Raw genomic sequence first — 142,240 nt, 5'->3', positions numbered from 1 at the left:
TCGTCGCCACGTGGAGCATCATGGTTCGTGCAGCTACGTCACGTTCCAGGCGCCCGGAAGGGATCCAGGCGCACGGGACAGCATATAAAAGAAGCCCCAGGTAGGAGCTTCAAAGAGATCAAGTCTTCACTGAGAACTTACTGCTTGCTCTGCTGCTCTACGCTCCTGCGACGCCACGAGGCTATTCCGACAAAGCGCTTTCTTAAAGTCTAACTCTTCTTCTCTTGTCGGTATTTTATTTCTGTCAATTCTTGTACTTATTTGTAATCTTCATTCGAATTGATAGTGATTGCCCAACGAAAGTACTCACGGAGTACGGGCCTTCGAGTAGGAGTCGTCACAGGCTCCGAACGAAGTAAAAAACACCTGTGTCTATTTTAGTTTTCCGCTGCGTTTATACTCATCTTTATCGAATCGATATTCACCCCCCCTCTATCGAATCCAACGGTCTTACAAAAGTATGATGAGAGAAAAAGTGTAATGGGAAAGAATGAAAAGAGGATAAGTGTGATGAGAGAAAATGAGGAAAGAGAGTGTAATGGGAGAGAGTATGACGAGAGAAGATGAGAGAGAAAATATGATGGGATAGGTTGAAGAGATAGAAAGTGTAATGAGAAAAAATGAGAAAAGAGAGCGTGATGGGAAAGATTGAGGAGAGAGGAAGTATGATGAGAGAGAAAATATAATGAGAGAGAAAGTGTGATGTGAAAAAACGAGGAAGCAAGTGTGATGGGAGAGATTGATGAGAGAAAGTGTGTTAAGAAAAAAAGAGAGGGTGTGATAGGAGATTGAGGAGAGAGAAAGTGTGATGAGAGAGAAAGTGCGGTGAGAAAAAAAAAGAAAAAAGAATGTGATGGGAGAGATTGAGGGGGAGAAAAAGTATGATGAGAGAGAAAGTGTGATGAGAAAAAAAAAGGAAAGAGAGTGTGATAGAAGAGATTGATGAGAGAGAAAGTGTGTGATAAAATAAGGAGAGAGAAAATATGATGAGAGAGAATAAGGAGAGAGAAAGTGATATGAAAGAAAAATTAAATAAATATTGATCCTGTCCGAGTGCAAGTAGACAGACGCTAGGAAGATGGCGCTCACGTTGACTGGATGTCGACTGACACTAGGAAGATGGCGCTCACGTTGACTGGATGTCGACTGAAGACGATGCGGACCTCCGACGAGATAAACCTGCAACCACAGAGTCGTTAGTGCCGAGCCAGGGACAGTTTCCCCGGTGATGGCCCTCCGACGCTCAAGTCAGCCACCGGCAGGCGAACGAAGAATGAAGTAGAAAGGAGCAGCGTAACTGTAGCTACAGTAATCCCAAAAGCATACCTCCAACGAAGTCCGGGGGGCCTTATATAGGGCTCTTGAGAGGCGCGTGCACGCTTCCTAAGGTGTGCATGCTTCTCAAAGTATACCTGGAAAGGATGTGTCAGGAAAGCCTGTCTGACGTCATACCTTAACAACTCGGGCATATCTCTGACGTGACAGTGGAAGCTTCCATTGTACGATTCTCTGTCTACCCATGCCGCCGACCACGCCGCCTGTCAATGGCACTGATCCCCAAGAAGATATTACCAACTGCTCCCTTTGTTTGTTATTGGGTCGAGCGGGAGAGCCGCTCGGCCGGTCGGCCATCCAGACAATGCAACGGCCGGGCCGAACGTCCGCTCGGGCGATGAGCTACTGCCGGCTACACCCCGTCGGGCGAAGGAGTCCTACCTGTCAAGTCGAGGCTGCATCCACTGTTTGCCGAGCGGGATGACCGCTCGGCCTTTGTGTCTCCCTGGTTGAGCTTTATGAGCGTCGGAAGCTCAGTGTCTGACCGAGCTATCAAAGTGTTGGACCGACTACTCTATCTGTTGACCGGGAAGGTAGTTCGCCTGATCGGACGTCCGCCTAACGTTGACCACTTTGACCACCTGCCGGACGGGCCCTACCTTACCACCGGATCACGTGCCTCCCCTTTAAGTCTAGTCGAAGGAGGCTGCAAGTCCGACTGATTGGACAAGCAATCTGGTGACCAATTGGTTGATCAGCCAATGAGCCGGTTGGATCCCGATCAACCCGTGTAGGACTGGTCTTTCTCGGCCGATCGACGCTTTGAGCCTTTGCACTTGGATTTTTCCTCATTGCCCCTGGAGGGCCGCGAGCCGGTCGGTCAATGCTGACGCTGCCCAAATCTCCTCGGAATACGCGCAAATCACCTCCATTAAGGCCGAGCACGCACCCACGCCCATTAAATGTTGCCCTATGGGAGGGTGCCACGTGTTGCCGGTGCAAGCACCGCACGTCCGAGGTGACAGCTGCTGATGTGACGTTTGGCGGTTTAAATTCAACGGTTGGATGTGCGCTCCGATTCCCGTGCCCTAGATCGGACGGCTCCCGTTGGCCACGCCCATCTTTATAAAGCCTCAGCATCGCCCTTTCTTCCTCTGTGTTTTCTCCGTGTTCTCCGATAGTTCTGCTCCGACGATTATCCTGTGTCCAGTGCTCCGGCGGTTCTTCTGTGTTCAGTGCTCCGACAATCCTCTCCCTCTTGTAAGCTCTCCCTTTCCATCTACATTGTTGCTTTCCTGTTGCTCCTTTTCGGTCACCGTATTTTTCAGTTTTGTGTTTTCAGGCCATCGTCTTTCCTTTCGTATCTCCTGCTTTTTCATTCCCCGACCATGGCGAGCTCCTCGCAGCCGTTAGACCCCATTTTCGGTCTCTGATACGCCACCATGGAGACTCGGTTCGACGCGGCCGACATCACGCATCTGATAAATGCTTTTGACCTCCTGCCCGACCATGAAATAGTTTTAGCCTCCTCGTCCGACCGGCCAAACGACCCTCCAAACGACACGGTTTGCTTCTTCCGAGACCAATTCGTGGCCGGTCTTCAGTTTCCTATTCACCCCTTCATAACTGAGGTCTGTAACTACTTCCGCGTCCCACTCGCCCAGCTTGTCCCTAACTCTTTCCGCCTGCTGTGCGGTGTGGTAGTGTTGTTCAGAGTGCACAACATTCCACTGACCCCTCAAGTCTTCCACTATTTCTACTATCCCAAACAGTCTGAGCTGGGCACGTACCATTTTCAATCTCGGATCGGTCTAGTCTTCTTTGACAGAATGCCCACATCCAACAAGCACTGGAAGGAGTACTTCTTCTACTTGAGACTCCCCGAGCGGCCATGCTTCCGGACCAAGTGGCAAGTCGGGCTCCCTACTCAACCAAATTTGAAGAAGTACAAGACCCGGCCGGACTACCTCCATGCTGCTAATATGCTGGTCGGCCTGAAATTTGACATTCATAAGTTGCTGCCAGAGGGTGTGATGTACGCGTTCAGGCTAAGTCCGATCCGATCGAAGCTCCTGAGCAGCCTAGGTATGAAATTTCTCAACCTTCTTCCTTTGAGTCTAACTGATTCTGTTCTTTTTTTGCAGCTGATATCATGATGCGTGCCCGAGCAGCCGGGATAATGAAGGCCAAGCAGGCCGAGATTGAAACAGCCACGACCAAGGAGATGGAACGGCTCGACCTGGCCCCTGTCGGCTCACAGGAGGGCACGGCTGGGGAAACAACAACTGCGTGCAATGGGACCGCCGAGCGGACGCCCAGCGCAGAAGGTGCGGCCGACCCAGGATCGGTCCGAGAAACGCCACCCTTCATCCCTGCTGAGGGTTCGGGATCCTCGGGCGATGAAGTACCGCTCTCCCGCAAGAGACGCCGAACAGGCGCGCCTTCCCGTTCCGCCACCTCGGCCGTCCAAGCCTCTACAGGGGGGCACCCCGTCTCCAGCTGCTCTTGCAACAGTGGAGGCTACCTCTTCCGATCGGACTCCGTCTGTGGCTAAGTTACCAGAGCCTCTCACCGTGCAGCCGATCACTTCCTTGCCACCAGCTAGGCAGAAGATAACACGATCCGCTGTCCTTCCAGTCCCCCCTGCCCATACTTCAGGACCGAGCGCTTCTTCTCACTCGGTGCCGAGCGGGCGACGATCCATCACCGCCACTCTTCGACTGTCGATGGAGGACTTTCTTGCGCCAGGCGACCAGCCCAGCTCTCCCCAGCATCAAGTCTATTTTCGTGGTCGGCTCGCTCGCATCTGGGAGGAAGCGAGGGCACGAACGACCATGAAATCCCCGGGTGCGCTCGCTCGCATCTAGAGATGTCCACTGGAGTTAGTATTTTCAACAATCAATTCGTAAGTTACCTCCGCTCGACACTAATATTTGCTTGCAGTACTGGGTGGATAATATTGTCATGTGCTAGCGGTTGGCACAAGTGGAGGACGAGCTGAAGAAGCTCAAAATTTCTGGAGTAGCCTCCTCCTCCCAGGGGCCAACGACCGCTCGTCTGCAGGCCGACCTGAAGAAGGCCCAACAGCTCCTCGCGGAGGAGCAGCAGAAGTCGGCCGAACAAGCCAGTAGGATGGGCCAGATCGAGGCACAATTGAAGACCTACGATCATAAACTCGAGCTGGCTTCAAAAAGGAAACAACGAGTCATCACCGACCTGGAGCAGAAAACCAGGATGCTCGGCAGCTGGCCGAGAAGCTGAAGAACGCAGAGGGCCTGCTAACTGCCGAGCGAGAGAGCCGCTCGGCTAAAGAGGCTGACCTCAAAGACCAAGTGAAGCGCCTCGAGGATGAGCTGGCAGCCTCCCGTGCTGCTCTGACTACCTATTAGGAGGCCGAGCCGGGTCGCTTCACGGTCCTGAAGCAACAATACCTTTGCTCAAACCAATTTCTGGAGAAGGCGACCGATCGGATCGTCCGATCGTTTGAGCTGGTGATCGATGCAACGCTCGGCCAACTGAAGGTGAACGGTCATGTCTCTGAGGCCCTGTCTGATAAAGACGTGAACCACGCCTAGCTCCTTGAGTCCATTCCCGACGAGGCCTTCGAATATATCGAGTAAGCGATGGGTCGGTAGAGAATGTTTTGAATGTACTCCTGTCATTCGGCAGTGACCAATTATCAATGAAAATCCTTTTGGGCTCTTTCTTCATATGCCATCTGTTTGCTAAAGTATTTGGCTGTATGGTTCCGATCGACTATTATGACCGTACTTTCATTATTGAAATATTCGCTAGGCTTGTACCTCAGGGGTTTATAGTCGCCGCTCGACTCTGAGTTTTAACGTCTTCCCTCGACCGTCGATGGAGACCTAGGTTTAACGTCGCCGCTCAACGATTTGGTGAAGACCGGGGTTTAAGGTCGCCGCTCGACCATCGATGGAGACATGGGTTTAACGTCGCCGCTCGATGATTTGGTGAAGACCGGGGTTTAAGGTCGCCGCTCGACCGTCGATCGAGACATGGGTTTAACGTTGTCGCTCGATGATTTGGTGAAGACCAGGGTTTAAGGTCGTCGTTCGACCGTCGATGGAGACATGGGTTTAACGTCGCCGCTCGACGATTTGGTGAAGACCGGGGTTTAAGATCGCCGCTCGACCGTTGATGGAGACATGGGTTTAACGTCGCCGCTCGACGATTTGGTGAAGACCGGGGTTTAAGGTCGCCGCTCGACCGTCAATGGAGACATGAGTTTAACGTCGCCGCTCGACGAGTATTTGGGTAACCTTTCATTTTTCATTTCAATCCTACAATCAGAGGGCACAGGAAAAATGGAAGGTATACTTCAATTACATTGGTGCACCTTTTATCCAGCTCGGTACGGCTAGAGGTGGTTCGCGCTCCAAGGACGTTCTAGTTGCCTTCCGTCTACATCTTCTAGGTAGTAGGCGTCCGAGCGGAGCTTCTCCACGACTTTGAATGGTCCGGCCCACGGAGTTTCTAGTTTAGTGACATTGCTGACCAGCTTCACCTTCTTCCACATGAGGTCGCCGACCTGGAATGACCTCGGGACCACTCGTCGATTGTAGTTCTACCTCATCCTCTACCTATAAGCCATCAGCCGAATGGCTGCTTTGTCACGTGTCTCATCCACGAAGTCTAGCTCCAGAAGCCTCCGCTCGCCGTTGTCTTCACCATAGTGCTGTATTCGATGGGACTCGACTCCCACCTCGACCGGGACGACCGCCTCCCCGCCGTGTACGAGGTGGAACGGGGTTACACCCGTGCCTTCCTTAGGGGTCGTTCGGATTGCCCATAACACGCCAGGGAGCTCGTCCACCCAGCTCCCTCCGATGTGGTCGAGCCGAACTCGTAAAATTCGCAAGATCTCCCAATTGACAACTTCAGCTTGCCCATTGCTCTAAGGGTACGCTACGGAGGTAAAGGCTTGTTGGATGCCAAACTCCTCACACCACTCTCAGAGTTTCCGTTCGGCGAACTATCTACCATTGTCTGAGACGAGTCGACGTGGAATGCCTAATTGAAGGGGGGATTTTAGTTTTAAGTCAAGGGTATTTTTAGAATAAAAGAATATTTTAATTGTTGAAAATAAAGTAATGACTAATTGAAAGGGAGACATGAGAATGAGTCATTACTCAATTATAAAGATTCATTCCCTTATTTATATTTCCATTCATGTAATCCAAACATTAACAATGACAATCAATTATTGCTATTCTCATTCCTCATTTTTATTCCCCTAAACCAAACGCCCCTCAAATGTTTACGTTTGGACGACTGTTGGGGAGATTTGCGATTTTGCATTATTATTTATAAATATTATAAAAGAGTGACGCATCTCATTTCATTTCATTATTATTTAGATCCCTTAAATAAGTTCTAAAAATTATATAAACATATTCTAAAGCTTAAATAAGTTTTTAGCAATTGATTAAAACTTTAAAAAATATATACATATAATTTTAAAAATATATTAAAATGTAAAACATTAAAGCAATGAAATGACAACAAAATTACGCCGCAACAACTAAATTATGAGGACTTGCTTGGATAGTTAAAATGTCAGTGAAACAATGCAGTGGACTTCAGAAGGAAAATAATGCACTTAGTCAGGATCATTCTTAAACCAATGATCATAGGAAGATATTCTTCATTTTTTCCTTCTCTTACGACATTCTAATGCTAGGGGTGTCACGCAAGAGCAAGCAATCTTGATAAATAAACAAAAGTACAGTACAAGACACAATGACACAAGCAGGCGATAGATCATCTGAAGTCGGTTCCTAAGAACTCCCATGTCCTCATCAGCATCACTTCATTTTAGGCTTCATCTTCAGGCAAAGATTAGCTGCTCTCAAATCCAAAAATCCGAAAAATACCTGGAAGATCAAACATCACAATGAACTGGATGGAAACAAGCATGGGTTAATAACACCGTAAGGTAAAATTATCGCATGTGGATAAGATAAACCTTATTTGTTTGCACTGCTCCATTGGAAAAGGAAGATACACGTTATCACAAAATGGTATACCGAGTTCGGGGAAAACAGGTATAGAAGCTAGTTGTAGTAACATGAGTTGCAAGTAACAGAAAAAAAAAAAGTAGTGTGTATCTGACTCTTAGTTTAGTGCCAAAGAAGAGCTTTTTGTTTCCAAAAGGTGTTGTGGAGCAAGATAAAAGAGGAAAATAGAACTTGGATCTGCATTGACGAAGGCAAAAAACATTGCCATAATTTCTCTTAATTGGTGCATCAGATGAACAGAAATAATAACTAATGGGAAGCGAGCAGGGAAAGCATTGAAGAAGAATACCATCGTCAGTCTGATACTTGTTCTTATCATCTCCTGCATAAGCCAGGAGGTTGTATTTTGGGTTCCACTCCACGCTATTCATCGGTGCCTTGCAGGGAATTTGATGAACTGACCTCCCAGTTTGGACATTGGACTGAAGAATCCAGAAAGGAAACAATTACGTACGTGCATAACAAATTTCGAATATAATTGAAATTAATGTATAGTGTAGAAAGATGAGTCTCATGAGAACTACGTACGATATCAACAAACAGATCTTCACTTGCAGATGCAATGTATTCTCCTGTATAATTAAAGCTTATGGTTCTGACAGGCCATCTGAAGTGGAATAATAGTTTAAGTTTTTAAATAGTCAAAATTACAAAAGATAAATCAAGACTCACATTCTAGCATTTTTCATTCAGTCAGAGATAAATTAATTTACCAAAGATATTAAATGTTAGTTCTAATGCAGGTATTTCATAACCAGTGGCTTAACTTATGAAATGTTAAGAACACGAGGTTGATGATGCTTACTCCAGTTTGGTGAATGTTCGAATGCACAGAATATCTGAGACACCCCAGAGGCTGACAAGTGAATCTGCACTTCCTACAGCAAAGTATCTGCAATTCAGTAGAAGTTCATTGGCTTAGTTCTGCAGTGTAGTTTTAACGATCAGAATGGATTCTACAAAAGCAGGATCAAATTATTATATAGTTAAATTGAAACCATCTACATGTCAATATCTGACCGGAATATAGCAAACAATTAATTCTATTGGTAATTTGCTCATCAAGATAGAACCACAGGCTCAAATAATCCATGAGTTCGTTCTTGTCATTAGCTCATAAGGTCCTCAGAGTATAACAAATAAGAAGCCAGAACAGTGACAGTAGCATTAGTACAAACCCAAATAGGTGCAAATGCACTCTCTAGCTCAATTAGTAAATTCCTACATTTGACTCCAGAATGAGTATTTGATATGGGTATAACATCTCGTAAAAGTCACCCAATCCATCAGGCGTCAGTGTCTACTCAGGGTTGGTTAGAGCTAGTAACTGTCTCAAATTAGTTGAAATTTGGTCATCAGATGTCAGGTTCTATATTGGAAGCATATGAAGGTGTACGTAGAATCCTTAGGTAAGCAATGTCCTTATCTACACAACATGAACCTAATGAACTTACCAATAAATTTAAAATGAGAATTTATTCGAACAAGAATCAGCTAGATCACCTTCCAATTGGATCAATAGCAATACAATAGCATCCTGCAGTGTGAGCCATAAGGGTGTGAAGCACCTTAAGGGATGGGTATGATAGCACTTCAACAGTACCTACATAAACAAAAATGAACTCTCAACTCTTCAAGAACATCAAACATATTGTCTTCCCTTGGAAGATATCAAACATCATGTATTCGTCGAAGTAGTGAATCAGCATATTAGCACAAATAAAAGGAATATTTATATGATTCTAACCATTCCCAGTAGTGAGGAAAAACAGCTCTCCAGTTGTATTCCATGCTATCTCATTTACCTGATGTGCAGATCATATGGCATTAAAGCAAGCATATTATGACAAAAATAAAATAATTTTTTTTTTAAACTCAAAGAAATAGAAGTCGTTAAATTTACAAGCAAAGTTAACCAAATACAGTAAAAAAACTTCTTCATTTATGACTGCACATGAAAACTACAGCATAGATTTGAAGTACCTTTTAAAGCAAATAGACGTGTTTAGAGATGAAAGCACTACGAGCTTAAAACATTAATGAAACAGCTGCCAACTTAATATTAATTAGGCAAAAGCTATAAGATAGACAAACTCATGTTTAAAACTTCTGAAAAGCTAGATAATACTATGATGTAGAAAGCTAGAAATATATATGGAAAGCACACCTTAAAAGATCATATTTTTGAATTTATTTATCAATATGCCAACTCAATATTTGGTACATTAAGTACTTTCGTTGAAAAAAGAGCACAAATCTGGTGTGATACAAGTATGTAAATGTTCACTAAGAAACTTCAGGAAATCCTTCAAGAATTAGAAAATCTTCAGCATGTGACCTCATAGTTAAATTTGCGTCTATGTATTGGTTTATATTTCCGAACATCCAATATAGTCAATTCGTCCTCCTGCAATCAAAGAAAAAACTGAATCAATGATATGCACTTATGAATTTAACCAAATGGAAGCAAGGATAAAGAGCAAAATGCTGCTCTTGCTAAACATTCTCAAATGCAAATTACAGAAGCTATGTGAAGTTTTGAAAAAATGTCATAAACCAGCATAAATTTAAAAATGGAGTTCACAGAAAACTGATGTTCATGATAAGTGTCTGCCCCATGATGAAGCATTGACTGCATTAGAGTCAAGCAGGTAGAAATGAGCAGACTTGATGAGACAATGCTGACCATGCACAGTGCAATCCCAACAATTAGAATGTACTGTTTAATTATAGACAAGGTTATTTATCTATCACTCATTAAACATATGCATCATCATTCGCTGATTATAGCGATGCAACCACATCAATGATACCCACTCGAGTTGATGGCTTCCCTCCACATTAATAGCATCTATGAGCATATTTGATTGGAGACACAATTGTCCATCCTGTAAATGCGACTAACAACCTTGGTCCTTAAATTACTCTTGTTCCACTTGAACACTATTTTGCATGCAATCAATTTCCCAAGTCCTTTTGTTAGGCATCTGGATCCATTCCCAAGTTACTCATCCTTCTTCGCAGGTTGAGCACAAATAAGCTTCAAGTAACAGGACTCCTCCCCATCAGTTGCATAAGGAAAAGAAACAGACCCAATTAATTTAAAACAAATGACTTTCGCATTAGAGAAAAAACTGAAATAAGGAAATGCAGATGCCTTAAGAAAGACAAAATAATCAAAGAGGTAAAAGCAAGGGCTTAAATCCTGGTATGTAAACGCCATTGTTTGATTAAAACAACAAAATTTCAGTTTTGAAAGGAGCAAGTCACAACTCACAACATGACAAAAAAAAGGTAACAACCAATTTATCAAACACAAAACAACTATACTGCAATAATCTCTACTTAGGTTGAAGAGATAGGGATATGTGCAGCTTATGATTGTGACACTTTTCTAGCCAATGAGCAAAGAAGTGGAATAGAGAAAGGAGAAACATGATCTTAAAATCTAAACTCTTGTTCCTATTATTTCACTTATGTCCAATTTGGCAAACAAAGTTTCAAATATCAACCTACAGAAAAATGCAGAAATAAGCTGTTCTTTTGTACCTTATTTCCAACAGCTATGTGAGTCCCATCAGGTTTGTAAGTAATGTTGATGTTTTCTCCACTTAGCTCGACATTTTGAGTACACTTTCCACCTATAAAACACATTTAACACATTTAAAGATGTCAAAAGAATCTCCCAAGTTCCAACTAGGATAAAGCACAAAGTTTGTGTATCTATTTTGCAGAAATGAAATATTATTGAAAATAGCAACCTCCAAACTGGAAAATAATAGGGAACATTCCTCTTTACAAGAGAAAATGAGTTTCATGACAAAAAAACATATTAGATTGTAAATGATCTATCCTTTAAACAAAATTTGGCATTCCAGTACAATCAAATTGCTCATTTTCTCTGAAATAGCCAAGCTTTGTATTCACCAAACAAGAAACATAAGATTTCTACTCTATCAGCTAGTGCTCATTAATCATGCACATATACGTAGGTACACCTCAATGGCCAAAGCAAACCACATTAACCAAAAATTTATTATTGGTTATGACATCTAGATAGATCTACATTCACCTTGGAAAATAGACAACAATGCCAAAAATACAAATGAGAAGTCCGGAGATTACACTTCTATTTCTTTTTGTCCTGTTTTTTAACATTGTTATTAATAAATAATTTAAGAAAATGAAACCTATCAAAGAAAGAGTAATTTACTCCGAGCATCCCAAAAGCGAACAGACTTGTCCCCTGCTGCTGTTGCTACAACATCAGGATGCTTAGGGTCCCAGCATAGCTGATCTACACTGTCTGCATGACCTTTCAACTCAATGTCTTTGACTTTTCCCTGCACATGTAGTAATGGTATATGTAAATGACAAATCTGTATCCATAAATTTCTTTCTTAGATAAATAAGCATACTTGCATTACATGGCTTCACAAATTCAAACTAATCCCAATGAAAGTTCTGAAACAAGAAGGAAAAAAAACTATTCAAGTCTGATTGGCAATGCTTCTCCAGTCGGATTGACAATGTTTTAGATACCAGGGCACAAATCATTCCATTTCGTGTAATGGCTCATTTCCACTATCCAGAATTGACATGCAAAGATGAGAATACGACAGGTAAAACGGAAATGAGATTTATTAACATATTCCAACAGTTTATCTTCTCAATCGGTCAGTGCAAAGAATAACAAGCAGGAGGAGGCAGTATGATTACATGGCCATGAGCATCAATATTCCAAACACGAGCAGTATGATCAACAGACCCGGACGCAAGCTTCGTTCCCAGACAATTCCAGGCCACCGAATGAACCTGGCATCATAACCTCAGTCAGATTAGTCCTCGAACGCTAGAATGAAAATTTTTAGGGTTTGAGAGCATCCCGGACAAAGAGAACAAAAAAAAAGAAGCAAAATCTCCAATCCATGATCAGCAAAAACATGAAATGAAACTTCAGACAGCATCCTGGCAAGCGAAAATGAGAGAAGACGACTTTTTTTAGGTCTTTCATCCATCTTAAGCAATAAGTGGCAGAAAAATAGATAGGCAAAACCCTAGATGAAACTCTATAACGAACTGAGCAAAAGGAAAGAATAAAAAAAATAAAAAAGATTAATATAATCCCATTCAGTCACCTTCTTTTTGTGGCCTTGGTACTCCCTGGAGCTTAAATTTTTGAAATTGAAGGCTTTCTCCTCCATTGCCGGCTCCAACTGCCCTGGCGCGGTCACTGCAACTCGAGAACCAAGCGACCCAATAGAAACAAGGGCTTCTGGGACGGGGAGAAGAACATAAATAAATTTCACATTGGCCCTCTGAGTTTGTTTCACGTCTCAGATTACATTAGCTAATTATATTTTACCCCTTAACTGCTACGAAATCATACCATTTTTTCCATGAATGGGGGAAGGTATAATGTAATTTATTAAATTAAAGGAGTAAATTGAAAATATTAGCAAATTTGGATGAATAAAATGAAGTTCTCTTCTGTTATTTTTCTAGAGTTAAAATATGAGGATTAATATTTGTTTTGTTTTATGATTTTTTTCCGCGTGAATTTAAAAAATAATAATGTTTGTTGTAATTGAAATTCATGAAAAAATCTAATAAAAACAATATTAAACCCTAAACTCATGCACTCGATCCTTTATTATCGTTCATAAGGTTTCTTCACCTTTCATAAACCCTTGTGTGGTTGTTCACATACCACTTCATCATTACTCATAATTATTTAAAAAAAAAAACCTTCACTATTTACTCCCCCTCTCATACACACACATATCGATTGAGAGGTTTCAACCATTGTTTGTTATCAATCATGATTCCTACATTACCTTTCATCGTTATCCATGAGTTCTCCTTCATCTTTTGTCATTAATCGTAAAGTCCTATTGTCATTTGTCCTTGGATGCGAAGCCTCATTCGCCCTAAGTCATAATCAACGCGTCTACGATAGACTATGAGCTCCTCTTAGCCTCTATTATGGACCATAAAATTTTCTTCACCTTTCATTATCAATCGCAAGCCTTTCCTTAACTATGAGCCCTCCTCCTCCACCTCCAAACATCATTGAACTAAAATTTATAATACTAATAAGATAATTAAATCGAATCAAGTCTAAAATTAACAAAGTTGGGCTTGAACTTAAATGGAGTTAACTATTCAATTTGAATTTGTATAATTATTTAAAAATTTAAATGATCATATTCTAGACACTAATTATAAATATTATTCGTGAATAATTAATAATGTATCCTTTTCAGGATGGAAGTTCCCTTTATTTATTTATGCATCAAACACCAATAATATATTACAATAATTTATAATAAATAAACGTATTTTATTTGTTTTTAAATGGAAATATATATATATATATATATATATTTCTTCTAATTTATAATAAATAAACGTATCTTATTTGTTTTTAAATGGATATATATATATATATATTCTGTTTTTGTTTTCCTTATTTTCCTATTCTGTTTTTGTTTTCCTTATTTTCCCAGCCTTCCTCCAGTGGCATGCAGTGAATGGTGTTTTACTGTTTCCAGTTTAGTCCTCACCATAAATAAAACCCAACCCACCCTTTTGCTTCCTCTTCCTCTCCCATTCATCGCCGCCTCCTCTTGCCTTCTTCGTCCGCGCCGAGCCGTTGCGAAATCGAGGCCGCTCTGCTGTTGGGGATCGAGATCCTTCCACAATCCTCCGGCCGATCGTCGCGTCCTGCAGGAATCCGGAGCCGATCTCTCCGGAACGATGGATTCCGGCAGATACATGGCCTATTCGCCCTCTCCCTCCACCGCCCCTCACTCGCCCCACATCTCCGTCATGCGCACGGCTGGCGGCGCCCTCGGCGAGCAGGAGAAGTAAGATTTCGCTCTTCCCGATGCTTTCCATATCGTTGGAAAGCCAAAAATAAATAAACCTTTTTTTGCTGTTGTCTTTTTGGTCCTTCCTTTCTTTAGGTTGTTTTCATCTGTCTCTGTTGATTAATACAAGGACCATGCACTGGTGATTTTCTGGGTCTTCAAAACTCTGGTTGGCAATCGGTTTTCGAATTTGTTTTATTCAGGAATTGCGTGGTGGAGTCAGTAATTTTTAATATTATGTCTTCGTTTTTTTTTGCCGGATCTTTTGGACTTTATTTTAAGATCTAGATCTTGCTTCGATTGGTATGAACTGATTTTTATTTTGTCAGATTATTATGATTTTATTGATGATGTGCAATTTGTGCAAGCCTTCATTTTGGGAATCCATATTGTATTTTAGAGGTTAATCAATAGACGTTTCTAGAAAGAAGATGCTTACTAGCTTAGTTGATAAGGACCTTGGATGTTGGAAGTTGTAGTGAAGGGTTTGAGTTAGCAGTCTACCTTGCCAACTTGGGTGGGGGTTTATTTCTAAAACATGTCCTTTGGAAGATCTGTCACATCTGGATGCAAACATTTATCCCAGGGAACTTGTTTTCTGTATCTCGGGACAGTTTGGAATCTCTTCCTTTCAATTTCCTGAGGCATAAGGATGTTGCTTATTTGACAAATATTCTTGTGAAAGTTCTGAGACGTGCATTGTTTGCCAGGTATCTAGCGGAATTGTTTGCGGAGCAACAGAAGCTTAACCCATTTGTGCAAGTGCTACCTCACAGTTACCACTTGCTTAGCCAGGGTGAGTTCTCAAATCTTTTAAGGTCGCCAGATTTTTTGCTTGAGATTTGCTGTTGTCTACCTTGAAATTGGTAATGTATGTGAGATATGAGTAGTTAACTATAGGATTATTGATGTCTACTTGTCAGAAGCATGATTCTGAAATTTAAGATTTTTGTGCCCATTTATTCCATAATGATATTGCCAGGAATGAGAAATGCACTATTTTAAATTATTTGAATCGCTTTGCTAACCAAACTTGAATGTGATGCATATGATAATTGATTGCCAAACTATTGTCTGTATTGAGTGAATCACTTGATCTTCAATTAATTCAAACATGTCAAATTATGAATTCCTAGTGAGAAAAACAACTGTGCATGTACTCACAAAATGAGAAGTGTGAGCTTTCTTTTCAAATGCCAAATATGTGTTTTCAGTGCTATTAGTTTAATGAACATCAATCTTCTGAGCACAATGAAGCTCAGATCTGCTACTTTTTTAACCTGTTCAAAGGTAAGAGCTTAAAAGTTCTTATTTTGCCAAGCCGAGTACACCAAGTTAATGGTTTGCTAGAGGATGGTTATATTACTTTCCATCGGCTCTGTATTTTTGCAGACAATATTACTTTAATTGGTTACCTTGTAGGAGTAGAATAAGCTAATTCAGGTTTTCTTAATTTTTCTTGTCTGTTACCAGTTTATACAATTGGTCATGATTCTAATTATCCAATCATTAACCCATGACTGTCCATTTACTGCTAACTAATTCAATTAACAAAGCTAACTGGTAGTTCTTGTGCTTGAAATTGAATGTGGAGCAGAAATTTTGCGTGTAACCACACTGTTGGAGAATGCATCTCTTTTAGATCAATCTGGTTTTGAACATGGTAGCCCACTGATCACTGGAGGATTATTTCCAAATGGAGGCGTTGCTGACATGAATAGCTGGGCATCAGCATTTCAATCTGAAGTACGGATACTGACTATTAACATGACTTCCTTTTTATCTAGTATACTGCTCAGTAAATTTTATCCTGCATATTCTTTTACTAGGTGAAACTAACAAATTGATTTTCTGTTTAGCGCATTGCTTGTATAGGTTTACAATTGATGTAACACTAGATGTTGTGTCTACATCCTTGCAGCATGCTTGATTACTAACGTAATTGTGTAAATCCATTTTAGTTCTGACCTTGTCATCTGAATGGCTTCCAAGTTTCCACATACTGTGCTGCTTTAGAATTTCTGTGTCTTAGAAGGGGTAAAATTCACATTGTTTTCATGAGACACATGTGTCAGGTAAACTTCACATACTGAACAACTTAATGATCTGGAGAATGTCTGATTGAACGATTGTAATGTTTGGCTTAACTGCAATGACAAATCAGTTACTTAATCATGCTAGTCATAGATGGGGCAGTTGTTTAAGCATTTTTGCTTAAACATATAATATAAATAACCTTGGATGCAGGTGTTTGATTTTGTGTATTGTATGCAACAATATTTCTTTTAATTTTCTGTTTCTATGTATTGTGTAGAAAACTTACTGTTGTTCTTGTCTTAGAAAGAATTCTTTTCTGTCGATTTGCGTATTTACCTCTGCTTGGTTTTGATTGTCCTGCAGAGATTGGGAGCATTACAACCTTCAACTAGGAGTGGTTGGGTTGGGCAACAAGGCAGCTCTTCTGGCCTTATTGTAAAGAAAACAATTAGGGTGGATATTCCTGTGGATCAGTACCCCAATGTAAGCCGCACAATTTTGTTTTTCAATTTTTGTTTTTTGAAGGCATTTCTCTAATATGTTTCCCCCTGATTTTTTTTATAGTATAACTTTGTTGGCCGACTCCTTGGTCCTAGAGGAAACTCTCTTAAGAGGCTTGAGGCTCTCACTGCTTGTCGTGTTCTAATACGGGGGCGAGGCAGTATTAAAGATCCTGTTCGGGTACAAATTCCTTTCAACTATTACTCTTTCTTCTGAATCCCATGCATGGCACTGTAATTACAACTCTTAGAGAAAACCAATAGATGCAGATTATGAGACAATCCAAACAGTATATTTGCTTTGTTATGTAGGTTAATCAGTTGCATTACCTTTTACATGTAGGCAGATGTTAATGCCTAACATAAAAACTAATATTATTACCAACTAGTGTTCTCTGGTTGATAATAAAAAATTACAAAGTAAATAAACACACTTCAGATGTGCTTCTGTTGCATTCAATCTGTATCTTTCGATATCTGTATCTTTGAATAAACTATCTCTTTAATACACAATATATTAGTGTGACTTCTCTAGTGCTTCCTATACAACAGCTAGTTATGATTGTGTTGTTGCCTTCTCCTAAGGTAAATGCAGCTTTAACCTGCGTTTGAAGTGAATATGGTTTAACAATAAATCCCCTTTTGTCTGCATCAGGCTCACTGTTTGTTGGGTTGTAGCTTGTTTATCTTTGGTCGATTCTGTATTATACTGGTATTAGCATATTGATAAATAAGTGCAAAACTAGGAGAAAAGGTTTATGGTAATATCTAGACTCTAGAGGTGTGAATGTCAATTCACGAAATATCAAAATAATCTAATCGCATTTATCATCTTCTACCTGCAGTAGCACCCAGTGAGGGATGTCTACATACCTCTGTCTATTCCAAGGCCACATTAATATATATTCAAGTGAAAAATGTATTATTGATACAATATTTAATTTCTTTGCCCTATTCATGATACAATTCTTAGACCTCAAGTGACTTGAATGTATATTCGCGCGAACTTTGATACTTTGTTCTATTTCTTCCTGGCTCTCTACCATCTATTCTGTTTTGTATCATATTCGTGGTTCTCTGTACTTTATGAAAATCAAAATGCATATTTCTGTTTTCATAATAATAGCTGAAATTGGTTTTATTTGTAGGAGGAAATGATGCGAGGGAAACCAGGTTATGAACATCTCAATGAGCCTCTTCACATTCTCGTAGAAGCAGACTTGCCTGTCGAAATTGTTGATACCCGCCTAATGCAAACCCGTGAAGCCCTCGAGGAGATGCTGAAACCTGTGGTATACTTTCATCCAGCATCAAAACCAGCCACCATTCTCTTTACAGATTCAATTGCTAAAGCTTCCAGCATTCATTTTTGCAGGACGAATCAGTTGACTTCCTAAAGAAACAGCAGCTCCGAGAGCTAGCAATACTCAACGGTACCCTCCGCGATGAAGGCTCTCACACGTCGGGGTCGATCTCCCCCTTCCATGACAGCCTTGGCATGAAGAGAGCTAAGACAAGAGGTTGAACTTTGAGATGGAAATTAGCTCTTCCCGCTGCCAAGGATTGTCTTTGGTGGTCATTGCAGCCAAATTCTCCATGAAGAATCAAGTCAAAGTTGAAGTAATTAAGCATATGAGCTTGCTGTGGACTACTAAGGAATGCTGTGGCTCTAACTAGGGTTGTCTCAGAGTGTCGTAGTGCTGGAAAAGGGTGACGGTAAGGGTCTCTTTGTTTGGCTATGCCGCCTAGTCAAGTTTGTGTGTGCCCTATTTTAAGTGAAGTTTTGTGTGATTACAGTTTTGATAGCAATGTGGGGATGTGAGGTATGTGTAGGGAAATCAAAAGTGCCTTCTTAACATTACTCATTCGAGTTGGAAGGTTACTCTAGCACTATTCGTTGGACATAGATTTTATGGAGTCTCCCTCCGTAAGTGATCTTATGGAGGATATTTCATCAGTAAAATATGGATCTTGAAGTAGTGGATTGCATTGATCTTTAGCAGCGGGTGCCTCGTCTTGCTGTGGTTTGTATGCCTTTTGAATTAGAAAACACATAAATCATGGCCGTGAGCTTTGAAACATTGTGGTTTCGAAGATCGATCGTGGTATATATATACTACGATTGCGATTCTTTGGAACTTGTATACTTTGAACGCCTCAAGCTACTGGAGAAGGGTGCTGCTGCTGCTGGAGAACGATTTTGCTGTTCGGCAGGCCATAATGGGCTTTATTTAGAGGTCAAAATATTCCTAATTCGCCTTTAACAAAAGCCCATGTCTATCTATGCATGATTTTTTTTAAAATAAAATAAAAATAAAGTTGCTATTATTCATTTGTTCACATCATTACGTGATAAAACTATTTTTATTTAAATGGTGTTTGATTTTCTCCAAAAATATTTTTAAAAAATTATTGCAGAATGCAAAACAAAAAATTATATGGTACGAGAGTTGCTTTAATTTTTTTTTTATTTGGAGACAAAAAAAATGAATAATTATCTTCCTTTAAAAAAATTGAGTTAATCATGGAGAGGAAGTGCATTAAATAGAATAATTAGATGGTCGGCAATTTAAATATGTGGGCCCATTTAGTAGGAAAAATATTTCCTCCATTATGACTTGACGACAAATTCAGGTCTGTTTACTTCAACAGAAAATTGAAAAGATGAATTGACAGCGAGGAATAAATCAAATGATAAATAATCTTTTCTTTTCATGAATGAAGAGGAAAAGTGGAGATTTAATTATATTAATTTGGTAATTTAACTTGGAAGTTTGGTGTGATTAAGCCTGCTCGATCAAATTTTTTTTTATATAATCTAGATATACAAACTTTACTTAATCTTTGACGTCTTTTCCTTTTATGATCCATGGAGTAAATTCAAAATATAACTTGTAAGGCCCTCTTTAAAATAATTGTTTTTATTACATTTTAATTCGGGACCTCTTTTATATATATACAGTAGATGACTGTGCGACGCAGACATCAATCAATAGGTTTTTTTTTAATTTTTTAAATATTTTTAATTAAAAAAATTAACATTTCCTTATATAAATTTTTAATACATTAATATATTCCGTCAACATATTTCAATACTCAATAAATATTTAAATTAATTTTATTTTATTTTATTTTTTAAACCAAACACTATAACCTAATTGGAAAGCCTAAACCCTAGAGGTAAAATCTAAAAAAAAAATAACTTTGATACTATAACCCAAAGTTTGAACCCTAGAGGTAAAATTTTAAAAAAATAACTTTGATACTATAACCCAAAGCTTGAACCCTAAATAGCTTTGATACTATAACCCAAAGTCTAAACCTTAGAGGTAAAATCTAAAAAAAATAACTTTGATACTATAACTCAAAGCCTGAATCATAGAAATAAAATTTTTAAACAATATTTTAATTATTTTTTTAATTCAAAAATTAAAAAAAAAACAAAAAAAAAACTAAATTCAAGTGATATCCTGCGCGTCCGCACAGTGCGCGACTGTGCGGGCGCGCAGGATATCAACTTCGTGTGTATATATATATATATATATATATATATATATATATATATATATATGCACACGGTTCTTATAATATGACTAATTTTGAGATAAACGATGAAGTCCTATATTTTATCTATCAAGTAGAAATATGATAACTCTTGACGTGACGTTTCGACATCTACGATAAGAAAAAAGTCTAACAATAATAATTTTTCATGATATCATAACCCCTTTAGAACAGTTGTTAAAGGTCATGTTATTATGGGGTGCTCAAAGATAACGATTTAAAATCATTGTCTTTGAAGATAAAGAGAATAATTTTACAACCATGAAAAACTATTATCTTAATATAATATTTTATAGTATTATAAATCGTTAAAAATATAAAATTTTAAAAAATAATAATATAAAAGTTTCCAACATTTGAAAATAATATTTACAATATTCTAAAAAAAATTTATAACCAACCAACATAATAATAAATAACGATAATAATAAAACTAAGGTAGAGCAATACAATAATATGAGATTTTCTGCTTAGATGCTGATGAAGAGGTGGCATTGTAGCTCTCATTGCTCCTTAACCTACTAAGTCTCCATTTTTTTGACTTTCCGATATTTTTTTTGGTACTCTTGAGGACTACTGCTCAAATAAATATATATATTACAAATTAGAAATCATAATTGTATACCTAAGAGATTAATATAAAGTCTTATTGGTATAACCTCTTAAGTTTTTCCAAATTCATTTCAACCCTTCTTTGGTTTCAACACATGGTATGAAAAGTGTAAAACTATAAATAAGATTCTAAATCTAATAACTAGAAACATCAATGAAGGGCTACTAGTTTAGATAATCTAAATAACAACTACATAAAATTCCTCAATAAAAGAAACATAAACTTTAGAAGTAATTGAAAATGATGAAACATAAACTTCATAGAAAATGTATGTAGCAAAACTAGCTTAAAAAATGGACATAGGCACATCAAATGGGTTAAATGTGTTTATTTTTATAGAAAAGTAGAAAAATTAGAAAGCAAGAAACATATATTACCATGTTTTATTCTTTCCTTGCTAAGATTTCATTAATCCCTTGCATATATCTTATTTAAGTGTTTAAATTTGCAAATACAATCAATATATCTCTCAAATATTTCTAAATGTAAAATATACAAGGTAAATAAAAAAATATACATATAACAATCAATCACAACATCAAATTTGTATAATTATCCAACTTATTTCACTGCATAAAATATACATATAATAATCCTACAATTTCAATTTAATAGGATAGTCCGGTGGCAAAACATAGTACCTTCATGTTTAAGTTCCAGGACAAGCTCCTGGAAACCATCGCTACTTGATAAATCCTGGTGAATGAAAAGTGTTTCCTAAAGAAAAGAAACATGTAATTAGTGATAATGGACTTGCGGCATTGGCAAAAAAAATAAAGTAAACTTGAATTACCAATGCATTATAGGTAGTTAGATAATTCAGCTTTGCGTCCACTATGATGTGCCTCCCCATTTCCTATTAGACGTGTAATATTAGATGTTGCAAAATTTGCAACGTTAGGAAGTGAAATAGGTGATCTGTTCATCTCCCTCCATTTAATCTCAATGAAATGTCATTAAAGTATTGGTTACAAACTGATGTAAGCTTCCTATATATCTCTGTGTCCAAGAGCAATCAAAGAAAAGGCTAACAAAGTTGGAGGTGATTGAAGCAATCGGCAAAGGAGAACATCCATTGAGTGGGATTTGGTTTGCGGAAATAGGGGAAGGTTCTAACATGGTGATCTTTTTTGGGACAACAACTTCTTCTTCGCAGGACACAGCGGTGATATTTTTTGAGCACTATAAGTTTATTTCGTTTCATACAAAAATGTTTATTACAAGTAACAATGGTATCAGAGACAAGTGGTGCTCGGGAGAGGAGAAAATCCCTTTAGCGACCACAACCAAGGTTGCGTAGTCATGCCAAAAAAAAGGGCGGAAACTATTTCGCATCTTCTCTGTCACCGAGACTAACTTGAACACCGGCTGTTGGTGCAATTTGCACTAATAATCTAACTCATGTTTTGATGAATGGCAAGGGGTCTAAAGTTAGAGTATTTTATTGTCTAACCTTTCTACCAAGTGTGTAGAAGTTGACTAGTCTGAATGACCTGATACTAGGCTGAAATCCAACTAGGTCCGCGGAACCTGATAGCTGGTGGAAAATCCAGATAGATTCGCGGGGTCCAATATCTAATAGGAAGTCTAGTTGAGTCCATGGGACTTGACAACCAGCTAAAGTCTAGTTGGGGCTGCAGACCTGACAACTGGCGAGAAGATCTGGTGGGTCGCAGACAAGTTAAGCAACTACAAGTGGTAAGTGAAGGTAAGCGACTAGAGGAGAGATCCAGTGAGGACACGTTCCCCGTTGAGAGAATTGTAGGTGTTTATCCAACTTAGGTTCATTTGGAAAACCTAGGTTGAAATCTTGACTAGGTCCTGGTCTCGTGAAGACAGGATCTAATTAATACTCATATTTTATTATATTGTGCTAACTATGTTTTGTAAGGTAAAATATATTTTTTGATTGTCTAGACTAATCTTTTTTTGCAGAAGGAGAAGCTAAAGAAAAGGGGTATGAGTGCCCGGAGCTAGTATGGGCGCTCAAAGCTGGTCCGAGCCCCCAAAGCTGGTCCGGGCGCTCGAAGCTGGTCCAAGCGCCCGAAGCTGGTCCGGGCGCCCGAAGCTGTTCCGAGCGCCCGAAGTTGGTCCGGGCGCCCGAAGCTGGTCTGGGCACCCGGAGCTGGTCCGGGCGCCCAGACCAGGCTCACCCAGACGGGGCCACAGGCGTCCAAGCAGTCTGGGCGCCCAAACTCAGTCCAGGCTCCCAAACCCGAAGAATTATCTATAAGCTGACGTAGAGTGGGTCGATTGGCCGAGTCACATGGTCCAGGCACCCGAAATAGTCCTATTTAAAGGCATTCGACTCGGAACTTCAGAACAACAATTGCTACGACTTTCTCTTCTGCTCGGTGCTTTGAAAAAGCTCCTACGACGCTGAAAAGCTCCTCCGACAATCGACGATCAAGATTCTTTTCTTTTGTTATCAATGACACCATTTTATAGTTCTTGTACTTGAAATTTGTAACCTTTTTGAACTATTAGTGAATTGCCCAATGAAAGCACTCAACAAGTACAGGCTTTGGAGTAGGAGTCGTCGAAGACTCAGAACCAAGTAAAAACAACTTGTGTTAGCATTGTTTTCTTGCTTCTATTTTCCGCTGCATAACTTAGTTTTTAAATCAAATTTTCGACGATCACTATTCACCCCCCCCCACCTCTAGCGTCTTTCTGATCCAACAAGTGGTATCAGAGCGGGTACCGCTCTAAATTGGTTCAACCATCAATCAGGCAAAGGGGTTTTTTTAAAAAAAGGGAAAAAAATTATATATCATTTTGATTAAAAATTATTCGTACCCCCTTTCGTTTTTTCCCTCCATTTATTTTTTGAAAAATTCACTTTAATTTTTTCACTATTAGTTAGAATTAGTGAAATAACTCGTTTAATAAAAATTGTCATATTATTATTATTATTATTATTTTATTTTTAAAAAAAAATTGATGAAACACCCTTATTTCTTTATCTCTCTCATTACTTATCCCAAGACAAAGTTTTGGAAATTACTTCTTGTTTATATTTTTTTGCAAGTATATCAATGTCTCATCAAGAAGGACGGAGCATTCATGAACCACCACCATATGAGATGTACAAGAGGCACGAATTCAATCTATGGAGGATGCAGATGGAATGTTTCATCCTTATGAACGACTTCGATGGTGGTATGACATTGAGGCAAACGACCTAAAACACATAAGCCAATAGAAAGGTAATAAATTCAATTGTAAAATTACTGTCTAATGAAATTACATGCAGAATTAGAGAACACCGAGATGCTTATGAGTTCTGGACTAAGCTAACCAAGCTTCACGAGGAGCCAATAGAGCTAGAGGATTAAGTCAAAAGTGAATCCAGACTCGAGTCAAATTTAACGAAGAAGCCTACTGAATTAAGGGATGCGCTTAAGGTTAGTATAATTTATCAAAATACCCATATCAGTAGTAGTTCAAATAATATGTATGATAAGTTAGATAAATATGAAATTATCCGTCCATGATAATCTAGACTTACATGATTCAAATTTAGAACTACAAAATAATCTAGATTCTAATCAAGTCAATCAAAACATTAACTAAATTGACATCAACCTTGACTTGGTCAAATAGAACATTAACCAAATTAATTTAAATTAATTAATTAATTCATAAAATTCAAAATTAAATAAAAATTCAGAAATAATTAATTCAAACATTAAGATAAATTTGAATTTTAAATTTAAAAAAAATGAGAAAATAGATTTAGATAAAATTAATAAATATCTTAATAAATTATTTAATAATCTAGATAATATCAATTTAGAAAATTCTATCGAAAATCAAGATAAATTAATTAATAAAAATTTAAATCTTAAAGATAAGTACATAGATAAAACTAACATAACAAATTCAATTAATAATATAAACTTAAACAATAAAGAAAATATAAGGATAAAATTAAAATCAAAACCAAATTTAACAAATTTGAAATTAAATATTAAAGATAATATCTTAAACAAAGATAATATAGCAAATTCAAAATTGATAATTAAAAAAAAATTAAACATTAAAGATAAACCTTTAAAGATAAACAATTTAACCAATTCAAAATTAAAAACTAATAAAAACATATGCATTAAAAATAATCTTTTAAAAAGAGATAATTTAATTGACTTAATAAAACTAAAATTGAAAGAAAATTTAAATATTAAGTACATTCCTTTAAATAAGGACAATTTAACTAATTTAATTAATTTTAAATTAAAAAACATAAATTCAACCTAAACTACAATTAATTAAACATTAACTAAAACTTAACAAATTAAAGAAAGGGTTCCTAAAACTTGTCTAACTAAGCAAGTAGAATCAAACCAAATCCATTAATTCAGGGGGAGACTTTAAATTAGTTGACACCTCCAAAACAATAGGTTACTCGACGGGGGAATTAGGATTAGATCAAAAAAGGATAGAAGTTTAACCTGAAAAATGGTACTGGAGAAGTTTTAGATGATAGTAGGTTAGGAAAACTATGTTTATGCATATCTAGAAAGATATGACTTCGCCCTAGTGCATTTGTCTTAGTGGAACTAACTGAATTTACCCCTTATCGATACTAGCTGGTTAGATCAAAGTTTTGTTATTAAGTTCAATGGATAGGACTATTTGAAAAATCTCAAAGGCGTGGTTACTCTAATGATGTCCAGGTGACTTACCACAGCTTAGAAGTTTATCTAAAAAATATTTATTTATTAAACCCAAAGCTAAATTTGAATTTAACACAAGTTAAACCAAACCCTGAAATTTAATCTAACTTATCTTACAAAATCATAGGACTCATTTCTCTTAACACTTAGACTAGGTGAGATGAATAAGGATTAAATAAAAAATAAATAAGGATTAAATTAAATTAATATTAAATATCCATATTAATTTAATTAAATCTTAAAATCAAAATTTAATTAAACATATTTTAATTAACATACATATATAAATTATTTTTTAAAAAAAACTTTTAAAAATTAATTTAAAAAATTATTTAAAAAAAATCCTTTTAAAAATCCTTTAAAAATTATTTTATAAAATCATTTTAAAAATTATTTTAAAAATCTTTAAAAAATTATTTTAAAAATACTTTAAAAATTATTTTATAAAATCATTTTAAAAATTATGATAAAATTCTTTTAAAAATTATTTTAAAATCCTTAAAAATTATTTTAAAATCTTTATAAATAATTTTAAAAATCCTATAAAAAATATTTGTATATTTTTAAAATAATTTAAAAATGTTTTAAAATGATTTTGTAAAATTTCTTTTAAAGTTTAAATTATACTTAAAATCTTTTAAAACTTATTTTAAAATCCTTTTAAATTATTCTATATTTTTTTTAAAAAAATATTATTTTAAAAATCCTTTTAAAAATTATTATTTTAAAAAACCTTTAAAAAATTATTTTAAAAATCCATTTAAATCCTTTTAAAAATTATTATTTTAAAAATCCTTTATAAATATTTATTTTAAAAATTATTTTAAAAATCCTTTAGAATTTTTTTAAAAAAAAATCCTTTTAAAAAATTTATTTTAAAAATCTGTTTAAAAATTATTATTCCTTTACAAAATTATTTTAAAAATCCTTTTTAAAATTTATTTCAAAAATATTATTAAAATTTATTTTTAAAATTAATTTAAAATTATTTTTAAAAAACTATTTTAAAAATCTTTTTAAAACTTGGACACTTAACTTAAAACTTGATTATACAAATTATTAAATCAATTAAAATTTAATTAACTTAAATTTTAAACTAAATTAAATAATTAATTAAAACCCAAAATATTTATCTAAACTTTACTTTAAACTAACTTTAATTAAGAACTCAATTCAACATTAATTGAAAACTTAATTTGACTAAAGATTTAAATTAACTTGATTAGGACTTTAATTAAAACCTAAGTTTACTCTAATTCACTTTAAATCAAACTTGACTTTTCATTAGAAATTAATTAAACCTAACCTTTATTTAACTTAATCAACTTTAATTTTAATGTTAATCCAAATCTTAATTTTACTTTAATTAAATCATAATTTATCTTAATTAAAGATTAACTCAAATTGAACTTTAACTTTACTTAACTTTGTTTAATAACTTTAATAAATTTAACTTAGAATTAATACTAACTTTAAACTTAGTTAATCTTAACTCAACTTTAAATCAATAATTTGTTTAAGTTAAATCTAATCAAAACTTAAAATTAACTCAATCAGTTAATATGAAATGTAAGTTATTTTAATCAAATAAATATTAAATTATTGAATTGTGTCACGTAAAATTTAATCAATAAACCATTGATTAAATTTAACTGTTTTTGAATTATTAATAAATTATTTCATTTAACTTGAAACTTAAACTTAATACATGTAAGATTAATTATTTTTACAATAATTGATTAATGATTAATCAAACTTAGGTGAACAATCGTAATAAAGAGTAAATAATATATTTAATGGACATTAGTGTCATGAACAGTAAATTCCTTAGGCACTAAGATAGAAATCCTTGTTGCTAACAAAGATAACCAGAAGGTGCTAGATTAAGGGGGAGCAGGGGTCTTGAAAAGGTGTTGCACAATTTAACATGTTCAAACCCTAATACAATTTAAGGGGGAGTGTTAACTTAAGGGGAAATATTAACTTAAGGGTAAGAAAGAATTCAAATAATTTATAAAAAAAAATTAATTTGTTCAGAAATTATTTTACCTGGAACAACATACCTTTAAAATCAGAAAAATTATTTTAAATTTGTACTCTTAAAAGTATTTTGAAAATATTTCTAACCTAAAATTCTTTTTAATATTTACTAAACTTTTCTTTTAATTGTTCAATACAAATATCCGGTTTAGAGAAGGATTTGTTTAAACAATTTAAAAATAATTTAATTTCTTTTCTTTTAAATCTTTCTTACTATAAAAAGCTTTATGTGTTTCTTTTGTACTTTAAAAATTAATCTTAAAATGTTATGTCTTTTAAAAGTGTAAAAATGTTTCTTAGAAAAATACCTTAAAATTAATTTTAGAAATATTTTTTTATATAAATTTACAAATACTTATCTTTTTTTTTTAAAGATCCCTTAGATATTTTTATAAAAATTTACTCAGAAATTATGAAATTCATTTTGAAAATTATTTAAAACCTATTTGGAAGTTCCTTTGAAAATATTCTGAAAAATATTTTAGAGAATTATCTTAAAAAGTCATTTCTTTTGAAATTTTTAAAAAACTTCATTCAATATTACTTATAAAGTCTTTTAAATTTCTATTTAGGAAATTTTTAATAAATTTAAACTGATTTTTTTAAACTTAAATAGTTTCCATAGAAAAATATTTCTTTTGCAAAATTTTATTCTTTAAAAATACTTTTAAAATTTCTTTTGAAAACATTACATAGAAATTTTCTTATATTAATTTGAAAATCTTACTTAGAAATCCACGTTTCTGAAATTTCCAGAACTTTACTTACAATAATATATTGACATAGGATCAAACATTATTTGTCTAACATTATTTATATGTTTGTATTTCTTTTATCCTAATTTTTTTTTATAAATGTCAAAAAAGGAGGGTAGAGATTAATGTAGAAAAACAACCAATAAAATTAATCATGTAAAACAAATTTAATCACTTGTTTGTTTTTTATTTCAATATTATTTTTTTCTAACTTTAATCTAAGTTTTCATTACATCAAAAAGTGAAAGATTTTTCTTACAATTTGTATTAATGATCTAACTCATGTTTTGATAAATGACAAAGGGTCTAAAATTGGAGTGATTTACTGTTTAACCTTTCTACCAAGTGTGCAGGAGTTGATTGATCTGAAGGACCTGATACCAAGCTGAAATTCAGTTAGGTATGTGGAGTTCGATAGTTGGTGGGAAGTCCAGATAAGTTCGCGGGGGCCGATATTTGGAGGGAAGTCCGGTTGGGTCCGGGGGACCTGACAACCGGTCGAAATCCAGTTGGGTTTGCAGACTTGACAACTGCGAGGAAGACTTGGTGGGTCACAGACAAGTCAAACAACTGCAAGTGGTAAGTGAAGGTAAATAATTTGAGGAGAGATCCAGTGAGGACGTATTCCTCGTTAAGGGAACTGTAGGCGTCGATCCAACTTAGGTCTATTTGGGAAACTTAAGTTGAGATCTTGACTAGGTCCTCATCTCGCGAAGATAAGATATAATTAATACCCATATTTTATTATGTTGTGCTAACTCTATTTTACAGGATAAAATATATTTTTCGATTGTCTGGACTAACCTTTTTTTGTAGGAGGAGAAGCTGAAGAAAAGAAGTCTGGACACTCAGACCAGGTTCGCCCAGACGGGTCGTGGGCGCCCAGGCGGTCCGGGTGCCCGGACTCGGTCCATGCGCTTTGACCCGAAGAATTATCCACAAGCTGACGTGGAGCGCGTCGATTGACTGAGTCACGTGGTCCAGGTGCTCGGAATGGACCTTTTTAAAGACCTTCGACCCGGAGCTTCAAAATAACAACTGCTACGATTTTCTCTTCTACTCGGTGCTCCAAAAAGACTCCTATGGTGCTGAAAAGCTCCTCCGACAACCGATGATCAAGATTCTTTTCTTTTGTTATCGGTAACACCGTTAGTGAATTATCCAATGAAAGTACTTGACGAGTACAGACCTTGGAGTAGGAGTCATCGAAAACTCCGAACCATACAAATAACTTGTGTTAATATTACTTTTCTTGCTTCTATTTTTCACTGTATAATTTAATTTTTAAATTTAATTTTCGACGATTATTATTCATTCCTTTCTCCTTCTAACATCTTTTCGACCCAAAACACTGACGATCATTTTAGGTGGCTGGTGACCTATGTCCTTAGCCCGCGGGCTCTGGCGACCACTTTAAAATGCCGACGATTGCCAGCAGAATGAGGCAACCTCGCATTCGTCATTTAATTTTTATAAATCAAACGGGAATTAAAAAAAAAAAAAAAAAACAGGTGTGAGCACTGTCTCACGTGTGAAAAGATAAGACGAGAAAAAGCGTGAGAATTTTTCTCATGCGACGAGAAAAAATGGAAACAGAAAGTTTTTTTCTTGGTAAAATTAATTGAAAATTAATCTTTGGTTTTTATTTTTTTCAATTAATTATGTTTATTGGTTTTGGATTGGTATGACTATCTAATAATTTAATCTAACCGATCTAGTTTATTTAGATTATACCATATTAGATTGGGTTGCTTCAAGTAAATCTCAATCTGATTCAAACAATTAACTAAATTAGGATGATTTAATTAAATCAGCTTAGATTAAATAAAAATAACGGACCATCCCAATTGGATTAATATTAATGAGGACAAGAGATTTAGGATCCAGTTTCTCGATCAACCAATCCAGTATGTCAATCAACTGGAACTCTCTAAATGTAAAAAAATTTATTTTTCTTATTTGCTTATGTATTCTATATGTATATTTTTCATACATATGTTAATATTGGATTTGACTAATGTTGTTACTAGTTTATCGGTTTTGTACTAATATTATTATTTTCAATTTCAGATTCCATGAACAATATACACGATGACTAGTCCTAATGTACGACAACGTGAGCTTTGGGAGGAGATCAAGAGCTTAATTATGACCTGGTTCACAAAGTCAAATGGCTTATTGGTTAGCTTGATCGATTATTTTGGAAACTCAAACGAGAAGAGTTTCTAGTACTGGACGAACACAGGAGATGGACTCTAGTTTAGTCACTGCCAAGACATCTTAGAGAAATAGCACACCAATTAATGGATCACTCTGAAGGGCGCATCTCATATTCAGAGATATGCAGAGATTTACTTCATTTAGTATGAGATCTTGAAGAATCAAAAGGGATCCTACATAATCTGAAAAGGATCCAAATCCAGAAGAAATAGATCTAGCAAAATCTGAAGAGGATCTAGAAATGGATCTCGCAGAATATGAGGAGAATATAGAAATGGATCCCGAAGAATCTGAGGAGAAAGATCTTCAAGAATTAGAGGTGGATCCGAAAGAGTGTGTGGAAGATCCAGAAATGGATCTGAGTATGGACCTGATGGATCATATTGAGCCTGATCTTGCCTTCATCGAGTCCAGGATGAACAGGATAGTATTGTCTACTGCACTATTATTTTTTCTACTAGGAGTAGTACTAGCTTATCTTTCTAAGTAAAGTTTAGTTGTCATCACTGTCACTATGTGTAGACAGTATTAAGCTCATATTAATAAAATCATATAATAAAAATTGTTATTATGTATAGACTGTTGGTGCGGGAAGCATCCGACGATCGACTGTTGTTTCGATAATGGCAAAGGAATCCAAAGTTAAGTTGTCTTGTGATCTAATGCACTTGATTGAGTGTTTCAGGAAAATTCTAGCTGCGGTTAGGCAGGTTGAAAACCCTAGGGGGTGGTAACCATAGGTCATAGGGGGTGGTAACCCTATGCGGAAAGTCTTGGCGAGTCGAGAGCTTCAGGCAAAAGTCCTAGGGGGTAACCCTAGGTGGAAAGTCCTGGTGTCGCGAACCAGGTGAAACACTGGACCAGCCGGGAAGCGGAAGTCCAGCAGAAAGTCCGGAAGCTCCAAACGCTGAGCAAAAGCCCAGTCGATTTGGAGGATCGCACTGGCAACAGGTAAATCTCCTGAGTGGAGTAGGTGAGGACGCGTTCCCCGCAGAGGGAACAGTAGGCGTCGGGTCTACCTAGGGTTTCCGGTTGGAAATTCGAAGTCAGACCCGGACAGTCCGACGACTATCAAAGTTTATCTATCATATCATTTCTGTGCTAAACTTTGTTTTGCAGGGTTTGTGTTTGGGACTAACATAATTTGCAAGAACAAAGGGGCATCTTTAACATCGGATGAACAGTATCCGAGGCGCCTCCATGGGGCTTGGAGGCACCTCGGGTGCTAGCCGAAGCCAATTGTCCAGAGACGCTGGAGGCGCCTCAGAGTCCACTAGAGGCGCCTTGGACCAGGCGTTGGAGGCGCCTTAGAGCAGCTTGGAGGCGCCTTTAGTGGGATAAGGTGCGACCAGATCAGAGCTGATCCATGCGTGCGACTCGGCGGCCTGGAGGCGCCTCCAGCACTGTTTAAAAGGGGACTTCGACCAACAGCTTGAAACAACAAATTCTAAGCAATCCTTACGCTGCAAGCTGCCTACGAGACGATCGCGAAGTGCTGCAACGACATCCCGACGACCCGGAGCTTCAGTATCAATCTAGTTGTTGTCGGTATAAAGTTTATTTCAGTTCATAATTGTACTTCGTCTGTAATACTTTTTCGTGATTATAGTTGTTGCCCAACGTAAACGCTCAACGAGCGTGGGCCTTGGAGTAGGAGTCGCCCTAGGCTCCGAACCAAGTAAATCTTGGTGTGCTTTTGTGTGTGTTCTTTATTTTATTCCGCTGCTTTATAACTCGATAGTTTTACAAATTCGAAAAAAGTGAAAGCCACGAGCGCTATTCACCCCCCCCCCCTCCCTCTAGCACGTTTGATCCAACATAAACAGTGCTATTTTAATGAAAAGTTATGTTATGGATTAACGAATTTGGAAAATGAATGTTATGTGTTAACAATCTTAAAGAATGATTAGTTCATTTAATGATATGTTCATTGCATGATTAGTTCATTTAATAATTAATTCATTTGATGGGATGCATATAATGAAATTAATCAATGTTAATTAGATTGGATCATATAAATGATGAGTGGAAATATTATCACTTGATTTTGTAAACCAACTTAAATTACATTGAGTCAATTGCTAATTGCATACATATGAATTATACTGAAATAATAAATAATGTGTTTATTTATGTTAGATTATGGCTACTAAAAATATCATAGCTGAATTCAATAAGGGAGAGAAACTATATGAGAATAACTGTAAAATCTGACATCTCAAGATATAATTTGTTCTTTAGGAACAAGAAGTTTTAGAGATTGTAAATCAATTTATGGAAGGACCGACTGATGGTTCTACAACACATCATAAACGTGATCTAGATGCATATAAGGTATGAAAAAGGAAGGACTCGACTACTAAGGAAATATTGATTAGTTCAATAGTAGATGACCTAGTATTTGAGTATGAGTCGTTATCATCAGCTCATGCTGTCTGAACAGCTCTTAAAGAGAAGTACAGTGGAGTAAGTCTCAGTAAATTTCGTCAGCTGACAATTAAGTTTCACAGTTGTAAAAAATGCTCACATGTCACCATGACCCAACATCTGGGAGCTAAAGACTGCTAATCATAAGTTGATTGATGAACAACAGGTTCAAGCAGTAATCTATTCTTCCTGATTCTTGTTACGTTTCTGCAAGTACACGGATACATCGTCAGTAATAAAAGATATCGAACCACAGGGATTGATTGTAAGTACTAGCGATCGCTCACATAGAATTAGCTAAACTACCGATTATTAAAATTTTACTGTCTAGAAAGAAAGAAGAAACTTAGAAGAAGGAAAAGAGAAGTAGAGTAAGTGTTGAATATATTGGTTTGGGGAATATTTTAGGAGTTCAGTTTCATTGTAGTGTTTATTAATGTATCATGGTCTACCAATTTCCTACCTTCAATTAGCATGCACTTGTAGGAAGTTAGATTTATTATCCCTAAGTATTTAATAGAGATGATTCCTATGAAATCCGGAAATGGTTAACCCTTGTCACTAGGGCATCTCGGCCATATATCACAGGAATATGTGTCTAGTAAATAACAGTAAAGATAAAAAATAGAAATTAGGTGTGGTTTCCTACTTCCTTATGGAGGAATTGCTTCTCCTTTCAAGGGAACGTCCTAGACGTCCGTAAACGGATTACCCCTATCACTAGGGCCCCTCGGGTATATGATCTAAGACACTTCTTCTACGAGATCAGCAATTTCTACACAAACATTCGATCTAACATGGCAAAACATATCATTCACATTAGAACGAATAGATACAAAGCAAGTTAATATCATGTACATAGATAAAAGACGTAACCATGAGTTTTTACATCATAACACAACCACAACTACTCCCTTGTCCCAGAACAATGAATCTACTTTATAGAAGAAAGAAAAGAATCCAAAGACATCGAGAAATAAAGCGATCAAACCCCAACAAAGAGAAGGAGGGAGAAGAAGGATTATCCAATGATGCCGAGTAATCCTTGGGTCCAATACTTCGCTTTCAGAGTTGATGGAATGATGGAATCTATCTCGTATCATCGAACGACAGTCGAAGACGGCGTGGAACGACACCAGGATAATTCTCTCAAGGTCGTCGGCTTCCTCCCCTCCAGAAAAGGTTTAAACCCCCTTTTATAGACTAGGGCACGGGCTTGGCACGACCCGTGCCATGACCATGTGAGATTCACACGGCGCGCACCATCTTGCCTTCGGGTCAAGTGACACGATCGTGTGAGATCCACATTGTCGTGTTCTTCTTTGGCTCTGGATGTATTGCATAATCATGTGGGATCACACGGTCGTGTGCTTCTTCGGCTCTGGATGGGTGACACGACCGTGTGGGATTACACGACTATGTGGGATCACACAGCCGTGTGCTGCTTCTCCTCTGGACCGGCCACATGACCATGTAGGATCACACGACCGGTGCTAATCTTGCTCTCTAGTTCGTCGACGATCACCTTTTTTGCTCCAAAAGTTATTCCTACCACACAAAGAGCAGATCTCCGACACAGAAGAGTAATTATGCTGTAAAAGTGATTCTTGATTTGGCTAATTGTATAAACTTTTACAGTCATTGTGTGCAACTAAGAATTAACTCTGTGTTAATATGATATGATTATGTATCGAATAGTTTCATGGTTCTTGATGTGAACCAGGTATTAATTACGATAATAATAATTATTTTTCAAGCATTACTCTTATTAGTGATGCTGATATTAATGATGAAGTTTGACATGCTAGACTAGGACATATAAGACAAGAATGAATAAAAAGATTAGCTAAAGAGGGTTTGTTAGCTGCTCATAATAAAGTTAACTTGTCTATATGTGATCATTATCTTGTTGAAAAAGTAACTAGAAATAATTTGGTAATGTTATTAGAGCTGAGCCAACATTACAATTAATTCATTCGAATATTTGTGGTCCAATGAATATGAAAGCTAGAAATGGAAGTTTATATTTCATTACATTCATGTGTATTGGATTTCTCACAAATCTGAAGCATTAAATTGTTTCAATCATTACTTAAACGAAGTTGAGAATCAATTGAAACATAAGATTAAAACCTTATGCATTGACCTTGGAAGTGAACATTTGTTTGATTAATTCAATACAATATGTAATGTTAAAAAGGATTATTAGACAACTAGTAATTCTTGGGACTTCACAGCAAAATGGGGTTGCTGAAAGAAAAAAATAAAACTTTTCTAGATATGGTTAGGTCTATGATAGCTCATGCTAATTGGTCAAATTCATATTAGGGAGATTTATTATTAGTTGCTGTTGGTTGCTACTCGGAAAACCTATAGGTTCCACTGTACAAAAATTTTGTACAAAGGTCTGAACCTTTTCCTAGCTACCATGTGTTCTTTTTAAATTAAATTTTGGATCGCCTGCGGAACTTAACACGTTTGATCCAAAACTTAATCTATTTGTTCTTTTAGGTTTTGACTTGGATCTCCTGCGGAACTTAACACGTTCGACCCAAGTCTCCTTAAGTTATTAATTCCATTAAATATTAATTTCCATAAAAGGTTCCCAGTACTGACGTGGCGAGGCACATGGCCTTCTTGGATATGAGAGCAACCACCACCGACTAGACAAAACCTTTAATAGAAAGCTAATATTTAATTTCCTAAAATAACTTTAGGTTAACCAAAAGGAACAGTCAAATCACAAGGAAAAGAAAGAAACAAAAGAACACAACTTCGAAAAACATATTCGAAATTCTAGAACGTAAGCCTCTTGTATTTGATATTATTTCCATAAATAACTAGCATGATGCGGAAATAAAATTTACTAGTTATACCTTGTAGAAAAAAACTCTTGATCTTCTACCGTATTCCTCTTCTATCCTCGGACGTTGTGTGGGCAACGATCTTCCGAGACGAGAAACCACCAATCACCTTCTTCTCCTCCTAGCTAGGTTCGGCCAACAAAGAGGAAGCTTCACCAAGGAAGAAAAACAAAATACTAACCAAGCTCCAAGAGATGCTAGCTTTCTCTCCTTCTTCTTCTTCTTCTCCGAGTAGTATCCGGCCACCACAAGAGCTCCAATAGAAGGGTAGGGTTCGGCCACCACAAGAGGAAGAGAGGGAGAGGTTGGCCGGCCACACCAAGGAACAAAAGAGGGAGAGGAATAATAGATGTTGTGTCTTGTGAAGGCACCCTCACCCCTTCTTTTATATTCCTTGGCCTAGGCAAATTAGGAAATTTAATTACAATAAATTTTCCTTAATTTCCTTGACATGATTTAATTGAGAGAAATAAAATAAAATTTCCCCAATTAATTTCAAGTGGCCGGCCACATTATTGGAAAACAAAAGAGGACAAGTTTTAATCAACAATTAAAACTTCCTAATTTGTTTCCGGAAATTTTAAAAAATAAAATTTCTCTTTAAAATCTCTTCATGGTTGATAAAAGGAAATTTCTATAATTTTAATTTTATCAACATGTGAATAATTTTTAAAGAAAAAATAAAACATCTCTCCAATCTACAAATAAGGAAAGAGATCTAATCTCTTTCTTTAATCTTTTGTAGATCTTTTACAAGAGAGATATTTTAATTTTAATTCTCTTTAAAATATATCTTCCACATAATAATAAAAATTAAAATTAAATTTCTTTTTAATTTATTTTGGCCAGCCCTACTAGCTTCGTTCCCAGGCTAGCTTGGCCGGCCCCTATTGGGGGGGTATAGAAGGTGGGTATAGGTGGGTATAGAACTCTATAAATAAGAGGCTACGATAGGGACCGAGAGGAGGAATTGGTTTTGGTCTCCCGATAAAATTAAGCATCCCGTGTTCGCCCCGAACACACAACTTAATTTTATCAATGATAATTCATTCCACTAGAGAACTATCATTGAACTACCGCACCAATCCCAAATTACATTTTTGGGCTCCTTCTTATTATGAGTGTGTTAGTCTCCCTGTGTTTAAGATATCGAATGTCCACTAATTAAGTGAGTTACTGACAACTCATTTAATTAATATCTTAGTCCAAGAGTAGTACCACTCAACCTTATCGTCATGTCGGACTAAGTCCACCTGCAGGGTTTAACATGACAATCCTTATGAGCTCCTCTTGGGGACATTATCAACCTAGTATCTCTAGGACACAGTTTCCTTCTATAATCAACAACACACACTATAAGTGATATCATTTCCCAATTTATCGGACTTATTGATTCATCGAACTAAATCTCACCCATTGATAAATTAAAGAAATAAATATCAAATATATGTGCTTGTTATTATATTAGGATTAAGAGCACACACTTCCATAATAACCGAGGTCTTTGTTCCTTTATAAAGTCAGTATAAAGAAACGACCTCAAATGGTCCTACTCAATACACTCTGAGTGTACTAGTGTAATTATATAGTCAAGATAAACTAATACCTAATTACACTACGACCTTCTAATGGTTTGTTCCTTTCCATTCTGGTCGTGAGCTACTGTTTATAATTTATAAGGTACTGATAACATCATCTTCTGTATGTGACACCACATACTATGTTATCTACAATATAAATTAAATGAACAACTACAAACAAATGTAGATAATTAGACCAAATGTGATTCTTTATTCATAATGAATGTTTACAAAGCTTAGGCTTTCAGTATACACTCCAACAGTTGCATCCTATATATTTAACTGAGTGTCTTCTAAATTTGTTCCATCTACTCCATATAAATCTTGGACAAGCAAACAACCAGATTTGAGTAATCTGAGACCATGGGGGTCAGCTATCTATGTTCATGATAAGACTCACAAATATAGAAAATTAGAACTTAGAGGTATGAAGTGTATCTTTATAAGATATTCTAAGACTTCTAAAGGTTATGTCTTTATTAGTGAGCAACAAGATGAAATCATCTCTTAAATAGAGCTAAGAGATCCTACTTTTCTTGAAACTGAGTTCCCCAAAAGGGCTGAAGTTGATAACACAATTCCTTTATTTGAAATAAAGGAAGAAGATAATATTCTTTTATCAATAAATCAGGAATCACTAGAGATGCCTGAATCTAGTTAACCTAGTGGAGTAATTTACAAAGTCATAAGTTGATTTCTCAACGACCCAACTTACGAAGAAGTGTTCGTAACATTAAACCTCGAAAATGGTTTGATATTGTGAATGAGGCATTAATAACACTCTTAGTTGACGACGATGAGCGTCGAACTATTGAGGAAGCATTAAGATGCTTAGTTAGAGAAAAAAAAATAGAAAGTTACAATGGATGAGGAAATCGAGTCAATGAAAAAGAATCAAGTTTGGGATTTAGTTGATCTTTCTCTAGGCCGAAAGGCTATTAGAGATAAGTGGATTCTCGAAATCAAGAGTAAAATAGATGGATCAATTAATCGATACAAAGATCGACTAGTTACAAAAAGATATACCAAAATGGAGGGTATTATTTTTGAAGAGAAACTCAGTACATCTTAGGAGTGAAGATCATGAAAGATCAATAAAAAAAACTTTTTGGTCTGTCTCAAGAGACTTATAACACTAAGATGCTACAATATTTCAATATGTCGAATTTTAACATAGTATCCCAAGACTCCTGAAGAAATAGCTAAAATGAAGGAAAAATCATATGCCAGTGCTATTGGTAATTGGTTGTACACTATGTTGTGTACTTGTCCTAATATAAGCTATGTTGTTGGTTTGGTTAGGAGTTTCTAGTTAAACCCTAGATCGAGACATTGGAAAGCAATGAAAATGATATTAAAATACCTTAAAAGGATAATAGATTATTGTATCCTTTTCCAAGGATCTAAGATGAGCCTGAAGGGCTATATAGATGTGTTAGTACCCCGTGGTAGTTTTAATGTGATTAACCAAGTCAAAATTAGGTCTTGTTGTCTTTTGATTCTTATGTCAAAGTGTGCAGGAACTTAGGATCACAAGAAATCAAGCGAAAGATGCAGCCAACGAGAAGGACAACATGGGAGAGAGTCGACAGGCTCGGTGCGTCTGAGGGACGAGGTGCTGCCAAAGAGTAGGTGAAATTTGCACTAATGATCTAACTCAGATTTTGATGAATGACAAGGGGTTTAAAGTTAGAATGTTTTGAAATTTAATTGCTTTACCAAGTATGTATGAGTTGACTAGTCTGAAGGACCTGACACTAGGCTAAAATCTAGCTAGGTTCATGAGACCTGATAGCTGGTGGGAAGTCCAGATAGATTCGGGGGACCCAATATCTGGCGAGAAGTATGGTTAGGTCAGCGGGACCTGACAACTGGTCGAAGTCCAATTGGATCTGCGAACTTGACAACTGGCAGAAAGACCTGGTGGGTCAAAGGCAAGTCAAGCAACTGCAAGTGGTAAGTGAAGGTAAGCAACTGGAGGAGAGATCCAATAAGGGCGCGTTCCTCGTTGAGGGAACTGTAGGCGTTGGTCCAGCTTAGGTCCATTTGGAAAACCTAAGCTAAGACCTTGACTAGTTCCTGGTCACGAGAAGACAAGATTTAATTATTACTCCTATTTTATTATGTTGTGCTAACTCTATTTTATAGGGTAAATATATTTTCTATTAGCTTGGACTAAACTTTTTTGCAGGGAAGAAACTGTTGAAGAAAACGAGAGTTCGGGCGCCCGGAAGAGATTCGGGCACTCGGACCAGCTCGCCCAAGCGGGTGCCATGGGCACCCGAGCACCCAAGTTGGTCCAGGCTCTCGGATTCGAAAACTCATCCAGAAGCTGAGGTGGGGCGCGTCGACTGGCCAAGCCACGTCGACTGGTATGGTCCAGACGCCCGGAGGGGTTCCAGGTGCCCAGAATGAGTCTATATAAAGGCATTCGACTATGAGCTTCAGAACAATAACTGCTATGACTTTCACTCTTGCACGATGCTCCGAAAAAGCTCCTACAACGGTGTGAAGCTCCACTGATAACCGACGATCAAGACTTTCTTATTTTCTTTGTTATCGGTAACATTGATTTTTTTTCTTGTACTAAACTTTGTAATCATTCGGACTATTAGTGGATTGTCCAACGAAAGCACTCAATGAGTGAGGGCCTTGGAGTAGGAGTCGTCGAAGGCTCCGAACCAAGTAAAACTAGTTTTGTTAGCATTGTCTTTTATTCTTCCACTGCGTACCTATTTTTAGTCACAATTTATAAGGAACGTTATTCATCCCCCTTTGGTGTCTTTCCGATCCTACAAGTGATATCAAAGTGGGTATCACTCTGAATTGGTACAACTACCGATCATGCAAAGAGGGGGATTTTTTTCAAACTCTTTTAACATTTTTCTTTCGGTTCTTTGAGCTTTTTCGATATAATCCAAATTAGAATAATTACCTTTTTGGATAAATTTTTTTCATTGCAAACTACTCTGAATTGGTGCAACACTAATTCAGTGTTAATATCTTTATTTTCTCCCACACTGCTAATCCAAGACCTAGTCTTGGGACTTATTTTCTCTTCCTCTTTGTGTGCAAGGTTTCTTAAATGCCCCAAAATGGAGGATACAACACTGTTCGTCTTCCCCTCTTCATCGGGGATGATTTCTCGTATTGGAAAAAGAGGATGGAGGTGTACTTAAAGACCGACATCGATCAATGGTTCACAATTTGACGAGGATACCGGGCACCGATGGATGAGGCAACAAAAGTACTGATTGAACCAGAAAGATGGACTCCAAAAGACAAGAAAAAGGCCTAGATCAACTTCAAGGCAACGAACACCATCTAGTGCAGACTTATCAAGGAAGAACTTAACCGCGTCTGCCCATTCTATAACGCTAAAGAGCTTTGGGACAAACTGATAGAACTACACGAAGACACAAGTGATGCAAAGGTAACTGAAAAGAATTCATTTCTAAAAAAATCACTTAATATCAAAATGCAGGAAGGAGAAAATGTGACTTGGGATGAAGCATCCTCCGAAGAATTGGACATCGAAGATCGAGAGCATAACAACTACCTCGGGCTGATAACATCTAGACTAGAATCAGAAAATGAGATAGAACAAGATGATGAGTCTGAAGACAAATCAAGTCATGACTCTGCACTCATTTTTGAAGATTCAAAAGAGGTATCTTCTATCTTAACCTTAAAATTCTTTAGAATAATTGTGTATTTGAATAAAAAATTAATTAAATATAAAAAACAAACTAGAACGCACTTTGAGTAAAATCAACACCTCAAGGAACAAATTAAAAGTACAAATCCAAATCAAGTTATGAAACTTGAGGAGGAAAACACAATATTAAAAAGTGAAATTAACAATCTCAAAGGATTATTAAAAGCTTTCATCACTAGATCAAAAAACGTGGACCTAATCCTTAAAACCCAAAGAGTTGTGTACAATCAATCCGGACTTAGATACAAATCCAGCTCAACGAACAAAACATTTATATCACTTATATGCTAAAATAAGAAACAAATAAAGCATGGGTTTCGAAAGCATACCTAACCACGCAAGTAGGACTCAATCAATTTTATATATCTAAAAATAAAATTCATTATCTAAAATCAAATCCAACTAAACATTTTAATCCAAAACTGAACTAAAATAAACCTTCAAAGCTAAATTCCAAACTAAATAATAAAATAAAATCAAATAAATCAAACCTAAACCTAAAATGTAAAATGAAGTCGAGCAATTCAAACTCAAATAGAAAAAATAAATTCAAATCAAATAACTACAAAACTAATTTAAATTGCCATCAAGTTTATTATAACTATAAAAATAATCGACATAAACCTAAAACCTAAACCTAAAAGTTCAATAATTCAGGGAGAGACTCCAAATTAGTTGGCACCTCCAAAACAACAGTTTACTCGGCAGGGAAATTAGAATTAGATTAAAAGAGACAAAAGTTTAACTTGAAAAATAGCACTAGAGAAATTTTGGATAATAGTAGGTTAGAGAAACTGTACATGTCTAGGAAGATATGATTTTGACCTGGTGCATTTGGCTTAGTGGAACTAACTAAAGCTACCCCTTATTAATCCTGGCTGGTTAGACTAAAGTTTAGCTACTAAGTTCAATGGATAGGACTATTTAAAAATTTTCAAAAGCGTGATTACTCTAATGATGTCCAGGCGACTCACCACAGCTTAGAAGTTTATCCAAACAATGTCTGTTTATTAAACCCAAAGTTAAACTTAAATCTAACACAAGTTAAACCAAACCCTGAAATTCAACCTAACTCATCTCACAAAACCATAAAATCCCTTTGTCCGAAAACTTAAACTAGTGAGATGAATAAGGATAAAATTTAAATTAAAATAAAAATAAGTTAAATTAAAATAAAAATAAGTTAAATTAAAATAAAAAATAATCAAGTTAAAATAAGTTCACACTTGAGCTGAAATTTTATTTCTCCTAATTTTTTTAGGAATCTAAATAGATATTGGACAATGGTTGCTCCCAACACAGGACCAGGGATCAAACAATGTTTACAAAGTTAACATTCAAAAAATTAGAAACAGTTACCTTTGGAAACAATGACAAACTGAAGGCAATTGGAATAGGTAACATTGAATTAAAATTCAATTTCGTTATTAATAAAGTACTCCTTATTGAAAATTTCAAATTTAACTTACTCAGTGTTAGTCAATTGTGTGACTCAGAATATAAGGTTAGGTTTACATCCACTGAATATTTAATTAAACATATGAAAGACCCTACGATAAGACTAAAAGGACTTAGGAATAATAATATTTATACAATTAACCTAGTCAGCTCCTCACTCAAGTGTCACTTGACACAAAAAGAGAAAACCTGGCTGTGACACAGGAGAATATCCCACGCTAACTTTAGAAACCTCACTAAACTAAAAGGCTTAGTTAGAGGACTACCAAAACTACCTAACTTACACTCAACAATTTGTAATATCTATCAAGAAGGAAAACAAACCAAATCAACCCACAAACCAACTAATCAAATTCAATACTTGAATTATTACACCTAGATTTATTTGACTCGCATGGGGTATGATCTTGTCCGAAAGTCGATGAGATGGAAAGCTGGGGATATAGATGTCCTGCTGACCTCTCGTAAACTCCACTCTGCCCTGCAAAACAGATGACGTCTGTGCCGAGCCAGGGAAGGGGTCCCCTGTGTTGGCCTTCTGACGCTAAAGTCAGTCACCGGTGACGATGTAGAAGGTTGAGCAACAGAAATAAAGACTATAGTGCAAACAGTGTATATCACGTACCTTCGTCGATGCTTAGAGCCTCCTTTATATAGAGCTCCTGTAGGGCACGTGCACGCTTCCCCAAGCGAGCACGCTTCTCGAAGTTTCCCCTGAAAAGATTTGTCAATAAAGTCCCTGACACAATACCTTAACAAGCCGAGCATATCTCTGATGTGACAGTGAAAGCTTTCGTCGTACGATCTTCTTGTCGACCATGTCTGGTGTCAGCGACACTCACTTCCAAAAGGATGTCGGGAGATAATACAATGGGTATGTTGCTGGGCCGAGCAGGTTAGCTGCTGGGCCAGAGCTTCGTTGTGTATGTGCCGCATCTGCTAGGTCAGAACTCCACTGAACCTGTGTCAAGTCCTATTACCTGGCCAAGCGAGGTAGCTAATCGGCCCGAATTTTGCATATATTCTCCTCCTCCTGGCGTCCAACACTCCATTGAGTGTCGATCATTTGACACCTCCCCAAGTCAAAGGTGGGGGCGGACTAGAACCTTCTCCTCTCGGTCAGGGGCCAAATTGCCCTACTGCCAATGCAATTATCCTCCGCTTGGCCATATGATACCTGAACGTTGACCGCTTTAACTCACCTCCATCGTGGCAATCGACCTCTACCCGGTGGGCCCCTCCATATCGCCGCATCACATGTCTCCCCCTCAAGTCTAGTCGAAGGAGGCTGCAAGTCCGACTGACTAGACAATTTGTCAATGACGTTTTTCACCCGATCAGCTTACGACACTTCTTAGCTTCTGATCGGACCGACGTAACCCGAAGGTCGGCTATGTGATCGCTTCTTTGTGACTGAGCATGTTAGCAATCTTCCCTGCCGATTGGCCTGTTGGAGGCTGTCGTTTGGCATTACGTCTGCTTCCTTATGCCGATTAGCACAACGAACATTCATACTTGGAAAATTTTTTCTCGCGCTTCTTTGGGTGAGCGCGCTCCAGACTTACGTCAACCATATTTTTGAGAGACCGTGCAAATCCCTGCTTATGATGGCTAAGTGCACCTCCATGCCTCTTTAATTGCCTTCATTAAATGGCATCCCGTGGACAAGTGCCATGTGTCTCGCTTGCTGCTGCAGCATGCTTGACGTGATAGGCGGATATCCGCTGGTAATGTGACCTTTGGCGCTTCGAATTCAACGGCCAGATTTCTGCCTGGGTTTCCACGACTTAGATCAAACGACTTCGGTTTGCTGGCCTCGAGGTTTATAGACTCGCACTTGTTGCCGCCTTCATTTGTGAATTTCTGTCTTCGAGTTCTTCCTATGACAATCTGTCTCTGCTCCTGCGTAATTTTCTTCCTCCATTGCTCTCTGGCAATAATCTAGTAAGCTTTTCTTCCCTCCAATCCCATCTTTTCAGTGCCTTTTTTGCTTTTTGCAATGACGAGTTCTTAACAGCCTCCCGTCGTCACCCTTGGGCCTTAGTATACCTCTACTAAGTCCAGGTTTGACGCCAGCGACGCTGAGAGCTTGACAACCCTTTGAGTTTCCTTTCGATTACCAAGTTCTTCTTCCTTCTCCATCCGATCGACCAAATTCTCCGCCGCTCGGCTGTCTTTGTTTCTTTAGGGATCAGTTTACCGCCGGCCTGTGGTTTTCGATTCACCCATTCTTTCCTTCCGTATGTAAATATTTTTGCATCTCTTTTTATCAACTAGTGTCAAACTCCTGTCGGCTGCTGTGCAGGGTGGTGATTCTGTTCCGCCTGCACGACATTCCTCTCATTCCCTGCCTTGTTCATTATTTTTATTGTCCAAAATTATCCGAGTCAAGGACCTTTCTCTTCCAAGCTCGAGTGGGCTTAGTTTTCTTTGATAACATGCCGACCTTCAATAAGCGTTGGAGGGAGTACTTCCTTTTTGTTCGTTTTCTTGAGCGGCTAGACTTCCCGACTAAAAATTTTCATATGATGGACATAGAGCAATGGTTTGCTTTAATGGAAGGCTTTGAAGCTCCAACAAATTCAAAAGGTAAAATTCTCAAGAAGAGCAAGTGGAGCCTGTTGGTGCAATATTCCCTAGGTCAAGGTTGACCTGGTTAACCAAGCCTGAGTCTTGGTTTGAGTTTCGATGTTTGACAATATATTGGGTATAGATGATATGGACAATGCAGGTGCAGTTGTTCATTTGGGGAGATTGTTGATACAATTCCCGTTTGGTCAAAGTTGACCAGTTAAGATTGTGAAAGAAAGTCAAGTAGGTCAAGGTTGACTGGATACTTGATTGAAAGTCCTGGTGAGTGAAGCAAGGCAGAAGGAAGTCCTGGTGAGTGAAGCCAGGCAGAAGATAGTCCTAGTGAGTGAAGCTAGGTAGAAGGGAAAATCCTGGTGAGTGAAGCCAGGTGAAAGACCTAGTGAGTGAAGCTAGACAATTGGGAAGTCCTAGTGAGTGAAGCTAGGCAGGAGAAAAATCCTGGTGAGTGAAGCCAGGTGAAAGACCTAGTGAGTGAAGCTAGGCAATTGGGAAAGTCCTGATGAGTGAAGCCAGGCAGGAGAAATCCAGAGGCGTCAAGGTTGACCAGACGTCTGGTGAGAGTCCAAGTAGGTCAAAGGAATTGACCGGATACTTGGCACGAGGAAGAAAAGTCCAAGTAGGTCAGAGGGATTGACCGGATACTTGGCAAGAAGAGAAAAGTCCAAGTGGGTCAAAGGGATTGACCAGACACTTGGTAAGAGAGTCCTAGCTGGTCAAGGGTGACCGAATGTTAGGTCTTATGTACCAACAAATCATAGTTGACTAGATGTTGGTTTAGGGGGTCTTGGACTTGGTTTTGGGCAAAAACCAAATCTGGATTGATTAGCCGATTGATCCAGCAGATTTGGATTGATCAGCCGATTGATCCAGCAGATCTGGATCGATCCAGCAGATCTGGATCGATCCAGCAGATCTGGATCGATCCAGCAGATCTGGATCGATCGGTCGATCGATCCGGTGAGTCCCTGCGAACAGAACCCCTCTGGATCGATCGGTGGATCGATCCAGAGGTCCCAATCGATCAGTGGATCGATTGGGAGCTATTGTTTATGCGCAATAAGCCCTGGATCGATCCACCGATCGATCTAGGCTATTCCAGAGAGCACAGAGGCGCTCTGGATCGATCCGTGGATCGATCCAAAGCCTCCCCGATCGATTGGGAGCAATCCAATCGATCGGGATCCGACCGTTGGCATCGATTTAAGCTGCAGGCGTTCATTTCCTTCGGCAGAACTTCACCGATTCACTCCAGATACTCTCCAGCACCTCCATAGCTCTCTCCAAGCTCCAGATTGCCAGTTCTTGAAGATTCTTGGAGGCTTTTCCAAGTCAAGAGGCGGATCAAAAATAAGAAGAAGAAGTTAGGGTTAGGGTTTTTATTGCACATCTTGTAAGCTTTTGCTTATCTTGTATTTCCCTCTCTTCTTCTTGTATTGAGAGTGTTGTAGGGCTTCTCCGCCTTTGGTAGTTACCATAAAGGAGTGTTATTCATAGTGGAGGGTGCGTGAGTAGGTGTGGATCCTTGGACTAGTCACCTCTGTGAGGTGGATACCAAGTAAACCAACCTTGTTAGCGTTGTGTGGTTTGTTTCTTGTATTTCCGCTGTGCATCTTTGAAGAAACAAGCAACGACGAGCATCTAGCACGCGACGAGCTATTCACCCCCCTCTACATTTCACAAAGAACCATAAGATGACTTGTATGTGTTTTAGTAGACATTAGATACAAGTGAGATGTTAGGATGATGAACAAAACTCAAGATGTTGATTTAGCGCATCTTATTGAGTTTTGAATTCACTTAAACACATAGTTATGTGTACTCCAATCATTGGAAAAGCTAATGTACAAGTTATGTGCATTGAGCCCAAAGAACATGGTTGGAAATTAGTTTTGAATTTTTTTTTAAATATACTTTGGAAAACCTTGGTAAAGGCTATCTTTTGATAGTAATAATCATTGAAAAGTTAGACATGAACTTGGAAGAAACATTGAAGTTTTTATAAAATTTTAATTTTATAATAATCTTTGAAAATAGGAAGTATTTTCTTAGAAAACTATTTTTCCTTGATAGTATATACCCTAAATAATATCTACAATAATTTCATGATTTTTAAAATTTTATAGAATTTTTAGGGCATTTCTGAATTTCGCTAAAATTAAATTTCAGGAAATCATAGCTTCAATCGATCACTCGATCGATTGGAGTGTCTCAATTGATTGGATGATCGATTGAGAGAGGTAGTTTCACGAGCAGAAGCTCGTTGAATCGATCAGTCAATCGATTCAACCTCAGCTGAATCGATCAGTTGATTGATTCAAGCAGATTTTCTGCAAGCAGAAGCTTGCTGAATCGATTAATGGATCGATTGAGCAAGTGTCAATCGATTGAGCCCCAACCCAATTGATTGAAAAGGCTGATTTTGGCTGGGAAAGTCTGATTTCAGTACTTTAAGTCATTTTTAGACCCTTTAACCATTCCAACCCCTTGAAACACATTTGTATGCATTTAGGGGGAGTTTTCATGATGAAAACAAGGATGGATTAGTTAAGGAAGACTAAGTTGAAGTTTATGTTGAGGTTTAGTTTCAATATTGGATTTTTAAACCTCAAAACTTTAAATTTTTGAGTTTCCTAAAGGTTTAGGTATTCCAAGTCATTGTTGGTGCAATGACAGAAGTTTAAAGTATGTTTTTAGGGGGAACTACTCTTTAAAAACATAAAAATATTTTTCAGAAACCATTGAAAGTGGTAAATCCTTTGTTTGGATAAATGCTCAAGGTTGAGCATTGGAGAACAATGGAAGATTGGATGCTTTCATTGTAGAACAGGAGTATACTCAAGGATGAGCATTGGATATAATGAAGGGTATGAGACCTTCATTGGGATTGTGAAATGTTTAATGCTCAAGGGTGAGCATTGATGACAATGAAGGGTATGAGACCTTCATTGTGGTGTTGTGAACAACATGTGAGGTTGTGAACAACGTTGAGTAACTCTTTAAGGGGAGAGTTTTTGATGTATTCCAATAGGGGGAGAAATGTAGGGTTTAGTTAAGCCTTTGCCCCTCAAGGAAAGTTTGGGGGAGAATGTAGGGTTTAAATTATGCCTTCATTATCCAAAGGGGGAGTTTGTCCTCTTGGAAATGGAGAGAATGAAGGAAACCCTATTCATCCATTGACATGAAGAAAAGTTGAGGCTATGAGATTAATCTAACTTAAAGGTATTATCAATATCAAAAAGGGGGAGATTGTTGGTGCAATATCCCTAGGTCAAGGTTGACCAGGTTGACTAAGTTTGAGTTGGCTCAAGCTTAAGTCTTGATGTTTGGATTTCGATGTTTGACAATACATGGAGATTACATATGCAATCGTCCGATTGGGGAGATTGTTGATGCAATTCTCCTTTCGTCAAGGACTGACCAGTTTGATGTGAAGAAGAGTCAAGTATGTCAAGGTTGACCCGAGACTTGACTGAAAAAGTTCTAACTGGATGTTAGGCAAGGGAAAATCCTGGTGAGTGAGGTCAAGTGAAAGACCTACTAAGTGAAGCTAGGTAATTGGAAAATCTAATAAGTAAAGTCAGGTGAAAGACCTAGTGAGTGAAGCTAGTCAGGTGGAAAGTCTCAGTGACTGAAGCTGGGCAGAAAGAAAATCCTAGTGAGTGAAGCCAAGTGAAAACCCTAGTGAGTGAAGCTAGGTGAAAGTCCTGGTGAGTGAAGCCAGGCAGATGGAAAGCCCTGGTGAGTGAAGCCAGGCAGATGAAAAGTCCTAATGAGTGAGGCTAGGTAGATGAAAAGACTTGGTAAGTGAAGCCAGACACGTGGAAATTCAAGTGAGTCAAGGTTGACCGAAGAACTGGTGTTGGGAAGCCCAAGTAAGTCAAAGGATTGACTGGATACTTAGCACGAGGAAATCCAGATGGGTCAAGGATGACCGGACATCTGGTGGAAGTCCAAGTGGGTCATAAAATGCCAAACACTTGGCACGAGACGATAAGTCCAAGTGGGTCAAGATTGACTGGACACTTGGCACAAGGAGAAAAGTCCAAGTGGGTAAAAGGGTTGACCAGACATTTGGTGAAGAAGTCCCAATAGGTCAAGGTTGACCTGATGCTAGGCATGAGGAGTTTCAACAGGTCATGGTTGATCGAATGTTGGATATGGGGACCGTAGACTTGGTTTAAGCAAGTCAAGGGGAGGCCAATCATCAACCGATCGATTGAACAGTGGTTCAATCGATCGATTGAACAGTGGTTCAATCGATCAGCCGATCGATTGAACAGTGGTTCAATCGATCAGCCGATCGATTGACATAATACTGTGACAAATAGCATCTCAATCGATCGGTTGATCGATTGGGAAGAAATGTTGCGAAGCACAGAATGAGTCTCAATCGATCAGCCGATCGATTGGCCACCTCCAATCGATCAGGCAATCGATTGGAGGTTGTTTCTCGCGCGTGGACGCGAGGAAGGCTGAATCGATCAGCCGATCGATTCAAGCCTCCCCAATCGATCGCTCGATCGATTGAGAAATGACTGTTGCGCTGGATGCAGGTTTTGGAATGTTGAGATTGCTGCGATCTGACATGACAATCGATTGGGAGCAAGCTCAATCGATTGGAAGCTCTAGGAGTGCACAGTATAAAGGCCATGACGAGCTTTCTTCTCAGCAGCGCTTACATGATTCTTCACTGCTACTGTTCGCCGGACTTCAAGTATAGAAGATAAGTGTTGTTGCACTTTCCAGCTAGTTCAGAGACATCTTAATCAACAAGAGATGAAGTAAGAAGAGATTTTTGCTTTGTACACTTTTGTATTTACTTCTTTCTTAGAGTTGTATCTTGTTATGTGAACTTGTACGAGGTTTCTCCATCTCCGGTAGTTACTGAGAAGGAGCTTTTTCATAGTGGAGTGAGCGTCGTGTGTGTGAATCATTGAATTAGTCACCTCATCTTGAGGTGGATACCAAGTAAATCTACGTGTTAACGTTGTATTGTTGTTTCATGTTCTTTCCGCTGCACATCATCATCACGAAGTAAGTAACCGAAACGCGATGAGATATTCATCCTCCTCTAACACAAATCGACCCTAATAAATATATTGTAATTGGCGATCGAACTATAGATATCCACCATCCCTTAAAACTTAGGTGTGAGGTGTTGTTAATTGACACTCACTTTAGAGATATTTCAATTTATTTTCTTACTAATTGCCGGCCTATTCAATACTTGAATACGAGTTGCTGTTAATAATAGTATTTATGTTGCTAAAGTGAGCTTCACAATTCAAATTAAAGTCAGGTGCAGTTAGAAATCATTGCATAAGTTTCTTAGCGATGACTTTATGGAGAGGATATAAAGTATGTTTCTTTAGTTAGCAGGAGGTTCTAGTTTATCTAGATTAGTTTTGAGATGAATTGATTGACTATCTCATAAATTGGAAAGTCATCGATTTAATATTTTCGGATTAACCGCCTATTAAAAAAATTATCTATTAATTTATTAAAATTAAAACTCAATTTTTAAATATTCAAAAAAACTAGAAAAAACGTTCTATCTCTGCATCGTTGGTCGGCGGCAAGTATGTCCTTTGAGGAACGATGAAGTTAGGTGTGAAATTATTATGCTTAATAGTTCTCATTTTTATATATTTACTGAGTTTGACGGCTTATTATTGGTATCTATAGTCTCATGTGCCACAATCAACACGCTTATGGATGACCTAAAAAGCCTTCAAGTTCATGATCGCTACCCTTGAAGAGCAATTTTGTTAACTAATGAAAAACCCTTTTTTTTTTTTACTACATCAACCAATCGATATTATCTTATAGCCATCAAAATTATGAACTACACTGTCTCTTTTATTATATATTCGTCCCTAATATCTAATTGTATATACGTATTAAAAAAATAAATCTATTACCTCAACAATCCCTTTAAATATATAGTGATATAAATTTTGGATCATCGGTTCATATACTCATTATAGGTTGAGCATATGTTAGACATAAGTTTTAAAAATTGTGTTAGATAGAGTATGAATCAATTTATGATGGCAAAAATGAATACGTTCATCCTCAGTACTCCGTTAATTCGTCTCATGATCAATATTAAAGAAATAAATTATGAATGATTATTAATTTTTAGAATAATGATTAACATATGAAAAGAAAAAAAATATATAAAAAACACATGAAAAAAAAGAAAAATATGAACCAATTCAAATTGACCCAACTTAAGTGGCCTAAATTACTTTGCCAAAAATGTCAATATTTTCCTCTTATATTCCTTTTTTTACCAAATTTGGATTTCATTTATTTTGATGAGCTGGCTCTTCCACGTATTTGGATAGAAATTACGATGCCATAGCGGCATTGAGCTTGATCACGTGGAGTGTGGACCCCGCTACAATTACATTGGACCGAGACCACCCGACACCCGCTTGCTCAAATAATTAAACAAGAGTATTTTTTAAAAATAATAATAATAATAATAAATATTTCAAATAATTTTTTCATGAAAAATTATACTTAATTCCAAAAATAATATTATATTATTTTAACAACTTGGTCAACAAGGGCGTTGACCAGCAGATTTCTAGATAACGTTTCTAATTATTTTTCTTTTGTTAATTCTTCAAATCCAAAATAAATCCTTTCCTTTAAAATTTTATTATAAAAAAAAATATTATTAAATGGGATTTTACTGGAACATGCTAGATTTAGCATAATTTAATTTATCTAATTCAATATATATATATATATATTATTTAAGTGATAATAAGATTGTGTGTTTTAAAATTTTAAAAAGTAATAAATCGAAATTAGTGGGAATATTTCATAAACAAAAACAACTTTCCTTTTGGGTGGTTGAAATGAAATCAATCTCTTTAAATTTTTATTCATATTTTTGTTTTTTTTTAATATTTTTAAAATATTGTCGGTGGGATTTTAATTTAATGGCAAGAAAATACAAAATTATAACGCTAAAATTCACAAAATAGGCGGATATATAATGAACGACTGGGATCTCTGATCCGTGAACGATAAATACACTCCATTGTTTACCATAAACAACGACCCTTTCGTCACACTGTCTAGAGATGAGGCCAGCCCGCTTTAGAGTGAGCGTGGAATATACAAATTGAGGGGTATGTTTATCTCCTGATAGCCTTTTTTCGCTCCGTGACTGGCTTCCTCACGAAGGAGACGCGTTCAGTTTCGGTGCGGTTTTCCGGCGATCGACGGCGATTTCGTGGATCTGCTTCTGCGGTGCACCTAAAGACGCAGTGGAGATTGGAGTTGACTGTTCTTGGTTTTCTGTAGAAGCGGCGCAGGAAGACTGGTGGGGAGGGCGTTGCTTTTTGCGGGAGGATTTCTGGCGGAGAATGTGTGACAACCGAAGATGACGAAGAAGAGGAAGCTCGTTCTAGCCTTGCTCTGCGTCACAGTTCTCTCTCCTATTGTTCTCTACACGGATCGGCTCTCCTTGGTCTCGAATCCTAGCTGTGAGTGCCCTGGATTTAGGAGATGGGGCAAAGATCGAGTTTTTAGGAAGGATTTGTGGCTCTGATGAAATATTTCTTAGAAAATTTCGTCATTTTATGGTATTGTTGTTCTTATTGTTTCATTGCTTTTCTTCTCTCTTTTACAGCGAATATCGAGGTCAGTGACGAGGGTTCTAATCTGGTAATTTACGTATCTTTGGAAGAACTTCCCTTGTTAATTCTTATTTTTACTAGACATACCATCCTGGAATTCTTCGTCTTTTTGGCTATTTTTTTTTTCTTTCCCCCTTTTCTCTTGAATAACGTCCGTTGTTGTTGTTTCGCTTAGAGATTTGGGACGAGCGAGGCTGAGCCTGGGGAACTACTACATGCACTTTCGCAGGTAGTAACTACTAAACAAATTGCAGCTTAACTTTCTGCAATTTACTCGTTGTGATTTAATATTTTACCGAAAGATTTGTTCTTTCACGTATCTTGATTTTGGTCCTGCATTTTTTTTTCGCTGCAGGAGTTGACGGATCCTGTAAAAGAGCCAATAGGCGTTGTGTATTTTGATAATTCAAACAGTTCTAATCAGGTTTCAGCAACTCCGGAAGATGGATTGATTTCACCGAAGGTTGAAGGTAGATCTTCCTTGATACGCGAAAAAATTAAGTATTTTTTCTTTCAGTCAGTGGAATTCTTCACTTTATGGATATTAATTAGCTGGAGAATCTAATCCTTGATTTTGTGCTTCTTATCCTCAAGAATGCTATGTTGATGGTGACTGTTGTTTTCCTATCTACAGAAATGCCATTGACGAAGTCTGAGGAGCACAAGAGCAGGGTTCTGTCCGCTGCTATTGATGGGGGTTTACCAGAGACCGAGCCTGTTATCAAGGAAGTTACTGATGGGGCAATTGAGAAAATAGATGCTTTTGTAAAAGTTGACGCTGAGAAACCTGAATCAGTGGAAGACAGCAAGGTGAACAAGGGCAAGGATTCGGCTATCATGCCTACCTCCATTTCTCAGATAGAGGTACATATCTTTCCTAATTTGTGCATAAAGTTAGGCAAAACTTGTGATATTGAATTGTCTTGTTCTGTACTAATTTGTAATTGTTTTTTCTGGAACTGATGAGGAACCACTTGGAAGTTTATGCTTCTACTCTGCATCCTTCTCTGATAGAAACCCATGTAATTTGTTTTTTTTCCCCTATTTTATCATATGGGCTGATAAGATGTGTGTCTGACCCCAAATAGTTAGGATAAACAATGTTCTATGACAATGTTAATGATATCATAATTATTTTTTGTTGTTTTTATTTAATAGTAATTTAAGAGTACGATTTCTGAAAAAAAAATAGATTGACTTACTCAAGTCGCTTGAGAGAAGTGGATCATACGTCTTGTTGGTGGAATGATAAAACATTTTGTTGATTAAGTATATCGGAACAAATTAAAGAAATCACTTTATCTTTTACATGTTCGCATAGTCTAAGAAAAGTCGGACTATGCTTGTTTAAAGTGGGATATTGAGATGGGGTTCTGAATATTTTCACTCAGAAGCCTCCTCCATTTCAAGCCAATTATTTCCTTATTTTTCTCTTTTATTTGCCTCTTGGCGTATTTTGTTATTCTTTTATTCTAACCATCTCACTTGCAAACTTGTATTGTTCGATCCTGTCAGCAAAGGAAATCTGAAAACAATGGTCAGCAGACTCCTGACAGGATCGATGTACCAGAACACCAGACGGTTCCTAGTGAGCAAAAGAGCATCAGCACACCAATTCCAGATGCTAGGGTCAGGCAACTCAAAGATCAATTGATTCGTGCAAAGGTCTATCTTGGAATTGGGTCAATTCGATCCAATCCTCACTACGTAAGGGAGTTGCGCCTGCGAATAAAGGAAATTCAGCGTACACTTGGAGAAGCAACAAAGGATTCACATTTAGCAAAGCAGTAAGTCATTGTTTTTTTTATCAATAACTTCTATATAAAAGGATTTCATTCAATTACTTACCTGTTCCTGTTACTTTTGATAAAGCTTTTGCTTGCTTCAACTACAATCTTGACATTTCCTTTTTGTTGGCCGATTTAGCTCATATGATAAACTTAAAGCAATGGAGCTAACTTTGGCAAAGGGCAATCAAATTCTAGATGATTGTTCTTCTATCGCAAAAAAACTCCGCGCCATGATTCATTCCAGTGAGGAACAGTTGCGAGTTCATAAGAAACAAGCATTGTTTCTTACACAACTTGCTGCTAAAACCATCCCTAAAGGTCTACACTGTCTTCCTCTAAGGCTTTCCAATGAATATTTCTCTTTGAACTCCAGTCAGCAGCAATTTGCAAACCAAGAAAAGCTCGACGATCCTGGTCTCCATCACTATGCTGTATTTTCAGACAATGTGTTGGCTACTGCAGTGGTGGTGAACTCCACGATATCAAATGCTAAGGTCAGTGGTTGATTACCTCCACTACCACCTTCTATCTAGTCAGTTGGATATTTATATGCTCATACGAGTTTAATAAAAAAATCTCTCTTGTAGAACCCTGCAGAGCATGTTTTCCACATTGTGACTGACAGACTGAACTACGCAGCAATAAGGATGTGGTTTTTAGCTAACCCACCAGGAAAAGCCACGATTCAAGTCCAGTACATTGAGGAGTTTACATGGCTAAATGAGAGCTATAGTCCGGTATTGAAGCAACTTAGATCTCGGTCCATGATTGACTTTTACTTTAGGACTCATCATGGATCTTCAAACTCTGACGCAAATCTGAAGTATAGAAATCCAAAGTACCTATCCATCTTGAATCATCTGAGATTTTACCTTCCTGAGATCTTTCCAAAGCTCAGCAAAGTGGTGTTTCTGGATGATGATGTGGTTGTACAGAAGGACCTCACTGGCCTTTGGAAGATCAATATGAATGGGAAGGTCAATGGTGCAATCGAGACTTGTGGCGAAAGCTTTCACCGCTTTGATAGATATCTCAATTTCTCAAACCCACTTATCGCCAAGAACTTCAATCCTCGTGCCTGTGGTTGGGCATACGGAATGAATGTGTTTGATTTGGATGAATGGAGGAAGCAGCAGATCACAGGAGTCTATCACTATTGGCAAAATATGGTTAGACATGATCACATTATCTTTTTAAATTATTGGTTGATCGAGTCATGTACCTCCTGTTTTTTTTAGATTTACTACATTTTCCAAAAAAAAATTTCTTATAATTATCATTAGGACGAATCCCATTTCATATTCAATCTCCATAAAGAAAATAACCAGAGTTTCAGAGTATAATAATCTTCGAAAAGGTGGATCAACTTTTTGAGTCTTGATGTTAAGTTACTGATGTTGCATCGAATAATTACTGCTGATGCAATGTGGTTGTAGTTACTTGCTTGTTTGCTAATTCTACGTTTTGACAGAGGATGTGTCTAGATTAGTTTCACTGTCTACATCTCCAGTCTCATATTCTATTTTCCTTTTCTGCAGAATGTAGATAGGCAGCTATGGAAATTGGGAAGTCTTCCTCCTGGTTTGTTAACCTTCTACAACCGCACACTCCCTATCGATCACTGGTGGCACACTTTGGGCCTCGGCTACAACCCTCAGGTTGACCAGAAGGAGATCGAGAAGGCAGCGGTCATCCACTACAATGGAAACATGAAGCCTTGGTTGGATATCGGCATCTCTCAATATCGCCGTTATTGGTCCAAGTACTTAGACTATGATCATCCCATCCTACGGGACTGCAACATCACTCCTTAAAAGAGTGCCCCTCATGCTTAAATGTGTTGCTCCTTAGCAACATCGAAGTAATCTCTTCAGCTAATTTTGGCCAGTTTTTTTTCGAGAACCTCTAATTCATTTGTAGCTTGTAGTTTCTTATTCTCATGGGGGACTGATTTTCTGCACAAATCAGGTCTACTGTACATGTAGGATTTATTTATTTATTTCCCCTTTTGTTTTAAGCTTATGGCTTTATATTCAGGTGTTGTAGCTTTTCCATGGAAAATTATTGCAAAATCTATTGTATCTTTTCCTGTTTGTCTCCTTTTATTGATGATAAAATGATTACAAATTGTGGCGATTTCTTTACCATGATGAATGATGTTGAATTGGGCGTGGAAAATAGATTTGCTCAAGCTTCTTCAACAAATAACTTGATTAAATGAAATCCATTGATCTTGTTTTTACTTAAAAAAAAAAAAGGGAACGTTAGGAGCTGAGTAAGAATTTCGCAATATTGAAATCTAAAATTGCTAACGCAAAAAATTTTTTTTTTTAAAAAAACTGATAGTTCCCAACAGCTCATCCTAACAGAAGACAGAAATTGGCATACAGCTTCTGCTGAGTTCTGGCACTTTGTTTTCTTGAGGATAAACACCTTTCTCACAAGTCAAACATTTCTGCAAAATCAGATAAGTTCATCAAAGAGGTGATGAGAGAATCAGACTTCTTCATAAAAATCCAAGTTTAAGTCACATGAACATCTTGACTGAATGCCGCAAAGTAGTTGATCTGTTTGACAATTGAAGCTTATCTCTTTTTTTTTTCGGTATAAAGAACTTGTTCTTGCAGCTCTACATGATCCACTCAAGTTTAGCAAGTAGGATATCATCAGAAAGATACATCTTCTTGCTCTTCTTTCTTGGTTTATGATGTCGGGGTTCTTCGCGCACTCTGCAACCGCAACCAGGAGTGGCACAACCGAAGTATCAGCTACATTCACTTGGTGAGATTCTACTCTCCAACCAACAACTTGATGTCATTTTTTCAGTAATTTGTACATGCATACAAACATAGCTACCATGTTTCCTTTCATGCTGATTTCGAGTTGCAGATCCACTGAATAGATATTGATTCACTTATAACCATAGTGTTCTTCCATTAATCTAGCTTGCAGTTGCTGGTATCAGAGCTGGTTAAAAGGATGAGTATGGTAGCGAAAACCTAGAGGAAAAGGTACAAAAGGAAAGGATACTGGTCTATATTACTAATCTTGTAAACTTGCTATGAAAGTTGTTGGTATTACGCAAATCAGGTAATACAAAAGAACAGGTCCTAACTTGGCCAGATGTCAGGTGGACTATTGTAAGCCCAAGGATACACTTGTGTGAGTAAAGCCTGGTAAGGAACTACCCTGTCTTCATACTAAGTTATGTTTTAATGTCCGAATATACACGATTGGTATAATAATTCTAGAGCATCTAACTTTGAGTACCTTGACCTTACTTCCACGACTACCAAAATCACTCTTAACCAAATAGCCAACAACATAGCTGTCATCTACGACAAAACCTGTCTATCTCCAGAGTTCATCTAAGAAACTTTAAACTAATCCTCGAAAGATGTTAGGAACTAGAAAAGGAAGTTCAAAAACTTAAAGTTGCCTTGCAAAACTTAACTACTTTGTACACAGAAAGCAGGCCTATAACAAGACAAGAAGTCCGAAGCTTTGTTGCTGAAATAGCAAAGCAACCCAAGATTGTTGAAGAAGAAGGGTTCAGGTTGACTGAAGATCTTAACACAAAGATAGAATTATTGGAATGTATACTAAAAGCCTAGTTTTTTGTATAAACATTTATTTAGAAATAAGAATCATATTGGTCAAATATCTACATTTATAAGTTAAGTGTAGTTCGATTAATTTATATTGTAGATAACATGGTGTGTGGTGTCACACACAGAAGATTATGTTATCAATTCCTTATAAATTATAAACAGTAGTTCACGACTGAGATGGAAAGGAACAAACCATTGGAATAGTCGTAGTGTAATTAGGTATTAGTTTATCTTGACTGATAAATTACACTAGTACACTCTGAGTGTATTGAGCAGAACCATTTAAGGTAAGTTCTTTTTATACTGACTTAATAAAAGAACAAGACCTTAGTTGTTATGGAAGTGTGTGCTCTTAATCCTAATATAATAACAAGCACATATATTTAGTATTTATTTCTTTGACTTATCAAAGGGTGAGATTTAGCTCGATAAATCAATAGGCCCGATAAGTTGGAAAATGATATTACTTATAGTGTGTGTTGTTGATTATAGAAGGAAACTGTGTCCTAGTAATCTAGGTTAATAATGTCTCCAAGAGGAGCTCATAAGGATTGTCATGTTAAACCCTGCAGGTGGACTTAGTCAGACACGACAATAAGGTTGAGTGGTACTACTCTTGGACTAAGATATTAATTAAAGTGAGTTGTCAGTAACTCAATTAATTAGTGGACATCTGACATCTTAAACACAGAGAGATTAACATACTCATAATAAGAAAAAGCCCAAAATGTAATTTGGGATTGGTGCGGTAGTTCAATAATAATTCTTTAGTGGTATGAATTATTATTGATGAAATTAAGTTGGGTGTTCGGGGCGAACACGGGAAGCTTAATTTCATCGGGAAACCAAAATCAATTCCTCCTCTCGGTCCCTATCGTAGTCTCTTGTATATAGAGAATTATACCCACCTTCCTACCTATCCTAATGGGGTCGGCCAAGCTAGCTTGGAGCCCAAGCTAGGGTCGGCCAAGACCGATAGGATGAGCCAAATAGGTGGCCGGCCAATGCTTGGAGCCCAAGCATAAGTGGTCGACCCTAATCAAATTAAAAGGATTTTAATTTTTAAAATTTTTCTTATGTGAATTCCATGGTTTTAAAAGAGAGTTTAAAATTTAAATCTTTCCTTTTTATAGCTTTCTACAAAAGATTAAGAAAAGATATGATATATTTCCTTATTTGTAGATTGAAAGGAAGATTTTAATTTTGAGAAAATTTTCCTTTTTTGTAATCATGTTCATGATTTAAAAGAGAGTTTTAAAATTATAAATTTTCCCTTTTATAAGTTTCTACAAAGGATTAAGAAAAGATTTAATATCTTTCCTTATTTGTAGATTGAAAGGAGATTTTAATTTTAAAGATAACTTTCCTTTTGGAAATCATCCACATGTTTAAAAGAAAGATTTTAATTTATAAAATTTCTTTTTATAACCCACCATGAAGGGAAAAATTAATAGAAAAATTTTTATTTAAAATTTCCGGAAACAAATTAGGAAGTTTTAATTCTTGTATTATTAAAACTTTCCTTGTTTGGAGCTATGAGGTGGCCGACCATTATAATTAAGAAAAGGAAATTGGTTTTAATCAATTAAATTTTTCCTTTTCATGGCAAAGAAAACAAGGAAGGTTTTATTTAAATTTTCCTTATTTGCCAAGACCAATGATTATAAAAGAGGGGGTAGGGGTGCCTTCATGGAGAGAACTCTATTCTATTCTCCTCCTTTCTTCCTTGGTGTGGCCGACCCTTCTTGTTCTCTCTTCTTTTTTTTCTTTCTTCTCCTTGGCCGAACCTCTTCATCCTTGGGAGCTTGGAAGTAGACCCGACCCCGGGCCGGGTCTGGCCCGGACCCGGCTCGGGCCCGTAACCGGGTCAACGGGCCGGTTGCCCGTTGACCCGGTTCGCCGGGTCGAACCGGAACCGGCCCGGCAAGTTGCCGGGCCGGTTCCGGTTCATTGGATGTAAAACCGGCGAACCGCCGGTTAACCGGCGGTTCGTAGCCGTTGGGAGGGTTTTTTAGGTATTTTTTTTCAACGGTTAGGATCATTTGACCGTTTTTTGATCAATGGCTATGATTTAGTGTCCGTTACTATCAAAACTCTATAAATAGAGAGCTTATTTCATCATTTTTCACACACATCTTCTCTACTCTTAATCTCATTTTCGTATTCTCTAATCTCTACACGCTTTCGTTTTCAGTTTTCAGTTTTCAATTTTCAATTACAATGGAAGGAGGCCGCGGTGGTGCATCATCTCGAGCTCGGAAGGGAAAGCAAATAATGAATCCGCGGGAGGAGGACCCCAACATTCAATCCACCGATGATGAGATCGAGCATCTTCCGAATCCGACACCCGACACACAAGGAAGTACCGATGCAATTACTTCTAAGGTTCGGGAACTTCCTCCTCTAAAGTCTTCTATTTTTACTAAACATTTTGAGAATGTCACTCTTTCGTCGGGAGAAATGCGTGCAAAATGTAAGCACTGCAATGCTTCCTACAAATTCCAAGTCGCCGCCGGCTATGGGTCGTTGAAACGACATGTAGAAACGAAGCACCCGACGGAATATGGACTCGACCGTTCTCAAACATAATTATCAAGATTTTCTTCAACTAGCGGTAGTACCGATTCCGGTTTATTTTTATATTCGGATAATAAATTAAGAGAATCATTAGCTAAATTTGTTTCCGTAGAACATCTTTCTTTTAGTTTTGGATCTAAATGCACATTTGAAGATTTTTGTAAAGAATCTCTTAATCCATGTGCTAAACGTGTTCCTAGGACTACACTTACTCGTACAATTAAAAAATTAGTAAAACAAGGAAAAAAGAATTTAATTGATGAATTTAGTAAATTAGATAATAAAGTTTCTTTATGTTCCGATATTTGGAGTGATCATTGGCAAACACATTCGTATATGGGTGTGACTTGCCATTGGATCGATAACTCTTGGAACCTCCAAAAAAGATTATTAGCTTATAGAGTTTTTGATGAATCACATAATGCTCATAATATCGCACAATTATTATGTTTAATTTTAGAAGAATATGGTTTAACTCATAAAATATTTTCAATATCATTAGATAATGCTAGTTCTAATACCGCTTGTATAGATGATCTAAAATTTGTTTGTCAACCTATTATTGGAGGTTTATTTTTTCATATTCGTTGTGTATGCCATGTTTTAAATTTATGTGTTCAAGATGGTTTAAAAATTTTAGAAAGTTATATTAAACCAATTAGAATTGCAATTTCTTATTTATGGTCTCATCCATCTATAATGAAACAATGGGGTAGGTTTTGTAAAATTAATGGAATGAGACCTAAAAAATTTCCACGTGATGTACCAACACGTTGGAATTCAACATACCAATTATTACAAGATTCATTTCAATATAAAGAATTATTATGTTCATTTTTTGCACAAAATACTAATACTAATATATATTTATTTTCACAACAATGGAATATTTATAGTAGTATTTGTGAAATTTTAAAAGTATTTAATGATGCAACCGAACAACTTTCTGGTGTTTATTATCCCACTGCTCAATTAGTTTTAGAAAATTTTTCTAATATAGTATTAGTTTTAAATGAACATATTAATAATGAATCTTTATCTCCTTGCATCTTAGCTATGAAAACTAAATGGGAAAAATATTTTTATTTAATTCCTGAAATTTATTTAATTGCATTTGCTTTAGATCCTAGATTTAAATTAGAAGTTTTACAAGAAATGTTAACTTTATATTATGACGCTTTAATTCCAATTAAAGATTCTTCTTCCCCTGATCCAGTTAATATTATATATAATGTTAGAATTTATTTATATGATATTTATAATCAATATTATGCAAAATATGGAACACAAATTAATATTTCTGAAATTCAACAAACTACTAGTAGTAATTTAAAACTTACAAAAGCACAACTCTTATTAAAAGAACGGACAAAACGTCCACGAGGATCCTCAAGTTCCACACAGGAACTTGAGAATTATTTTACAACTTCTTTTGATTTTAATGAAGCAGATAGCGAAAACTTCGATATCTTAAAGTGGTGGTCACAGAAGGCTCAAAGCTTTCCCGTTCTCTCCGTGATCGTAAAAGAAATTTTAGCTTGTCCAGTGTCAACTGTTGCTGTGGAGCAGACGTTCAGTACTGGCGGCAACATATTAGATGAACGACGATCAACTTTGTCTCCCGACTCATTGGAAGCCCAAGCATTACTGGACGATTGGACCAGAGCGGAGAAAAGAATCCAAGGAATGCAACTTTCAGATGACGAAGTTGAAGATTTTGATACTGAAGGAACAAATACGACAGGAACAGGAAATGGAAGTGAATGAAAATGTAAAAGGATAAAAATGTAAAAGAACTACGTGGGCTTTGATTCCCCTAAAGGGATACGTAGGCAACTTAAATAAGTGCAAGCCCTTTTTTTAATAAATTTTAATTTCTAATTTTTAATGTTTAATGTTTAATTTTTAATTTTTAATTTTTATTAACATATTAATCTTGAACCGTGACGAACCGTGACGAACCGTGAACCGAACCGTGAACCGGCGGTTCTGAACCGTGAACCGTAACCGTCTTGGGCGGTTAAGGTTAAGGGTCGACCTGCCTGGAACCGTCGAACCGGCGGTTCCGAACCGTCGAACCGTCGGTTCCGAACCGTGGTCAGGTCTACTTGGAAGGTGGCCGGATCTTGCTTGGAGAAGAAGGAGAGAAAGGAGGCTTTATTTCTAGCATCTCTTGGAGCTTGGTGGTGGTGGCCGAACCTCACACTCTTGGAGTTATTGGTGGTGGCCGAAACTAGCTTGGAGAAGGAGCTTGGGTGGTTCTCGTCTCGGTAGATCGTCGCCCACACGACGTCCAAGATAAGAAGAGGAATACGGTAGAAGATCAAGAGGTCGTTGTATACAAAGAAAGGTATAACTAGTAATTATTTTCCGCATCATGCTAGTTTTCTTTGCATGAATTCCAAACACAAGAGGCATATGATTCTAGATTTTCGAATTAAATATTCGAAGTTGTGTTTTTTTTTTTTTCGATCTTGTGGTTCGTTTGTTCTTTTTGGTTAAACCTAATGTTATTTTAGGAAATTAAATATTGAATTTCGTTAAGAGGCTTTGTCGAGGCAGTGGTGGATGCTCTCATACCCAAGAAGGTCATGTGTCTCGCCATGTTTGACCTGGGAGCTAATTTCCGAAATAAATATTTAATTGAATTTGTAACATAGGTAGATTTGGATCAATAGTGTTAAGTTCCGCTTGCGATCTAAGTCTAAACCATTAAGAACAGATAAGTTAAATTTAGAATCAATAATGTTAAGTTCCGTTTGCGATTCCGAATTTAATTTCTAAAGAACACAATAGGTTGTTAGGAAAGGTTCAACACTTGTACAAAATTTTTGTACAGTGGAACCGGTACGATTTTCCTAGGACCAACCAACAAGAATGAGTGGAGACCCTCCTCCGCAGGCTTGAAAGGTGGACTGCTTCATGAGTGAAGGCTACACTATTTCCAAAAGCACGCTCTCCTATAAAGCAGCTGTCAAGGCAACAGAGTAAATCGAATCTCCAGCCATCGGATTTGCCAGACCTGCCGAATTTCAGGGTCCAACCTCTGGGAACACTGCTATCATAAAACAAAATAATACTCAAATTCATTTACTCGTGCAGATAGTAGAAGGGATAAAAGATATCCAAGCAGACCTCAAAACAATCTTGGAACAAACCAAGAGAGGAGTCCAAACGACCTCCATCCTAGACGAGCTTGTAGATAAGTTGAAAAACTTGTCCCTGGGCCCAACAGAAAAACCAAAAGAAGGAAAAGGAAACCTAAAGATGTTCAAAGACCCCTACAAAATTCTGAAGGAAGAACAAGACAAGCTCGAAAACTAAGATGGTTACAAGGACAGTCATAGAACAACCATCCACCTTAACCCCAACTCCATTGTTTGATGATCAAATCAGGGAATACAGAAAAACCAGCGAAGGGTATACAACACCCAGCAGGCTGTTAGGAGACTCGACAAGCGGATTACTGGAAGAACTTCATCTGAACATACGATGTAACAACAAATAGACCTGCAGGCACAACTGCATCTATCCATGCAAGAAAGAGCATCTATAATCCCTGCTGAGGTGCTCTATCATTCCCGAAGAAACGACGCACATCATCGGGTCTATATTCATAGATCTAAAGAAGCCCTCCTGGTTACAGAAGGTAACCAGATTGACAAAATATTTATACAAGAGCATAGCTTCAATCAACTACAAAGGAGTAGGATGCAGTACATACACATAGGCATCCTACAGGTACGAGTCCAAATTCTGCATCGACAAGAAGAAGGTACTATGACCTAATTATCTTCATGGACAATAAATGGACAGGAGACCAGTCAATTCTCACTACAATGGAAATTGACCTCGCCCAAGGTAGCCAACTGGTATATGTTATCCCAGATATTATGCTAACCATGGGTGACTTTTTTAGAAACATCCAGGTATCCATCCTTACCAGAGGATATGAACAATGGAGTCATGGTGAAGCAAATCTCTTAATCACTAGAGGGCTCGTCGGACGACTCTCAAATACTTCTAATGTAGGCTTTGCCTATGAAGTCCAAGGAGTCATGGATTACCTTACTAGCCACGACGTCCAAGCATTACCAGGACGAAGGTATTCTACCTCTCACCTATGAGGGTTAAACTGGGTCATTCGGCTTGCACAAATAAATATTTCTATGCAACCAACAGAAATACTAAGCAAGAACCTCATAGACAATCGTATCTCCTTAAGCTTTGACAACTATACTATTGCAACATCAACAAGGGCTATTCAATTTAATGACAAAGATGAAGAAACTCAGAGTGATGAAGAATCCTTTCACACTCTAGCTGTCTTAATAGACAATGCGTCTGGCGATCAAACATCTAAAAATCAGCACGAGATATTATGTGATGAGAGGCCTATAACCACAAAAGATGAGCACTCCTTTATACTGGTAAGAAAATTATCCCCATTTGTAGTTATTCCACAATGAAAAACTTCTGGTGCTGCAGGTTTTGATCTCATGGCTAGCAAAGCATGCATAATAGAGCCCGGAGGGCGAGGTTTGATGCATATCAGACTAAGTCTGGAAATTCCCCGGAGATCCTATGGCTGTATAGCAGCACGATCAAGCGCCGCATGGAAATTTGACCTTGATATTGGCGTAGGAATTATTGACTGTGATTATCGACATGAAATTCTGGTTAAGATTTTTAATCATATAGACTCTACTATCCAAATCAAACAAGGAGATTGCTTTGCGCAAATTATCTTTGAAAGAGTCCTTATGCCTGAAATTTACGAAGTCAGCAGCCTCACCAAAACCGAAAGGGGCAATAAATGTTTTGACTCAACCCCCTACAGTCAACCTACAAAACCTAATCATGGAAGAAGGAAATCCAAACAAAAATTGGCATCTCAAGGGCAATGAGATACTTTAGGAGAACCTAGTGGTAAATTTGATTATTACGCAAATTATACAATTCCATATCCTCTCCCAGATCTAAAGCTACCTGAGCCATCATGGGAAGATGAGGTAACTGATAAACAACCCCCTATTTTTTTCCAAGCTTTTGCCAACAAAAAAACATGTGGTCTCTATCTGTCTCGAGGATATCATACCCCTACGGGAATGTCTATCAGAAAATCATACAAGGACTACAAGCCCATGGACCTCTGTACCCCGGTGTATGGACCTTTCTGATGATGCTACTGATATAGAGGATGATTTCCTCAGCCACATCCAATACTTGGCAAACCTTACCACGCCTATTGCATCACCCGAGCCAACAGACACAATTTGGGATTCCTATCAGGATACCTCTGAAGATGAATGGCTTAACCCATTAGCACTGGAAGGTGATGGGAAGAAACCATCTCAAATTATTGCAACTGGCTTCGAGATGGACTACCCAAGCTTAAGAAGAATAATGGAAATAGATAGTCAATCAACACCTATACAACTATTCCAACCGCAATAAGTCTATTCTACAAGTACAGTGATCTCTTCCTACATGCCACCAGAGTTAAGTTTAAAGGGGGACTTAACAATGAAATGTGGAACCTCCCCTCAGCACAGCAACAGGGAGGAGCTGTAATTGTCATTCCCGAACAGTTAGGACTATTTCATGATGTATTCTCTAGATGGGAATCTATTATGAAAAATCATATAGCTAGTCAAGTATTTATCGATGCCCGAGACAAAATAGAATATATGGAGAACCTCCTCGGAGAAATTGAGAAGATTACCTAGATCCAATGGAGAATGACATATTCCACAGAATATGAGGCTCTCATTAATACTGGGGAAGGAAGGGAAGGAACCTAGAACATATTATCTCAAATGAGAAGGGTTTTCTCTGCTGAGGATCCTGCACAAGGGTCCACGGTAATCCAAGACTCCGCCTATAGAGATCTTGAAAAATTATCTTGTGATAATATGAAAAATATCATTTAATACATGAATGATTATATGAAACTGGCAGCAAAGACAGGATGATTATATGTCGGACTAGAACTATCCGAAAAATTTTGGTTCAAGATGCCAGGAGATCTTGGTAATAAAATTAAGGTGGCCTTTGATGAAAAATACCCAGACTTAACAGTTGGGGTATTACCCAGAATTTTGTTCACATATAAGTTCTTGGAACAAGAGTGCAAGGACGCAGCATTCAAAAGAGCCTTGAAAAACCTATCCTTCTGCAGTCAAATCCCAATCCCAGGAGACTATAATGAGGGTCATCAAAAGAAGATTGGCGTTAGAAGATCTAAGACTTATAAGGGAAAACCTCATGAGTCACACGCAATGATCGAAAAGAGAAAGCACTTGATCAGAAATAAAAAGTGCAAACACTATTTATGTGGACAGGAGGGCCACTTTGCTCGAGAATGCCCCAATAAGTGCCGGAATACAAGATGGGTGGCTATCTTTGAGCAATTAGATCTCCCTGAAGACTGCGAAATACTATCAGTCCAAGAAGGGGAAGAACAAAGTGATGCTATCTTTAGCATCTCTAAAGGAGAAGAAGATAACGAGCAACTTCAAAGGTCAATCCAGACCCTACATATAGCAAATTCTATCTTTATGCTTGGCCAAATAGACGGAGGATATCACCCACAAATCAAAATAACTGAGGACCAGTTAATTTGCATGCATGAGTGGCATCTCAATGAGGCCATCACACCGCCTCAACCCACTAACTGCACATTTTGTAAAAGTGCAATGCTACGAAGAGCAAGAATACACTGCCCCAACTGCCAGATGACGACCTGCAACTTATGCAAACCTTATTATCTTAACAATCGAGTACCTGTCGCTCCATCAGCTCCTGCCCCATTCTTTCCAAAGAAATCAATTCAGGAGCAACAATATTATATTTCATGGTGTGAGGGAGAAATCGAGTTGCTACAAAAGGAGGTACTATATAATAAATATTTATACGATGAATTACAATTGGAAAAGGACCTGGGAGAAGACCTGAGGCAGCTTGATAACGAGGAAGAGGATGAAGCGGAGGAAGCTGCTAATATGCTACTAGAAGAATCAACCTATAAGTTTGCAGCATAGGAGGCAAAAGACCCTCGTCTTGTCAAAAACATGCTATACAACTTGACCATAGAAGTCGACATACCAAGTATTCTTAAATTCCCCCTTAAGGTAATACTGGATACAGGAGCTACCACCTACTGTGTAGATCAAGGGTCAGTTCCAAAGGAAGCCCTGGAAGAAAATCCGTTCGTAGTCAATTTCAATGGTATAAACTCCCAGCAAATAGCAAACATGAAGATGCGCCCAAGAAGGATGCACATTGGCGAAAATACATTCAGAATCCCCTACACTTATAGTTTTCCCATGACGCTAGGGGATAACATCCAAATGATAATTGGGTGCAACTTCATCAGGGCAATGCATGGTGGAGTAAGGATAGAAGGAAATGTGGTAACATTCTATAAAAACCTTACCACTATTAACACTTTACCATCCATTTCTATTGCAGCCATTCAGGAATTAGAATTAGAAGTGGAAGAATATATTCAAATACAAGAAATGGTGAATTATTCAACTGGAAAATCACAGCAGCAGTTTAAGGAGCAATTTGACCCATTATTGAAAGAACTAAGGAATCAAGGTTACATTGGCGAAGATCCCCTTAGACATTGGGCAAAAAATCAAATTGCCTACCAACTGGATATAAAAAATCCAGATTTTATCATAGAGGATAGGCCTCTAAAGCACCTAACCCCTTAACAAAAGGAAGCCTTCTCAAAACACATAAAAGCTTTACTCAAAATCGAAGTTATCAGGCCTAGCAGGAGCAGAGACAGAACTACAACTATAATTGTCAATTCAGGAACCACTATAGATCCAAAAACTGATCTAGAAATCAAGGTTAAAGAATGTATGGTCTTCAACTACAAGCGACTAAATGATTTAACAAATAAAGACCAATACAGCTTTCCGAGAATCAATACAATCTTGAAAAAGGTCAGTAACAGCAAAATTTACTCAAAATTTGACCTTAAAAGTGGTTTTCATCAGATTGCTATGCACCCAGACTCCATTGAATGGACGACTTTCTAGGTACCGGAAGGACTATATGAATGGCTGGTTATGTCATTCGGATTGAAAAATGCCCCCGCCATCTTTCAAAGAAAAATGGATAATTACTTCCAAGGTACTGAAGATTTTATAGCAGTTTATATAGATGATATTTTTGTATTCTCACAGACCGAGAAAGATCATGCAAAGCATTTAAAGGCCATGCTAGAGATCTGCAGGAAGAATGGGATGATCCTTAGCCCAACAAAAATGAAGATAGCTATTTCAGAAATTGAATTCCTAGGGGCTATTCTGGGTAACAACAAAATTAAATTACAACCTTATATTATCTCCAAAATTGTAGACTTCAAGGATGAGGAGCTAAAATCGGCCAAATGGATGAGGTCATGGCTCAGGCTCCTCAACTACGCCCGAAATTACATTCCCAACCTGAGCAAACTTTTAAGCCCATTATATGCAAAGACCAGTCCAAATGGGGATAAACGTCTAAATAACCAGGACTGGACCCTTATTAAACAAATTAAGGGTCTAATTGAATGTCTGCCAGACTTAGAAATACCTCTGGAAAAATGTTTTATCATCCTGGAAGTAGATGGATGTATGGATGGATGGGGGTGATATATGCAAATGGAAGCAAAGCAAATTTGATCCAAGATCTACTGAACGAGTTTGCACATGTGCCAGTGGAAAGTTTAACCCTCCTGAATCCACCATTGATGCGGAAATAACAGTTGCTATGAATTCCCTACAGTCACTGAAGATTTATTATTTAGACAAAGAAAGTCTTATCATTAGAACAGATTGTCAAGCGATTATAAGTTTTTTTTTTGAAAAATCTACAAATAACAAGCCATCCCCAGTTAGATGGCTAGCTTTCACAGATTATATCACTGGGATCGGGATTGGCATCCAGTACACATTGATGGGAAGGATAATCAATTAACTGACGCGTTATCTCGACTAATAAATTCCCTTGTTATTTCAGAATGGCCAAGCGAAACCCTCAGCAAGCTGGAGCTCGTTGCACTAGCCCTCCTGGAGTTAGAAGAAAAACCCAGCCCGAAGGCTCAAGAGCTGATGATCTAAGTTCTCAACAGTTTGGCTGCCTCGTGTGGCAGTATCAACAATTACTCCAATCAAGAAGGCAATTCCCCATCAACATTGACGATGATCAAAAGATCGGGGAGCAACTGTATGAACTACAACGGCAAGCAGCAGCAGAAGCACACAGAGCACTTCAGCAGCTTCAGCTGCTACACTCCATGAAGAGACAAGAGTGCCAACGAAGAAGTACATTTGACAACTGGTGGGGTGATTGGTATCCAGCCACCAAGCAAGTGGACGAACAGCTGGATACAGCGGTGCGGCTAGTGCAAGACGTGACCAGAAGGATGGAGTTCTTCCACCTGTAAAGACCTTGCGGAAGTGGTGAACCCGCAAAGAATCTTGTACCAAACCCACTAGTTTATATTTCCTATCTAGTACAGCAATAATGGATTGCAAGCTGTAAAGCATACCAAATGACTCAAAAGAAGATGCTTTCTTATCTCAAGGCATTAGGAGCACATGATGATGGAGCCCAATGAGCACCCAGCGTCTCCACTGACCTTCTATATAAGAAAGACCTTCTTTCCTTTAGCAGAGCATTCAAGCCATACTTGAGCTCTACTTGGAAAGTTTTCTGTACTGAAGTAGTCTTGCAACTTAATAGAATCTGTGAGTTCTCATCCTTTCTCCTTATTTCTATTAGCTTGCATCTTCATATATCCCTATACACTACTTCGCTTTTTAGCTCACTCAAGGCCCTAAACCAACCTGTGGCCACGCTTGCTGTGGAGAAAATTGCTGCAAACAAGTCCCTCCTCCAGCAGCGAAGCCATCTCCCTGATAAAAAATTCACAATGTTCAGATACACAATCTAAGATAATATAACTAGAAGGCGACAACCAAGTGAAGAATATAGTTTTCTTCTGTTTATTCTATCAAAAAGGTAGTCAGGTTAGTAATCTCACTGTGAATGTCATGGCAACAGTTGAAGACCCTTTCTTCAGTGTACTAAAATGTATGTTGCAAAGGAATAAAAATGTTTGCTTGTTGTAACACTCTGTTAGATTTCTGAGTAATCAAGAACTACATTCATATCTTTCTACACAAAAAGCATTACAAGGAATTCATAACTAAAGATAAATGACTACCCACAATACCATCATCCACAAGCCGCAAAAGATTCCACACCCAATACATGAACAATTCCTGTCACTGATTCCAACAAGAAAGCGGCAGTCACCCACTATTGGATTGAGAAATGTAATCATTCCAAGGCCATCGAAATCACAGCTTCCGGCGTCCTGCTTCTGCATCTGATAGTAGCTGTTGAAGGCATAAGAAATGTTCCCCTTGTCGCCAATTGCATTGCAGGATCCTCCATAGTACAATGTTGTACAATCAGCGACACTGCAGGCAAGCTTCATATGGTTGGTGACCGCAGCAGGATCCTGAGTCGGACTCATGATGCACCACCTTGGTGGAAGGTATGGAACATTCTTAGCATTCTCAAGCCGACCATTGCCAAGGTTCAAGGGGTACTTAGCCTGGCCATCAAAGGAGTAAATCCCCCAGTGCCGTTCGAAGTTCCCTGGTAAGATACTCTTTTGTTCTTCGTCGAGAAGACTGAAGAGATATACATCAACTGGAGGAACCCCTGGCCTCGAAGGTGTCCCTTTGTTGCTCATAATATGAACGATCAGGCCTTGGTTAAAAGCCTCTGCAGCAGTTACAGTTGCGCTCAGTGCTCCCTCTGTCGGCCAACCCACCTCTCCGATCGCAATGGGCATTTGACCATAGCCAATTCTGTTTAGTGCGGCAACTAAGGTATCGTAATTGCCATCGAAGGCGTTGTAGTAAACATTCTGACCGTCAACAACAGGATGAGAAGAACCCTCAAAAAAAGCATAATCTTGTGGGAAATCTGCACTTTGGTATAAACTCAGAAAAGGATAGATGTTGACGACAAAAGGAGAGCCATTCAAGTTAAGAAATGAGACGAGTTGTGTCATTATCTGTGTCAGCTCTGGTCGAAACGTTCCTTCAGAAGGAACTGATGCTGACTGATAAGCATCGGCATTGCAAGGAACTACTAGTTTAACATAGCCAGCAAGATTTACTTTGACTAGTGATTGCTGTAGATTGAGCATTGCAGGAAGGACAAACGATTGATATTGTCCTTGGTAGCTTGTGAGGAAAGGCTCATTTCCTACTGCAATGTATCTGAAAGTAGAATAATCTTAGTCCAGGATGACAATGCATGGTAATGTCGAGAAAATTCATTTGATGATTAAGCTAACTACAAATCATAAGTTCCTAAAAATCAGTAATTTGCAAATGTTAATGGAACAACTTGATTGAAGTTCAGAATCAACACAATAAAATTGCATAATGAATGAGAAAAAAATTAGGCAATTTGCCATATATCATGCCCCCTTAAATCACTTAATTTTTACCAAATCACACACCCAAAGAAAAATTATTTATGTTTAGAATCATACTAATAGTTACTAATTGAGAGAAGAAATGCATCTTGTTAAACAAGTGCCTAGCTAATCCAACAGTGCGATTAGAGGCTAAAAAAAGAATGGAAAACACATTACAGTTCTTAATGTTAATCCAATCTATACATCATATAGGTTTTGTCATTGCCATCAGCATGGTCAACAACTATCTATTTTTTTTTCTTGGTGGAGAACATTGGACTATATTGCTAGAAGAAAATTATAATAATTGTGATTGTAATTACAGAACATTATGGAACACTACTTTTAACTGAGAAGAACTAGAGGAAGTTCTAGCAAAGTTGGCTAATCAATACTCTCTACTGCTGTGTACTATTGATATGTAATTAATGTGAGCTTCAATACATCGCCTTATTTGTAGACTCCGATGATCTTGAGAATAAAGCTGTATTGTTGCTTATGTGTTCAGGAGATGAAACCAACCATTATCGACATCAAAGTAAATAGCAGCTATTTTAGAGCTTGTTTAATTCGAATACAAATGACAGTAGGGTTGTAAAAGAGCCAAGCCTTGCTTGACTATGGTAAAGTAATTTTGTTTATTTTATTAATCTTAAAAAAGAATTCAACCTTGTTTATTATAATGCTTATCGAGTTTGAGCTTTTACCAAGTTCAACTAGAGGCAAGATTGTTCTTATAATTCGGTTAGAACTTCAAATGTTGGCCTAGAAAATGAAAAATATTATTTTTGACATATTCAACATATTATCGATAATTTGAACTTGTACAATTTTATTACCTATACAATTTGTAAACTATTTAAAATAAGAGATATACAATAATCACAAATGCACTTGTGCTATATGTTCTTTGTATATTTGAATAAAAAGTAAAAGAAACATTGATAAGTTTGTAGATAATGTTATTCATGACCAGTTCATGAGCTTTATTATTGAATACTATTGGGTTAAGCTTGCTAATTTTCAAACTTGTTTATTTTGCTATCACATAGGCAACACAGTTGATCTGCGAACTCACTTCCCATGTTGTTTTCTTGAACCTAACTAGATGAAATATGTTATTAGACATATGAATCATTCATGTGTAAGGTTGCATACAATGGATCCTTTCCCGGTACCCCGTATGACGGGAGCTTCCTGCACCGGGCTGCCCTTTTACACATGAATCATTCATATTTCTAGTTAAAGAGCACAAGGAATAGGTCATGCTAACTCGAAATGAACACTCACTCTCAAGTCGTCGCTCAAAGATAAATGTTGAAGATATATTTATATATGTGCATAAACATATGGTGAAGAAATATCTAAGGTTGATCTATTATGATATACTCAATTAGACACACTTTATATGTGGATTTAGCAAACAAATAATTTTCTCCATGTAACATATCAGTATTTCATACAACAACAATGACGATGACAACAACCAAGTTTTTAACCCACTAAATAGGGTGGTTATATAGATGCTTGGGCTCAATTTCATACTATATCATTATTTATATTTAAATAAATTTTATCTTATTTTAATATTAGTAACCCAGTCTCTTTGATCTCCATTCGTCTGCCAATATTTTATACTCCTGCGATCACCGGATAGTATTTTATAAACTAATAGGGTGTATTTAATATCATCAAGAGATTGAATGACTTTCATTGACTTTTTTTAATGATAGATTTTGTGGAGTTGATAGATTTTTATTGACTTTTATAGAATCTCATATAGTTATGAAAAGAATTCCATGGAGTTCTATAGACTTTTTTACAAGACTTTTACAAACATTTGTAAATTTCACGGAAACATGTGGATTTAAGGGGGTGTATTCAAACTTGGAAAAGCGTAGGCGGTCATGGTCTCACACGATATTTATTTTCAAACAAAACCTAAAATACCTAATTAAATTTATTTTTTTTAATAAAATAATAAATAGTAAACTTGTCCATAAAAAACTTTTTCAACTTTTTATACTTTTATCCTGTTTTGGCTAAAAACAAAGAGAAGATAACGTCTCACTTAAAAAAACTTTAATAATATTAATCCTGTCTGAAGGCACGAAGCTAGAAAGTCGAGGAGGTGGCAGTTCCGCTGATTAGATGAAGACCTTGCTCTCTGCAAAACAAAACTAAAACCAGGGAAGGGGTCCCTACCGTTGGCCCTCCGACGCTCAAGTCAGAAACAGCAGAGGAAAAAAGTGAGTACTAAGGATAAAGATTTTTCTTGCCTTTCTTCATACCTGGCGTGCCCTTTTTATACCTTTTCTGGTGATCCTCTATCTTCCCTGTTTAATGATATTGATTAGCGACAGAGGATATCTTTATCTTGACTTATTCACATTTAATGATAGATGGAGTGTTCTATTTGATTTTCTCTTTCCTTTATTAATTATCCATTTTATTGCTTCATTAAGTGTATAATGTCAACGCCATTCTTCGAGCTAGACGGATGGCCCGCTCGGCTCGGGCTGTTGGACCATGTAGCTTGTTCTCCTGCCGACCGGACTAATTATACTTGTTTACTCAAATGCCCGATCGGATAAGGGTCTCTCCGATCAGCCAATGATCTAGTTCCCTGGTGTTGACCGCCTTGACTTTAACGTACACCGTGGCAATTGACTCGTGCCAGGTAAGCTCTTCCTTACCGCCGCATCATAAGCCTCCCCTTCAAGTCTAGTCGAAGGAGGCTACAAGTCCGACTGATTGGACAAGATGTTATTGGCAACTCTGAAGCCCGTTCGACCCAAATGCTATAGTGTCTGATCGGACTATGCTCAATCTATAATCGCTAGTTGGTCCACAAGCCAACATCACTCGGCTTCATTTCGCCGTTGCCGGGTTCAGTCCTGTGATTCGTTCCTTGCACCGATCGGGAAGATGAGCAACAACAAATTGTCTTTCGTTATGTGTCCTAGGGCAAGTTCGGTCATGGCTGACATCATCCATATTTCTTGAAGACAGTGCAAATCCCTGCTAATTATAGTTGAGCACGCGACCATACCTTTTTAAATAAGTTCATTAAATGTTATTCGGTGACCGCAGGACACATGTCCCGTACTGTCGTCGCATGCTCGATGTGACAGGTGGACATTCACTTGTGACGAGACGTGCGCCTTTTCAAAATCAACGGTTGGATCTGCTTCTAGGTATACGTAACCTTGGATCGGACGGCTAAGGTCGATCGACCGCGAGGTTTATAAGCCTCGCGTGCTTCACCATCTTCCTCACTTTGCGTCTTCGTCTTCGTCGGTGAGCATCTTGCGACACTACGTCCTTCGCCTTTTTCGTCAATCTCAGCGATTTCTCTAGTAAGCTCTCGTCTCTTTTCAATCGAATCTGTCTATTGGTCTTTCTTAGTGTCCTCTCTTTTAGTCGAGTTTCTTCGTTGTTTCCTGTCGACTTTTATTTCCCATGGCAAGCTCTTCTCAACCTCCTGTCTCCGTCCCTGGACTCTGGTATATGTCCATTGAGTCCAGGTTCGACGGAGGCGATGTTGAGAGTTTGAGAGCTACCTTTGAAATTCCATCTGATTATCAAATTGGTCTTCCTTCGGCTTTTGACCGCCCGAACGAGCTGCCTCCGGGTTTTGTATGCTTCTTTAGGGACCAATTTACTGTCGGTCTACGATTCCCAATCCACCCTTTCTTCTCTACCGTTTGTAAATATTTTTATATTCCTCTCTATCAACTAGTGTCGAACTCCTTTCGATTGTTGTGCGGGGTCGTCGTTCTGTTTCGCTTGCAAGACATTCCCCTCACTCCTCGGCTCTTTCACTATTTCTATTACCCCAAACTGTCTGCGCCGGGGACTTTTCTCTTCTAAGCCCGAGTGGGCCTAGTCTTCTTTGACAAGATATCGTCCTCCAACAAGCATTGGAGGGACTACTATTTTTTTGTTCGCTTTCCCTAGCGGTCGAATTTCCCGACCAGGTGGCAATTAGAAGTGTCGAACCCTCCAGAGCTCAAGAAATACAAGAGTCGCTCGGACTACCTTCATGCAGCTTTCAGCTTAGCCGATCAGAAATACCATATATACAAGTTGCTGCTAGAGGGTGTCATCTATGTGTTCGGCCTGAGCCCGATCCGCACAAGGCTTCCGTCCAGCTTAGGTACGCTCCTTCTTGGTCTAACTTTTAAATCTAACTGATTTCTCCTTTTCTTTTGCAGCCCAAGTCATGTTGCATGCACGTCTGGTCGGCAAAGCCAAACTCGCGGACGCAGAGATCAATGCTACGGCTGTGGCTGAGTTAGAGAGCCATGGTTTGCAGCCGGTCGACTCTCAGGAGGATCCACTCGGAGAGAGCATAGGAGCCCCAGCTCAAGGGAGCGAAGGAGTAGTCAGTCGTACGGTCAGCGAAGCAGTGGTTATAGCAGCGAATCCCCCACCCGAGCGGTTTCCGATAATTCAAGTTACCGAGGCCTCGGAATCGACTTCTTCAAGGGAGCCGTTGATAAGCCGGAAGAAGCGCTGCGTAGAGATTGTTGCCCGAGCCACAACCTCTACTGCACAAACTCCAACCAGGACAAGCCCACGTCTATCATCCGAGCGGGGCGAAACCTCCACACCTATGCCTGAGCAAGCGACGGCCACTCCACATACTTCGCTTTCATCCGATCGGACACCGTCCTTGTCCGGTCTACCACAAGGAACAATCTGTGTATCGCCGGTCGCTTTCCTACCGCCTCTGCCGAAGACCCAGAAGTCTTGCGTCCGCCCAATGTCAATGTCTCAGTCGGGTGGCAGAGCAACCTCAGCCTCGTCCACTCGAGTGGCTAGCGCCACATAACGGCGGTCATCCATCTACCGACGGATGAGTGGCGCGACTCTGACAATGCTGACTCCCAAGCCCCGGAGCACCAAATAATTATCTAGGGGCCGCTTGCACAGATATGGGTCGATGCCAGGGCCCGTGCGGCGGTCATGCCTCTAGGGGCGCTTGCCGATAGTCATACCTAGATGTCAATTCGGGTAAGTATTTTACATGTTACTATTCGTCGCCGCTTGACTATAAAAAAAATTTTCCTTCTTCACAGTATTGAGTGGAGAACCTGACTATATGCCGGAGGCTTGCATTTTTTGAGCAGAAAGTCAAGCAGCTGTGGGCACCGAGCGACCAATCATCTTCTTCTCAAGCGTAGCTGGAATAGTTGAGTTCTGAGATGACTCAACTAAGAGTCAATCTGAATAAGAGCTCCGAGCAGCTCGAAGCGGAGAAAGGCAAGAGCGCCGAGCAGCCGGTACAGCTGGTCTGACTTAATAAACAGGTTGCCTCCTTTGAGTTCAAAATTCACTCGGCCAATACTAGGAAACTCCGTGCCATTGAAGATCTAGAGATAAAAAAAAAACAAAGAGTTTCGGGTGTTGGCTCAGAACCTGAAGGAGGTCGAGGCCGCGCTGAAAGTTGAGCGGGATGGACGGTCGTCCGAGCATATCGCAGTGAAGATCCAGCTCGCCGCAAAAGATGAAGAATTGGCTAATTTGAAGGAAGAGCTGAAGGCTTCCCATGCGGCTTTAGAGACATAACGGGGAGCCGAGTCGAGCAGGTTTGATCTTATGAAGCAAGCTTACATCAGCTCAGAGCAGATCGGGCACTCCGTTTATTTAACCTTTCAATCGACGGGCGCTCGATCAACTGAAGGAAAGCGGCTACCTCCCCTCCACCCTGACAAGCAAGGTCATCAGTCGGGACAAGCTAATTGAGTCGCTGCCCGACGATGTCTTAGATTATTTGGAGTGAGCCTGTTGAGAGTTTTGCTTCTGTAAAAATATTCTTAAGTATCAATGAATGCTCGTCCGTCCAGCTAACTCTTAGATTCTTTCTCGTCGTTTGACATTTTAATTTTACGCCTTGTATTTTAGTTCAAGCATTGTCGCGCAAACTCAAGGGTGGCTTTGTTGATCAGCAACGAGTTATCTGTATAGCCGACTGATCAGTTCCGGGTTCAAGGTTGCCGCTCGACCGTTGATGAAGATGTGGGTTTAAGGCCGTCGTTCGACCGTTGATGAAGACATGGGTTTAAGGTCGCCGCTCGACCGCTGGTAAAGATAAGGGTTTAAGGTCGCTGATGAAGACATGGGTTTATAATCGTCGCTCGACTTATGAGTCTGGAATGCTTGCAATTTTATTCATACTTGTCCTGCATTAGGAAGACATACACTCACATACAGGTAAATATAATCATTCACACACCTCTTACCTGGCCATATAGGGTTGGAGGTGGTTCGCACTCCATGGACGCTCGAGTCATCTTCCATCTCCTACTTCTAGATAATATGCTCCCGAGCAGAGTTTCTGCACGACCTTACAGGGTCCCATCCATGGAGGTTCGTGTTTGGTGACGTCACTAACCGGTTTTATCCTCTTCCACACTAGATTGACGAGCTAGAAGGACCGCGGGATAACTCTCCGGTTGTAGCTCTGTTTCATCCGCTGTCGGTATGCCATTAGTCGAACGATAACTTTTTCTCGTGCTTCATCAACCAAGTCTAGTTCCATCAGCCTCTGCTCGCCGTTCTCTTCGTCATAGTGCTGCACCCGATCGGACTCCACTCCGACTTCCACCAGGAATAGTGCTTCACCGCCGTACACCAAATGAAATGGCGTCACGCCGGTCGCCTCCTTTGGGGTCGTGTGTAGGGCCCATAGGACGCTAGGGAGTTCGTCGACCCAGCTGCCTCTTGCGTGGTCGAGCTGAGCTCGCAATCCTCTGAGAATCTCCCGATGGTTACTTTCGCTTGGCCGTTTCTTTGGGGGTAAACCACCGAGGTGAAGGCCTGTTGGATACCATAGCTTTCGCACCGTTCTTTGAGCCTCCGATCGGCAAATTGCCTCCCGTTGTCTGAGATAAGCCGTCGGGGGATGCCGATGATGTGCGTAGATTATATACTCTTTTATGCATGTTTTTACGCACATTTACATACTTTGAGCATGCTTGATCTATGCATTCTTATACTTCCAGCTTTCCTTTTAGCATATTTACTCTTTTAGTTCGGAGATCTGCTTTTTGTGCATTTTCTGTACACAGGAGTCGAAATTGGTGAAGATTGTGCGTCCTCGGACAAGCTTGGAAGGAATTGAAGGGAGAGAGCATCAGGCCGTGTACCACACACGGCCGTGTAGTTTTAACAGGAAGGGAAGAGGACATGGCCGTGTGAATCTCACACGGCCGTGTCTTGATTTGAAGAAATTAGAGCAGATGCCTTACATGGCGTGTAGATCTACACGGCCGTGTGAGGTTTCCAGAGGCCAAGCAAGTGGTGGTCGTGTGCACCACACGGTCGTGTAGCATTTCCAGAGAACAGAAGGGTCCTGGCCGTGTGAGTCACACGGCCGTGCAGCTTTGGCAGAGAATGAACTGGACATGGCCGTGTGAATCTCACACGGCCGTGTCATGGGGCCGTGTGGCGCCCGATTTCCTCCTCTATTTAAACCCTCCTTCATGAATTGAAAGGGGATCTCTCCCCTTTTGGGAGAAGGCAAGATTTGGTGGTTTCCTCCCATTCTTGGGAGGATTTCTGGGTGATTCGAGGGGAGTTCTTGACGATTTCGACTCCGGAGCGAGGATTAGATCCGAAGACGAGGCTTCTTCGTAGATAAGTTTTCTCTTTCCCCCTTTTCTTGGTTTCTTGGATTGGGGATTTAAGAAATGCTTGTAATCTTTATTTCTTCGGGTATTCTTCCTCGATTCATGGAGTAGATCTTGTATTCTAAGATTAAGGGAGTATTTGTATGATGGATTGATGTAATCTCTTATGGATTTGCCAATTTCTTGTTTCAATGACATTGTCTTACTTGTATCAATTAGATCTTGAATGATTAATGGTGATTTTTGCTTAATTCTCATTCTTGATTGATTGTTTGGATTTCTTGTGGACTTAGTAAAGATAAACTCTCACTCGATCATCCGAGGGATCCACGTGACAGGTGCAAGCCCGTGTAAGGACGTTTGAGAGATAATCTTGAAGAGGAAATAGGAATATTCAAGAGAGTAGGATGGATCTTGTGATTAGTTTCTTGTATCTTGATAGATTAATAAGTTGTGGGCTTCTATGTTGATATCCGAGGAAGGCATAGTAATAGGTGCGCTTCTGTGTAAGGACAACGTAATTGATCATATTTAGATACATTTCTCAGTCCTTAGCCGGTTATCTATTGCAAGAGAGAACCGGCAACTTTCTACAAGTGTTTGGCAATTGAGGGATAAGAATTGGTGAACCATTTACATTCAAGAAATCTTACAAAGAAACCGAAACTCCTAGAATCTCCCTTATCATAACCCAAAACACTAAACTCTTGTTTGTTGATCTTTAATATTAGATTTGTTTACCTTCACTTTGCATTTGAAACAATTGGACAGTTGTTTAGCTAATTCGCATTGAGACATTTCTGGTGCTTATTCCAGTCCATGTGGATACGATAATCTTTTATATTACTTGCGACATTTCCGTACACTTGCGGAGCGTAACAAGTTTTTGGCGACGTTGCCGGGGACTGCGCTATAACATTAGGAATTATCAATTGAGTTAGACTAAACATAACATTTGTTTTCCTTTCATATTGCATAGTTGTAACTAATCATTAGATTTCTGTTTTTACTTTCTTGTATAACTTTTACTTCTTGTTAATTCTTTTTGTACAAATTCAATTCTGCATTTTTTATTCTTTTATTTTTCTTTTTCTGTTGAATTGTCATTTGCTATCTTGTTCTTGTGTATGCGAAGATCTAACTTTGCAGGAAATTCTTTCCTTTTGACCCTGAGATTGACAGAACTTTCCATAAAAGAAGAATTCTGCAAAGGCAAATTGAAGAACAGGAACATTTGAACATGGCGAATAGACCACTCAAGGATTATGCAGCACCTTATGCAAGAGGTTTTCGATCTAGTATTTCAAGACCTTCAGTGGAAGCTAATAACTTTGAGATCAAACCCGCAATTATATCTATGGTGCAGCAGAACCAATTTGGTGGAGGACCTCATGAAGACCCCAATCAACACTTAGAGGTCTTTTATGAAATATGTGGTACCATGAAAATGAATGGAGTTCCTTCAGAAGCAGTTAGATTATTATTATTTGGGTTTTCTTTAAGAGATAGGGCAAAGCAATGGCTGAATTCTTTGGCCCCTAATAGCATCACCACTTGGGAGCAGTGTGAGCAACAGTTTCTTGATAAATTCTATCCACCAAGCAAAACAGCTCATATGAGGAATTTAATTGCAAGCTTCAAGCAAACTGACTCAGAATCTCTTTTTGAAGCATGGGATAGATATAATAGTATGCTCAGACAATGCCCACATCATGGGTTGGAAAGATGGTTAGTGTTGCACACTTTTTATAATGGTATCAACTATCATACCAAAGTGTCCCTTGATTCAACTGCTGGAGGGGCACTTATGAATAAAAGTTTAGATGAAGCTGAAGAAATTATTGACAGTGTAGCACAAAATCATCATCAATGGGCAAATGAAAGAAGTGGTGGCTATTCTTCTGTAAACCCAACAATTAAAGCATCAGGGAAGTTTGATGTAGATGCAGTCACTCTTTTGTCTGCAAAATTGGACGCTCTTACAAAGAAATTTGAGAACATGGGGACTAGTGCTAATATGGTCAATGCTATTAGTACATCTTGTGAAGTATGTGGGAGTTCAGAGCACTCAAATGACTCATGTCCATTGGGAGCTATCACTGCACAAATCAATCAACTGGAACAATGTGATGCAATCATGAGTTACAATCAAAGGCAGAACAACCCATACTCAAATACTTATAACCCTGGATGGAAGAGCCATCCCAATTTTTCTTACAGAAATAATCAAGATCAAGGACCATCTATGGGGGCAAGACCAAATTTTCAAGCTGGGCAACAAAATTTTCAACATCTATCTTCTCAAGGCTTACCAAAGTCAAATATTGAAAAGATGCTTGAAGAAATTATCTCAAGTCAGAATGAAATGAAGCAAGATTTAGCAAAGCTCGTTGAGAATGGATAATTCTAAAAAGCATCAAAAGATCCAGGATAGTCAAATTGCCCAACTAGCTTCCTCATCATCCAGAGCACCAGGACAACTTCCAGGAAAACCTGATGTGAATCCTATGGAGCATTGCAATAGAATTGAGCTTAGGAGCGGACGGACCTTGGGAGACTCCCAAGTGACTGCTCCAAAAGGGGTACAAAAAGAAGAAGAGCTCTCTCCTCTTATACCAAATCAGATTCGAGCTAATGAGGAGAGTACCATTGAGGTTGAAGAGACTCTTCGAACCATCATAGCAAAGCTGTCCCTTTTCCCCAGAGACTTACAATGCTCAAGAAAGATGAAGAATTTGACAAGTTTTTAGAAAAAGTTAAGGAAATTTGTGTAGAGGTACCTCTTATTGATGCTATTCTTCAAATGCCTAGATTTGCCAAATTCCTGAAGGATCTCATGTCAAACAAGAGAAGAAGAGGAGAGGTTGAGACAATTGCGCTTAGTGAGGAATGTAGTGCTATTTTGGAGAAGAACACTTCCCCAAAACTAAAGGACCTAGGGAGCTTTTATATTCCTTGCAACATAGGAAAAGAATTTTTTGAAAAAGCTTTTTGTGATTTGGGGGCAAGTGTTAGCCTCATTCCCTATTCAATTTGTAATAAATTAGGTCTCAAAAACATTAAACTTACTACTATGGCACTTCAACTTGCTGATCATTCCTGCAGGTACCCTTTGGGTATTATAGAAGATGTGCCAGTTGAGGTGGATGGGAATGTTATTCCCACAGATTTTGTCGTGTTGGACATGGAAGAGGACCCCAGGATTCCTATCATATTAGGAAGACCTTTCCTTGCTACAGCTGGAGCTATAATTGATGTCAAAAATCATAAGCTTTCTTTGGTAATTGGTAAGGAAAGGGTGGAATATGATCTATCTAATATCTCTAACCATGTCTCGTCTCTTTTAAATGTTTGTAGTAGGACAAGCATTTATAAACTTGAGGAATGGAATTTCCATCCTCATGGAAGGCCACCAAACGAAGGAGACAATGAGGTGGGAGATGTTGGGAGAAGATCTCCCAACAAAAACGAAAAGTATATCTGTCCTCCAAGGGCGAGGAAAAGAAGTGAATGATCAAGTTTGGTCGAGCTAAAGACCTTAAACAAGCGCTTCTTGGGAGGCAACCCAAGGGTTCTTTTAGTTAGTTTTGATTTGTATTTTAATTTCTTTTAGTTTGATGCATTCTTTTAATTTTGTTTTCAGGTTAGGTGCAAAACAGAGCCCGGCCGTGTGCTATACACGGCCGGCAAAGGTTGCAGAGCCAGACACGGCCGTGTAGGATCTCCCGAGGAGAAAAAGGTCTAGGTCGTGTCTCAAACACGGCCGTGTAAAGAATCCCGAGAAGAAAGATGGAGAGGTCGTGTCCCAGACACGGCCGTGTAAAGAATCCCGAGAAGAAAGATGGAGAGGTCGTGTCCCAGACACGGCCGTGCGAAGAATCCAGAGAAGGAAGAGGGGGAGGCCGTGTGGATCTGCACGGCCCGTGTAGGAGAGTTATTAAAGTCTTCTTTCTACCTTACACGGCCAGATCTTGGCCGTGTTCCGCACACCCCCAACTCTCCAAAACATCTCTTTCTCTCCCAATCTCTTAAAAACTCCTCTCTAATCTCTCAAGATCTCTTAGATCTGGATTCTCCTCCTCTCTAAGACTTGGACTTTTTATTCTCCTAACCTAAGATCTTTGCTCTTTGAAGTTTTGTTCTTTGAGTTCCATTTTTCCAACCCTAGATAATTCTTCCCCTATCTAAACTCATCAAGATGTCCAACATTTTGAAGAAACTTCGCAAAGGAGGTGGTGGATCCAGTGGAGACAAAGAGAAGGAGCCATCAAGGGACAAAGGAAAACAACCAGTGAAGGGCAAGGGCAAAAGGACTTCACGCAACGAAGGTAATGACAATGAATTCAATATTGTGTTTAGAAACGATGATCAAGTAACTAGATTTGCAATTCTTGTCAATAGAAAGATAGTGTGTACTAGATATATGGACCCAACTGTTCTTGATATGCTTGGAATTAGAGAAGATGTAGATTTGATGATTGGGTTTTTGGATTGGAGTGATATTATGTACACACATTTGCCTACATATCCTCGTCTTGTTTTGGAATTTTTAAGTTCATTGGATGTCCATTTTACTAATGAAGATGATTATTTTGGAAAAATCTCATTTAGACTAATGAATCAAGAATTTCTATGGGCATTTAGTGACTTTAATTCTTGTTTTGGATTAACCACCGGTAGCCCTCGTAGGTTTAATCCAAGGTTTAATTGGAATCATTTTTGGAATTCAATAACCGGGTTATATCAACCTTATGAGCCTTCAAGAGCTAAGGCCTCCCATATGCAAAACCCCATCTTTAGGTATCTACATAGAGTCATGGGTAAAACTATTTTTGGTAGGGGAGAGAGTGATGGGGTGGTTAAAAAGATAGAGCTTTATGCTTTATGGGCTATGCTTTATAAGGTTGAATTTGATTCTGGTTTTCATTTTGTTCAAACCTTATTAAGATCTGCTAGGGCATCATCGGGATCAATTGTTTTTGGTGGTTTGATTACCCGAATAGCTTATAATTTAAATCTTGATGTTGATGGGTTGGAAATAATTCATGGTAATGACATGATTGACATTGATGCATGTCTTGCTATGAAAATGATCGTTCGGGATGAGAATGGTTTCGCGTTTCCTAGGAGGAGTGGTTCTACTTTACCCCTTCCTTTTCCTGAACGAACTACTATTCGTAACCCGGCTAATTGGGTAATTTCTGAGTTAGATTTTGAGGATAACCCTTCTATACCTAGAGACACTGAGCCACATCATGAGCCCTCGTCATCTGGACACCCGCAGCCTTCTAGTTTTATGGAGCCTGCTAGGCATTCTTTTGCATATGGCACGGGATCTTCTAGGTTTGATTTTTTAGATTTTCGTACATCTCTAGAATCACTTCATGAGAAGCAAGATGCCCAACGAAAAATGTTGGAGGGGCGCTTCTCTTTATCTGATGATCAGTTTAGGGAGGTACAAAATCATTTTCAGTTTACGAGGAATTTTCAAGGTCAAGTGGCTGAATTTGTGCAGGATTATGATACTGATCAGGCTAGGATGAGAGATTTTATGCAGAGCATGATGCTTACTAGCCAACAAGTAGATGCTTTATATGAGTATCATAGATCCTTGGGTGAGATTCCAGGTTTTCCTAGTTTTCCTATTGGCCAACCACGTCGTAGAGCTCCTTTCCCTCGTCCACCTCCACCTCCTCCACCATATTGATTTCATCGGGACGATGAAAAGTTTAAGTCTGGGGGGTGTTACTGTTTAGTTTGGTTTTCAGTTTTTAATTTTTGTTAGTTTTTCATGTTGGTTCATATTTTCATTGCTTGTTGCTTTATTTTGTTTGTTTTTGAAATAATCATGGCAAAAAAAAAAAAAAAAAAAAATTTTGAGAACATCAAATCTTCACTTATATGCTTTCTTGGATTCAAGTGAAATGTTAGCACGATTATTGTCTTGATTCATGATGTTCGAATGATGCTAGTAGTAAACTTTGTGTAGTTCTTTTTTCTATCTTGGGAAGCATTAATAAGCTAAGAATCTTATGGTGATGAGTTTTAGTTTTGGTTCAACCTTAAGGATTTTATCTTCACTACACTTGTGCTTGATGCTTGAATAGTTGATGTCATTGAAATAGTCATGATTCATCTTGTTTGCTTAGTACTTGGTTTCCATGGTGATTTCTCAACTTTCATTTTGGTTACTGGATGAGGCTCAAATCATTAAAGCTCATTTGGAAAAATCAAAATATCCTAACATGTGTGCTAAAAGTACATTTGTGAATAAGTTTTGCACAATGCAAACACTTATTAAAAAAAATAAAAATAAAATAAAAAAAATAAGGGATATAAAAAACAGTTGTCATGAGTGGAATCTAGCAAGTCACCCCTTTGAGACCGAGTTAAGTTACTGGGGAAATGACTGCTTAGCTTTCCTTGAGATTGAGCACACCTTTGAGACCTTGGGTTAGTTGAGAAATATGAACCAAGTGAATGGTGAGTAAGTGCCTATCACTGGTTACTTGTCTTTCACTGGAAACACTAGGAATTCAAATTTGATGACGACTTGACTAGGACATGGATTGAAACTTGAAAGGTGTTGAGTTACTTTTACACTGTGCACAAGATTCTTATGCTTGAACCATACTTTACTTGTTTCCATGATCACGCTTGTTAATGAAACTTTTTGATAGAGTTAGGAAAGTGCACTAGGTTTTATGAATGTGTTGTAGAACATATGAATTTATACTGCAGCATTTTGCTTGAGGACAAGCAAAGGTTTAAGTCTGGGGGTATGATGTACGTAGATTATATACTCTTTTATGCATGTTTTTACGCACATTTACATACTTTGAGCATGCTTGATCTATGCATTCTTATACTTCCGGCTTTCCTTTTAGCATATTTACTCTTTTGGTTCGGAGATCTGCTTTTTGTGCATTTTCTGTACACAGGAGTCGAAATTGGTGAAGATTGTACGTCCTCGGACAAGCTTGGAAGGAATTGAAGGGAGAGAGCATCAGGCCGTGTACCACACACGGCCGTGTAGTTTTAACAGGAAGGGAAGAGGACATGGCCGTGTGAATCTCACACGGCCGTGTCTTGATTTGAAGAAATTAGAGCAGATGCCTTACATGGCCGTGTAGATCTACACGGCCGTGTGAGGTTTCCAGAGGCCAAGCAGGTGGTGGCCGTGTGCACCACACGGCCGTGTAGCATTTCCAGAGAGCAGAAGGGTCCTGGCCGTGTGAGTCACACGGCCGTGCAGCTTTGGCAGAGAAGGAACTGGACATGGCCGTGTGAATCTCACACGGCCGTGTCATGGGGCCGTGTGGCGCCCGATTTCCTCCTCTATTTAAACCCTCCTTCATGAATTGAAAGGGGATCTCTCCCCTTTTGGGAGAAGGCAAGATTTGGTGGTTTCCTCCCATTCTTGGGAGGATTTCTGGGCGATTCGAGGGGAGTTCTTGACGATTTCGACTCCGGAACGAGGATTGGATCCGAAGACGAGGCTTCTTCATAGATAAGTTTTCTCTTTCCCCCTTTTCTTGGTTTCTTGGATTGGGGATTTAAGAAATGCTTGTAATCTTTATTTCTTCGGGTATTCTTCCTCGATTCATGGAGTAGATCTTGTATTCTAGGATTAAGGGAGTATTTGTACGATGGATTGATGTAATCTTTTATGGATTTGCCAATTTCTTGTTTCAATGACATTGTCTTGCTTGTATCAATTAGATCTTGAATGATTAATGGTGATTTGTGCTTAATTCTCATTCTTGATTGATTGTTTGGATTTCTTGTGGACTTAGTAAAGATAAACTCTCACTCGATCATCCGAGGGATCCACGTGACAGGTGCAAGCCCGTGTAAGGACGTTTGAGAGATAATCTTGAAGAGGAAATAGGAATATTCAAGAGAGTAGGATGGATCTTGTGATTAGTTTCTTGTATCTTGATAGATTAATAAGTTACGGGCTTCTATGTTGATATCCGAGGAAGGTATAGTAATAGGTGCGCTTCTGTGTAAGGACAACGTAGGTTCACGTCTAATTGATCATATTTAGATACATTTCTCAGTCCTTAGCTGATTATCTATTGCAAGAGAGAACCGGCAACTTTCTACAAGTGTTTGGCAATTGAGGGATAATAATTGGTGAACCATTTACATTCAAGAAATCTTACAAAGAAACCGAAACTCCTAGAATCTCCCTTATCATAACCCAAAACACTAAACTCTTGTTTGTTGATCTTTAATATTAGATTTGTTTACCTTCACTTTGCATTTGAAACAATTGGACAGTTGTTTAGCTAATTCGCATTGAGACATTTCTAGTGCTTATTCCAGTCCATGTGGATACGATAATCTTTTATATTACTTGCGACATTTCCGTACACTTGCGGAGCGTAACAGCCGAACAGGCATAAGATATTTTGCCAGATGAACTTGATGACCATCTATTCACTTATCTTTGCCAAAGGTTCGACCTCCATCCATTTTGAGAAATAGCCCACAGCGACGAGTAGGAACCTCTGCTGACCGATTGCCAGGAAACGGTCCCACGATGTTCATGCCCTATTGGTCGAACGGGCAAGACACCGTAGATATTTTCATCTCCTTGGTTGGTCGATGTGGGATGTGATGATACTTTTGGCAGGACAGACAAGTGGCTACAGTCTGAGCGGAATTTTCTTGAATCGTGGGTCAAAAATATCCGGCGAGAAGGATCTTCCGGGCTAATGAACGGTCGCCCTGATGATTCCCACAGGAGCTTTGATGTACTTCTTGGAGGATGTACTCTATGTCTTCTGATTCGACGCACTTGAGCAGGGGCCTAGAAAGGGCTCGCTTGTAGAGTTGATTCCCGATCAACGTAAATTGTCAAGCCCTTTTCTTCAGTAGACGATTAGCCTCCTGATCAGACGGTGTTACACCCGGTCGGAGAAATTTGATGAGTGGCGTCCTCGGAAGGAGAGGTCTTTCATCCGATCAATGTGTGCCACCAGTAAAACCTGCTTGATCAGGTATTCAATCACGACCAGCGTTAAGGAGCTAGCTAATTTGGCTAAGTCGTCTGTCGAATAATTGTCTGATCGGGGAATCTTCTGTATAGTGACTTCTTGAAAACTTGCCCTCAGTTTTTCGAAGGCTTCTGCGTAGAACTTGAGTCGGGAGCTGTTTATTTCGAATATCCCTGACAACTGCTGAGTGGCTAGCTGAGAATTCGAGTGAATGAGGACCTTTGTGGGCCCAAAGTACCGCACCGCCTGCAAGCCGACAATTAGCGCTTCATACTCGATTTCATTATTGGTGGCCCGATATTCTAGCCGAACGGAGAGCTGAATTCGGTCTTCCCTTGGTGAGATCAATAGTATGTTGATCCCGCTCCCTTGCCGAGTGGAAGAACCATCCACATATATTCTCCAGGTTGCTTTTGGTTCCGTGTTCTGGACTTCTGTGACGAAATCAGCTAAGGTCTGTGCTTTGATCGCCGTTCGGGGTTGATATTGAATATCAAACTCGCTTAATTCAGTTGTCCATTTGATTAGCCGCTGGACGTCGCTGGGTTGAGGAGGACTTTTCCCAGGGTACTATTGGTCATGACGATGATCGGATGAGCAAGAAAGTAAGGGCGGAGTCTCCGTGCGGCAAGCACCAGAGCGTAAGCTAACTTTTCCATATCAGCATAGCGAGATTCAGCATCTTTCAATATATGACTTAAAAAATATACAGGCTGTTGTTCGTGACTGTTCTGCTTGACTAATGCCGAGCCGACCGCATGCTCTGTGGATGACAGATAGATCCAGAGAGGCTCTCCAACGCTCGGCTTAGCTAGCACAGGCAAAGAGTTATGATACTCTTTGAGCTCTTCTAAACCTCGGTCGCACTCTGCGTCCCATTGAAATCTCGTAACACGGTGCAGTACTTTGAAGAATGGCAGACTTCGATCGGGCATCTTAGAGATGAACCTAGAAAGCGCGGTGATCCTTCCGGTCAGTCGTTGGGCCTCCTTCAAATTGCGAGGTGGAGGCGTGTCTTGTAGGGCCTTCACCTTACTTGAATTTGCCTCGATCCCCAGCTCGGTCACGATATATCCGAGAAAACGACCGCTCCTAGCATCGAACAGACACTTGCTGGGGTTCAGCTTCATTCTATAGGTTCTTAAAGTTTGACACGTTTCCTCAACGACCATACAAAGGTCGACTGCTCGGAGGGATTTTATTAATATGTCATCGACATAGATCTCCATGTTTCGCCCGATCTGCCTACGGAACATTTTATTCATCAGCCTTCGGTAGGTTGCTCCGGCATTCTTCAGTCCGAACGGCATGACGTTGTAGCAATAGGTTCCGTCGGTCGTAATGAAACTGACCTTCTCTTGATCTTCTTAGGCGAGCAACACTTGGAGGTAGTCCTGGTATGCGTCGAGCATGCATATTAATTAGCAGCCTGCTGTGGAGTCCACCATTTGGTCGTCCACCACAATGAAATTGATCGTCCGTGTCCTCTTCAGCGGCTCTTCCCTGAGCAAAACGGCTAGGCGTAGTTGGCCGATCGGCAATACTTCATTGCCGGTGAACCCGTAGAGTGGAGTCGTCATGGGCAGTAAATCGCTCCGGTTGATTTGCAGCTGATTAAATGCTTTCTTAAATGTGATATTTACCGAGCTTCCTGTGTCAACAAAGGTACGGTGAATAACATAATTAGCTATTACCGCTTGGATAATCAGAGCGTCGTCATGGGGGATCTCTACCCCCTCTAAATCCTTCGGACCGAAGCTGATCTCAGGTCCCTTGGCCTTCTCCTTGTCGCAGCCGACTACATGAGTTTCAAGCTGCCGCAAGTGCAACTTTCTCGCTCGATTGGAATCACCACCGGTCGGCCCCCCGACGATCATTCCTATTTCACCACGGGCGACGTTACTCCTATTTTCTTCCTCTCGAGCTGAGTGTCGTCTCCGTTCGACCTGCTTCCGAACAGGACTTGAACTGTTCCGTCGTTGAGATTGATGGCGGCGTGGTTCGACCGCTGTCTTTTCGTCTTCCCTTTGCCCAGTTGATCGCGCCTATATCTCCAATCGAGCGACGGTGATTGACGATACTACCTTCTTGGGGTCGGCCTGCTAGCCAGGTAGTAGTCTCGTGTATTATGAGTCGCCGACTGATGAAAGGAGCAAAATATCGACGCCCATATTTTGCCTCTGGAGGCTTTTGGGTGTCCGACCCCAACGTGCTGTACGGCATGCATCCTAGGCTCGTGTTGTGGTTGAGTTCCTCCTGAACGAGGCCCTTTAAGAGGCTGATGGCGGCTCGGTTGACGCCGCTCGAACGCTGCCGCTGGTTCGGCGAGTGCCTCCTTTTTCCTGGCCGCCTGGGCTTCTTCTACATTGATGTATTCATTGGCCCTTTTTTGCAGATGGCCAAAGTCCTTTGGCGGCTTCCGAATGAGTGACCGGAAGAATTCTCCTTAGTGAGCCCCAAAGTGAAAGCGTTTACCAATACATCAGAGGAGACTGCTGGGATGTCCATCGCCACCTGATTGAAGCGTTGGATATATGTCCTTAAAACCTCTCGCGACCCTTGCTTCAATGAGAATAGATTCACGCTCGTCTTCTGTCGCTCGGAAGTCTTTGAAGTTGTGGACCGAGCCGCTCGACAAACGTTTGAACCAGCGTTGTGTCGATCCAGATAACGTGGTAAGGAAGATTTGGCATTTTACGCCAATCGTTTATTGGTGCAGCGTGGTTGCGTTGTCAAACTTAGCCAAGTGGTCGTCAGGGTCAGTCATCCCATTATATTCCCCAATCGTCAATGGGATGTAGTGCTTCGGCAGAGGGTCATTTAGAATCCCCTCTGAGAAATGTTGATTGACCCGTTCGGATGAGTCGTCCTCCCTGGTTTCCTTTTTCTTGTGTTTCGAACAGATGATTCATCAGAGGATGATCCCCGATCTCTATCAGCCCGGCCCCTCTCTTCTGTCGGGGTCCAAAACAGCGCTCGACGTAGGGGGACGGGCGCATGAGGTGTTGGGGTTGCAAGGTTGCAAAGATAGTCCTATATTGAAAACACATGGAAAAGATCATGAGTTTATAAGAGAAAAGATATCTCCATTGGTATGAGGCCTTTTGGAGAGAGCCAAGAGCAAAGCCATGAGGGTCTAGGCCCAAAGTGGACAATATCATGCTATTGTGGAGATATCTAAATTCTTTTCGATCCTACAATTGGTATCAAAGCCCGGACTACCAGAAGGTTTAACCGCCAACTGTGCATAAGAGTTATGGTCTGATTGAGCCATGTGGGTACAATATTGACCTCAAACAAAGAAAGTGGGGGCTCTTATGTTCGGATCAAGAGGGCCAGACACCAGCAGGAAGTCCTAGTTGCGACTAGGCAATGAAGTCCTAGTAGGTCGGGTGGACCGAGGGGCAGGAAGACCTGGTGGGTCGAGGATCGGACGTGGGAAGCCTATGGTCCTTTGTTTGAGGGGGGATTGTTGGGGTTACAAGATTGCAAACATAGTCCCATATTGAAAACACATGGAAAAGATCATGAGTTTATAAGAGAAAAGATATCTCCATTGGTATGAGGCCTTTTGGGGAGAGCCCAAGAGCAAAACCATGAGGATCTAGGCCCAAAGTGGATAATATCATGCTATTGTGGAGATATCTAAATTCTTTTCGATCCTACATGAGGTTCTTCCCCATAGGTGTCGATCGGCCTCTTTCCATTTGGGTCCCGAATGGAAAGATGTTCCGTTCGGTCTTCTCGCTCAGCCCGTCTATCTTCAGTGGAAGCTGCAGGCTCCTGTACTTGTCGTTCGGCCAACGCTTGTTGTTGCCGTTGCTCCAATATCTTCATCACTTGATCTTGTATTAATGCGTCGAGATCCTCTCGTGTCAGTGTCATTGTTGTGAGTCGTCCAACGTCTTCCTTCTTCTTGCTCGGATGCATGCTACGTTCCCACAGACGGCGCCTAAATGATCCTGTCTGAAGGCGCGAAGCTAGAAAGCCAGGGAGGTGGCAGTTCCGCTGACTGGATGAAGACCTCGCTCTTTGCAAAACAAAACCAAAACCAGGGAAGGGGTCCCTGGGCGTTGGCCCTCCGACGCTCAAGTCAGAAACAGGAAAGGAAAAAAGTGAGTACTAAGGATAAAGATTTTTCTTGCCTTTCTTCATACCTGGCGTGCCATTTTTATACCTTTTTTGGTGACCCTCCATCTTCCCCTGTTTAATGATATTGATTACCGACAGAGGATATCTTTGTCTTACTTCTTCTCATTTAATGATAGATGAAGTGTTTTATTTGATTTTCTCTTTCCTTTATTAATTATCCATTTTATTGCTTCATTAAATGTATAATGCCAACGCCATTCTTCGAGCCAGACGGGTGGCCCGCTCGGCTCGGGCTCCCGGCCCGCGTAGCTTATTCTCCTACCGACCGGACTAATTATACTTGTTTACTCAGATGGCCGATTGGACAAGGGTCTCTTCGATCAGCCAAAGATCCGCTTCCCTGATGTTGACCGCCTTGACTTTGACCTACACCGTGGCAATTGACTCGTGTCAGATAGACTCTTTACCGCCGCATCAAATATAATTTTAAATCCAACAATATTATGATAATTTTTAATATTTTTATTTATAATTTTGATCCAAATTAACCTGAAATGTTGGTCAACCCTTTAATTTGTCAAACTTTTAATAAAATGTTAAATTGATGAATTTGATTAGTAATAAAATTAATATTATTATTATTATTATTATTAATTTGATTAGTAATAATATTATTAAAACAAATAAATATAAATATATAAAATTTATTTAGGAATTTTTAAAATTTAATAAATTTTATAGAATATTTTTAGAACAAAATTTATTAGACTTTATTAAATTATCTATTAATTAAGTTAAGAATTAATTTGATTTATTAATATATATTTTATATTAAAACCTACTGTCTCAAGTTTCTCTTCTCTCTATGCACAGCGCCGCCGTCCAAATCGACTTCGACTTCGACCTGCTCGCAAATAGTCAACGGAAGTATCACCGGCCACCTCAAACAATTTTTCTATTTATTTTCCTTCTTTCTAGCGCACCGCAGGCTTCACCAAATAACACTCATTGTTTCCCCATCACGAGCAATCGGAGAAAAAATCTCCGCCTGCAACCCGCTACCGTGAGTCGCCGCCTGAGAAAAGGCTGCAAGCGGCTGTTGTTTCGTTCCAGCCGTTCTGATCCATTCTTTTGTCGTTATAACGTCGGAGAACGACGTTTCAGAGGACTCTCAGCTTCGCATGAAATGCATGCTGAGTGGTTGATGCAGGCCGCCAAGAGATTGAACAAGGGCAGGACCTTTAAGATCAAAGAAATAATCAAAATCAAGGAACAAGAATAGAAATGACTTATTTGTAAAAAATTAAAGTGATTTGAAGTCTATAGAAATCTTAAGGATGAGGAGAAGACTTTTTATTTTATTTTTAAAATTGTACCAAGTGTTTTGGAGAACCCTTATTGGTTAAAATTTATATCCAAGGATTTCTAAAAGAATCCATGAAAATCTATTGAAACATTGGATACCAAAAGATTTTCATAGAGTTTTAAAAAATCAAGTTTGAATACCACATGACTTTTTAAAACTCTATAAAAATTTAATTTAGATACCACTAGATTTCTATAAATTTTATAAAAGTCTAGATTGGATACACCACTTTTAAAATCCACAAAAGTCATTCAAAATAATTAAAAGTCTAACATTGAATACACCCCCTAAATGTTTTCTCCCGAGCAAGCATAAAAACAATCAACTGGCAGACATGCTAACATATGGTAAAACAATCAACTATAAAATTAAACATGTTCATCTTCATCCTCGGACTGCCAACAACATACCTGATATCAACCCCGGCTTTAACCATGTACCTCGTCACATTCTGACTCATCCACAGGTCGGAAGCAGCGGCCGAAGATGCCAAGACGGCCAGTAACTCGTTGGGGATCCCCACCATCACCTCGATGCCGCTCCCCCTCAGCGCCAGGAGGACGTCGGGGTCGGCGTCGAACAGCTTCACCTTCCCGATCCTGTTCTCCTTCATCAGATCTACCACCACAGCCGGAGGAAGCTTATGGGAGGACACCGTCCCCCAGTTGACGCCGACGGCAGAATCCACCCAAAGAAGCCATCTGCGGAGTAGAAATCCCCAAAGCAGGATGTTCGCCCAATGGAAAACTTCCATTTCCGCCAAAGCTCCGATCTTTACCGCGACTGCGTGGATTCAACCAGCATTGGCATGGGCTTGGAGCGACGACTGGCTCCGACGGACTCTGGTGAACTCAGGACGTTGAAGAAGTGGAGAACTCCGAGGAAAAGAAGAGAGCTCAACGAAGCATATGGGATACAATGATCACAATCAAAATAAAAAACGAATCTTACAGTTCCAGTGTGACATCGACACATGTATGCATTATAAGATGGAAGCCATTTGATAGAATTGGAGGTCGTAAATTACATGACACCTTGTAGCTAATCCAAATAGACCTTTCACAAAAAGAGAAGGCTGATGAGTTCCAGTTGAGTCATCGGACGATGAAAAAGTGATCTGAATATATAAATAAATAGACAATTAATTAATTAATTAATTTTGTGAGGTGGATTTGAGAGCTGGTAATTGTTGATAATTCATGGATAAATTGATATTGATGCATCATTTTGTGCGACAAATAGAATCTTTAATTTAATTTTACATGCCACTTTTACTTTTTCACATTGAAACTTTTACTGTAGAATAACTTTATACTTTTTGAAGTAGCAACTTTTGCTATATCTAATGGAGACTATCTATGGTTCGATATATTACTCTATTGATGTACAATATTTGTTTTTAATACTAATATTGAGCTTTTAGAATCGATTAATGGTGGTAAAGTGATTACACTGTCCCCAATGCCTGTAAACGGAAGAAATAAATTACGAAGGATTATTAACCTTTAAAATATTTTAAAATTGATTAATGGAGCTCCTTGCACCGGATCAGCCCGATTAAATCTTTTGTCCCTAAATTTTTTTGTCCCCGTGTTCCCTGCCGATCGGACGGATCATATTACATCTTAAGGCATCATGACATCTTTAAGATGTGTGCAGTATCCTCGTGATGTGCAAAATATCCTTGAGATGTAATCTGATCCGTCCGATCGGCAAAAGGATATGGGGATAGAGAAATTTGAAGACAGAGAATTTGATCTCTGGATAAGCGTCCCCAAACCCCAACAAAGAAATCTAATATACTACTAGTCTACGACCCAGTGCCCCCAAACATAGCATTGACAGTGCCAGATTAGGCCCGGCCTAATTCAGGTCCAATTAATCGTACGGAGCCATCGGCATCGCAGGCTACATAAAACATTGACAACTTTACTTGCGAGGCCCATTGGTGTTCACGGATCGGACCGAGTCATACCCGACCCGATATCTGCTTTTTTTTCCTCCTCTTATTCTCGATCCTACGGCGGCGAAGTAAATGAACTCTAAAACCCTCGTGGCCTGGGCGCTCGAGAACCTAAAACCCTAACAAAGTAACAAGTTCACCGGCCGTTTGATTCTCCGTTTTTCTCGTCTCTCTGAGTCGTGGTGGTCTGGTCGGAGAGATGTCGAAGAAGGTGTCGGCTCTGGATATGCCGGACGTCCCGATGGGGCAGCTCCCGGAGCACCTTAATCGCCAGCGGACTCGCGTCACTTGCAATGCTGATGCCCCGATCCATGTAAGGCTTCCCTTAGCGTCTAATTTGTGCCGATTTTTCCTGCCTTATACGTATATTTGAACGCTTAAGAAAACAATAATTGTGTAATCCTTTCACCTGAATCATCCTTTAAGAAGATAAATTTACCGAATAGATATTGGTTTTCTTGCTCAAGAGACAAAATTGGGTTTTTTGTTTCTTTGTGCATCATTTTTTGGTGATGTATTATGGCTGTATCGCTGATTTCTTTTTTATTGTGAGACATATGAAGACAGATGCTGTTCACTACTCTGGTGCGTATTCATTGATGGGAGTGGACAACAGTATGGGACTAGAAAAATTCTCCAAAAACTTTAAGGTTGAAATTGTCAGGCTGAGTGAGGACGAGATTGAATTTGATATGATTGGCATTGACGCTTCATTGGCAAATGCATTCCGGAGGATTCTCATTGCTGAGGTATAGTGATATCTTGATCCTAATATTGTTGGCACTTTCAAATTTATGAAGAAACTATAACCTTTTTTCAGTTTTCATTTCAATTTAGACATGCAACCAAGTGTTATTTGCTTTCTGGTCTATATTTTATGGTTGTACTAAACGTAATGTTCATTCTGAAAGTTTAATGGTTGTTTTCAATTCCCTTTTTTCAGATCCCTACTATGGCTATCGAGAAGGTACTCATGGTAAATAACACATCTCTAATAGCAGATGAGGTGCTATCCCACAGACTTGGCCTTATTCCGCTTGATGCTGACCCGAGACTATTTGAGTACTTGTCAGGTCTGTAGATATTTTTTTTTAAAAAAAAAAATAGTGAGATATAAACTCGCTTAATGCTTCTGGATGCATTATATTTGCAGAAAATGATGTGCCAAATGAACGGAATACTATTGTCTATAAGCTGGAAGTATCGTGCAAAAAGGATAGTCCCCGCAATACAGGTAAAGTTGTCTCAAATCATTAATCATATTGTAGTTAAAGGATTTTTTTTTTTATCATATGAGTTTGCATTGCAATAAATTCTCATAATCAAGCATTTCATGAATACTTGCTACTGAATCCCTGCTTGCATATTCTCTCTTCACAGATTAAGTTCATGATGCTTTCATAGTCTGCTGTCAATCTTTTTCTTTGGATTTCAATTCTGTTTATTTCCTTGTTATCTTTCATTTTGCACTGTGCTCTTATACTTTCATGACTGTCTGTGCCCAGGTGCTTAGATGCTTTACTTATCTTGATGGTCATTTTTAACTTTTTTGCTAACCCTACACTCTTTGTCTTGATTTACCAGTTAAGACAAATCAATTGAAATGGCTACCAAATGGCAGTGAGCTTGAAATGGCTACTCTTGACAAATCTGCAAAAGTGAAAAGTTATACCTCATTCAGCTGCAGCCAAGATTCTTTGCCGGAAATATCAAAGAAACCACTAGGAGTAAAGCACGATGATATCATTATTGCGAAACTAGGGCCAGGACAGGTATTGTTTCCATTTTGTGGGATGGCAGACAGCCTTCTTTTTTACAGTAAATTTTTACTTTTAAACTTATTACATTATATCGTGGTTATGTAAAAGGAATTACATGAAAATGTGATACTTTTTGATACTAATTATAATATTGTGATTCGATTTTGTGTTCTAAATTTGTCTGATTGCGGAACCAATAATTGTTTCTATCTCTTTTTACATTTACATTTAATATAAGAGAAATTTTATGAATATGATATATTATATGTTTCAAAATTTTATGAATATGGTATATTGTATGTTTCAATTTGACAATTGGGTTATATAATTAAACAAGTTGAATGGATTAATGATAATTACATTTATGAATGGTAAGGAGAAACAAAAAACTCTATTTATGAATGGTGTACTGAATGTTGTGAATGCTAGTCTATTGGATAACATTCATAAATGGTGAACAAATAGTTGGGTGAAATGGCAAAGTAGCAAATAAGCAACAATTGCATTGCTTTATATAAACAATATTTCCTCATTTCTAAGAACACTTTGCTGCCAGGCAATTGAGCTTGAAGCACATGCTGTCAAAGGCATTGGCAAAGTTCATGCTAAGTGGTCTCCTGTGGCTTCAGCATGGTATCGGATGCTCCCTGAGGTGAAATTTGAAGTCTGTTTTTTTTAAGTTGCATTGGTGGTAAGGTCATGCTTATTAAGATATATTTCCTATTAGGTTGTACTATTGACAGAAGTAAAAGGCCAAGATGCTGAAAAGCTTGTAAATAAATGCCCTGTCAATGTTTTTGATATCGAAGACCTAGGACACGGTTAGTAAATTTTGTTCCCCTTTCTTCTACATGTTTCACTCCTATATGTTGATATGACTGGCATATTAGTTCACCTATTGTCTATATGGATTGCTTTTATTGGTTTTAGTTTATCACCTTAAAGAGTGCTCAAGAAGATTTTAGTTATTTTCATTCATCGCTAAGCAATGCTAGAATTGTTGCATAGAAGAAACTATAGAAAAGGTTAAAATCCAGAACATCCATAGTCACCTCACCTCAATCTTGAATACTTCGAACTCTTGTTTTTCTCATCTCCTTGTTTTTTTTTCAGCTGCAGATAAGCTTTTGTTGTTATTTTTTTAATTTATTACTGCAGCATTAAATTTAGACTCGCTCATCAAAGCCATCTACCAACTAGGGATTTATTTGGTATTAAGCTATTTTCTTTGGCATCTAGTGTACCATAACAATGTTAAGGCCATTGTCCACCTTCAAATTGTTGTCGAATAACAGTTTTCCAATGACTCCTGCCTTCAGCAAATTTATTGCAAAAATAGGTTAACTTTTCTTTTTTAAATAGTATATGTTACTTAAGTTGCTTCTGTTGTCTTGTTTCAATCTCTTAACTTTATAAATTGTTATCGTTGTTTGGAAACAATTCCCTCCCATAAACCCACTTCTCTTCGAATTACCGCGATACAAGTTTTTATCTATTCTTTGCAGTATAGCTCTGTGTTCTTTTCACTTAATAAGGTAATAGAACCATTTAAATTTCTTTTTTTTTTGCTTCTAATTATTGCTCGGAGAAGAAGGTTTCAGTAGGTTGCAATACATTTAGTGTCACTTGATTCATGTGATTACTGTACTTGTGTGCAGGCGACAAGAAGGCAATCGTAGCCAACCCTCGCGCTTGCACATTATGCAGAGAATGTATCCGCGGGGTAAATGAAGAACTGGTGGAACTAGGTCGTGTTAAACATCACTTTATCTGTAAGTCTTTCGCTTAGCATCTCCAGTTTGTTGTAGCATTGGAAATTATGTAATAACTAACCAGCTTTGCAAGTCACACACTACACTATTCTTCCATGAAGATGCACTGTTTTCTGACCAACTTTTTATCAGTGTTTTCATCCAACTTATCATGCCTTGCTTCTGGCAGTTACTATCGAATCTACTGGAGCTTTGTCACCAGAAGAGTTATTCATTGAAGCTGTGAAAATCTTGGAAGAGAAATGTGACCGTCTGCTATCTGAACTATCTTAATTTCTCTTCCTCTCTTTTTTCTTGTTTTTTTTTAATTATAAATCCTGTGTCTGATGTGAAATCTAGAATATTTGAGTAAATTAGTTCGTGTTCTTCCCACATACCAGAGCACAGAAACTTATATTTAGTATTGTGATATCAAGCGTTGTGCTTAATCTGTGGAGAATTGTGTTTTTTTCCTATCAATTATTTGTCAGGACGGTTTTCAACCAAAGTTCAAATCTCAATCAGGGCACCGTACATTTGAGAGTTTGAGAAATTTACTATGTTTAAAAAAATTTATAACGTTTTATGGGGCTGAATTGGGTTTTTCTTTTTTTAACAAAGATAAAAAATGACTTCTCTATCTGGATTTAAGGTAAACAAGAAATAGCATCTCAAAGTTTGAGATTGACGCTCTCCTCTTCTCTCTGAGTCTCTGTCCAAGTAAACGTAAGTTACTACAGATCGAGACCGTAGTAACGTAAATTTAGGGCTTTAACATAAACTTCAAAACACGTCCTCGACAGCTAGCGATGTTTCCCTGCTCCAATCTCAAGTCGCCACGTGGCTACGTAGTGTAGCGGAAGCCGAAGCCCGTAACGAACTCAACCGCCGACTCCCCTCCCTGCCTTTTTAAATTTCGAACCGTCTCGGCGAATGGCGATCTCGCTTGGCAAGACGAAGAAGACGACTCCAACTCCGAAATGGCAGATCTCGCTCGCCTCTCCTTCCTCCTCCTACTCTCAATTTCCTCCCTTCTCTCAGTGTCCGGCCTCGAGTTCCACGTTGGCGGCCCGCGAGGCTGGGTCATCCCTGCCGCCGTCGAAGAGCCTGAGTACTACAATCGCTGGGCGATGCGAGAGCGCTTCCACGTCGGAGATTCCCTCTGTGAGTTAATTCATTTCTAGTTCCAAGGTGTCCCGATCCATCTCACATATTCTTTGATTAGATAGTTTGAGGTCTTTTATTGTAGTTCCAAATGCGATGGTTTTTGTAAGAGCTTCGATTGTTTGATCCAAAAATTTTAATTCCAATCTCAGTTTATCACCAATTGGAATACGATTTGAGAGAAAGGGATCTCGCCATTCATCTCAGAGATCCAAATGATCTCTGTAGTTAGATTTTTTAAGATGATCTTATAGATTTCAAACATGTTGTTTCCTGTAATGACTGAATTATTTGAATCCGGAAACTTTTGCTTCCCTCTCGATTAATCACCAATTTGCATAAAGTTTGAGAGAAAAGGTGAAGAAAACTCCCGATTCATCTCAGAGATCCAAATGATTCGATTGTTTGACCTGTTTTTCTTTCCCTTTCCAGATTGCGAGTATGATAAGTTCTGCAAGACACGATTTTTTTATCCAGATATCTTTTTTCTCATCCCAATTTATCCATTTTGAATACTATTTGTTCGGAAAAGGCTTTACATCCCCTGCTTCATCTCAGAGATCCAAATGATTCGATAGTTTAATCTGTATTTTCCTCTTTATCGTTCTAGATTTCAAATATAAGAACGACTCAGTGGCGGTGGTCAACCGGGAGGCCTACGGAGAGTTGAAAGCAGTGATTCGATTGTTTGATCTTCTTTTCTTTCCCTTTCCAGATTTGGAGTACGATGAGTCTGTAGGAAGTCAATTTTTTTATCCAGATTTTTTTTCCCATCCCAATTCATTACCAATTTGAATACTATTTGATTGGAAAGGGGAAGACATCCCCTGCTTCATCTCATAGATCCAAACGATTCCATCGCTTAATCTGTATTTTCTTCTTTGTTGTTCTAGATTTCAAATACAAGAACGACTCGGTGGCGGTGGTCGACCGGGAGGCCTACGGCAAGTGCAGCGCAGCAGATCCACTTGTCTTCTTCGACAATGGAAACACCACCTTCCGCTTCGATCGCTATGGCTTCTTCTACTTCATCAGCGGCTCGCAGGGGCACTGCGAGGCCGGGCAACGCCTCATCGTGCGAGTCATGGTGCACCCTGCCACCTCCACCTCGTCCGGCAGCCCGGCGCCCGCTCCGGCCAATAGAGGATCGTCCGGCTCACGCTCAGGTTCAGATTCCGGGTTCGATTCAGGTCCGGCCAAGTCCGGTTCCCCTCTCGCGATTCATGCCGGTTTAGGTATGGGGATGGGAACTCTTCTCACTGCTGCGCTGTTAGTTTAATTAGAAGATGTAGTTGGTAATCCAAATTCTTCATCAAATTATGTCTAACATGATCCTCTGACATCCCTTCTTTAGGTCCACAGAATGGTGTTCTATCAACTTCTAAATGCTGTTAGCCTAATTTCCTCTTACTCGCTGTTTATTGTAATCCTAGATTTATCGACTATCAATGGATAGCTTGCTGTTAGCATTCGTATTATAAAAAAAATATGATTTTTATAAGCTGTACAAGTTTCAAGTCTGTTCATTCTTACTCCTTCCATGAGGCAGTCAATGACCGTCTTGCAATTAAATTTCGCAAGTGCACAAAGTCTTCCATACTTAACTCTCCAGGTCTGGCCTGCGTTTTTATTCAATAGAGAGGGCTTATGCGAAACATTGCCAAGAAGATGTAACATGTGTAGTTGCGTACTCTGACTGTTCGACCGATGCTGCCTAAAGCAGATTCAATTTATTCGTGTGTTCCTTTCAAGAATATAATAATGGCGCATTTGATTCGTATGGAATAAGCATTCCTACGTTTAGTTGCAGAAATAAATTTATAATTATACTGATTTCATAGCGATTATGACTTGCTATATGGCAATTCACCTTAGGCAAAGGTGGAGATGCTGGTTCGATATTTGCTGAGATAAATTTACAATTACGTTTGTTGTTCAATTTTTTTTTTTTTAATTTTACATAATTTGTGTTTACAAAGATATACCATGTAAAAATATATAGAAATAATCGTGACAAAGCACTCAAAAATAATAAAAATTAATAAAAGTTCAGAATTTTAAATTTATCATAATTAATCAGAGAAAAATTCATATATATATATTTTTATACCAGCTGTTATATTTTTAAAAGGAATAAGTTCGTTGTTTTCCCCATTTCTTTTTAAAGAATTATATTATATAGATTCGGTTTCGGTCCGTTAGGGTTTTCTCTGGCAACCGAGCACTATAAATGCCAGACGTTGCTGCCGTCTCAGAGCGTTCCATTGCCGAAAAGCTCACGCCGCCTCTCTCCCAGCTGAGACATGCCTTCTCTCCTCTCCGACCCTCTTTCCTCCGAGGGGCTCAAGAAATCGAAGCATAAGAAGGCGAAGGAGCAAAGCTCCCCCTTAGAGCAGGAGGACATAGGTAAAATGAAGATCAAGAAGAGCAGGAAGAGGAAAGCCGACGAGGAGGATAAGAGCGACATCGTGACTGATTCCTCGCCGGAGGTTCCTGAGAAGAAGAAGAAAAAGCCGGAAGCTAATGGTCTGGCAGTCAAAAAGCTAAAGGGCGAGGAGACGGTTGAGCCTGAGAGCGGTAGCGATGTGGACGACCCGAATGCCTTGTCCAATTTTAGGATCTCGAAGACCTTGGTGGAGACCTTAAATTCGAGGGGCATAAAGGCCCTGTTTCCCATCCAGGCCATGACTTTCGATCTAATACTCGATGGGTTTGATTTAGTAGGTCGTGCGCGGACTGGTCAGGTTGGTGTTGTCTTGCTTTTTATTCTTTGCATTGCCCGTTATCTAGCTGTTCTAGTTCATGCTCTTAATAGTGGCAACCAGGTGGCAATACCATATAGTCTCTGTTACTGTCATCAACCTTTATGTTTCTTTGAGCTTATCTGTTATTGAGCTCTCAATTGTTGTTCTTCCTGACATTTACGGGCTGTACTGGATATGATAGTAATTCTTTTGTATGTCCATAATTATAGGGAAAAACGTTGGCTTTTGTTTTGCCTATGTTGGAGTCATTGATAAATGGAAGGATCAAGGCTTCAAGGAAGACTGGCTACGGAAGACCTCCAAGTGTTTTGGTACTACTTCCAACTCGAGAGCTTGCAGTTCAGGTATTCCAAATTTAAGCTTTATTTACTATCTTTACCATGCAAATTTCCATGATTCTTTATCCTATAACTTGATTGGTTTGGATTATCCTTACAATAAATCCAGGTACACTCAGACTTTGAAGTCTATGGTGGCGCAGTAGGGTTATCTTCATGTTGTGTGTATGGTGGAGCTCCTTTCCGTGCTCAAGAATTGTCCATAAAGAGAGGGGTTGATATTGTAGTTGGAACTCCAGGACGTGTGAAAGTAAGCCTTTTTACTAGATGTTCATAAATTCTTCTGCTCAGTGAAGTAAGTTTTTTATTTCCTGTCTTTTTTACAGGATCATCTAGAGAGAGGAACTCTTGACTTGAGAGCTTTAAACTTCCGTGTCCTTGATGAAGCAGATGAAATGTTGAGAATGGGTTTTGTGGAGGATGTTGAACTAATTCTCGGTATGAGTAGTTTTCACTGCTTTTCAACAATTCTCTTTCGTTTGTGTGTGGCAAAAGGATCTCAGAGATACATTTAATAGTTGATGTTCTGTGTTAGGCCTTCCCTAATTATTGATTAGTTTGATCCAGTTGTAATATATGTTACTTTCATTTCTGAAGTATGCTTCACCTAGTAAATCTCATGCTTCACATAATATTTACTGAAGGTTTTTGTTTTCATGTTTTGCAGGTAAAGTTGAGGATGCTAGCAAAGTTCAAACACTTCTCTTCAGTGCTACCTTGCCTGATTGGGTGAAAGAGGTATAGATTCATAATAATGTTTTCTCTGTTTTGTGTAATTTTGCACAGGGACATAAGCCATTTTGCAAATATTGTGGCATGCCTTGCTGCATGTTTGCATTTCTATAATTGTGAACCATCTTATCAGCTCATTATCACTGTTAGAAATTAGTGCCTAATTTTCTTGCCTAATGTTAATGATTATTACTTGGTTGTAAATGCTTCTTTAACCTTCCATATTCTTCGGCATGATACCTTTTCCATTGCTCCCAGATTTCAGCAAGATTTCTAAAGGCAGATAAGAAAACAGCTGATCTTGTTGGCAATGAGAAACTGAAGGCTAGTGCCAGTGTTCGACATCTTGCTCTTCCTTGTTTAAAATCAACAAGACAACAAATTCTTCCTGATATTATCCGTTGCTATAGCAGGTTGGTAATTTTATGGTTTTACCTTTTTGTTTGATTCATTTTCTTTGTTATGATCTAGTTTCTAAAGGACATTGTTTAACTATTCACAGTGGTGGGCGAACCATTATTTTCACTGAGACAAAAGAATCTGCATCTGAGCTTTCTGGATTATTACCTGGGTCAAGAGCATTGCATGGAGATGTAATGCAACAGCAGCGAGAAGTATGCCCTTTACGATAGGACATCACTTTTTCATAACCATATAGTGTCTACATGAAAGTCATTCATTAATATCTTGAATTTGATGTTATGCAGGTCATTCTAACAGGATTTAGGTCAGGCAAGTTTTTGGTTTTGGTTGCAACAAATGTTGCAGCACGTGGGCTTGACATCAATGATGTGCAATTGATTATACAGGTGCAGTTGATCATCTCCTGAAATCACTTACCATTTAGTATATTTGACTTTGTTAATAGAGATACATTTTTTGAAATTAATTACTTTTTCAGTGTGAGCCCCCACGTGATGTTGAAGCTTACATTCATCGGTCTGGGCGAACTGGAAGGGCTGGTAATCTTTTTCAAAGCTTCACCTTGTTGATTGTTTTGAGTTCTTTTTTTGTGACAAAGTGTGCTAAGAAATGTCTCTTTCAGGCAATACTGGTGTTGCAATTCTGCTTTATGAACCGAAATATAAGTTTAGTGTTTCCAGAATTGAAAGAGAGTCAGGTGTAAAGTTTGAGCACATATCTGCCCCTCAGCCTGCCGATATTGCTGAATCAGTTGGATCTGAAGCAGCCAATGCCATTTCAAGTGTCTCCGACAGGTAAGCTGCTATATCTTTCCTTGTTTTTCAATGGTTTTTTGGGTAGGTAATATTAAGCGTCATCTAACTATGGGGTTGCTTATAATGCAGTGTTATTCCAGTTTTTCGTTCACAAGCAGAGGAACTCTTGAACTCTTCAGGATTACCGGCTGTAGATTTGCTAGCAAAAGCACTTGCTAAGGCTGCTGTAAGTTACACATCTTGCTTGTCGAAGTGATAGAATACACATCTTGCTTGTCGAAGTGATAGAATCTTTGTGCGATACGAGAAACTTCCATTTTAATGTTTGTATCTATTGCAGGGGTTCTTGGATATAAAAAAGAGGTCACTGCTTTCATCTTTGGAGAACTACGTGACTTTGCATCTTCAGACAGGAAACACTATCTATTCACCATCGTGGGTGCTGAACGTTTGTTTATGTTTTTCCCCTTTTGAATTCGATGGCCAAAAGTTTGATTACTGAAACTAGGGAGGGCTCTAGATTGAGCCATTGCACAGTCGACTGTTGAGCTATCATTACATACGAATTTGTTAGATCAAATGCATTTCTAACCTCCTTGTTATCATGGATTTTGTCAGATTTGTTTTCAGCGTCTTAGGAAGATATTTGCCCCAAGAGAAGGTCCAAAATCTCGAAAGCGTCTCGATCACTGCCGATAGTTACGGCGTAGTGTTTGATGTGCCTGCTGATGATGTCAATGAATTTCTCGAAGGTAAAGGTTTTTGTACCCTTCCACTAGATGAGGCAAAGAAAACCTTGCCGAAGCTGCTTCGGCGGGTGAAATAAATTTTGCTTTGCCGGAATGCATCCGGTGATGGATATAGACGTTCACTTTTTAGTGTTTATTCCCAACACTTTCCTCTTTCTCATGCAGTTCAAGACAAGGCTGGCACTTTCACTGTCGAGGTCCTGGAAACATTGCCTCCACTGCAAGATAGGTATCACAAAGGCCCCAACTCAGGGCGAGGAAGGTTTGGTCGTGGAGGTGGTGGTTTTCATGGTGGACAACGTGGTGGCGGATTCTCCAGTGGTAGAGGTGGCAGCAATCGTGGCGGAAGAGGTCGTGGAGGTGGAGGCAGGAATAACTTCTTCCAGAGGAATTGAAAGATACAGTTGTTTCAATCCCAATTTTGTAGCTGGGAATAGTCTTTAGTTTTTCACACGAATTGAAAGATACATAGTTGTTTCAACCCCAATTCTGTGGCTGGGACTGCTAATGGCTTTCATATTGTATTTGGATACTCCAAACATGTTGTTTCGTCTTCTAATTAATATTCATTTATAGTTCTAATTCTGTTATAACTTCGCTTTATATTTGGAATTTTGCATGTTTACTTGAATCGTATTCTCAATCATTCTTAAAACCTATAGCAACACTCTGCTCTCGCTTCCTTTTTGTGCTTTTCTACTATTCCGGCCATCAATCTCCTGATCTTCCTCTTACTCCATTGGGGAAGGGCGGCGAATGAAGCGGAGATGCGGCGAAGGCAGAAGAGAACATGGTTTCTATCTGCCGCCTCGTGGTGTTCGTGTGATGATGAAGGCCGTCGGCATTTGCGGCAGTGATGTTCACTGTCTCAAGGTTAGGTTTCCTCGTAGGGTTCTTAATCTCGTCTAGTTCATCCACGGAAGTATGATTCAAGTTTTGCCCTTTTCTCTTAATCTTCCGATATAAAGATACTACTTACAGTATGCATCGCGTTCCCCAGAAGTGGGAAAATCGACGTCAAGCATTCTAAGTCAGTGCTCGCGGTGAGGTTCAACCTCCAGATGTTGAGAGATTGTTCAATTTTAGTGGCATTTTGTATTGTTGATCTGATAAGAATTCTTCTGAGATGTTGCATCAAATATGGTTTGAGCGATCTGACAACTTATGAGTCGGATTCAAAGTTAGAACCTTCACTTGAAACTTTGACTTCGTTTCAATTCAAAGATCTTACTAATTAAAAAAAAAATTGTTGAAATATTTTCGGGTCTAATTTGATTGGGTTGCGGGTTTCTAAAGACTTAGTGATTTGTGCGTGCCGCGTCCCTGCACGAATCGCGTTGTTTATCGTGTCCCAATACTCTGCTAAAGACCAGGAGGGGAAAAACCTTTTTCGCCGCCAAAGCTCCATGGGAGGAAATGGAACCATCGTCGCTTCTTCTGGTCCCCAAGAACAAGAAGCTAAGCTCAGCTACTTCCTCCAATGGCTACAGGTCTGTCCCTCCCCTCTCTTTCTCTCTTTCGCTAGCTTAATGTTTTGTAAAATATCTCGTTTTGCAATCGAATGGTAGGCCAACGGAGGAGAGCTGCGAGGCTGTAGTATCCGTTACTGCGGACCCGAGAAGGGCTTCGGTATATACTCCACCTCTGGCAATAATGGTGATGGTAATAATCTCGAGTTCTCATCTAGGGTTTAAGCGAACTTGTGTAGGGATTCTGATCTGAAACGAATTTGCAGGTATCGTCATGGTTGTTCCGCTTGATTTGGCCATCTCGCCCATGAGAGTGCTCCAGGACCAATTCGTGGGTCCTCGATGTAGGGCCTTGTTCGAGGAAGGCGACGTCGATGACCGTTTTCTGATGATGGTGTTTTTGGTGGTGGAGCGATTGCGTCCGAACTCAGTTTGGAAGCCGTGAGGACTCAATCTATCATTAAAAAATTGACTTTTTTTAACTGAAAATAATCCACCTTTTCTGTTATTGATATTCTTTTCGTATTTGGAAAAACATGTTCGTAGTGAATTTCTACATAAGACACGAGATAAAGTAGCATGTGTTTTCTCAGCGTGTATGTGGCTTTTGTTGCCTGATTTAGGTTCCATTGCAGGTTTTTTGACTTGCTTCCGAGCACCTTTGGGAGTACCCTATGGTTCTCAGAAGATGAGCTTGCTGAATTGAGAGGGACAGCCTTGCACCGAGCCACATTGGTCCAGGTACTTGAATGTTATACACGTCATTAAATTTCTAGAAATTAGAATTTAGATCTCTTGGTTATATAGGACTGTTTCTTTGACTGCAGAGGAAACAATTGCTAGCATTATTTAATGACAAGGTCCGAAGCCTAGTTGAAGAGCTTTTGCATTGTGACGAAGGTTTTGATAGGTGGGTTAGACGGTTTGAATTGGAAAAAAGTTAGACTTTCCTTCAGTAGATTTTTGAAGCATGCAAGATTTACATAGTACTCGTATAGTACTCAAGACTTGAGATTATACTATAGTACTCAACCAAATACATGTATATATGGTGCATACTCATAATTATTATAGATGCCCTCAATTTTATTCAAAGTTCAAAGCTCAACTTGGTAACTATTCAATGCCTCTCTTCTTCCTAAACCTTCTCTGTATGCTACACTATGGCAATAATTTTCGTGAGCGTAATCACCTTTTTTTTTGCTACAATTATGGCAATAGTTTTTAGATGAATCTTGAAAACACATAAAATATTTTGATTATTGCATTGATTTGACTTTGGAGTCTTCTTAAACTTCTATAAATTTCATGGATAAGATGCTTATATGGTCAAATGTAGTTAATAGGTTCTTGTTTCTTCTTGTTAGCCACTTCTGGTTTCCATCTCTTATTTTTCTTTCAGTAAAGTTTTTGTTATATGAATTTTTTAATCATAATAATGATATTCAATTGGCCACTAACAGTTGTTTCTTTCTAATGAACATATGTGCTCTCTACTAAAATATCCACACAAAATTGTTGTTTATATTTTTGCCAGATTAACTAGGGATGCCTAAAAGCTGTGTCAAAATTTTAGTATTATCTTTTGGCTTTGTTCTTTGAATTTCTTTCTGTGATTTGACTTCGCATAGTTCTAATGTTCAGTATCCTTTAAACTTTTTGGCAGAGCTACCGAAGTGCGATTTGAAGATTTCCTTTGGTATGCATTTTAAGATTCTTATATGATGTCACTATTTTTTTTTATACTCGGACTTAAAACATTTTTATGTTGTTGCTAAAGTACAGGGCAAATTCCATATTCTGGACTAGGGCTCTGAACATTCCATTTCCTCATTCTTATGTATTTCCTGAGCCAGTCAAGGTGCTAGGCAATAATTCTTCACTTAATAGCAGTGAAGTGGGTACTAATCCATCTGAAATTCCTGGTAAAACATCTGTCCATGAGCAGAATGGGAAAACTGAGGTGTTAGTTGCTTCTAATACATTTTATGCTCTAGGAAAAGAATGTGCAGTTATTATGTACTTTTTTTTTTTGTATTTCACTACAGGGGGTGCTTATGTTAGATGGTGTTAAGGATCACGACAAGGCTGATGAAACTTCAAAAAATAAAGGTTCAGAGACTGTCTGGGTAGAGGGGCTTATTCCTGGAATTGATTTTTGTAACCATGGTATGTGAAAATCCCAAATTCTATCAGTGTTCTGAAGTCAAGCATAATGATCTCTGTGAAAAGATTTTATGAACACTTTACTGCATTCACTGCTTACAACATATACTGGAGTTTACTTTCTTGTTTGTTAACCTTACTTATTTTCCAAATGGTTGCATAGTATAAACTATGAATTGCACAAGACTACCATAACATTCGGAGAGTTTTTATTGCTGTGGTTTTTTCAAGTTATTTACACACTTGTATTATTATTATACTCTTGTTCAATGCTGCAAAATTAGTATGATGGCAACCTTTGCACATTTTTCTGCTTAATTGTTTCACGTGTGAATATTGTCTCCTTTCAGGTTTGAAGGCAGATGCAACGTGGGAGGTTGATTCCACTGGAGATGTGACTGGAATTCCTGCCTCAATGTATCTCACACTTGGTAAAGTGCCATTTATATGCTAATATAGCTATTAAAGCTCCATTAAATTTTTGTCTTCGTAATTTTGTAATATTTAAAGTTAATTTGCTCTCTTTCTCCTTGCTTACTAACTGAGATTTGTTTTTTTTTCCGCAATCTGGGCGTGCAAACCATAATGCATTAGAAAATTTTATATTTCTTTCACAAGTTGGTAATAACTAATAACCGGCCCAGTATTTATCTATTTGACATCTGATCATTATTTAATTTTCTCCGTCTTTGCCAAAGCTGATCAGCAGAACTTTGAAGATGGGAAAGAGATATGCATCAGCTATGGTAACAAAGGCAATGAGGTAAATAGTTTCTGTTAGGCAACAAGGTAATGCTTTATCTGTTTGATGCCATGTTAAATTGTCTTTTCCATTACTACTATTCTCTTAAATCGCTTTCAATTATCTTAGCTAGACTTTTTGTGGTCTCCTTTTATATCTTACACCTCAACTTTATCTGTTCCACTTGATTTTGAACATGTTCATTCATGTATCTCATGTGCTTTGTGTGTGTTTAAAACTTTTTCTTGAATGAAAATGTTAAAAGTTAGAATACAGTGGTTTTTTAATCAGATTGAACAATCTTCTGTTCTGACTTTACCGAATCAATTTCTTTCCTTTTATATGCAAACTAGCAAATTTATAATTTGGTCAGCATTGTTGTTTACTTGCAGGAACTGTTGTATCTTTATGGATTTGTTCTTGACAACAACCCAGATGACTTTCTCATGGTATAGAAAATTTATTAGTATATTATGCAGCTAAATCTTATCCAAGTTACTTATTCTCTTGTCAAACTTCTCCATGCCGCTTACTTACTTTATTTAATAATGCTGTTGCGTTTTAACACATTTTTCCATAGACACATCATTTTTGCTCGTTTATGCTTTCAGGTCCATTATCCCATGGAAGCATTACATAATGTTCCATTATCAAGTATCAAAGCAGGGCTTATAGAAGCTCAGGTATTCGAGATCCGATGTAAATTTCCTAGAATGCAGGTTATGAATAGCTTTCTTATGAATGGCATAACTAGGAAACCGCCCTTAGTTTAAACTGCCTTATTCCACTTCATTAGTTACAAATCATGATTACATAATCTCTAATACTTGTGACTACTCATGCTGTATCTTAGAGGAGCCATAATCTTCATGTTTTGGAATCGTTACTGGCTTCCTAGCTTGAGTCATGCCAGTTGTTATTAAGATTTTAATAAAATATGTTTTATTTTTGGGAAAAATAAATGGACGTTCAGTATCTAAAAATTGGCAAATTATTGGATTCAATCTCTCCAATTTTTTTTGTTAAATTTCTTCACAAGCTATCAAGAAAATGTAGCAAATTTTATTCCCTTGTTGTCTGGTGTATCTTCTGATTTGCTTACGATTTTGTTCTTACCTGCAGAAAGTTGAACTTAGATGTCTCCTACCGAAAAGTTTACTTGATGATGGTTTCTTCAGTGAAAAATGTCAAGACAGTACAAAAAGTCTGGCTGGCCAGACCTATAACTATAGTTGGAGCGGAGAGCGTAAAGTTCCTTCATATTTGAGCAAATTAGTTTTTCCTCAAGAGTTTCTTGTGGCTTTACGGACGATTGCAATGCAAGAGCATGAGCTTAGGCAAGTTACTTCGTTACTAGAAGAGGTAATGATATAATGACGGAAACTCTTTGGTTTCTTCTTGTTGTGCAATTAACTGAGGACAGAAAGAGCGCAGAGGTGGACGAAAAAAATCTGTAGAAAAAGGATAAGGAAAGTATTTCTTAGTCTATGTTCCCTTTTGACCGTTTTAGAGAAACAGAAAGAGGGAGAGAAACTTAAATTTTAACTTCTTATTTAAAGTCAAAAATAGATTTGAAAACCTAATAATTTTGAATATTTTGATTTGAAAAATAAATCATTGGTTTCTATTAGCCTTTGATTCCATTTCCTCTTTTCCGTTGGTAGCTTGGCACGGCTGGAGAGGAGAGACAACCATCTGATAAAGATGTTGAAGCAGCTGTATGGGAAGTATGTGGGGATTATGGAGCGTTGGAGCTGCTTGTTGAACTTCTCCGCATGAAGTACTCTAAATCTTACTCTACATTTTTTTAGCTTTAACCATGGTTTAAATCATTGTTGTCAAAATTGGGGTTGGAATCGTTATTGAATAGTTTCAACCTTTTTTTTCTTGATTTTCTTAGTAGCATATTATCATCTCTTGTAATTTTCTATTACGAATACGCTTAGCAGTTGTAAATTCTCAAATTTGCACCTAAATTTTCTTCTTATATTTGTTCTCCTCTTGTGTTTACAAGATTGACAGAACTTGAGGAGGGATCCGGAACAGAAGACTGTGATGATGAAATCCTCGCAAACTCAGTCACAGAGCTTCAAGATTTTGAGAGGTATGCTGACCTTATTTCGAGTGCATCACGATTCACCTCAAGTATTAATTATCAAATACGAGCTCATTCAATTATCATTCATCAGTTTGACTATAATTTGCCTCTGGAATTCAAGATTCCGCCAGCTCGAATTTTTTGAATAGAGAGTTCTTTCTTTTAGCACTTAGGAGCTCTGGTTGATGACACACTCGCCACTTGTACTCCCGCTTGATGGAAGATACAAATTATTGGCTTGTGGATGATATCATTCCGCCAAACCTCACAAAACCTTTTCTGTTGGGACATTACAGAACCAAGACGAGCACGACAGAGGAGAAGTCGATGACAACGATGAGCAGAACACGGCGGTCTTGCGTGGTGTATAGAAAAGGGCAGAAGCATCTCACACGCCTCTTTCTGAGAGAAGCTGAACAAGCTCTGGAGTTGTGTGCAGCTGAACATTCATAACTCCCAATCCCCGCCCAAGTTGCAGAGATGCTGCAAGTGCAATCCAATGAGCTACTGCTTCACATAAAGATTAAACTCTTCTTTTTCCCCTTCATTCTAGATATGTGAACGTCAAAATATAGCTGTGATGATCTCCTAGTGATCTGTATACTTAATTGAATTATGAGTCGTTTAAATAAAATTCAACTAACTATCAACGGATTTTGTGTGTTAAAAATAGCAAAATTTTGAATCATTTCCCATTTAAAAATATTTTATAAAATTTTCGAATCGTCTTAGAATAAAAATACTTAAATTACTTAAATGATAGTTAAGGGTGACGATAAGGCATTTTAAAAAACTATCAGAAATCGCGCGTGCAGTGCACGTGCTTTTTGGCAGCGATATATCTGACCCCATCCGCCGCCCGGCCACTAGCATCTGCCATTCGTGCAACGGAAGAAGCCCCGGCGACGACGAATAAGATGCTTGTGCTTCGTCCGACGTGCTCTCCTTCGCCCTACTCGGTGTCGTGTTCTCCGCCGCGGGGGACGCTGCTCTCCTCCCTCGTCCCCACCCCTCGTCGGCGTCCCCTCCCTTTCGTCGTCGCCTGTGCTGGCCAGCCTGAAGTACGACGGATCTGTGAAGATGACTACCACTCCACTGTTCGATCACTCAACTCCCGTGGTCGCCACAAACCTAGAAAGTCTCTCGGCCAGGTAATGGCGTGTTCCGTCAAAAAGGAAGACGAGAAGGTTGCATCCTTATATCTTTTAAGGATTGAATCGATTTTTTCCCCTTATTTTTCAGCATTATATGTTGAACTCGAGTATAAATGAGGAGCTTGTTAATGTCGCTGGCGTTGGAGAAGGAGATGTGGTGCTCGAGATCGGCCCGGGAACCGGTGCTTTGACCAATGTTCTGATAAATGCCGGAGCAATGGTGGTAGCTGTCGAAAAGGTTGGGAACTCTTCGCTTTTTGTGACTTTAGTAAAATATATAGATGTTGTCTCTTCGCTTATTGTGGCTTAAAATGCTTTGGTATCAGCATTCACTGAATATAATTAACCCTTAAGGAGTTTTCATCGTTCATTTTCATTTAATCTCATATGTAAATCCTAAGTCAATTGAACTGGGATTCAGCTGAGTCTTTCTCTAATCAGCTAACCTCAATTTTACAATTCATCAGTTATATATATGATTATCACACGTAACCCATGAACTCATTGAGCCTGTAAACAAGCTTCTTTGGAGCATAAGAAATTAAGAATGATCATATTGGCGAGATCGTAATAGAGGTTGTTCACAAGCATATAAATGAGCATGCTCTACACAAGTTGTGTACATTCATCTAAACAAGCTGCTCCTCTCAATTGCAACCCTATTGTATTTGTTATATGCATGCATATATCTATGTACATGTACGATATGCATGCATATTTTGTATTCGAAGTTATACTGTTAGAATGCTTTGTTTGTTTGCTATCATCTTCAAACCCTTTCTTCAATATCTTAAATCAGATTTTTCAGAGTACTTTGTGGTGTTGATAATCATATTATTACATTTTTTTGTCAATATTACCATTACTGTTCTGTTTCAGGATCCACATATGGCCCTTCTCGTTCAAGAAAGGTTTAATTCTACTGACCAATTATTGGTAATTCTGATTTACTTTTCACTTTTTAGAATATATCTCTTGAAAGTTGTTCGTCTTATTATTCTTTCCATTGTTATTTCTTTGGAGATGTCCATCATTGTCTTCCTATAGTGACCCAAACCTTTGTCAAAACTTGAACCAATGTTGCATCTGTTTCTGGACAACTTTTATCAAGTGAGATGAATATTTGCCTCTGTTGTTTGCTCACCAGATCTGCTAGAAAGTTTCTGTTGGCTTACCTATGCATAGCCACATAGGTTGGAACCCTTTAACTTAGATGAACAATTGGAGATATCCTGTTACTCTGAGTCTTTTGAAGTCTTGCCTTTGCAAGATGATGAACATTCATGACTCATGGATCGCCTAAAAGCTGTTTTTCTGAATATTTAGTTATTAACACTCTTTGAGACAGGCCATAAATGGAATTCAAGTTTCTAGTTGTTAAGATAGATCCTTGTACATGGCTTTCAACTTAGAACTAAACGGACTCCTAATTAGGAATCGTTCAGTTCAGTTTTCAGTTTCTCATTATGCTTGAAGGTTTTGATTCAATTAATCAAACTGAATGCCTATGAGATGGAAATGGAACCACAAATCACTCTTGATGTAGCTATCAATATTATTTGATAATGACCAAATCAAATTCCTTAATGAAAAACATGATTTCGTATTGATTCTCTAACAGTTCTATAATTGGCTGAATTTCTTGTTGGTTAAAAAATTGATTACAATTGATGAATGCAGAGTTCTAAAAATCAGAGATTAATATATCTTATCAAACTTCTATTGAGAATGTAGGTTCTGCAAGAAGACTTCACAAAATGTCATATATGTTCACATTTAACTTCATTTTTGGAGAAGAATCATATGGAAACAAGACCCACATCCGCAAAGGTTATGATATTTAAATGCTTCTGACGATTCTTTGTTTTTTGATAATGTATATCATGAAAATCTCTGATAATTGATTGGAAAGCCATTCTTGGCATTTTCTTTTCTCTTTGCAGGTGGTTTCAAACTTACCTTTTAATATAAGTACTGAAGTTATAAAGCAGCTTCTTCCAATGGGTGATATCTTTTCTGATGTTGTCCTTTTGCTTCAGGTAAGTTCTGAACATATTTGCAGCACTTAAAAACCTCTTGTAGCTTTTTATTGCCTTGGGAACTCAAAAATGTATCCCCTATATAAATTACCAACTCGTTTTTGCTCTTCAATTTATTTCTTAGGTTGATGAATGATCTTAAAAATGCTCATAATACTGCAAAAGCATACTATGAATTGTGTTTCGTCATATTTCTACTGCCTCGTCTTGAGTTTTCATCAGAAACTTAGCGATTTTCAACCAATCCATCGTGGATACTGTAGTAAACAATCTCTAATTGCCTGAAGCTAAAGGCAAAACATGTGCAAAATTTTTGATTCTCTTTAAGAAAACTTATCTACGTCTTTTATCCTAGTACTGTGACTACTACGTTGTTTTGAACTAATTGCATAATTTGTAGGAAGAAACTGCATCTCGTCTGGCAGATTGTTCCTTGCGGACACCAGAATACCGGCCTATTAACATTTTTGTGCAGTTCTATTCAGGTATGTTTTCTCCTTTTTTTCTTTCTCCGAAGTGGATTCAGAAAGTTGGTGTTTATGAAAGCAGTGTATTTTTATGTTGAGATAATTAAGAGATGCACTTCGTTAGGCATGCAAGCTAGTCAAAAAAAAAAAAAAAGGAAAGAAAGAAAATCTGAAATAGACTGGAACAGATTATGGCTTTGGGTCCAGCTAACAAGCTTAAGCTGGGTTCAAGTACATATTAACTGAGATATGGTTAGGCTTTGCTAATAAATTAAGCACCACCCAGGGTTGAGTTCGGATTTTAGAAGATTGTGTGGACTGACAACTCAATGCTTTAGGTTCACTTGGTGATCTACCAGTGCCTTAATTTCATGACTCCAGTCTACATTGCTGTTACTCCAAGTAACTTTTGTCAGTTACTGAACTTGATGGGCCTATGACATCCTTAAAAATTTATCTTACCTTGAATTGTATTTATATTTTATAATCAATTCATCATTATTTAGTTTCTAACAAAAGAGTACTGTCATCTTGGTACAGATCCAGAGTACAAATTCAAAGTTGAAAGAACTAATTTTTTTCCTCAACCTAATGTAAGTTCCTCATCTCAATATCTTAGAAGCTTACTACTAATATCTTTGCGTTTATCATAATTTGATTAGTGTTTCTATAGTAGATTCAACTCGACCTATATTGGAGCCTTTTTTAGATCATCATTAAAACACTTAATAATGCCAATGCAAAAAATGAATTGCTTAATAAAAAGGCAGCCTACTGTACGAAGCTCCAATCAATGCAGGGTCTATTGTATACAACCTTATCCTGCATTGCAAGAGATTATTTCTGCTAATTAAATTTGTGACCACCAGTCACAAGGCAACAACTTTACCGTTACACTAAGGCTCCCCTTCAATGAATTGCTTAATGCAAGAAAAATTAAATTCTAATATTATGTGTAAAAAAATATGTATAACTAAAATATATTAAGACATTCTTAATGCACAAATATAAAAAATCTAAACATCATAGTCATTCAATGCAATATAGTCTTCAAGACTTAAAACCATGTATTTTTTAATTTTTTAATGGTACTCTTTCATTACTATTAGTGCCATTATAATTTATTGCTACATAAAATTTCTTGGAGTAGATTACTCCTACTAGTTAGTATGGGGATCACTGACGAGTGATTGATTTTGTATATAATTGAATTTAGGTAAATAATATATAACTACAGATTGGTTGGGTCAGATTAATTTATATTTGAAACTAGATATTCATATCAGACTCAACATCTAAATTCATTACATTTTAATTCTTTGGTTGGATCAGATATCATAAGCGCATCTTATCATTTATGTTAATATAAACTATACAAAATAATATAAAATTTTATTTATATATATTTAGAAATAATTTTACATAAGATTAATTAATCCTTTTTAAAAGTCATGTTATGCAATACAAAAATATTATTGAAATTATTAAAATAAATTGAAGTTGGTGATCCGTATATGTTTGGGTGATCTTATATCATTTTTGAATCATGCTTTTGATTGAGTTAGATTGTGTTGAACGTATACATTGTTAGCCTGGTGCACAACTTGAAATGCCTAATGCTTTGAGCTTGCAATGATGAATCTAGTAGGTTTCTCCTAAGTATTTTCATTGACACCAGAAATCAAACTTGATTTCGTTTCTTCTAAATTCTGTAGAAAAATAAATCTGTTTTGAGTCTCTTCATCAGTGTCTACCAACATATTTCTTACTCCTTTGCTATTTGACGCTTTGCAGGTTGATGCTGCCATTATTAAATTTAGACTAAAGCAAAGTGCAGAATATCCCTTGGTTACTTCACGCAAAAGCTTCTTTTCAATGGTTTGTTTGCATTCTTCTACCTTTTCTGTTTCCTTTCTTTCCAAATCATTTTTCCAAGAACGTATGGTTGAGCTCCAAGATTACTGATCACACACACACACACACATATTCTTCTATAATATTAAGAGCTTATTTGACTCAAATCAGCTACTATCTGATCATAGTAGAACTGGGGAAAGAAAGAAAGCTGAATTGATTTTATGATTCCATGATCAATCTACTTTTTTATTTGTTTACTCTTTCTGAGGGTTTGATTTTATTGACGCAGCTTATGATCCTTTCATCAAAAGTTCTGGTAGTTCTCCTTGATAGATTTTTTTCCCATCATAGTGCATTTGGTTCGCCAAATGGAATAGTTATTCTGTGGAATGGAATAGACAAGAAATAGAATAAGAATTAATGTTCCTTGGTTTGGTTTGTAAAAGAATAGATATGGAATAACTATTCGTATGATTTATTTGTAGAATTTTATAAAGGATAAACAATAAATGGTTTTCACAATGATATAATATTTTACGTGACTCACCTTGTCTAATCTACCTACTCAGCTCAAATGGCACCTCATCCGGTTGGTCTGCCTTCCTAGCCTAGGCCTGTCCTGTTTCAAACAGGTTGACCATTCCAATCATCCCATTGAGCTCTCAAGGTCTGGTTGGCCCATTTCACTCATGAGCTCATCTACCTTGTTGGGGTTGTTTGGCCAATCTGGCTCAATCACCCTGCTCCGTCAACTGAACCATTGTTTGACAATTGGTCTGGTTCAAAATATATATATATATATATTTTGGAAGGCTAAATAGAGTAAAATATGTATTATTTGAAGAATGAAATGATTTGAATTTTTATCTTATAAATAATAGGAAATTACAATTCCCATAGAATCAGTATAATCTAAATTTGTTTTTGCAATTAAACATAGGAATGCTTATTCCATTTGAATTTATAAGGAATATAACAACTATTCCTACAAACCAAATATATTGCCAAAAGGAATATAAAAAGTTTCCTGTGACCTTTCATCTGTTTTCCTAGATAAGTTCTGCTTTCAACGGCAAGCGCAAAATGCTGCGGAATTCACTGCAACACATATCTCCATCTGATCAAATTGAGGCTGCTTTAAGCAGCATCGGTCACCCAGTCACAGTATGTAAATACACATGTTACCTCTTGTGCCTTTTTTCTTCTATTTATCTTCTGCTAATGCTTTGCATAAACCCTGTTTGCACTCTCTTGAATAAAAATGCAGGCCAGACCTGGAGAGTTAACTATGGAAGACTTTGTTAACTTGCACAACTTAATTGCAAAAGTTTAGCTACGTCAACCTTGTTGACTACCAATGCAGGTGCCTCCTGGCATAAAGACGGCCACACCTGATGGTTGCTTGCACCTTCATGACATCAATTCGAAATACGATAAACTAGGTTTAACTTTGTGCCAACCATTGATTGCTACATGGAAGAGTAAGCGAATGAGCTGATGCTGCTGTTGCCATTTACTTCATCTCGAAAACCTGATAATGATTTGCCATTTGTTTCTCAGGGTTTGTGCAAGATCACCATTCCACATGGCGAGTTTTCAGATATAGAAATTAGCAAGGTGAAGTATATGCCGTATCAAATGGGTAGAATAATGTTTTCGTAATCCTCCCCAGTTGATATGGTAAACTCAAAGTCTGATCTTCCAGGCGAAAAAAAAAATATTATCAATAGGTGCTGAAAGAGCATGAGGAGAGAGAGATGTCTCTGGTCTGGAATGGAGGGAAGAAGAGTACTTTTCAGATGTATTTTGTTTATTTAGTTATTTTTAAATCTCAAAGGTAGTGCGTCAACTACACTTGATTCAGAATTGTTAGAATTAATATGGCTTGGTGATGGTCATGATGTTTATTCTAACTACTAAATGGCTCAGAATACACGGAGAGAAATCAATTAAACATTTAATGAAATCCTTCCGCTTAAGTACCTAATCAACTCTCCTTCATACACAAGCATGATGCTTGTTTTACAATGTTGCCAATTACCCTTCAACTTGACTAGCTGATAATCTCTTCATACTTAAATCGATCGTGGATTCATCAGAATGTGTTCCGACTGTAACCTGTAGTTGGTAGTCGACTGTGAGATTGAAAAGGCTTTTATGAACTGGTAGTCTCATCAAGAACATAAATGGAGAGACTGATGGTTGCAGCTTTGATACTTTGATAAAATTGATCGAAAACCTAAATACTGGCTAGGTCTGTAACTTGCAGTTCTCCAGCGTGAAGCCTAAACAGAATATTTCTTTTGCCCAAATGGAAAATAACAGCAAGCAGTTCATTGACAGTCAATTTTAGGATTACAACAAACAGCAAGAAGAAATTGATATAACACCATTTTCTAGACTAGTGAAGAAATGTCACCGGTCATGTTGAACATAATTTGATGAAGAATTTAGATTACCAACTACATCTATTAATTAAACCAACAGCAAAACAGTGAGCAAAGTTCCGATCAGCAAACCTAAACCTGCATGAATCGTCCTAGGCGAATCGGACTTGGCTTGGATTGAGCCTGAGCCCGAGCCAGAGCTGGACGATCCTCCAGTGACAGGGGCGGGTGCCGGTGTTCCGGACTCGCCAGAGGTGGCAGGGTGCACCATGACTCGCACGATGAGGCGCTGCCCGGCCTCACAGTGCCCTGGGGTGCCGCTGATGAAGTAGAAGAAGCCGTAGCGATCGAAGCGGAAGGTGGTGTTTCCGTTATCGAAGAGGACGAGTGGATCTGCCGGGCTGCACTCGCGGTAGGCTTCCCGGTCAACAACCGCCACCGAGTCATTCTTGTATTTGAAATCTAGAACAACAAAGAAGCAAAAGAACAGATATAAGTATCGAATCGTTTGGATCTCTAAGATGAAGGGGGCGATGTGTCTTCCCCTTTCCAATCAAATAGTATTCAAATTGATGATTAATCGAGAGGGAAGTAATTAAAATTTTCAAGATTCAAACAATTCAGTTATTGCAGGAAACATCGTCTCGAAAATATATAAAAGTATCTAAAGAAAATGAAACTACAGAAATCATTTGGTGACGAAAACACACCAAACTATCGAATCACAAGATCTGCGAGATGAATCGGGAGTTTTCAAATCGAATCCAAGTCAGTGAAATACCCGAGATGGAAGTATAATAAAACACATCAAACTATCGAATCATAAGATCTCTGAGATGGATTGGGAGAGTTTGGAAATAGAAATCGAACGAACTCACAGACGGAATCGCCGACGTGGAAGCGCTCTCGCATCGCCCAGCGATTGTAGTACTCAGGTTCATCGACGGCGGCAGGGACGACCCAGCCTCGGGGACCGCCAACGTGGAACTCGAGGCCGGAGACTGAGAGAAGGGAGGAGATCGAGAGTAGGAGGGGGAAGGAGAGGCGAGCGAGATCTTCCATGGCGGAGTTGGAGGCGTCGTCTTCTTCGTCGCCTCAAGCGTGATCGGTTCGAATTTAAAAAGGCGAGGGAAGGGGAGTGGGCGGTTGAGTTCGTTACGGGGGGATTCGTCTTCCGCTTCAGCTACGCAGGCACGTGGCGTCTTGTTATTGGAGAATTGCGGAGTGGAGAAACATGGCCAGTTGTCGAGATCGTGTTTTGAATTGAATTTTTTGTTGAAGCTCTGAATTTGAAGTCACTCTTGACAAAATTCCAAAGATAAAGAGAAGTTAAATCAGGATTAGAACAATAAATTTTGACGGTAAATTACCCAAAAAATCCCCAACCCCAATTTGAACTTTATCCCTAGCTGAGAAAATATTTATCATCACTCTTCCTGACAAGATGAATTTATATGTTTTAACTCCCTGGTAAGGACCAAAGTACCCAATTACCCTCATATTTAACTCAAACCCACTAGTACATATTATAAGAATATCATTTTATTATCTTCCTTGCAACCGCAATGAGTTTGACAAAGTGAGAGAATAATGAGCGCGGATCTTCTGGTCCACAAAACACAGACCAGAGGATGAGCCACTCTCCATCATTTTTAGGGATTTTAAAAGTGTTATTGTTTGTTTTAGGTTATTGGCAACCAATTCCCCCAATTCGTAGGGTTCATTCTTGATATTTTGCAGTAGCTTTTTTAGTTGTATTGGAAATATTGCTGGAATTCAGAAATTAGGTGTAGTGGTCTATTTGAAGGCAGTTGTATTCATCAGATGCATAGTTTAACGTTTATTTGATTTCCAGCTTCTATTTCTGTCTTTTTTGTTTCTTTGATTTATCTTTTAAATTTTTATGTCCAATCTTTTCACACTATCATGTTTCCATCAGATTTATTTCTCAAAAGCAACACAGGATCTTTCCATTGCCATTAATCTTTTACTCCTTGTTAGATATCTCAAAGGCGAGGATAGTATATCTCTTTGTCTTTTTTTCTGCTTAGGGCAGTCATATATAGTGATCAACTTTCTGCTCATCATTTTTGACCAAATGAATATGAAGTCAGTATAATTAACAAAGAATAGTAGAGTTCTCAATCTGCATTTCGCCCATAGATCAATGATTTTGAAGATAACCTAAGATAGATTTTGAATGTGGCACTTGTTTCCAAGGGAACTGATCAACATTTACCTGAATCTATAATTTTTTTAGAGATTTGAAAGTGAATTCATTGTGGCTATTGGAAAGGGGAACCTACTGCAGTGATCTTTAGAAATTTGTTCCATCATAATTGCATTCAAAATACGTTTGAACTTTAATCTATTGTTCCACTTGATTATCATAGAAAGAACGAAATCTTCAAACATATTTGGAACCATTGCTAGGACCAGTGATCGGAGAGTAAAGTCATCTATGTGAAACCAGAATTGTAGAATAGAATCATAAATAGCTTGCATTGCAATGACACTGAAACATAGGGAATACAGAGTCATCTTAATTCTTAAACTAGAATCTCATGCTTTCTAGTAAGAACAACCTATTGAAAGAATGAAAGACATAGTTTATAGACTAGAACTTGATGATGTACATCCGTTTCTAACTTCTCCCATCTATTTTCCTTTTTGTACTGTTGTACGTAGTACTTGTATACTAAATAAACTCTGAAAAATGAACGGTTTCATTTAAGGGGTGCATCAGAGTGTATTTTGAAGTAAAATACGCTTTGCTTGGATCATACCAGCTTCTCCCCAATCTACCTGGAAACGTAGAATCTATCAGTATCTAGTCCAAAATAAATTTGAAAATGTGGCACCAAATTTCTGATGTAAAGAGAACAAACACATGTTAAACTGACTCAAAACAATGAAAAAAATAAGAAATAATGTGGCATAATTCGTCATTTTTTGTTGCATATATATACAGTTATGTTCTTTTTTTTAGTTGCATTTATACTAATTATTTGTATAACTTTATTTTTGGTTTTAATATAGAAATGACCGTAGAAGACAAACCAATTAATGATTATCATGAGAAAAATAGTGGGAAAGAATATTTTTCACGATGTTTCCCTCCTTATTTTAAAACTGTGATGGGATAATTGAAGTCAATCCTAGGTGAGTAGCAGTGGAGTAGGATAAATGATACTCCTTTCGCTAAATGGATTGATACGCCAGTTCTTGCGACTAGTAGTGGCCGGATTGATTATTTTCTCAATAGATTTCAAGTTGATTCATATTTTTTTTTTGTTGGCGATGACATTACCATCCCTTTCAAATCAACAAATTCCTCTATTGTTTTCGATTTATGTCATAGTGGTACTAGTTAATTGGAATCTGAAATTGGACTCCATATTCTTGACGTGTCATTCTTATACTAATTATTCTGTTACTCCTTTCAAGCATGTTTTAAAGCAAGAAGAGGGTACATCAAAAAAGTAAAACGATTTGAAAAAATTATCATGAAATAAATGTATGAGATAAAGATGTTGGAAAAAAAAAAGGTGTGCTGAATTAGAGAGTGAAAATGTGAGATGGAGAATGAAGGGAAAAGAGTTTGTGGTCGATAAATGTGACAAGGGTTGATAAAACTAAGGAAGAAGTTACTTTTGAGTTAGCACATGATGCAGTCACTCACTTTGATGATTTTGTTGACGTATTGGTACAAGAAGTTGTTTCTAATTTGGTAAAAGAAAACAAATAATTAGAGGGATCTCATTCTTTGAATGTTTCAATTGATGGGACGGAAATTGGTACCCAATGTAATGCCTTGGTGCATAATAGTCTTGATAGTTTTAAAGAAGAAAAGAATTATTTATTAGGAGGTGGCTCTAGAAATAGATCCGCTACTGAAAGCAGTGTTGGTAGTGTTGTCGCTACTTTAGAAATAGAGAAGAATTGTTTTTCAATCTTCAATTGTGGATAATGTGAGGAGTAGGGTTGATCGTGTGTGAAGAAAAAAAAAGGTCTATGTGACTCCACCTAGCTCAACACCAAGACCTAAGAGGAAGGTGACAAAATAAGTAAATGGAGAGTACTTTAATCCCACATTGAATATTTTAAGTTTAACTTTTTTTAGTTATGTCGTAATTATTGATGTTTGGATTTTTTGTTATATTACCAAATATATCGCCACTTTGGAACATAAATTTGTAGATGTTGAGAAGAAAGACAATACTCTTGCAAGGTTTCCATGGATGAATTCCATGATTTATGTGGATATATAGAAGAGGTTGATGAAGAGAGAAAATTGGTGATAAACTTTCTTGGTAGAAATGAATTGGAGTACGTTGATCTACCATATATTTCTTTTCTTATTTTCGTAATAATTTGTCCTAATTTTTTTTAATGGAATTGAATTTTCTATTATTGTATATAGTATTGTCGTTTGGCAAAATAAGATTAATTGGACCGATATATGTCTTCTTTTATTTTTTGTTAATCCTGTTGAATTTGAGATAATTAATATTTACATGAGAATTATGCAAAAGTAAAGTTTAGAGTATGGATTTGAAATTTATTGCATGGACACAATTGTGTAGGTTCGTAGTAGTTTGAATTTTTGGGTAATTACTTTTTTTTTTTTACTAAATTACAATACATGAGTATATGTTATCTTGAATGTGTAGAAAGAAGTCTTACAAAGTTGAAACTATATAGGAAAAGAAGGATGATACACTGGAATGATCATGGAGTTTTCTTACAAATATGACATCTCTTGCGATGGGTAGATTGCATAATTGAGTGAATATTTATTTAGAAGATACAAATATATCATTTTCCTATGAATAACAGGTGCCATCGGTTTTTGTTGGTTTACAAACGAGATGAAAGGATATTTAAATTGAACTCCATGTATGATCCATTCATAGTTTGGACCCTTTTCCGTGTAGGTCTTGGGATGGATTGGCGGGGGCGCTAGGGACGAGCGTATTCGTCTTTTGCCACAATAGTTCAGACCCTTTTTGCTATCCCAACTGCGAATGGATCATGCATGGAGTTCCACAGTTTAAATATCCCTTCATCTCATTTGTAAACCAACAAAAACCAATGCCACCTGTTATTTATGGGGAAAATGATATATAAATTAAATATCTTCTAAATAAATCTTCACTCAGTTCAGCAATCTACCCATCGTGAGAGATTGCCATCTTTACAAGAAAAACTCCATAATCATTTTGGTGTGTCATCCTTCTTTTCCCATATAGTTCCAACTTCGTAAGCACTTCTTTCTACACAACACTTCTTTCTACATATTCAAGACACCAGATATTCATGTATCATAATTCAGCAAAATAAAAAAATAATTACCCAAAAATTCAAACTGCTATGAACTTATACAATTGTGTCCATACAATAAATTTCAAATCCATGCTCTAAACTTTACTTTTGCATAATTCTTATGTAAACATTAATTATCTCAAATTCAACAGGATTACCAAACAGAAAAAGGTATAATATCGATCCAATTAACCGCATAAGCTTATTATTTATTATTTCTACTAAGAAAGTCTGTTACTAATTTACTCTCTTCATCAACCGCTTCTTCATGTCCATAGAAATCATATCTATCTTTGAATTCATCCATGAAAACCTTGCCAGAGTATTGCCTTCTCAATGTCAACAAATTCTTGTTCCAAAGTGGCGATATATTTAGTATTATAACATAAAACTCAAACATCAATAATGACAATATAAATAAAAACCCAAAAAAAACTTAAACTTAAAGTAATCAATATGGGATTAAAGTACACTCCATTTATCTGTTTTATCAACTTCCTCTTGTGTCTTGGTGTTGAGTTAGGCGGAGTCACAAACATAGACCCTTTGTTTTTTCTTAACACGATCAACCCTAATTCTCACAATATCCACAATTGAATATTGAAAACAGTATTTTTTTTACTACTTCTGAAGTAGCAACATCACTACCATTACTACTTTCGGATCTATTTCTAGAGTCACTTCTTAACATGTAATTCTTTTCTTCTTTAAAACCATCAAGACTATTATGTACCAATGCGTTACATTTGGTACCAATTTCCATCCCATCAATTGAAACATTCAAAGAATGAGATCCCTCTAATTCTTTGTTTTCTTTAGCCAAAACAGAAACAAATTCTTGTACCATTACGTCAACAAAATCATCAAAGTGAGCGACTGATCATGTGTTAACTCAAAAGTAACTTCTTCCTTGGTTTTATCAATCCTCTCCTCAGATTCAACATTGTTATTACATTTATTGACGACAAACTCTTTTCCCTTCATTCTCCGTCTCACATTTCCACCCTCTAATTTAGCACACCTCTTTTTCAACATCTTTATCTCATCAATTTGTTTTATGACAATTTTTTCAAATCATTTTACTTCTGATCTATCCTCTTCTTGTTTTAAAACATGCTTGATATCTAATACAACTTCTCCTCCTCACAAAATGGATGTATCAACAGAACCTACTCACAATTAAAAAAATAGAAATAAATAAAATATCAAACCAACCAACCATGAATTTTACACAACTACATTAATAAACTAAACGAGTAAAAAAGTACCTGAGTTGAATTTATGTCTTTCAATAATAACCAGTTTCAATGACTTTCAATGGAATTTCTCCACCACCCAAACAACCGAGCGTAAACATTTAAACCACGTCGTACTTCTAAAATTGGGACAATCTCATATAACCAAGCCTAACACAAAAATTAAAATAAAAGTAATTGAAAATATACTAAGATCATAATTATTAAAGATACATACTAACTATCAATCCAACAGTGCATTTATCAACATAAAGCTTTCTTCCGATTTGACATATTTCTCGGTATAAAAATCAGAAGGCAACATCTCCCCAAGCATATTTAAAAAATATTGTAATAACATTGAGATAAGGAAATATAAAGCCAGGAGTACTGATATATAATTATCAATGGATAATATTATGCAGTTAAAAATCAACAAAATAAAAATTCGAATAAAATCATCAATGTCATTCTTATCATCAATTCTTGCAAGTAAAAGTAGTTTTTCATAAATAGCTTTTCGGTTGGCATGGGTGACTTTGCTGTCAAAATGAATTAAGTCCAAGTGAACTGGTTGACCACTATGATGTAGACCGAGAATAATAGAGAAATATGTTGATTTGAAAGGGATGGTAATATCATCACCAATTAAAAAAAAGGACATGAATAAGCCTGGAATCTGTTTAGAAAATAATCAATCTGACCATTACTAATCGCAAAGACTAGCATATCAATCCATTTTGTGAAAGAAGTATCACTTATCCTATTCCTCTATTGTTCGACTAGGATTGACTTTAATTCTCTCATCAGTACTGTTTTAAAATAAGGAGAGAAACATTGTGAAAAATATTCCTTCCTACTATTTTTCTCATGATAATCATTAACCGGTTTGTCTTCTACCGCCATTTCTATATTAAAAATAAAAAATAAAGTTATACAAATAATTAGCATAAACACAACTATGAAAAAAAGAACATAACTATATATATATATATATATATATATGCAACAAAAAAGATGAATTATGCCACATTATTTCTTATTTGTTTCATTGTTTTGAGTTAGTTTAACATGTGTTTGTTCTCTTTACATCAGAAATTTGGTGCCACTTTTTTAAATTTATTCTAGACTAGATATCAACAGATTCTTTGTTTCCATATAGATTGGGGAGAAGCTAGTATGATCCAAGCAAAGCGTATTTTAGAGCAAAATACGCTTTTATGCATCCCTTAAATGAACCGTTCATTTTTTAGAGTTTATTTAGTATACAAGTACTAAGTACAAAAAGGAAAATGGATTGGAGAAGTAAAAAAATTGATGTGCATCATCAAGTCCTAGCCTATAAACTGTCTTTCATTCTTGCAGTGGGTTGTGTTAGGACCTTCGGATAGCGGCTAGAGAGGGGGGGTGTGAATAGCCGACCCCAAATTCTCGTTTCTTCCTACAATTTGAGTTAGCGCAGCGGAAATAAAAAGTAGAAACGAAAATGAAGATGATCAAACCTCAAACACGACGATATAACGAGGTTCGGAGATGATACTCCTACTCCTCGGCGTGTCCGTAAGGTGGACGAGTCCTATCAATCCGTCGGTGGATGAGACCCCGGAAAACCGGCTAATAAGAACTCCTTCTGGGTGGAAAAACCTCACCACAATTCCTTTTGCAACAGCAATAATGGAGTACAAAGAATAGAGCAAAAAACAATGGACAATATGAATGTAACGACACCCTACCAAGTTTGCTTGTCTTCTCGTTGTCGACTGGAGTCCGTTGATGAAGCAGCAACTTCACAATAGCAGCTAGAAAACCAGCCGATGGAAGCTCACACGAACCTTCAGAAAAATGAAGAGCTCAGCAAAGCTCTGGTCGCAGTCTTGAGTAGGAAGAAGTTGTTGTTTCCACCTTCACTGTAGAGGCTTATAAACTGCTCCTGCGAAGAAGACACAGAAATCTAGCCGTTGTGACTCAACGGCTAGACCTGGACCGATCAGGCTTCACCCTGATCGGTCCACAAGACATCTGATCGGTCTGTGGACCGATCAGGCCCTAGATTGATCGGTCCCCAGACCGATCTCCAACTCTCACAGAGAGTTGGTTCCACAAGCCTGATCGGTCTGTGGACCGATCAGCCTGTGCGTGGATCGGTCCACAGACAGATCCCCCTAAGGTTCTGAGTCTTTGTCGCTTGTTACTGATCGGTCACCAGACCGATCAGATAGCCCACAGTATCTTCTGTGTGGTAACTGATCGGTCCACAGACCGATCAGATAACCCACAGAAAGGTTCTGTGTGGTTTCTGATCGGTCCACAGACCGATCAGATACCTAAGGTATCACTGGATCGGTCAACAGACCGATCCAATGTCTCTGTGTTAGTTTTAGAGTCTCCCAGCCCTAAACCCTAACGTCTTCCTGGTCCAGAGAACGAGCTACCAAGCCCTCTCTGACCTAGTCCGGAGAACGAGCTGCCGAGCCCTCTCCGACTTCGTCCGGTCCAGAGAACGAGCTACCGAGCCCTCTCTGATCTAGTCCGGAGAACGAGCTACCGAGCCCTCTCCGACTTCCATGTCCGGTCCAGAGACCGAGCTACCGAGCCCTATCTGACCTAGTCCAGAGAACGAGCTACCGAGCCCTCTCCGACTCAATCCAGTTCAGAGAACGAGCTACCGAACCCTCTCCGACGTCTACGTCCGGTCCAAAGAACGAGCTACCGAGCCCTCTCTGACCTAGTCCGGAGAACGAGCTACCGAGCCCTCTCCGACTCCATCCAGTTCAGAGAACGAGCTACCGAGCCCTCTCCGACCACCCATGCCAAGCTTCCATACTTGGACTTTTCCCCGTGCCAAGCTCCCTGCTTGGGCTTTTCCCGTGCCAAGCTCCCTGCTTGGACTTTTCCGTGCCAAGTCTCCATACTTGGACTTTTCCCGTGCCAAGCTCCCTGCTTGGACTTTCCCCGTGCCAAGCTCCCTGCTTGGACTTTTCTGTGCCAAGTCTCCATACTTGGACTTTTCCCGAATCAGGTCAACTCAAGTCGGGTCAACCAGGTCAACCTTGACCAAAGGTTGCACCCACAATCCCCCAAGTTCCTATTCTTGTCAAACATCAAAATACAACTTCTCTATTCTTGTCAAACATCAAAATATACCTCGAGTCAGGTCAACTCGAGTCGGGTCACCCAGGTCAACCTTGACCTAAGGTTGCACCAACAATCTCCCCCTTTTTGATGTTTGACAAAAACCATAATCAAGTTAGGTTAACTCGATAACCTAACTCAGGTTTTCCAATAGTTCTCCAATGTTCTTCCTTGAACATTCTCCTCAAACTCCAATGTTCTTCCTTGAACATTCTCTGGACATTCTCCCCCTTTTTGACACACATCAAAAAGAGTGAATCAAGGTCAAGAGTTTCTTCCTAATGAAAGTCTCATACCTTTCATTGAAACCCTTAATTTTCCCCTTGATACTAAAATCAACAATCAACTTAGTGATAATCCCATATCACTCATCCTAAAAAATCTTGACGAGTAAAAACTCCCCCTAAAGGTCAACTCCCCCTTGACCATTAGGTAAAACTCCCCCTAAAGGTCAACTCCTCCTTGACCATTGCACCAACAATGTCTTGGAGAGTTTCAACCCTTTAGAAATCTAAAGCACCAACTTCCATAGCTGAAATTTCAGACAACAGACGAAAATCAGCATTTTGGCACGCTCTGATCGGTCACCAGACCGATCCACACTTCCCTGGATCGGTCCAGTGACTGATCCAGACTTCCCTGGACCGATCAGGATCTCCTCTGATCGGTCCACGACTCTCTGATAGGGATTTCTGATTTTTCTCCCGAAATTCAAAAACCCCTAAAAAATCACAGAAAATTCCAAAAATTGTAAAATTTTGAGGATACATTCCTCATAATATATATTATCATGGAAAAATAGTTTTCTATGAAAATAACTCCCATTTTTTAATCTTGATACAAAGTTCGAAAGACTTTGAAATAGCTCAAGGTTAATCCATCTTTGTATCAACTTGCTCAATAATGAATGCTATCACTAGAAAAGCTTCATCAAGGTTTTTCAAATCAATTTTGAAGTGATCTTAAACCATTCAATTTATGACCACAGTCTTAGGGCTAAATGTACATGACTTGTACGCAAGTTTTGCCTATGATCCTCAATTTCGAATTAGGCTCATCTAGGTACAAGAACTATGCACTTTGATCCTAACTCATCATCCTAGTATCTCACACACATCTAAGGTGTATCAAACACATCCAAGTCAATTTTGATGTGAGATGTGGGTTTAGGTCATCTTAAGCTAAGTTCTCATGCATTTTCTAAACAACAATTTATTCTCCATATCAAATTATGTTTTTATCCTTAAATCAATTTAATTGATCATAAATGCAAGAGATGATGACATGACATAAAATAATATCATAAGTGGAAATATGTGTCAATGTCATGATGTCATAGCATAAAGTATGAAACTTAAATAAGACATGACATATAACTAACCTAAGCATTATCATGACATTTCAAATGATAATAAAATAAATATGATGTCATGACATGGCATATGACAAACAATATATGGCAAATAATATATAAAGGTATAGAAAATACCTAATTCTAGCCTTAGTTGCCATTTTTGATAATTTTGATCATTTTACCATAAATTCTATATTCCTAAGTGTAATAGACCTAAAATCATATACTAAAGATTTTTAGATCACTATGTGCCAATTAGATTGATCCTAGAAAACTCCTCAAATGTGGTTGGCACATCCTAATCACCTTAGGAATAATTTTTAATTTCATCTTCAAGGCTTGATTACACCTTGAAAATTCCTAAAATGCCACCTTTTGACATGAGTAGGTTAACTACCTATCCAATTAAGGTTGGCACACCCTAAATCATCTAGCGTGAAGGAATCACGCTTCTAGGAACCCAATACCTATTTGAGCTCATTGGGTTCACTAAATATTCACTAGGGATGACTTCACTAGCAACCCTCCTAATGACCCTCTTAGGCTTTAAAGCCTTGGTCATTTGGGACTCATCAAGATCAACTCTAGGGGTGACTCCCCTTGTGACCTTGGTGATGGTCTTCTTAGCCCTAGGTCTTGTTCCATAATCGAATGAAACATTATGATAAGCGGGCTTGACCACTTGAGACTTAGATTTGTGACCCAAACCTCTCATGTCCTTGGGTTTTGATTTTTGACCCTTAGACCCTAGAGTTGACTTCTCCAAATTCTTGAGAGTCTTTTTTAAAGTGTCAAGTCTTGACCTCAAGACTTGATTTTCCTTCTTTAATACCTCAAGCTTTAATTTTCCATTTTTCTTTGAGGTATTCCTAAGCATATGTTTAGTTGTTTTGGGATTCCTATCTAGGTTTTCCTTAACCTTAGATGAGTTAACTCTAGGGTTGGCATTTCTAGCATTGTCCTTATCTAGGCTAACATGTTTGGCGCCTAAGCACATGTATCGGTTTCTATATTTATCATGCTTATCATTATTGACAATTGTAATAAAACTACTAGCATGTGTCTTATTAGAATTGCAAGAATGTGCCTTAAAGGATACCTTAGGGTTTGCCTTAGCTCCCCCTATAGATGTGCTTGGTCTTTTGTCCTTGTGAGGTTGCCTCCCCCTTGGACATTGACTCCTATAATGTCCCCTTTGCTTGCATTGGAAGCACACCACGTGCTCCTTGCCCTTGCGTATCGGGACTCCGGCTTCCTTGACTTTTGGTGCCGGTGGAGTCTTCCTAATCCTCTTTGGACATTTACTTTTGTAATGCCCATATTCCCTACACTCAAAGCACATTATATGTAATTTACTTGAAATTAAGTTGCTTGAGTTACCTAGGGTTGAGGATGGATATAAGCTCTCTCCTTCATCCCTTCCGGAGGTAGAGGCTTCTTCTTCTTGCTCCATTCTTGAAGAAGAACTCTCCTCCTCTTCTTCCTTAGATGTTGAGTAGCCCTCAACTTCTAATTCCATACCTCCATGATGTGAGCTACTTGGCTCACTTGACTCCTCTTCATGACTTGAATTGGAGCTCTCCTCATGGAACTTAGCCAAGTTGTTCCACAACTCCTTGTCATTGTTGTATCCACCTATCTTACACAAGATATCATTAGGTAATGAGAATTCAAAGATTTTCGTTACCTCGTCGTTGATTATGGATTGGTGGATTTGTTCCTCCGTCCACTTCTTCTTCTCGAGAGGTTCTCCTTCTTTATCCACCGGAGGAATAAAACCTACTTGTACACAATTCCAATTTACTAGGTTAGTCATAAGAAAATACTTCATTCTTACCTTCCAAAACGTGAAGTCGTCGCGATCGTAGAAGGGTGGAATCGTGACGTCTTCTCCAAGTTGATCCATTCTCTAGCTCGTGCTCCCTCGGGTATTAATCCGACGAAGAGCGACCTCGCTCTGATACCACTTGTTAGGACCTTCGGATAACGGCTAGAGAGGGGGGGTGTGAATAGCCGACCCCAAATTCTCGTTTCTTCCTACAATTTGAGTTAGCGCAGCGGAAATAAAAAGTAGAAACGAAATTGAAGATGATCAAACCTCAAACACGACGATATAACGAGGTTCGGAGATGATACTCCTACTCCTCGACTTGTCCGTAAGGTGGACGAGTCCTATCAATCCGTCGGTGGATGAGACCCCGGAAAACCGGCTAATAAGAACTCCTTCTGGGTGGAGAAACCTCACCACAATTCCTTTTGCAACAGCAATAATGGAGTACAAAGAATAGAGCAAGAAATAATGGACAATATGAATGTAACGACACCCTACCAAGTTTGCTTGCCTTCTCGTTGTCGACTGGAGTCCGTTGATGAAGCAGCAACTTCACAATAGCAGCTAGAAAACCAGCCGATGGAAGCTCACACGAAGCTTCAGAAAAATGAAGAGCTCAGCAAAGCTCTGGTCGCAGTCTTGAGGAGGAAGAAGTTGTTGTTTCCACCTTCACTGTAGAGGCTTATAAACTGCTCCTGCGAAGAAGAAACAGAAGACACAGAAATCTAGCCGTTGTGACTCAACGGCTAGACCTGGACCGATCAGGCTTCACCCTGATCGATCCACAAGACATCTGATCGGTCTGTGGACCGATCAGGCCCTAGGCTGATCGGTCCCCAGACCGATCTCCAACTCTCACAGAGAGTTGGTTCCACAAGCCTGATCGGTCTGTGGACCGATAAGCCTGTGCGTGGATCGGTCCACAGACCGATCCCCCTACGGTTCTGAGTCTTTGTCGCTTGTTACTGATCGGTCACCAGACCGATCAGATAGCCCACAGTATCTTCTGTGTGGTAACTGATCGGTCCACAGACCGATCAGATAACCCACAGAAAGGTTCTGTGTGGTTTCTGATCGGTCCATAGACCGATCAGATACCTAAGGTATCACTGGATCGGTCTGTCGACCGATCCAGTTAACCAAAGTATCACTGGATCGGTCAACAGACCGATCCAATGTCCCTGTGTTAGTTTTAGAGCCTCCCAACCCTAAACCCTAACGTCTTCCTGGTCCAGAGAACGAGCTACCAAGCCCTCTCTGACCTAGTCCGGAGAACGAGCTGCCGAGCTCTCTCCGACTTCGTCCGGTCCAGAGAACGAGCTACCGAGCCCTCTCTGATCTAGTCCGGAGAACGAGCTACCGAGCCCTCTCCGACTTCCACGTCCGGTCCAGAGACCGAGCTACCGAGCCCTCTCTGACCTAGTCCAGAGAACGAGCTACCGAGCCCTCTCCGACTCCATCCAGTTCAGAGAACGAGCTACTGAGCCCTCTCCGACCTCTACGTCCGGTCCAGAGAACGAGCTACCGAGCCCTCTCTGACCTAGTCCGGAGAACGAGCTACCGAGCCCTCTCTGACTCCATCCAGTTCAGAGAACGAGCTACCGAGCCCTCTCCGACCTCCCATGCCAAGCTTCCACCACAATCCCCCAAGTTCCTATTCTTGTCAAACATCAAAATACAACTTCTCTATTCTTGTCAAACATCAAAATATACCTCGAGTCAGGTCAACTCAAGTCGGGTCATTCAGGTCAACCTTGACCTAAGGTTGCACCAACATGTTATTCTTATTAGAAAGCATGAGATTGTTTCTAGTAAGCTATTTATGATTCTATTCTAACATATTTTTTGAATGCAATATGATGGAGCAACAAATTTCTAAAGATCATAGGTTCCCCTTTTCCAGTAGCCACAATGAATTTATTTTCAAATCCATAAAAAAAAAATTATGGATTCAGTTAAATGGTTGATCAGTTCTCTTGGAAACAAGTGTCACATTCAAAATCTATCTTAGGTTGTCTTCAAAATCATTGATCCATTGGCAAAATGCAAATTGAGAATTCTACTATTCTTTGTTAATTAGTTCATATTCATTTGGTCAAAAATGATGAGCAGAAAGTTGATCACTATATGACTGCCCTATGTAGAAAAACAAAAAAAAAAGCAAAGATATATTGTCCTCGCCTTTGAGATATCTAGCAAGGAGGAAAAGAGTGATGGCAATGGAAAGATCTTGTGTTGCTTTTAGAAATAAATATGATGGAAATGTTTGAACATTATAGTGTGAAAAGATTCAACATAAAAATTCAAAAGGTAAATTAGGGGAAAAAAAGAAGACGGAAATAGGAACTGGAAGTCAAATAATATTAATCTATGTTTAGCAAATTTCTAAAAAGTGAGTGACCTACTAGCACCTACGCACATCACAAAGGTGCATAACTTTTTCACACAGTATATAATGACCAAATGATTTTTTTAATAACTGCCTCAAAATAAATCACTACACCTAATTTTTAAATTCCAACAATATTATCCTCTCGAATGGGTCTAGTGGTTAGCGCATAAAGTATTATCATAATAAGGTATGAGATTCAAATCTCGGCAAAGCCAAGATAAATACCTCCCTTATGTGCTAGTCACTATTCCAAAGGCTAGTAGCCGCCCGTGATTTACCTCCTCCGTGTTGGCCTTGGGATGAGTTGGCGGGGGCGCTGGGGCAAGCGTATTCGCCTTTTTTTTTTGCCACAATAAATTCCAACAATATTTCAAAAATTAATTCCAATATAACTAAAAAAGCTATTGCATAAGAGCATTTCAAATGAGGATATTTGAAAGAGATATTGTTGGAACCCCAAGGTTGTTTTGGTGTGATCAACAAGTTAAGTTAGATCCTGTGTTGTTTCTAACCTTGTGTCTAAGTGTGCAGGATCTTAGGAGCACAGGTACTCGAGCGGAAGACGCAACTAGCGAGAAGGACGGCACGCGGTGCGTCCGAGGGACGAGGTGCTGCGGAAGAATGTCCCAGTGGACGAGAAGGAAGCGTGCGGTGGTTCCGAGGGACGAAAGCCGGAGCGGAAGATTGTTCGGGGAGCAAGAGACGCAGCTAGCAAGAAGGTCGGATGAGTACGCTGGCGGACGAGAAGGAAACACGCAGTGATTCCGAGGGACGAGAAGCCGGAGCGGAAGACTGCTCGAGAAGACCGGAAGTTGGGTTCGGGTGAGCCCTTTTCCGGATGGCAGAGATCACCCAAGCGAGCGGATCCGGAGTAGAAGGCTCGAACCGAACCAGAGCAGTGGTCTCGGATGAAAAAGTCAACATGGGTTGACTTTACTGGTCCGGGGCGCCCGGAACAGTCCGGGGTGCCCGGAACAGTCCGGGGCGCTCGGACCAGCCCGGGGTGCCCGGACCAGCATCTTTGACCAGAACACGTCTAATGCGTTTTGAACGTTGGGGATAAAGTTTTATCCCCCCAAAGCGCCCGGAATCCTTCCAGGCGCCCCAACCAAGGCTATAAATAGAGCCTTGGTCTAGAAGCTTTTAAACGAACTCATTACTTGTAATTCAAACGCTTGTGTGTTGTAGAGTTGTAGTTAAGCTTCTGTTTCTGCGCTTCAACGTTGTAAGAGGTTTCTCCGCATGAAGGAGATTGATAGTGGGTTTTATCTTCCTTGGATTAACAACCACATCGGTTGTAATCAAGTAAATCTTGTGCCTCGTCTTTTTAATGTTTTATTTATCTGCTTTGTTTATTTTATAAGTGTTAGCTTAAAGAGTTCGAGGAAGGGTTGCTCGTTTGTTTTGATTTTGCAGGATATCCAATAACCCCCTTCCAGCCGGCCCAACGGTCCTACAAGTGGTATCAGAGCCAAGTTCGCCTCAGAGGGACTAACCGTCGTCTGAAGCAACAAAACGATGGCTGGAGATAGCGTCTACCCACCTGCATTCGAGGGGGAGTTTGCTGTTTGGAAATAAAAAATGGAGGTATATCTTAATTCTGATTTTGGTATTTCTTTAATATTAAAATTTGGCTATGAAGCACCAAAGGCAACGAATGGAGAAAAACTCGATCTACGCCTCTGGAACAAGAAGCAATGTGACGAGTCAATGGCAAACGGTCGAGCAGAGTTTCACATTCTAACCGTAATACCAAATGAAGATCTCAACAGAGTCGGCGAATACAAAAGTGCAAAAGAACTTTGGGAAAAGTTCTTGAAGCTTTACGAAGAACCTTTGGAAGCCGACGACTCAATAGACACCGAGCCACCGACAGAACAATCCGAGACTTAAGAAATTGTCGAGACAGCAATCATAGCGAAAGACTCACCTACAGATGAAGAAAGCTCATCCGAGATGAGCATCGATCAAGGGGGAGAGTCTCCAGAAGAAAGTAATTCAACATGGGAAGAATCAACGACCGACGAGGTAAGTAAGGTATGGCCTCAACCCTCTGAACAACTAGTTCAATCAATAGAAAAATTACCTGAAGATTTTTGCGAATTAAAAATTTGATCATCAAAAGAGTTTTTCGGATTAGAAAATCAACTGTCGAACACTTCTTGCAAATTAAAAATATTATCGAAAGAGTTTCTCGAATTGCAAAAAGTTTTGACGAAAAATTCTTGTTAATTACAAAATATTTTGTCGACAGATTTTTGCAAATTAGAATTTATGACAAAAATACTTCTACGAATTACAAAATATTCTCCTGAAAGAATTTTGCAAAGTAAAGGCATTGCCGAAAGAATTTTTACAAATTATATTGTTGAAAAATTCTATTTTAGAATTTATACTATCAAAATATTTTTGCGAATTAGGAATTTAAAAAATAATAGAAAATGACATGTTACAATTTGTACAAATTTTTACATGTTAAAATTTTCTTACTTCAAATTTAAGAAATTATGATAAATTAAAATGAAAATTTAAAACCTTATGATAAAAGTATTAGAATAAATAAATGTATAGAATTTTTTAAAATTATTTCTACATGTTCAAAAAAAAAAAATTTATACATAAAGTTTTCTACTAAGAAAACTCTTAATTTTCATGACGAAAACTTAGAAGGTTTTCAAAAGTTATTTTTAATTTAGAAATTTTCTCTGATATTTTGATTGCTTTTGTGAAAATTATTGCAAAAATTTTCAAAGTTCTCAAAATTTTCTAAAAGTTCTTAATGACTTAGAAATTTTTCTTAACTTAGAAATATTTCTTGACTTAGAAATATTTTCCAGAAAATCATTGAAATAAATCTTTTTTTCTAAGTGTCAACCCTTAGATTTTTCTTGCAACCCCAATTTTTTATGTGATCAAAGGGGGAGAAGAAAAAGTACAAGTCTAAGGGGGGTAGAAAATTAGAATTTTTTAAAAATTAATTTTTTCTATCTTGTTGCATGTTATTGCAATATAAATTATTTCATTATTCATGTTTATTTTTGACCCTAGCTTAATTTGGGTTGATCACATCAAAAATGGGGAGATTGTTGGAACCCCAAGGTTGTTTTGGTGTGATCAACAAGTTAAGTTAGGTCCTGTGTTGTTTCTAACCTTGTGTCTAAGTGTACAGGAGCTGAGGAGCACAGGTACTCGAGCGTAAGACGCAGCTAGCGAGAAGGACGGCACGCGGTGCGTCCGAGGGACGAGGTGCTGCGGAAGAGTACCCCGATGGACGTGAAGGAAGCGTGCGGTGGCTCCGAGGGGCGAAAGCGGGAGCGGAAGATTGCTCGAGGAGCAAGAGACGCAGCTAGCGAGAAGGTCGGCACGGGGTGCGACCGAGGGACGAAGAGTGTGGATGAGTACGTTGGTGGACGAGAAGGAAACACGCAGCGATTCCGAGGGACGAGAAGCCGGAGCGGAAGACTGCTCGAGAAGACCGGAAGTTGGGTTCGGGTGAGCCCTTTTCCGGATGGCAGAGATCACCCAAGCGAGCGAATCCGGAGTAGAAGACCCGGACCGAGCCGAACTGAACCAGAGCAGTGGTCCCCGATGAAAAAGTCAACATGGGTTGACTTTACTGGTCCGGGGTGCCCGGACCAGCCCGGGGCGCCCGGAACCCCTCCGGGCGCCCGGACCAACATCTTTGACCAGAACGCGTCTAATGCGTTCTGAACGTTGGGGATAATGTTTTATCCCCCCAGAGCGCCCGGAACCCTTCCAGGCGCCCCGACCAAGGCTATAAATAGAGTCTTGGTGTAGAAGCTTTTAAACGAACTCATTACTTGTAATTCCAACGCTTGTATGCTGTAGAGTTGTAGTTAAGCTTCTGTTTCTGCGCTTCAACGTTGTAAGAGGCTTCTCCGCCTGAAGGAGATTGATAGTGGGCTTTATCTTCTTTGGATTAACAACCACATCGGTTGTAACCAAGTAAATCTTGTACATCGTCTTTTTAATGTTTTATTTATTTGCTTTGTTTATTTTACAAGTGTTAGCTTAATGAATTCGAGGAAGAGTTGTTCGTTTGTTTTGATTTTGCAGGATATCTAATAACCCCCCTTCCAGCCGGCCCAACGGTCCTATAGATATTTCTTTAAATATCTCCCCTCTTAATATTTGAAGTTATTGTTTAATATTTGATGGATAATTAGAAATCATCGGGTACTAATTCTCTCTTGTGGGGCCCACTAAAATGGTGGGCTACCATTATTTGTTGTTTTTTTAATATAAAAAAATAGTAACATTGGAATAAAAAATCAAACATGAAAAAAGCGAACGTTAATCTCAACGTTCATTTTTTCGAACGTTGGGTAATATCTATTTTCCCCTATATATACATCGTTTCTTTCATTTATTTTCATCACTTTTATACTCATTGTCTATCAAAAATTTAGAGAGAAATGGATAAAAGTTCTGGTCCTTATTTTAAGGATTTGTTCAACTCTCCAAATATTGATGAAAATTCTAGTGAAAAAAGTTCTTGAGTTCATCCTAATTTGTTTAATCCTCAATTTCCATTTCCCACTCAACATCTATCAAATTTCCAACCTTTTCCATACCCACCACCATATTACCATAATTTCCAAAGTTATCCAAATTTTTTGAGTGGCGTCCCTTGAGCTCCGTTTTATACATATCCTCCAGAATATTAACAGAGTAGTCAGTATTTCATGCAAGCCCCCAGAGTAGTCAGTATTTCATGCAAGCCCCATCTCATGGAATTAATCCGATTCAATCACCAGAGATTCAATCAAATGAATCGAGAAGAGCTAGTGTTGATGCAACTGACACTGATAAAAGTACACCTTATGCAACCCCCGATTCACAATTTCCTCCATTCTCATATGAAACTGCAAACGACGATATTATTCTCAATGAAGCACTAGAGATGGACAACGAATCAGATGAAGACTATAGCAAGCGAACAGTATGGACAGTGGCAGATGATAAGCTCCTTGCAATGACCTATACAATTATGAGTGAAGATTCAGTAGTTGGTAATGCCCAGAAGAGTGAGTCATTTTGGAAACGAGTTGTGACATACTACAATACCAATCAAGATAAGGGAACTAAAAAGAGAACTGCGGAGAAAGCAAAATCACATTGGGCTTCGCTAAAAAAGATCGTAAATAGATACAATGGAATCTACAATAAATGATATAATGACCGATCAAGAATTTTTATGATTTATTTTATCTGCTCCATGTTTATTTTATTAATTGTAGTTTATTGTTATGTGTTTTATTAATTTAATATGATTTGTATCTCTGTATTTTAATTTTAAATTTATAAAATATTTGTATTCGTATGAAGAAGTATTTTTCTTAAATTTATATGTCTTTTATTGTATTTTTCTTAAAATTAATGTAAGTTAATCAAATGGGCGTGAGCCCCATAAATATTTGGTTGGTGAGATATTTGATTGTGAAATTGGGGATATTTGAGAGTGAATATTTGATGGGTGAAACCATAAATATTTGATTGGTGGGATATTTTATTGTGAGATTTGAGATATTTGAATAGTAGAATATTTGAAAAATGATGTGGAAATGAGAGCCACAAATATTTAGAAGAAATATCCCTAATAATTATGGATGCTCTAACAATATCAAGAACCAACCCTACAAATTAGGAAAAAAGGGTTGCCAATAACCTAAAATAAACAATAACACTTTCAAA

The 142,240-nt window shown here is 38.5% G+C and overlaps 10 protein-coding genes, 1 long non-coding RNA gene and 1 other non-coding gene across 15 annotated transcripts; 8 read left to right on the top strand and 4 right to left on the bottom strand.

Annotated features, from left to right (window-relative positions):
• Positions 1-6,806: 6,806 nt before the first annotated feature.
• LOC122025161 (THO complex subunit 3) lies at positions 6,807-12,614 on the bottom strand. The gene is made up of 11 exons (XM_042583928.1): positions 12,455-12,614; positions 12,036-12,131; positions 11,530-11,659; positions 10,866-10,957; positions 9,655-9,723; positions 9,064-9,121; positions 8,820-8,919; positions 8,122-8,208; positions 7,845-7,923; positions 7,606-7,738; positions 6,807-7,172 (listed from the first exon to the last, which is right to left on the bottom strand). Exons 1-11 carry the CDS (start codon positions 12,518-12,520, stop codon positions 7,138-7,140), a joined length of 945 nt encoding a protein of 314 aa, XP_042439862.1. The 5' UTR covers positions 12,521-12,614; the 3' UTR covers positions 6,807-7,137.
• A 1,290-nt stretch (positions 12,615-13,904) lies between these two features.
• LOC122024066 (KH domain-containing protein At5g56140-like) lies at positions 13,905-18,704 on the top strand. Its single transcript, XM_042582596.1, has 7 exons — positions 13,905-14,185; positions 14,899-14,984; positions 15,786-15,934; positions 16,589-16,708; positions 16,790-16,906; positions 17,874-18,017; positions 18,101-18,704. Exons 1-7 carry the CDS (start codon positions 14,076-14,078, stop codon positions 18,248-18,250), a joined length of 876 nt encoding a protein of 291 aa, XP_042438530.1. The 5' UTR covers positions 13,905-14,075; the 3' UTR covers positions 18,251-18,704.
• Positions 18,705-52,346: 33,642 nt separating this feature from the next.
• On the top strand, positions 52,347-56,776 carry LOC122023418 (probable galacturonosyltransferase 4). 2 transcript variants are annotated; one of them, XM_042581511.1, is made up of 9 exons: positions 52,347-52,740; positions 52,887-52,921; positions 53,069-53,122; positions 53,249-53,390; positions 53,528-53,757; positions 54,409-54,680; positions 54,820-55,177; positions 55,271-55,852; positions 56,222-56,776. In XM_042581511.1, the coding sequence occupies exons 1-9, from the start codon at positions 52,638-52,640 to the stop codon at positions 56,495-56,497; spliced, it is 2,052 nt and encodes a 683-aa protein (XP_042437445.1). In that variant the 5' UTR covers positions 52,347-52,637; the 3' UTR covers positions 56,498-56,776. The 2 variants fall into 2 exon arrangements, with proteins under 2 accessions (XP_042437445.1, XP_042437446.1); XM_042581512.1 differs by having other exon boundaries at positions 52,351-52,740; positions 53,249-53,363.
• Positions 56,777-57,172: 396 nt separating this feature from the next.
• On the top strand, positions 57,173-71,009 carry LOC122024308. The gene is made up of 2 exons (XR_006123390.1): positions 57,173-57,464; positions 69,893-71,009. It is a non-coding gene; the product is annotated as an uncharacterized LOC122024308 (long non-coding RNA).
• On the bottom strand, positions 70,994-95,695 carry LOC122024307 (glucan endo-1,3-beta-glucosidase 6-like). Its single transcript, XM_042582906.1, has 2 exons — positions 94,888-95,695; positions 70,994-72,174 (listed from the first exon to the last, which is right to left on the bottom strand). The coding sequence occupies exons 1-2, from the start codon at positions 95,229-95,231 to the stop codon at positions 71,085-71,087; spliced, it is 1,434 nt and encodes a 477-aa protein (XP_042438840.1). The 5' UTR covers positions 95,232-95,695; the 3' UTR covers positions 70,994-71,084.
• LOC122025930 lies at positions 81,628-81,733 on the bottom strand. Its single transcript, XR_006123934.1, has one exon. It is a non-coding gene; the product is annotated as a small nucleolar RNA R71 (small nucleolar RNA).
• An 810-nt stretch (positions 95,696-96,505) lies between the features above and the next one.
• LOC122025741 (DNA-directed RNA polymerases I and III subunit rpac1-like) lies at positions 96,506-100,400 on the top strand. Its single transcript, XM_042584609.1, has 9 exons — positions 96,506-96,753; positions 97,004-97,189; positions 97,384-97,513; positions 97,594-97,674; positions 98,025-98,212; positions 98,757-98,852; positions 98,928-99,021; positions 99,859-99,972; positions 100,142-100,400. The coding sequence occupies exons 1-9, from the start codon at positions 96,640-96,642 to the stop codon at positions 100,243-100,245; spliced, it is 1,107 nt and encodes a 368-aa protein (XP_042440543.1). The 5' UTR covers positions 96,506-96,639; the 3' UTR covers positions 100,246-100,400.
• Positions 100,401-100,931: 531 nt separating this feature from the next.
• Positions 100,932-102,452, top strand: LOC122022844. The gene is made up of 4 exons (XM_042580957.1): positions 100,932-101,115; positions 101,268-101,339; positions 101,726-101,790; positions 101,855-102,452. Exons 1-4 carry the CDS (start codon positions 100,932-100,934, stop codon positions 102,392-102,394), a joined length of 861 nt encoding a protein of 286 aa, XP_042436891.1. The 3' UTR covers positions 102,395-102,452.
• Positions 102,453-103,310: 858 nt separating this feature from the next.
• Positions 103,311-107,467, top strand: LOC122022711 (DEAD-box ATP-dependent RNA helicase 7-like). Its single transcript, XM_042580784.1, has 14 exons — positions 103,311-103,859; positions 104,090-104,224; positions 104,328-104,468; positions 104,545-104,656; positions 104,886-104,956; positions 105,209-105,363; positions 105,453-105,564; positions 105,658-105,759; positions 105,852-105,912; positions 105,996-106,167; positions 106,258-106,354; positions 106,469-106,563; positions 106,747-106,880; positions 107,043-107,467. Exons 1-14 carry the CDS (start codon positions 103,419-103,421, stop codon positions 107,270-107,272), a joined length of 2,058 nt encoding a protein of 685 aa, XP_042436718.1. The 5' UTR covers positions 103,311-103,418; the 3' UTR covers positions 107,273-107,467.
• A 559-nt stretch (positions 107,468-108,026) lies between these two features.
• LOC122022712 lies at positions 108,027-114,002 on the top strand. Its single transcript, XM_042580785.1, has 17 exons — positions 108,027-108,057; positions 108,174-108,367; positions 108,446-108,539; positions 108,613-108,787; positions 108,982-109,087; positions 109,174-109,256; positions 110,013-110,045; positions 110,132-110,309; positions 110,395-110,515; positions 110,863-110,943; positions 111,211-111,275; positions 111,647-111,703; positions 111,866-111,937; positions 112,377-112,616; positions 112,919-113,034; positions 113,269-113,358; positions 113,649-114,002. The coding sequence occupies exons 1-17, from the start codon at positions 108,042-108,044 to the stop codon at positions 113,803-113,805; spliced, it is 1,878 nt and encodes a 625-aa protein (XP_042436719.1). The 5' UTR covers positions 108,027-108,041; the 3' UTR covers positions 113,806-114,002.
• Positions 114,003-114,226: 224 nt separating this feature from the next.
• LOC122025526 (ribosomal RNA small subunit methyltransferase, chloroplastic-like) lies at positions 114,227-120,782 on the top strand. 3 transcript variants are annotated; one of them, XM_042584339.1, is made up of 12 exons: positions 114,227-114,503; positions 114,595-114,744; positions 115,386-115,442; positions 116,241-116,336; positions 116,450-116,545; positions 116,946-117,030; positions 117,553-117,605; positions 118,807-118,890; positions 119,923-120,033; positions 120,137-120,350; positions 120,430-120,486; positions 120,575-120,782. In XM_042584339.1, the coding sequence occupies exons 1-10, from the start codon at positions 114,270-114,272 to the stop codon at positions 120,200-120,202; spliced, it is 1,032 nt and encodes a 343-aa protein (XP_042440273.1). In that variant the 5' UTR covers positions 114,227-114,269; the 3' UTR covers positions 120,203-120,350; positions 120,430-120,486; positions 120,575-120,782. The 3 variants fall into 3 exon arrangements, with proteins under 3 accessions (XP_042440273.1, XP_042440274.1, XP_042440272.1); XM_042584340.1 differs by having other exon boundaries at positions 119,928-120,033; positions 120,430-120,782; XM_042584338.1 differs by having other exon boundaries at positions 120,430-120,782.
• A 562-nt stretch (positions 120,783-121,344) lies between these two features.
• Positions 121,345-122,318, bottom strand: LOC122022843 (mavicyanin-like). Its single transcript, XM_042580956.1, has 2 exons — positions 122,135-122,318; positions 121,345-121,718 (listed from the first exon to the last, which is right to left on the bottom strand). Exons 1-2 carry the CDS (start codon positions 122,316-122,318, stop codon positions 121,345-121,347), a joined length of 558 nt encoding a protein of 185 aa, XP_042436890.1.
• Between the last annotated feature and the right edge of the window lie 19,922 nt (positions 122,319-142,240).

The sequence above is a fragment of the Zingiber officinale genome, chromosome 9B (assembly GCF_018446385.1).
Source record: "Zingiber officinale cultivar Zhangliang chromosome 9B, Zo_v1.1, whole genome shotgun sequence".
Lineage (NCBI taxonomy): Eukaryota > Viridiplantae > Streptophyta > Magnoliopsida > Zingiberales > Zingiberaceae > Zingiber > Zingiber officinale.
This window is presented reverse-complemented; position numbering and strand designations above follow the sequence as displayed.

What these genes read in the sequence shown, in the direction of transcription:
- LOC122023418 (XM_042581511.1), top strand. Translation starts at nt 52,638, where the DNA reads ATGACGAAGAAGAGGAAGCTCGTTCTAGCCTTGCTCTGCGTCACAGTT. An exon ending in CTTGGTCTCGAATCCTAGCT is followed by an intron (nt 52,741 to 52,886) that starts GTGAGTGCCCTG and finishes TCTCTTTTACAG; the next exon opens with CGAATATCGAGGTCAGTGAC. An exon ending in GATTCACATTTAGCAAAGCA is followed by an intron (nt 54,681 to 54,819) that starts GTAAGTCATTGT and finishes TGGCCGATTTAG; the next exon opens with CTCATATGATAAACTTAAAG.
- LOC122022843 (XM_042580956.1), bottom strand. Translation starts at nt 122,318, where the DNA reads ATGGAAGATCTCGCTCGCCTCTCCTTCCCCCTCCTACTCTCGATCTCC. An exon ending in CCACGTCGGCGATTCCGTCT is followed by an intron (nt 121,719 to 122,134) that starts GTGAGTTCGTTC and finishes TTGTTGTTCTAG; the next exon opens with ATTTCAAATACAAGAATGAC.
- LOC122022844 (XM_042580957.1), top strand. Translation starts at nt 100,932, where the DNA reads ATGGCAGATCTCGCTCGCCTCTCCTTCCTCCTCCTACTCTCAATTTCC. An exon ending in CCACGTCGGAGATTCCCTCT is followed by an intron (nt 101,116 to 101,267) that starts GTGAGTTAATTC and finishes TTCCAATCTCAG; the next exon opens with TTTATCACCAATTGGAATAC. An exon ending in CAGAGATCCAAATGATCTCT is followed by an intron (nt 101,340 to 101,725) that starts GTAGTTAGATTT and finishes TTATCGTTCTAG; the next exon opens with ATTTCAAATATAAGAACGAC.
- LOC122025741 (XM_042584609.1), top strand. Translation starts at nt 96,640, where the DNA reads ATGTCGAAGAAGGTGTCGGCTCTGGATATGCCGGACGTCCCGATGGGG. An exon ending in GGAGGATTCTCATTGCTGAG is followed by an intron (nt 97,190 to 97,383) that starts GTATAGTGATAT and finishes CCCTTTTTTCAG; the next exon opens with ATCCCTACTATGGCTATCGA. An exon ending in CGAAACTAGGGCCAGGACAG is followed by an intron (nt 98,213 to 98,756) that starts GTATTGTTTCCA and finishes CTTTGCTGCCAG; the next exon opens with GCAATTGAGCTTGAAGCACA.
- LOC122025161 (XM_042583928.1), bottom strand. Translation starts at nt 12,520, where the DNA reads ATGGAGGAGAAAGCCTTCAATTTCAAAAATTTAAGCTCCAGGGAGTAC. An exon ending in GACGCAAATTTAACTATGAG is followed by an intron (nt 9,122 to 9,654) that starts GTCACATGCTGA and finishes TCTGCACATCAG; the next exon opens with GTAAATGAGATAGCATGGAA. An exon ending in CGAACATTCACCAAACTGGA is followed by an intron (nt 7,924 to 8,121) that starts GTAAGCATCATC and finishes ATTCCACTTCAG; the next exon opens with ATGGCCTGTCAGAACCATAA.
- LOC122025526 (XM_042584339.1), top strand. Translation starts at nt 114,270, where the DNA reads ATGCTTGTGCTTCGTCCGACGTGCTCTCCTTCGCCCTACTCGGTGTCG. An exon ending in CTAGAAAGTCTCTCGGCCAG is followed by an intron (nt 114,504 to 114,594) that starts GTAATGGCGTGT and finishes CTTATTTTTCAG; the next exon opens with CATTATATGTTGAACTCGAG. An exon ending in TTTTGTGCAGTTCTATTCAG is followed by an intron (nt 117,031 to 117,552) that starts GTATGTTTTCTC and finishes ATCTTGGTACAG; the next exon opens with ATCCAGAGTACAAATTCAAA.
- LOC122024066 (XM_042582596.1), top strand. Translation starts at nt 14,076, where the DNA reads ATGGATTCCGGCAGATACATGGCCTATTCGCCCTCTCCCTCCACCGCC. An exon ending in CATCAGCATTTCAATCTGAA is followed by an intron (nt 15,935 to 16,588) that starts GTACGGATACTG and finishes ATTGTCCTGCAG; the next exon opens with AGATTGGGAGCATTACAACC. An exon ending in GTATTAAAGATCCTGTTCGG is followed by an intron (nt 16,907 to 17,873) that starts GTACAAATTCCT and finishes TTTTATTTGTAG; the next exon opens with GAGGAAATGATGCGAGGGAA.
- LOC122022711 (XM_042580784.1), top strand. Translation starts at nt 103,419, where the DNA reads ATGCCTTCTCTCCTCTCCGACCCTCTTTCCTCCGAGGGGCTCAAGAAA. An exon ending in GGATGTTGAACTAATTCTCG is followed by an intron (nt 104,657 to 104,885) that starts GTATGAGTAGTT and finishes CATGTTTTGCAG; the next exon opens with GTAAAGTTGAGGATGCTAGC. An exon ending in AAGCACTTGCTAAGGCTGCT is followed by an intron (nt 106,355 to 106,468) that starts GTAAGTTACACA and finishes TATCTATTGCAG; the next exon opens with GGGTTCTTGGATATAAAAAA.
- LOC122022712 (XM_042580785.1), top strand. An exon ending in AGCAGAATGGGAAAACTGAG is followed by an intron (nt 110,310 to 110,394) that starts GTGTTAGTTGCT and finishes ATTTCACTACAG; the next exon opens with GGGGTGCTTATGTTAGATGG. An exon ending in AATTGATTTTTGTAACCATG is followed by an intron (nt 110,516 to 110,862) that starts GTATGTGAAAAT and finishes GTCTCCTTTCAG; the next exon opens with GTTTGAAGGCAGATGCAACG.
- LOC122024307 (XM_042582906.1), bottom strand. Translation starts at nt 95,231, where the DNA reads ATGGAAGTTTTCCATTGGGCGAACATCCTGCTTTGGGGATTTCTACTC. An exon ending in AAAGCCGGGGTTGATATCAG is followed by an intron (nt 72,175 to 94,887) that starts GTATGTTGTTGG and finishes TTCTACTTTCAG; the next exon opens with ATACATTGCAGTAGGAAATG.